Below are 144,179 nucleotides of genomic sequence, written 5' to 3' on the forward strand. Positions count from 1 at the left end.
ACCGTTTGCGGACGTGGATGTGGACACCCCTGTGTACTCGTCCGTTTCCCTCCTGTAACACCCCTACACATACATAAAGAACGACCTGAAGGACACGGTCCAGGTCATGCCACATACCTCGCCACACTACATTGCCATCAAGATCAATGACGTGACAGTGGTCAATATCTACAAGCCTCCAGGTATAAAATGGCCGTGTCCAGCATTACCACAGCCAAGCCACCCTATCATCCACATAGGCGACTTCAACATCCACCACACCTTGTGGAGCTATAGTGCCAACGATAGAGCTGGTGAACAACTGACATCATGGGCAGCGGCAGAAGACCAGCGCTTGCTCTATGACGCAAAAGACCACGGTACTTTCAAGTCGGCGAGGTGGAAAAAGTGCTATACATCCGATTCATGTTTTGTGACTCGGGATTAGAACGGAAATCCGATGCCGTCGATGAGAAAAGTCCTAGACGACTTTTCAAATAGCCAACATAGACCTGTAGTGAACCATATCGGTCTTCAGATTCTGCTCTTCTGCTGCATACCAAAACCACGTTGGAATCTGAGATCACCTGAATGAGTGAATTTCACGGTGGACTTGGAAGAATCAGTTGGAATGATACCTCCACGTGCAGTCAATTATCTTCACTTCATCTTTTTATATATAAAACATAATATTTTATTATGTTTTACATAATATTTTATTATGTTTTATTTGTATTATTGTATTATTTCCCTTCTACGTGAATTTACCGAAAGAACCAAGAAGATGAATCCCTGCAGTCACGAAAGCTTTAAATCGAAATATCTTCACTTTGTTGGTCTCATCAAGGCAGTTGCAAACGCCAACATCGCAAGAGGCTGCAGAAAGGTCTTCACTCCATATTGGACTCCAGTAAGCGAACAGTTTTTCCAGAAATTCAATGCTGATATGACGCAGGAGACTGCAAAAGCCTTACTCGAGTCACTGAATTTGCAAAGGAGAGAAAGGTGCTGCAAAACAGTTGAGGCACTTGACTTTGCAAAATCGAGCCATGAAGCCTGGGGCCTCCTGAGGCTGATGGGAGCAGCCGCGACGCCAGCTTATAAACCTCCGCAAGTCAGTCCTGACGAGATTGCTAGGCAACTTATGAACAATTCACGAACTTCAATCGACAAACAGATAAGACGGAAAGTCTACAAATAACTTTATTGCACACTAGATAACTGCCAAAAAACATATGAATGATCCCGTCTATTCTCAGCGGAGGAAGTTGAAATGCGGGAAAGCCTCAGGTGTTGCTATTTATCCAGAATTCATCAATAACTTGGGACCAAGAGTGAGACAATGGATAGCCACATTCTTCACTGACATCCATTCCACAGGCATTGTTCTGAAGGAGTAGAAAGAGGCAAGGATAATAGCCATTCTGAAACAAGGCACGGACGCATCGGACGCTCAAAACTACCGCCCTATCTCCCTACTCAGCATCTGCTACAAATTAATGGAGTGGCTTCCGCTCAAAAGGCTGATGTCCACGCTTGAAGAAATAGTTCCCCAGGAACAAGCATGATTTAGAACTGGTCGAAATTGTTGCGACCAGGTGCTTGCCTTAACAATTCACATCGAAGCCAGTTTCGAACGCCAGCTCAAAACTGCAACAGCTTTCATGGACCTCTCTTCAGCTTACGATACCGTATGGTGGAAGGGACTCCTGCTAAAGCTTGCGAAAGCTGCGCCTTACCACCCGACAATTAGACTAATCACCGAAATGCTGAGCACATTATTTTTGTTAAGGCGCTCTTCTACCACCCCCAACCCAGCTTATATGTAAGTTCCTAGCTTGAAGTGTCTCATTCTTCACCTGAGGACGGCTGCTTGCGTTGTGGCCGAAACGTCGTGAGAATTGTTTCATTTTATTATGTTTTATTTTTATTATTTTATTACTTCCCTTCTACGTGACTTTACCGAAAAAACCAAGAAGATGAATCCCTGCAGTCACGAAAGCTTTAAATCGAAATACAAGAAGATAATGAAGAACTTTACTCTGCTGCTCCATCAAGATCTAAAGGAACCCCTACGCCCAAGGCTAAAATCCAGGAAACCGTTCTGGATATGCGCCTCCGCTCTAGCCGCCGAAAATAAAGACACTGCCACTCGGTGGTCTGAATCGTGGGTGGCTATGGACGTGGCAAACAAAAACATCATTCACGATCCAACGGTGGAAGTACCGGGATTCTCTCTTCCATGACGACTATGGACCACGCTGAACTGCGCTCGAACACAACACAGCAGATGCGTGTACATGTTCCATAAATGTAAGATCAAAGAATCGCCCAACTGCGACTGTGGAGAAGTCCAAACCATCACGCACATCACCGATGAATGCTCCATCCATGCACATCCTGGCGGTATCGCTGAAATCCACACTGCGTCAACCACACCATTGGACTGGATGATGAACCTTTACATTAATTTATGACGATCGTTAATAAAAAAAAAACTGTGCCTTTCACAACGCCATACGAAAGAAGAACTGATGGCCATGTGTGTGGAAAGTCCTCTTTGTAAAAAATCTAACGGGTTTGTGCTGTTGCTGTTTGTGTTGTTTCAATTAATTGTGCTTATAGAAAAACAAGTTGCCCGCATAGCTTTATCCGATGTATTCATTCATTCAATTACAAGTCGTCATTTGCAATAGCCTCAACGCGACTCGGTTATAGTTCATGCAGCAGGAGGGTTCCTGTGTGGCATGTAACTGTGCAAGTTACTCTACAGCAGTGCTACGGGTGTCTTGTGATCCCTAATGAATTGGCCCCTAAAAAATATTTCCTTTGCATATTCATTTCTGTTTTTAACCATTATAAAACTATACACTATTTTTATTATACCAGGGAAGGCCCCACTGAGCCACGTAGCTCTTTTTCAGAAGCGACCTGGCCATCTCAAATGATGGCAGCTCAACGAAGTGGCTGATATCATCATCACGTGGACGTTTATAGCAGCCAAATGACACTAAACGCGTGATGTTAATTCTAAATGTGGAGGGAAAAACATGCAAATTCCAAATATACAGTAGGCGTCAGGGTCTCGATCGAACCCATTACGAATTATAGATTCGCATCGAGACTCAGACGCAAACAGACTCACAGAAGCACAAAGACACACACTGACTCACACTCTCACAGAGACTCTGGCTCACCGAGATCGACAGACTAACACAGACGATTCATAGACTCACAGAGACCTGCAGATTCACAAAGAGACCCGCAGACTTAAAGAGTTGTAATTAAACTGGGATTCTCAAGTATAGTTCGTTGATGGTCTCAGTCCGGTCTCCAATGACTGCCCGAAAAAAACCCACTCACAATACATTTGGTTCTTCGGCTTAATTTGGTAAAATTCGATTCTCGAATCGCGAACCCCTTACCGCCTGCTGTCAGAAACAAAAGTTAATCGAGAACAGCCTCTCTGGTGACACACCTGCCCTCCCACACTGACGCAAGAGGCGCAAAGTGAAACTTATACATACCGCGACAGCGGAGCATTTCCATTCACCACGATTACATCAGTCGCCTGTTTGAATCCCGAACCTTAGCGTCGTTTTAAATCGTCAACCCGCCTCAACCCACATACCCACCCACCCCCCGCAGACGAATTAGGAACATCGCTCTGAACGGCAACTTGTGAAAGGAGGACACGGCCAGGAGCAGCGGAGCGCGTGGGTCCGTGGACACGGGAGGAGCCGTGCAGCGCCTGCCGTGGAGACAGAAGAAGGAAGTGGCCATGACTCCACGAAGTGGAGGACTCCAAGGGCGACTCAGCGGGCTGCTGCTGCTGCCACTTCTCATCATGGTGGTGGTGAGGATGACCTCGCGCTGCACTTTGATATCCTGAGATCGCCGTTCCAGCGCGGCAAGTGTCTTAAATAACCCCCGACTCCCTACCCCGGAGAGTTCCACTGGACGCTGTGTAAACTGCCACACCGCATCTCAATTTTTTTGTTAGTATAAAAAAAAATGATGGGAAAAAAATAGTTTTTTTACCCTTTCTGGCAATAATAAAACAGGAGTTGTGTTAAGATGTTCGAACAACCAAACAGATACCTAGCATTGCAAGGCATCGTCAAGTACTGCGTTAGCCCACAGATACCCGTGGCAAAAAATAAAATGCAACAAACACCCCGATAAATATCTGCGCATTGCCTTTTAAACGTTCGCAAGGCGTGTTGTCTTGCGAAGGGTATCTGTGTAGTAACGCTCACGACTCGTTCACACCGGATAGTTGGAGGCACACTGGTTTATTTAACACCATACGTTGTGACATACACACTTGAGGGGGTATCGGCCCCCTCACCCGTCTATCTGAAGACACACCTCCTAGCTAACCCTAGCCTGCCTCAGAGTCCTCCACTCGTAGACTAGGGGAGGCTATCTTGGCCCGACACTGGTCAGTCGGGCCCGGTACCCAGAGTCCAGACCAGCACTGGCTCTGGCTCTGGTACCACGCCACTGGCTCGAGCCTGCGCGGTCCTGATAAGGACGGCGTACCAGGGGGAGACCAGGGCTCTATCTAGGACGTCTTCCGTCTTCTCTTCTTAGCTAACACATCACTCCCGAGCCCCCCGATACATTCCCCTTTTATACTCCCCCCTCCCTGAGGGGTGGGGCCCCGGGGGATCGTAACGTCCGAAGCGCGGACGTCGTAGAGGGCACCTGCCCGTGCACTCACGTAGCCCCGCCCACTGTGCTTGTTTTCCATAGGCTGCCATGCATAACGGGCTCTCTCTAACACCCCTACATCTGTTTGATGTTTGAGCATCTGGGCTACACCACAAAGCCCCTGGTCGGCAGGCAGCTCGCGAGTTTGCGTGTTTCTCTCTCCCCGTGGATTTTTTTTCTCTGGATCCTCCGGTTTTCCCCTCCACATTAAAAAAGACGCGTTTAGAGTATCTGGCTTCTATACATTTCCACGCGATGACAAGCCATTTCGTTGATCTTTCGTTTGTGATAGACAGGTCGTTCGTCTGAAAACGAGCTACGCAGCTCAGTGGTCGCCTTACACCTGGTAAAATAAAACATCGTTTAGTCGTTTATAGCAAGGCCGTAATTACAATAGATATTGGGGGACACACATCCCCCCCCAATATTGAAATATGCTCAAATTGTCCCCCCCCCCCCCAATATATTGCTATAAAATAGATTTCTGTTTATACGATTGTGGTTATGGTTGTACTTTAATAATCCCTAATCTCTGCCATTACATACAATGACATAAGAAAAGGAAAAAAGAAAAAGAACAGAGCAATGTAATACAGTACACTATTAGACATTATAAAAAATAAAATGAAAAGGTCATCCTAAATATATTTTAGGCAGGAAATGTCAGGAAGTTCGTATTCAAATTTAGATTGTTTCTGGGGGGGGGGGACCCCCAGACCCCCTGAAAGATTTGGTCCCCCCCAATGTTGACTCTATTGCTACGGCCTTGGTTTATAGTTAGGGTGCATTAGGGTTTTCAGTGAAGAGCGCTGAAAAAATGTTAACACTAATAGACACGTGTGTGGAAAGCCCCTATACTTGTCTAATATAAAACCGGTTTATGTATTTCTAGAAAGTATTTTACAGTCCATCATCTTTTATCCGGCGGCTTTCGTGGGGGGAAGGGAGCACTGGATTTTCAAAAATGCCGGCTAATCAACAATCATGATTTTAAAAAATTGCTTATTTTTGCACATTCTTGCTTGACATTTTTTTAGGTGTTGTGTACGTTTTTTGTTGTTTTAAAAATGTGTTTGCGTACATAAACATACAAATAGACAAAGTATTTCCTACTGTAAAAAGTTACTGTATTCACTGTACTGTCCTTACCACTCCAATCTCGAAGACTCTACATGGGCTAATGTACTTAGTACTACTCCGCTCTTGTTTCTAACAACTTGTGTTTTGACGGTCGCCGGACTGATATGAACGCCGAATTACACGCAGTTATCGCCAGATCGCACTGTATATTTTCTGTTTTGATTACTGCAGTTATTAGTCATGAAATATGTATATATGTGCAGTATTTTCATTGCTTAAGTTGTTGTATAATCTTCTTGGTTCTTTCGGTAAAGTCACGTAGAAGGGAATAATAAAATAATTAAAATAAAACATCATAAAATACAATTCTCACAAGTGAGAATTGTATTTTATTATGTTATGTTATTACATAATTTTATTATGTTTTATTTTTATTATTTTATTATTTCCCTTCTACGTGACTTTACCGAAAGAACCAAGAAGATGAATCCCTGCAGTCACGAAAGCCTTAAATCGAAATTGTTGTATAATGTACTATAATATTTGACACAAATCAAGCATGGCTACTTTTTCTGTCACGCACACGGTGCCAATCGCCAGACTCGGTACAGCCTTTGGAGAGGCTTTCCCGGTTTCGTCTGATGGCCCGGGACCGCTGGAGAATGTTGGAAGCCAGATAATCGATGATCGACTGTAACTCGTACAGTAAGAATCAGAGGTGTGGACTCGAGTCATGTGACTTGGACTCGAGTCAGACTCGAGTCATGAATTTGATGACTTGCGACTCGACTTGGACTTGCATAACAATGACTTTGTCCTACCTATGAGATGTGGACTCGAGTCATGTGACTTGGACTCGAGTCAGACTCGAGTCATGAATTTGATGACTTGCGACTCGACTTGGACTTGCATAACAATGACTTTGTCCCACCTCTGGTAAGAATTGCGTGGCTGAACGTCACTGCCTCACTGGATGATGGGAACAGCACATGAACTGGAACCCGCGATGGTCCGCGTGGGGCGGCCAAGATGGGGCGTAGGTTCTTCCACGGCAATGTCATCTCAAGCAGTGTGGTTAGAATACAGTGCAGTCCGCCTGCTCCTTTAACGCTGCATGTAGTTTTCATAACGCGAATTGGATATAGCGCGATGGAGTGAACGGAAGTATTTCACAGCGCGAGTAGGAATAAGCGGTTGTAATGGCTGTCGTAGTATACCAACAATACACAAGGCATTGGGATGCTGCTGGATGCTTCTAGATGCTACCCACGCACTTCGGTCTTTGTTCAGCCTGAGTACGCATCTGATGTGTTATCGCGGACTGTGCTTTATACACCCTATGTTATATATTATCTATTATAACACGATTTTTCCATAACGCGGCGTTCTTCAGGACCGCAACTACCACCATGTTACAGGAGCACAGATTGCACTTCTTTACGATCTAGGCAGGAATCTCGCGGTCAACCATGCGAATTGGTCGAGGCACAATACTTTTGGCGCAAAACATCAGATCCGCGATTGGAAAACCCACCATTGCAAAGTTTTCGCGTACCAGTACAGTGCGTGCACGTAGTTCGTTTGCAATATGGGAGCCCAAATAAGATTCCAAGTCTCTTGTGACTGGCATCCTCTTGCCGTTCCACGTTGGAAACCAATGAGATGCACTGACTCTTGTGCAATCTTGCTTAGCTTCAGAAAATATGTAATGATTATATATCACTACTAACGGTACTCACCTGACGTGGTAGACACCACGTGACACGGATAATCAGGAAGTTCAAACAAGCCATCTGATTAGTAACTTCACGGGCCTGGGGATTGGTTAGAGGCAGGGACATTGGACGGATTTGAGGAGAAATACAAAATGGAAAGAGTGGGGAAACAGGACTATTAATAGGAAGATTGGCTGTGGTCTTAAAGAGAAAGTGTAAGGTGATGGGCTGGAGGGAAAGGGGGTCAAGAAACATTCAAGAAAGGAGCTTGAGGGATATGTAAGAGGGGGGAAACGTGAGAGCTTGAGACGCTTGGAGTGAAGGGCATTCTTGAAGACCGCCCCATGTGTCTTGTTCTGGAAGAAATGAAGACTCCTATTATTGACGACTACAATGTGGGGTGTCACTACAAATGTATGAGATTGGGGACATTACAGATTACTTGACTTTAGCCTCATCACCACGATGTATTCAGCCACCACTACCCTGGCTGTCGCTAACCACATGCCGAGTTCTACAATCACAGAACATTCCCACTACCAGCTCATGTGATGGAATGGCCCTGAATAAAAGTGTATCTTCATCCAGCCACGTATTTAGAAACATGCATTGAGATTATTTAGATTATTTTGGTGCCATAAATGTCAAAATTATGTGCCACTTTGTTTAGCTATCATACGTGGTAGCCAGGTTGCTTTTGAAAACAAGGTTAATACCTCAGTGGGCTTTGCCTGGTAGGATGGGGATAGTTTAGTTTTATTAGTAAGTTATGTGTTTGGGTGATTTCTTTACATTTCTTCTAATTTGCACTTATATCATGTTTTTGTACTGTTTGTTGTTGTGACATTCTTACCCGCCCCTAATGGATATCTGTCAAAAGTAGCTTCATAGTTCATCGGATTCCTCCAGGATGAATACATATTCAGATTCTGATGTGTAAGAGTGTGTATCAGACTGGTCATACAGGGGCATCTGTATTGCTCAATGCATTTTTGCTTAATGCGGCACTTTTGAGGAACGCATCTACTACTGCTTTAAACGAGGGATTACTGAAGTGTAAAACAACCAAATTCCTGGGAGTCTCGACCGGGGAAAGTCCAACTCTTCATTTACGTAATCATGCCCATTCAACCACTAGCCCGTACCACACAGTGAGTGGCGACACCCTCTGTCCAAACAATTAGTTGACCAATGGGTACAACAAATCAGAGGTCGCAACCGGGTACCCGATACCCGTACCCTACCCGATACCCGGCTACCCGTACCCGGCCGGGTACGGGTACGGGTAGCCGTTTGTGACCCTGGTGCGGCCGGGTACGGGTAGGCCGTGAGTCACTGGTGAGTAGCCGTTTGTCACTCATTTCGGGTAGGGTACGGGTACGGGTAGGGAACGGCTATCCGTACTCGGCTGGGTAGGGGTCGCCGTTTGCGACCCTGGTGCAGCCGGGTACGGTTAAGGAATCAAAACCCGTTTGCGACCTCTGCAACAAATGTAACTGTATATAAAATCCTGATTCATGGGGACACCAGTGCAACCTTTTTGAAACCATGTGGACTCTCCATGTCATGCCAGAACGTTTGGTGACTTTAGCCGAATCACCGCATTTTGTGTGAATCTTCTCTGTATGTCCTGTTACCGTAGGAGCTGTCTGCCACCAATGAGTGTGGAGATGGATTCTACAAAACTCAACGAGGAGTCTGTTGTGAGCTGTGTCGTGCAGGTAAAGCAAAGCACATACATGCAGATCTCAACCCCTGTGAAATGACAAGTGTGGTGACCGGGTGCTTCTTTTTCTCACCAAGTCACAGGCTCTGCTCTTGTGGAAAGGAACCCAACTGGGCCTTTTTAAAACCTGTGACCTCACCACGATCAGGGTACAAAAAGTGATTGATTACTGAGGAAATTAGTGTTCAGTCGAGCCATTAGTCTTAACACTTGTTGACTGTTAGTACAGCCTGTGTCTCACTGAACCAACTTGTGGTCCAGTGTGGTTATAACAACTCCATTGCTCACCACGATCAGGGTACAAAAAGTGATTGATTACTGAGGAAATTAGTGTTCAGTCGAGCCATTAGTCTTAACACTGGTTGATTGTTAGTACAGCCTGTGTCTCACTGAACCAACTTGTGGTCCAGTGTGGTTATAACAACTCCATTGCTCACATTTCTTCGTCCTTCAGGGATGTACAAGTTCCAGGACTGCATAGCTGATGGACAGGGTGCCATGTGTGAGCCGTGCCCTCGGGGCAGATTCATGGAAAGAGACAACCAGGAGGTGATGTGCACGTTGTGCAACGTTTGTGGAGCAGGTGAATGACAGCACAGCAAGTAGCTTGCTGACATACGTACATTGTATGTTTATACATTTTATATTACAATAGAGTTTAAATAATCTGCCGATATCAGGCTTGACCCGAAATGAAAGAAATTAAACAGAATGAGCATTTGACCAAAACTCCAAACAGGACACCCCTGAAGTCTCGACCCAGTCGGGTTGTCCTGCAGAAAGGACATCACACGCTGACGAGGTGTTTGCTTCTCTTTTCAGATAAGGAGGTGACTGTCTCCTGTTCCTTGGCTCAGGACACCGTGTGTGGGTGTAAGGAGGGGCTCGAAACAGACCCCAACGACTCGCAGCGCTGTATTCCTGAATCACAGCTCAGTGTTCATCAAGGGTATAAAACAGGTAGGCTTACACGATGCTAAACTCGTTGCTTTAACCAATGCCTTGGAGAAAGTTGCTTCTGCCAATGAGATCCTGGTAACTTCTCATTAAAACTGCATTGAGAATGAATATTTAGCAAATGCTTTTTCACGTGAATTTCACACCAGATACACAAGAAAAGTAAATACTAAATATGTGTCAATGTTCTGTGAGTGCACATCAGTCCGCGTAGCCACAGAGCCATGTGACAGCCTTCTCCAGCACGTGCAGGGCAACCAGTCCACCAGGTACACCCTAACGGTCTTCACAGCCAGAGATGATTTGCGTCATGGTCTCCTGATCTCTGCATTCACACAGCGGGCTGTCACTTAGTAGTACACCCCATCGATGTTCAGAAGTGGCACACACACCCTGCCCAGGTCACACCGGAAGTGGTTCATCTGAACCCATTGCTACCTTGGCAGGTCGAAGCCAGGCATCTGGTCAGACGAATCTCTGATGAGGTTATTTTTAGGCAACATCCACGCATCTCCATTCCTCGCCCCAAGCAGTGCGAGTATCCCACATACTCGACTCATTGGGCTGTGATGTGATCATGCCCACACTGGGTGTTCGGACTTCAGACGCATGGGTGGAGGCTTGAAGATCTCAACGTAAAGGGGCAACTCCGGTGCCACATGTTGCAACTTGTCCAGCATCTTGGCAGCACATTTATGGTGGGGGGATTTATGCAAAGTACTGGCGGTCACGGTTTTTCTTTTCTTTCTTTGTTTATTTGCACACAAAAAAACAACCGAAAGACAAACAGTCAAAATAAAAAAGGTAAAAAGGTGTGCAGGTGAAGTGGGAAACCCAAGAGGGCTTTTATGAAAACCACACCAAAAAAAATAACAATGTATATACAAAACTGATTGATCAATCAATTAAACAAAGCATAATAATTACAATTAAACATGTTAAACTCAGTGTTCAAAGAAACATGTTTGTTTTTGTGTGCACATGTGTATCTCGGCACACTCAACATCAAGGCATGCGGCATAGATAGCATAAACACCTTTTGTCAGTGGATTATTTTGTCAGTGCCAGAGGCGTAGCTAGGATATTTTGCGCCCGGGGACGAACTATAAAAATAAAAAAAAAGTCTTATTAAACATTGTATTTAAAGAAGCAAATTTATAGAAATTATATTACATGGCTCACTCAGTCACTGTCGTAGACTGGTTGACATAGTCTACAAAAGATTCATTTTTCTTGATTTCACTGTCGCAAACTGGTCAATCACGTAATCAAAATCAGTTTTTCCAATGTTTCTCTTTCAACGCTAAGAAGAGCAAGATCGCTGAGACGATCTTGTCCCATTGAAGCACGCAAATACGACAGAATAAGTTTCAATTTGCTGAACGACCGCTCACAGCTTGCAATTGAAACTGCTATTGTTAATAAAATTTGCAGTGAAATTCGCAAATTCGTTCTTCCATGTAAGTTCTTAATATGCACGCATACCAAAATGTAATTACATGACATGTAGGTTGTGTGTGGCGGGATATATAAATATTTAGGTTGAGGTGTAGATTTGTGCAGTAGTTTGAGGCTGCCGTGCCCGCCGCAATAAGTTATAATGTAACGTTGTAAGCCTCATTTTGGCACCCCTTTACCTTGGCGCCCGAGGACATATGTACCCCCCTGCCCCACCCTAGCTATGCCTCTGGTCAGTGCCCCCATAAAGCTTGGGCATGCTTCATATATATTGAGATGGTGCTCGGGATGCAGACCATGCCACACTCAACCACTGCAGTGTAGTCTGTCCACCTTACCTTGTGAAAGTTTCAACGTTGTTTTAAGGTGCTCGTGATGATGGGCAGCTGTAGTCCGATGTGGATGAATGATCGGCAATGCCGGCTTCTGGGGAAGTTGCCAATGCATACAAAATGGCAGACAATAGAGGGTGGCAGTGGCTTGATGTCAATCACATTTCATGCACAGTGCACAGACATATTTTTGAGTGAAGTGAGAAACAGACAAGGTCGTATTGGCTATCTGGAAATGCTTTGCCTGATCATCTAAAATATGTCTCCTGTAAATAGATGACGTCGATATTATGTGAAGTGGCTTAATTGATTAATGATATCGCGTTTAGCCGCAGGTGGTCCATTCACATTGAGCTGAAGAAAACAGTGTTAACTCCCGCATCCCTCGGTGGAGCCTAATGCCTCGGCAGGAGGTGTAACTGTAGTCACGTATTTTTTCCTGGATCATGAAGATTTGGCCAGTTAGCTGCAGCTTTCTTTTCCCCAGACATGGCTGATATGGCCAGGTACTTTCAGGAGACACAAGAAGAACATCGCTGTATGTGTCCCCCATGTGAGTGCTGAGCCTAGCTTTTGTACCGGAGAGAGGGAATGCATAATTAAGGCAATACACGTAAACTAGATTTTCATAGCCAACCATTGTCCATGTTTATGACCAACCTGCACATTTTTCGAGCTTAAATTGCAAGTCCATACTCGGCTAGTTCTGGACCATTCCTGCAACAATCATATTTGAATCTGAACATTTAAACACGGATGATGCCTTTAGGAATAACTAATATTCCATGGGCAATTCGCATGTTACAATGTCCTATCACTGCCTATATTTTTTTCTTACCAATAGGCAATTTGCAAATTATTTTCAAGTTTTATTATTCTTGTACTATTTTGACCTGTCCTACCCCACTATGAAGGATATTCTAATAAAAAATATATGCCATCTAATTTAGATTTAAATCATAATAACTTGATCGCCAGTCTATTTTATGGGAAATTTACAAAATGTGCAATATCTTTGGAATCACCACGTCAATCCCGTTCATTTGAATGCAGATACAGGGATATCTAATGGATCAAATGTAAATTCTGCAGACAGTTCTTTGGGTGTCAATCTCATTCGTTTAAATGGAATGTACTGAACCTGTGTAGTTCATAGCATCCCCATTCATTTCAATCGCAATTCCTGAATCTGCATTGAAATAACTGGGGTTTTTCTTATTGGACAATCCATTGACTGTCAAAGAAACCCATTCGATTTAAAGGCAGTACAGGAATCGCCATTTTAATCGATGGGATTATTTTACAATACATCCAGATGTGTAGGATGAATGTAAATGTTCCTGTCCTAATGGATTCGTGTTTTTTTATTATCACAACCATAGCTGTCATCGTGTTGGGATGTACTCTCGCAATCGCACTGATCATCTTCGTGAGAAGAAAATGGCACATTGTCAGAAGAAGAGTGAACCGGTTCTGTAAGTATACTGTTCTGTCTTAAAGCATAATATCTGACAGAGTTGAAGCAATGTGTCTGTGCATTTAACGGCAAAACTTGGATGTTCCCTATAAACACTTTCAATGTTTTGTGTGGTCTGAATTGCATAATTCTTATACTACAGTGACAACCCTTCATTGTGATGTATGTGACCTCTCCCATCGTCTCCTTGACCCCAGCATTGTCCTGTGTGTGTATGGTTTACATCACCGGGATGATTTGGTTTTTTTGCTCAATTGTACAAAGATTTCTGAGCTGCTATTTAACCAATCTTCGCCCTGTCTTCAACTAAATATACACCTGGCATCTGGCTCGTGAAATGGAACTGTTACCTAGATTTGAAGTATTCCTTCTGATGAAAAGATTTTTTCTCAAATTACACTCTTCTGATAAGTTAGTGATAACTGTATTCAATATATTTTGCCTCAAACTTTTATATAAAATCTCTCTAACCACCTTCTATTTCATCTCCATCAATAGCTCAACTCTTGCACTAATGGAACCCTTAATGCATTCATAACTTCTCACCTTATGTCAATGTCTCATTCACAGACTCCCGAAGTAATCATGTTTAAATACGTAACTCAACAATAAATTATGGATAATAAAGATATATATATATATACACACAATAAAAATATATGGAGGATATCTCCTTATTCCGTAGTTAGTCACTGTCACATGATATCCCTAGTACTGAGTTGCAATATTAGAGGGTGCTTTATTCTGTATCTCAAAGCAGGAGCAGTAGTAACCCAACTTTCACGTGTTAATTTCTCAGGGACTAAAATGACAAGAAACACAACTGAAACTGATCCACTTCTTACAGAGGTATGACGTGAAAATCAGATAAACTCACCACAGAAATGTATTCACATTGACTTTTAAAATATTTCACTGTATTATGCAGGCTTTGTAATTACACCGATACCTTCCATTTTAATACATTAAAATAAATATAGACATGGTGTTTTTCCACTGCAGGTGGTATGTGACAGCCAGACCGTGACGCTCATCCTTCAAAACAAAGATAATCTCAAGGCCTGGATTGGAGTGGAACCCTCACATCTCCTGGAGCATCTCAAAAACGCCACCATGATTCCAGACGAAATTTACCAAGCAGCAAATAACAAGCATGGAGAGGAGTGTGTGGAGCTCGTATTGAGCCACTTCATTCAGCAAGGAGAAACGGAGTGTGAGAGACTCTTGAACGTCCTCCAATCTGTGAGCAACCACTACCAGCAGCTGCCGAATTGGATTCAAGAACATGGTAGGGCAGCCTCCATAATGCATCTGTCGGCCGGCCAGGTGGTTTGTGCATCCTCGATGCCTCAGTTATCCCATTGACACTGGATGCGCAACCTTCAAGGAGCAGGCTAATCAATATCATTATCTACTCTTGGGTTTTCTTCTTGTAACAGTTGACATACATCCTTCAAAGACCACTCTTGCATTCTCACCACTGCCAGCTGGTGTTGTTTTTTTTTGCCTGTAGCCAAATAATAATATTTGAGTCTCATTTGTAACACTTTATAGCCCAACTTCAGTGCAGATAAAATAATATTACTGAAATCAAGAATATGTTATAGACAGCAGTCACATGGTCATGTCTGAAATCCTGAAAGAGTTATCTCAGCGTTCGAGTTACCAAACCTGTTGGGACGAGTTTACAGTAGATGCCCATACAAACGGATTAGTTTCCGATCCACAAGCATTTTGTGGGTTTCCCAGGTACCTTGAGTTATTTACAGTGTATTACAATTCAGGAACCTCCTGGGTAAATGGCTGTGCTCCTTGAAGTGTGATCAACCAATTAACATTTGAAATATTTTCAAATGTGGAATGCAAATGATGAAAAAAATTCTAATTGTAGAACATTGAATCTCTTGCAAATTTCTGGACTTCTCTTACTCTTTGGATGATGTTGTATAGTCAGACTGCGTGTGTCGTGAGAATGTCTAGATCTTGGATTGGTTATCTCACCATGGGGCACCACAATTAGAAAGATTTTAATTACCTCGCCTGGTATACAGGAGGTCATCAGTTTGATCCCGACCCTGACGCCTGATGCTGTAAATTTGGAGATTGTGGTGTCTCTCCCTGTGGTCTTGTGGATTTTTCTCCGGGTCCTTCGGGTTTCCCTCCAGATTTAGAAACATGCATTTAGAGTATCTGGCTGCTATCAATTTGCACGTGAAAAGCCACTTTGTTGAGCTATTATTTGTGGCCAGGTCGCTTCTGAAAAATAGCTATTTAGCTCAGTGATCCTTACCTGGTAAAAAAATACTTTATTTTTCACTTTCGTAGTGTTCTTCAGAGAAACTCAGGTTTCGCATTTTAGGTCTCAAACAATTTAGTTTGGACTACGGGGAATGGATTTGCTTAACCAGTATTGCGTTCGCACTATCTTAGCCTGACAAAGCACCGTTTTCTCGTAATTCCGTTTTGCATTGTGCAGCCAATTTGTGGCGGTCACAGGATATATTCATGAAACAAAGGGAATTGATTTTAATATTCACAGTGAACCAAACTGTAAAATATGTTGACTTGGTTCTCTGTCATGGCATTTATAAGCCACCTGAGGATTGACATCTGACCTAAATCTTCCACCCACAGGTATGGCAGTGCAGTCCGTTCGTAACAAGGAGAATGATCTGACTGCGTGGATCAGAAAGAACCCAAAGCACTTCCTGGAAAAGTTGACGAGGCAAGGACGAATCACTACTCAGCTCTACACCGAAGCCAAGAGGACCTGGAACGTGAAGCTACTGCTCGGCGACTTCATAATGAGAGGCAACGATGGCTGCCTCAAGCTGATGTTTGCGCTGCAAGATGTGGAAGACCACTATCCTGAAGTCAAGCAGTGGCTCAGCTCCCTTGGTAACAAGCCATTACCACATTCGTCTTCCTTAGTTTCTCCATAGTTCCTCATGGGATGGACTTCTGATGTAATTTCATTTAAAAACGCGCCAGATTTTGCAGACAAAATTCAACAACGCAGAGATGTGTGGTGCCAAGCTCAGGGCTGATCGAAAGCCTGACCAACATAGAGGCTTTTAGATGTTTCTTAAAAGTCGGAGTGCATTTGATGTTGCGGATATGCAAAGAGATTAGAGAGTTCCACACCGAGGGGGTGATAGCAGAGAACCGACGTGAGGCTGTAACAGTATAGTGTATATAGTGTAGTGTATAGTAATGTATACTAGTGTATAGTAAGTAGTGTAGTTTCGATTTAAAGCTTTCGGTAAAGTCACGTACGTGACTTTACCGAAAGAACCAAGAAGATGAAAGTAGGGTAGTGTATAGTAGTGTAATGTATAGTAGTGTATAATAGTGTATAGTAAGTAGTATAGTGTATAGTAGTATAATGTATAGTGTAGTATCCTTTGGGTCTTTCGATAAAGCCACGTAGATAAGTTTAAAGAAAGTAACAAAAAACTACGACGTTTCAATCGCAACACAAGCGGTCGTCATCAAGGAAAAGGGGATTAGCTTGTGAAGGCAAACTGTTTATAAAGGTTTGAAATGGGCGTAGCCCAAATGTCAGCAGCCAATGTTAATGTAAGTGGTGGGCAGCGACCGCGACGGTGGTGGGTTTTTTACCAATCAAAGGGCTGCCAGGTAAAAATTTGATTTGCATGTTAATGTAGGATCGTTGAGTGGCCTCCAAGGCGAGCGAGCTGAGTTGGCTATGTTAATGTGAGAGATTATCATGTTAATGGAAGGTCGCAGAGCAGCAACTTCGAGGCCGGCGCGCGAGGTGGCTGACATTTGGGCTATGCCCATTTAAAACCTTTATAAACAGTTTGCCTTTAGAAGCTAACCCCCTTTTCCTGATGACGACCGCTTGTGTTGCGATCAAAATGTCGTAGTTTTTTGTTATTTTCTTTGAACCTATCTACGTGACTTTACCGAAAGACCCAAAGAATATGAATTCCTGCAGTCACGAAAGCTTTAAGTCAAGATATAGCGTCGTGTATCGTAGTGTGCAATAATATAGTGTATAGTGCAGTGTATAGTAGTCTATTGTATAAGTAGTGTAGTGTATAGTGTAGTGTATAGTAGTGTAGTGTAAACCAACGTTAGACTGTAACAGTTCGAGACCTTTGGTGTCCGAAGCCGATTTTGAGTGACGCTGTGCAGGGTTCTACAAACAGCCGTCAGTGCAAGGTGAGAGTAGTGAAGCATGGTATGGTGGGGAAACTGGTGGTGAAGGCTCGGTGACAATGCAGGCACCTTAACTGGCTGATCACTGTTCTGCATAAGGGCCCTTGTTAATAATCTCAGACTACTGTGGAGTGAGTGTTATAATGTAGTGTTTTATTGACCTGGTCAAGGCCTACCATCAATACGCCAGGGTTCTGAGTTATTCCTTATGCTTTCAGCATCCCAGACCGTCTGCTTATAATAATTAAGGACCTTCATGATGGTGGGTAGGCCTGGATAAAGTTGCATGGCCGGGTGTCGGAGCCATTTTCTGTTCACCTTGGGGTGTAACAGGGATTTCCTCTTGCACCTACCCTATTTATCATCTTCTTTAACCTCGTAGTTAGAGAAGCTTTCCATTGATGTACCAGTGAAATTTTCATATGATATAGTTGAAATGGGAGGCTAATTGATGCCCAGGGATAGTCAAGGGATGCTCCCTCTTGGTCAACTATATTATTTATTCGGTTAATCTGGTGATTGCTGCCCACTCTGAGGAGTTGGAGAAGCTACTGCAGAATGCTACCTGTGGGTTTTTCTCCGGATCCTCTGGTGTTTCCCTCCACATTTAGAATCAACATGCGTTTAGAGTATTTGGCTGCTATACATTTCCACGCGATAAGCCACTTTGTTGAGCTATCATTTTTGGCCAGGTCGCATCTGAAAAACTGCTCTATAGCTTCGTGGGCCTTACCTGCTAAAATAAATATACTTTAGTTTTAATAGTTTAGATGTGAGGTGAAGATGAGCAGCATGATTGTATTGAATGGAGCTTAAGACAGGGACCTGCACTTGGGCAGTCTGATCGAGATAAACTCTTCATGAAAAGTGTAACAGGTTTGGAAATATTTTGCTCAACCTGTATAAATTACTGATACATAACTTGATCTAAACCCGCTACCCAAAAACCCCCATATTTCAGATTTCCTCAAAGAGCGCTCCAACATATTTCTCATGCGTCTGAACCAGTACACCGACCGCGCCCTTCAGAATCAAGTCTACCACAACAAGGCAGAGCTAATCGGAGCATTGGGGAATGACGCAGAGCAGCTGATTACAACACTTGATGACAGAGACATCTTCAAGGGTATTTTACAGGTGCGTATTTAGTCGGGTTGTTAAAATCTGAGTTTTTGGAATTAACAGTTACCACATGAAAAAAATTAGAAAATATGGATACCAGTTTACCATAAAGATAAGATGTTTGACTGTTTAACTGAGAAACGTAGGTAACTGCCGTGGTGTAACGGTTGAATCCACTCCATTATTAAGTGTAACAATTTTTTTTATTGTTCCTGGGTAGTGTTATTTCCTAATTGCTTATGCCTCAAAAGTACAGAAAATGAACCCCATGAGCTTCTCTAAAGAAGGCGAGGTAAATTTCGATTTAAAGCTTTTGTGACTGCAGGGATTCATCTTCTTGGTTCTTTCGGTAAAGTCACGTAGAAGAGAAATAATAAAATAATACAAATAAAACATAATAAAATAATTCTCACGACGTTTCTACGTGACTTTACCGAAAGAACCAAGAAGATGAAGTCGAGGTAGTTAACATCTCCCTAGCCACTTTGTTACCCCCTTGTCTTCACCACACACTGCTGCAGGTGTGTTCAGGAGTCATCCGAGCACTGTGTGGCCACTTGCCTTTGTAAATCGAAACAATTGTGACATTCTAAGTGCTAAGTCTGGGTTCGTTTGGTCCTTTTACTTTTACAGACGGCCAGAGAAACGGGCACTGTAGTGACCTCCGTGCGCGTGCTGGAGCTTGTTCTGAGCGACGATCCATCAAAAGCCAGGCCCTTCTGGGAGCTACTGTGGGACCTCAGGGATGTGTATCCTCGACTTGAGAAAATCTGCAATGGCTTGCACACAACAGTGGAGTCGTAAAGGGACTCAGCCATTCAGAGTTTGCACTGAGAATATTCATTAAGTGGTCTCGCACTCACAGCCACTTTTTGCTGTTACCGTGAATGTGTGCTACTTAAGTGTACGTTCCGTATGCGGTTAATGTTTCGCGTGTTTAAAGTGTTCAAAATCGGAGTGTAACAGTTACATTAATTAGGCGAGTCCTAATTTTGAATCAGATGTCCACAAACACAATTAGCCAATTTGGTTTTACCGTTACGTCACCTTTTAAATTCACGTACACAGCATCCAGATTTTTCCAAGTGATGTTATATTCAGGAAGATGGAAGAACTGTTATTGTCTATTCCCAAGATCCAATTTCTACAATTGTGACAGTGGCTGAGGAGTGGCTTCAGAACTCTTTGATTTCATCTCGCCATCTCAAATTTCAGTAACCGCCCACCTGTCATTACTCATGCACACTCGGAAATATATATATTCCCCCATATAGCTTTAACAGACTATTGTGCTGTTTGGGAGTAGCACCGATGAATAGGCAGATCCACACGCGGTTCGTGTGTGATGGTGTGTGAGGTACCTGTAGGTCGCGGTGGCGTAGTGGTTTGCGTGCTTCCCTTCGAACTCGGCAAAACCAAGTTCGGTTCCCGCTCACGGCCAACAGGAGTGACGATTATCTGTAAAGATCCTGAGCCTCTCCTAGGTAGAGTCGGTTTCAAATGAGTACCTGGCGCAGTGTGTAAACATTGTCACTGGGGAGACAAAGGCGGTAGGGCGTGGTGCTGGCCACCCACCCCCTCGTGTGCCTTTCAGGCCATTAAGGTGCTCGCTAACAGCCTTTGCCCCAACAGTCCGTTAATGCCATTAACGGGATTTCTTTGTATTTGATGCCCGTGGGAGTGATCTAGTTTGTGATTTACAGTACAACTTCATTAAGCTCCGTTGCATTCAACGGAAGAGGAAACCGGTGTTGGTAGAGCAAAGATTTTACCTTTTGATCTCGAGGTTGCATCCGTGGTTATTTCAAGTTTATTTTATTGAGTTTTCATTTTGTCGGGGTTTTTTCAAGAGGTGAGATTTAGCCTTCACATAAATAATTTATTTAACCATGTTACAGGCCACTGAGATTCAGAACATTGTCTTTTATCGCTGATGTCCTTAACATATCCAGTTCACAACTATTGGAGGATTGATTATTTTGTGAGATGCGGTGGGTTCCTATTAATATTAATTATATTGTGTTTGACAGCCTTTATTTAAGTTGGTGAGAGGATAGTAATTCATTCGTGTGACTGGCATCCTTCAACAATGCCCACTGAAATGTAAAATGTGTTGCAATTGCCGTCTATGCTCCTCGCCTTCAAAGAAGCAGCCACATTAACTATCGTGGTGAATTATGGTGAAATAACCCCCAATGTGTCAGACCAGAGAACGGCGAGCAGTACAAAACCAAGGCCATGTAAAAAATGTGTCTCTGGTGTAGGCCAATCCGTTTCGAAGACAATGCGTATATTATCAGATAATGTTTGCATGTTTTGCCACAAAGTATGTGTGGTTAATGCAGACTTGATTCCTTGCAAAAGGTATCTATTTGGTGTTTGAACATCTTTACACCTCCTATTCTATCGCCACAAAGTGTAAAACCAATTCTTATTTACCATATTTTGATACTTAAAAAATAAATTATCCCATAGATATAACTGCTCAACCCGTGCTATAAATGCTCTGATATTTGTTTCGTCTTTCTACTATTCGCCTTTTTGGTGTTCTCTGGTCTGAAACTGGTGAGGACAAGGCCATAGAGAAGGCTGTCTCTGGTGTAGGCCAATCAGGATCATTACAAACAGTCATCGACTTATGAACACATTTCGTTCACGAGACTCCGCTCCATTCAATCCAACTGTCGCGGAAACTCCGCACTGTTCAAGCCAACGAGCGCGGGACTAAGCCCCGTATTACAGCAGTGAATGTAGTGTATACTACGGTGTACTTGTGTAGTGTGGTGAAAATACGTGGCGCACACTGTTGGCTGAGGGTAACCGAGAACAAACAGGTGCGCGTGTGCAACATAACGTTGCACGGGCAAACCGCCACCTAATTTGGGGAGAAGCAGGTGCATACCGGGTCGCCCGGGGTTGCACGCTGACACCAGAGGTGTTGCCAGGGAGACGTGCGATAAGGTGTGATTAATGGCCTGACAGGCTAGCGCCAATCATGTTGCGGGGAACAAGATAGAGAAGACGAGTCGCCGGGTGGGTGATGGTTGATCCCCCCGCCCGGGTCGGATGAGTGAGTGGCTCTGAGGGAATGTAGGCTGCGGCAGCGCCGCTGTGTGCAAGCCTCTGTGTGAGTGCCGCTGTGTGCAAGTCTCTGTGTGAGCGGTGCTGTGTGGAAGCCTGTGGCTACTGCAGCTACCCTGTTTGGTGTCCTGTGGGGACAGTAGGGAGCGGGCAGGATCGAGGATCTAGCTCAAGCTTTTCTACCCTCACCAAACATTACCAAGCTGCAGCATGTACACGATTAACACTTAGTAGGTCGGTTTTTGCTACCAATTTTATCCAAAATAGAGGGGTTTTGGGGTTAGATCACTTGACTATAAATGTATCGTTAACCCCGCCATCACCCCACACAGCCAATTAGTAAGGTTTGTCACGAAAATAAAACGTGCCAATTTTTTAATAGGACAGCACACCGGTGTGTTGGAGAGTGAACCCACAACATTTACAATTCGAGTACCGTGACGTTTCACTAGTGATTACAACAACAATAACCAGCTTAATCAGGCGATAAGGTGGGCAGCCTTATGCATAGCTCCTTTCGTAGCATTATGTAATTTTGTTTTCTATGCTTGGAATTATCTTTTTTCCCCATGTGTCTGTTGTTAGTTTTCTTAATTTTAAGTTTATTTCATGTGTTATTTACTGTATGTACTTTATTTAACACAATTACACTTCGATTGCTTATGGTCTCAGCCAACAGCGATCGGAAAAGCATCGGCCTAGCCTAATTGATTGCTTTCTGTTAACAATTAATATTAAAATATTTCGTGGCATTCATAAACAATTGGATAGAGTATACAGTATATGTTTCATTAGTTGAATTGTGGGGTAGTGTTGGGGTAGATATTCGATAATATGAAATAATCATAGGAGGTGGGGAGCATTATGTACAACGATACAGGGACCGTCCATAAATGACGTCACGCACCTGGGGGGGGGGGGGTCAGACATTTGTGACGATGTGTGACGAAGGGGGGTGGGGTTGAGAAATGTGACGTCACATCAATATGCGCAACTTTAAATAAATTTAGACAACACGTTCTACTTAATTAAATAGACTTTTTAATAAATGTTTTCTCCTACAACATTAGAGTGCAGCGCCACATTAAATACGCACTACAATGGCAATAGTTTAAAGCGATTTGAAGCATGTTTATTTTTTAAGGGGGGGAGGCAGAGCTTTGTGACGTCATATTTGAGGGGGGGTCTGACTTTTTGTGACGCCGTGTGACTAGGGGGGGGGGTCAAAAATCGTCCAAAATCACGTGACGTCATTTATGGACGGCCCCACAGGCAGCGGTATAAAATAGACGACAGCGCGATACCGTACTGAGTAATCGGGTAGGGGAGGCTCAACTATTTCCGGATGTGGCATTTCATCGTTGATTTTTGGGGAAAATCGTTCAGTTTCCGATATACGGAAAATTCGGGTTACGGATCGTTCTCGGTAACCTAACCCCCCTTCTGTAACCCGGGGACTGTCTGTGCACGGCCATGCAGGTCGATAAACTATCAGCTCTCCACCATGCTGGTCGGAGGTGCAGGAGGTGGATAACAAACTAACTAAATAATAAGCATGCCATTGTATGTTTATTAACTGTGAGCAGCCAATAATAGGTACTGCATATTCTGTGCATGCTATTAGATCAACAAATGCACATGCATTATGTATGTTAATTAACTGTGAAAAACCCAAACAATAATACGGACGGCATATTAACGAGATCAACATGATCGATTTTAATGTACATGATGATATTAAACCCTTTCTGGTCTTTGTCTTTTAATTTTATTGGGATCTTGTTATGAGCCTCCCCTAAGTCGACTCAGCCTCAAAAGAGGACATGGTTTGGTGTGTAAACATTTCTACTGGGGAGACAAAGGTGGGGAGACAAAGGTGGTCGGGCGTGGAGTGCTGGCCACCCACCCCTTCCTTCATAGGTGCTGCTCGCTAACAGCACTTGCCCCCAAAAGTCTGTTTCGGCTATACGGGTGATCTTTGTTGTGTGTATGTATGTGTGAAAAGACATGAGGAACAGGACGTGGAAAAAAATCATGTTATGTTTATTCAGGTCTGGTACAAACATCATGTAATACAAAGCACCGTAGGCTGCGTATTGTCAGCTCCTGCTTATACAATGGGGTTTGTGTGTCAATGTGTTGTAACTGCCACCACTACTGGAAAATATGTACCTCCAGTCAGAGCCCAACAGGGGGCAATGGCGGGTCTGGTCTGTACCAAGTTGGACTCGTGGGTCAGGCAATCTGGGGAGCGGTTAGAGGTGGGGGCTGGGGGATTGCGCAACAATCTAGGTCCCTCCAGAAGGTTCCAGAGAGTGAGCGTGGCCAGGGGTGGAGTGACCCTGGGAGCCCCATAAAAGCCCGACCCCAGAGCAGCTCCGGCAGTCAGCTTCAAGCTGAAGACCAAAGAGCTCGGCTGAAGACGAGGACCTTGAGGGTCCCCGGACCCGACGTCCTTAATCAGGGCCGGGTTTAAGTGGGCCAGTGGTCGAGTCCCGAGGTCCTTGGCTGGGTCGGGTCAGCCTCCCCCCTAGGTCCTGTTAGCCGGAGGGCTAAGATTAGGTGGTCCCAGTGACTAGGGCACGTTAGCCCGGAGGCTATAATATCTCTTCAGGTCGTCGGGTAGGAGGGGCCGTTACCCCTTCATGTTAGGGACCCCGTGTGTTCACGTCATTGTTAAATAAATACGTGTTGCCTCCTAAGAAGACTCCGTCTCCATACGACCCACTACAAATGCACTGACATAGTTTTAAGAAAGTTTTTTGTTGTTGTGGCGATTATCTCGGCAGATGATTTTGGGTTCGCCCACGCGTTGGGAGCTTCATGTCAAAATCCCAATTAACCTCTCCCACCACTCACCCGATGCCCACCACTCACCCAAAGTGTATAGTGTCATGTATACTAGTCTAGTAGTGGTGTGTAGTAGTATAGTATATTGTAACATATAGTGTAGTGTGTCGTGTATAACAGTGATCTGCAGTATTGTAGTGTATAGTGTAGTATATAGCAGTGTAGTATATAATAGTGTGCACATATGTTGTAGTGACACTTGATCCTTATGGCGGTACCCCGGGGTACCAAATAATACAAAATGGCCGAGGCAATTAAATATTTTATTTCTGGGACACTTTTTTCCAGGGGTGTACTTAACTCCGTGACTGGGGTACCAATCAATTCGAAATCAGTGCTACTCCGTGATGTCGAAACGCCAAACATCAGCATGAAAAATCCGTTATCGAAAAATTCAACTTTGAATAGTGCATCGTGTACAGCTCGTCGAGATGAGTCGATTGACGCATTGCCGATCATCAACAGACTAAACATGACTGCATCACGGACATTATGCGAGAGCCGGGGTACTATGGTACCCAGGGGTACTGCCATAAGGTTCACTTGTAGTGCTTGTAGTCACGCATAAATATAACTTGAGTGCCAGTTAGAAACGTATGGCTTTCATGTGGCCATTGAAATAATGTCCCGCGTCACATCTGGCTCACAGACTGCAGATTTCCCCACCCAATCCCTTTGCTTAAATACTTCATTGGCTCAGGGTACCGACTGAAAAATTACAAAAGTAAAACAATTACAAAACAGTTTTTTTCAGCACAGTTTGAGGTAAAAACACGAAAAAATATCTTCAAATCAAACAAAAACACAGTTAAAACTACCTATACCGTGAAATAGAAAACAAGGGCGAACGCATCATATATATATCATACATATGTAGAGGTATTACGTACCGGGGTGTAGCAAGCCGTTACGTTGGGGTGTCTACATCAACGTCCGTACGTGGGGTGTCTACATCAACGTCCGCATACAGCCCCGCCCCTCGGGGGGGCAGTTGGGTATATAAGGCGGTGCGCGAAAGCGCTCGAGGCAGTCGTTGGAGCAGAAGAGAATCAAGAGCCATTGAAGATTGAAGACCAGCTAGCTAGCCCTGGGACTGCCCTGTCTCGCAGTTCTTATAAGTGCCGAGCAGGGCAAGCCAGGGGCGACCTCAGAGCAGCGAGGTCTGTGTCCTTGTGAGGGCCAGGCTCGTGTGGCTGAGGGTCGGACCTGAGCCGAAGCTGGGCCAGGTTAGTTAGCCTCCACTAGGATGGTCTGGGTTATAGGGGTGTAGTAGGAGCTAATGGGGAAACGTAGTTGAGGGACACTGCCTCGGATAGAACCGGGTGAAGGGGCCGTTACCCCTTCAAGTGTTAGGGTGCGCTACGTGCTGTATAGTAGCAATTGTTAATAAATACGTGTTGCCTCCGTCGACGTCTCCTGCGCTACTTACGCCGTTACACATACACTGCCGTTGTATAGCACCGAGATTCGAGGCTCTGCATAGGGATATGCAAGAAGGTGGATATTTCCGTGCTGGTTCGTTCAACATTCGGACAAACGTCCCTGTGAATCGCACGGCGAGTGAAGTGTAAACTAGCCGGGCAGCTGAGAGATTCGCATCCGTACTGAAGCAAATTGGCACGGATTCTGGGGGGGGGGGGGTCGGTTTTATCCGAGAATCGATTTCCTCTTTACGTCTCTCATCTGCTTCTGAAAAAGAGATACATAGCTCAGTGAGGCTTTACCTGGTAAAATAAAACAAATGCTTTTTCTTGGGACTTGTTGAGATTCTGTCTAGAGAGTATTCTTTTATAACTAGCTTATTTGGCCACGGTGACTGAATCACTGTGTAACAAAAAATATATATTTTTTGTCCCTGGGTAGTAAGCGTTATTTCCCAATTGCTTATGCCTCAAAAATACAGAAAATGGCTATTATTCCCCACAAACTTTGCTTTTGTGACCAAGACACAAAAGCAACGTTAATAATCCACTCCATTGATAACACTGTGTAACAAATGTATTATTTTTTTGCTTCTGGGTAGTAAGTGTTATTTCCTAATTGGTTATGCCTCAAAAGTACAGAAAATGGCTATTATTCCCCACAAACTTTGCTTTTGTGACCAGGACAGTGATATTTTGAAATGTACCTATTTTCAATGAGAACACGTGTGCATTTGTGTCATTCATTTACATAATGTCCTGGTCACAAAAGCAAAGTTTGTGGGGAATAGTAGCCATTTTCGATACTTTTGAGGCATAAGCAATTAGAGATGAACACTTACTACCCAGGAACATAAATCGTGTTACGTAATATATAGTGTAAAAAATGTATTACAGTGTTTCAATAAATGTAAACTTGCAAACACTCTCGAAATAGCTGTGTGTCCGTATCACAGCATACACTCTTATTCTGTGTTGCTTCTATCCTAACAAAAAATACTATACTGAAATACTGCACTGCGTAGGTTTTTCGCAGGTTGTGCTGTAAGGCTCCTCCGATGTGTTTTCGGGTTCCACGGCTGTATTGTTGTTGTTGTCCGTGCACGATGTCCGGAGTTTCGTCCACAACTCAGGGGAAGCTAGCTCCCTTCAGGGACCTGGATAACATCGTCACAGCCTAACGCCGGCTTTAACACGGGACTGTTGAACGCAATGTCACAGCTGTCAACCCATACGGTTTACCCGTATTCTTGTACAGGGAAATTTCGTTTTCAGGTCCACGCGGTGGACAGCCGTTTCAATACGTTGCAGCAATGTGTTAAATCTATTTGTTTTTGTTTCTCCCTTGTGATGGGACTTTATAGGATGAACGTTGAGATATATATAAGGGCACGGGGTAAGGTCTGAATTGGTCTGTAATAAGGTAGGGGCACTGATAAGGGGTAGACAGGAAGGCAATGTAACAATGAAACGGCCACTGCAGTGGAACTTCAACCAAGGGAAGTCATTGGGCTGTAACCTTCACGTGCCTGCCGTACCAATGGCCGGTTTGAACTCTACGGGTCGGCCAATCAGGGGCCTGGGAGCTGGACAATTTTGGTAAGAGCCCAGGGGACTCTAAAATGTGTCGACCATAAGCACCGTTGACGAAACGTCGTTCGTGGAGAGAGACTCGGGGGAGTGAATAGAAGTGAAGGGAATTTTTGACGTGACTGTATGACTATCAAGGGTCATACTGGACATCTGTGAAAAAAAGAGCTTTGTAGTTCATCAGATTCCTCCAGTATCAAGACATATTCTAAAAGGTAAAGGGGCAGTATTGAACTGACTTATGTGGGTCACTACTGGTGGAAAGGCCTCCACAAGAGGGGCCTCGACAAAGCCCCTCCCCCCAGAGGATATGTTGCACTATTTTACCAGGTATGGCCCCACTAAGCTACATATCTCTTCTTTCAGAAGTGAACCTGGCTATCATAAATTATATCCAAACGAAGTGGCTGATATCATCAACATCGTGTGGAAATGATAATTGGTTTTTTACCCTTCTATCTGGCAACAAAACTGACACCTTTTTTACAAGGAGTCATGTTTCCATAGACCACAATACCTGCAGTCATAATGCAAACAAAAAGAAACAACTCTGATTATAATGATATGCACTGTCCTTGAAGTTGATTGGTCCACACCCGAGACAGCTTTCCTTAGAGCCTAGTCTCACATGGGTTGGACCAGATAACGCCAAAAGGCGCACAACTCAAAGACAATGCACCATCAGAGTATGAAACCAATTATCATATTTTTACTGGCAAATTAGGTTCCAATGGTGTAAATGCTTACCCCGAGCGCTCATACTCTGATGGTGCATTGTCTTTGAGTTGTGCGCCTTTTGGCGTCATCTGGTCCAACCCATAGGAGACTAGGCTCTAAGGAAAGCTCTCTCGGGTGTGGACCAATCAACTTCAAGGACAGTGCATATTATCAGAGTTATGTTTTTTTTTGTATTATGACTGCAGATATTGTGGTCTATGTAAACATGACTCCTTGTAAAAAAGGTGCCAGATAGAAGGGTAAAAAAACAATTATCATATTTTTACTGGCAAATGAGGTTCCAATGGTGTAAATCGTGTTGAAATTTATAGCAGTAGCTAAAAACTCTAAACGTGTGATGTTGATGCCTAAATGTGAAGGGAAAAACCGGAGGACCCAGAGAAAAATCCATGCGACCACTGGGAGGGTGATGCAAACTCCAAATATACAGGAGGCGTCAGGGTCGAACCCACAACTTCCTGGAAACCAGGCGATGTAGTTAACATCTCCAAGCCACCATGGGGCCCCAAAAAGAAAGCCCCTCCCCGTGGGAAATATTTCGCCTACTCTTCCATGCTAGTCGGATGCCTTAAAAAACATTGGAGATATCACTGTTTGTCCTACCACACGCGACCCCTTTGACACTTCTGGGTGGATAAAGGCCAGGGATGAGGGGTGTGGGGGAGATACAAAACAAAAGACTTGCACCATAACCAGGCACGGTGGTGACTGAGAACATCAGCGTGCCCTGTTACCCCAGACCCTTTTTAACGCAATAACTAGGGAGACCTTCCTTCCTCAGTACTGCTGTGATATTTATCTGGCGATTACAACAACAATCACCAGCAGCTTTATCAGAGGATTTGCCAGAATTGTGAAGAAGTCTTCCTGTTTCTGGTCTTAAATCGAGTAAAGGTGATGTCACCACTGTAGATAACAATAGAGCAAGGCGATGACATCACCTTGCTCGATTCGTCATCATTAGTGATGTCATCGCCTTGCTCTATGATGAATCCAGTAAGGTGATGTCATCACCGATGATGATGAATATAGAGCAAGGTGATGACATCACTAATGATGACGTATCGAGCAAGAATTGTAATCTTCTACGAATGTTTTTCGGAGCTCATTACTCGCGGCCATTTTTTAAAAATGGCGACCATGGCCATATCAGGCATCCCTGGCCTGGCAGTGAGGAAGCCTGGCAAAGTGGTCTGCTCTGGAAGTGGCAGCGATCTAAAGCAAGTGAATACATCTTGCTTGGCCTGTGATTAAATATATATTTTTAATTATATCGTGATGCTATTTATAAAATAATAAAACAAAGTTAAAATAAGCCGACCATAACTTAAATGAACCAAAGATGAATGATAGTAATCTTAATGAATCAAACCGATTAATCCGGTCTCGTTCACTAAACACCCCACACGACAACCATGCACATTCCTCTGCATGGCTGTCAATGGACAATACCTTTCTTGAATTGGGCAAGGGTTGTTACAAAAACTTGGGGGAAACAAGACACGATGGGAGGGAATTACAAAGTAGAGCAGTGCCAGGGAAGAAGCAGACAGAGGAGTTGGGTTCATAAATTATCAAACACTTTTTTGTTATTTTACAAGTAAAGGCCCAATGAGCTATACAGTAGCTCTTTTTCAGAAGCGACATGGCTATCCGAAATGACAGCTCAACAAAGTCTTATCATCACGTTGCATTTTATAGCAGTCAAATACCCTTAAACATGTCACGTGAATTATTCATGTGGAAAGGAAAAGCGGAGGACTTGGATAAAAATCCACGTGACCACAGGGAGAGAGATGTTGCAAACTACAAATAAACAGCAGGCGTCTGGGTCGCGATCGAACCTTACGACCTCCTGTCCTGTATACGAGGCGGGGTAATTAACATATCCTAGCCACCTTGGTTTGTGCAGTGCACTAACCACTGGACCACAACTACCCCACACGCACCCCCCCCCCCACATACATTCATCATCATCACGATCCATAGGGCAGATATCCCCATAGTCGTAGGTCGTGGTTCACTGCACGTTTCGTCATTGGTTTCCACTTTCCTCTCCCTGTCTTGTCGTGCCAATATGCTCAGGTAGTGGCCACATCTTTCTGGCACCAATCTCTTGTGATGTCGTCAAGTCATAGTCGCTGTCAGTCTTCCCTCTCTTTCTGGTGCCATCCATTAGAACTTCTCAAAGATGTCCTCCAGGTCTGGGTAACTTTTCCTGAGGTCCCACAGCGCCTCCCAGAATTGCTTGACCCTGGGTCGTCCCCTCGCCATCACCAGCTCCACCATGTGCTGTGTCGCCTTCTCGCTGCCTTGCCGAGCTTGCATTTCTTTCACAGCCTGCGGGTGAACACACGAGCATAAGATGCGACAATTAAGCGCAGAAGGACGTTTCTATAGCGATGGTGATTCTGCCACTTGCCTACAACACTCCAGAACCACTGTGTTTCCGTTGTAAAGCAGCGTTTATGACATCGTGTGACTTGGTGTGTGACTTGGTGTGTGACTGTGCACCACAATCGATAACTCTTGTAAATGTAATGTAGTAACTCGGCGGGAGACGACTTCACGGGTAACACACTCTTTATTTTATCAAACTTGGTTACAGGTGACTAACACCTACTTTGTATCTCGGGTGACAACCACCCACTTAGCTACTTGGCGACTAACGCCCACTGAGCTACTCGGATGACCAACATCCACTTAGTACTCGGGTGACAAACACCCACTTAGCTACTTGGCGACTAACGCCCACTGAGCTACTCGGATGACCAACATCCACTTAGTACTCGGGTGACAAACACCCACTTAGCTACTTGGCGACTAACGCCACTGAGCTACTCGGATGACCAACATCCACTTAGTACTCGGGTGACAAACACCCACTTAGCTACTTGGCGACTAACGCCCACTGAGCTACTCGGATGACCAACATCCACTTAGCTACTCGGCGACTAACGCCACTGAGCTACTCGGATGACCAACATCCACTTAGCTACTCGGCGACTAACGCCACTGAGCTACTCGGCTTCACTAGGTCTTCAGCTCCGTCTTCGGGTCTTCAACTGGGAAAACTCTCCCCGAGTGCTCTCGCGCGTCCCCCTTTATACCCCACCTGCGGACGTCGCTGCGAGCCCCCACTTATTCGACCAATCGCCGGGCGCTGGCTACGATCCTCTTTTCCCACATCTCATCGTGCCTCACCACTCACTCCGCGCCGCCCCGTCATCTGTCACTCCCGGCGCGCGCGTCCACACCACGCCCACAACGCGTGCCCAACCCCGCACCCCGCGCCGCCCCGTGATCCATCACTGTCACAGTCGGCGCACGTCAATACCACCACTACATCACCCCCTACCACATAGCTCGCAGCCGCCCCGGCTGCTATAAAAATATACAAACCCCCCCTGTGTGCCCCGTAACACAACACAACAACAAGAACAACAACTAAGCTAACAACACAACACGACGCGAACACTACCATCCGCAACCCTCAACCAATGCCACCGCGACAATAGAACAATATATACAAACCGGCGAGTGACAATAGCAATGTGTATGCAAAAAAAATAAATGGAAATTTTTTTTTTTCTTTCGACTCGTGCAGTGTCCCCTTTTCTTCCGAGCGTCCCTACAACGGGACATTACCCCGGCAGAGGGGAACACCGGGCGAGCTCGGTGTAGAGCAAAAAAACCGTCTTCATGAAAATTGTTGAGACCTAGCCCGAGTCCGCCTTGCCGGTCCGTTGTACGGCACCAGACGCGGTTGAACGTCCGGTGGTGCCGGCGGTTCAGGAAGACATCGGCCAGGCATCGAGGACTCGTGCGTGCCCCGGGGTTCAGGCTCCCGACGGTCAGCAGCCGTCAAGCCCGAGGCACCTGGGGGTGGGTCAGGTGGAGACACGTGAGGAGCAGCCTGCGACACCTCCCTCCCCGAGTCGACGGTCACATCACACGCCCGGTCGTCACGGCACAGAACGGGGTCACACGGTGCCGCATAGGGCTTCAGTCGGGAGGGGTGCACATACCAACGGCGTTTCCCCCATTTAATCTGTATACTCTGGGGCCGTGCAACCCGCACAATTTCCACCGGTCCCCTCCAAGGTCTCAACAACTTGGGGGACGTAGCCAACGGTGCATGTGGACAATGCAGCCAGGCCTTATCGCCTGGTTTCCAATCATGCGTATGCACCCTCCGCTCATGCAATTTCTCGTTTGCAATTTGCCGCGACCGCGAATTCAACCTTGCCCCCTCCCGCGCTTCAGTCAATTTGGCGATATTAAATTTGATGTGGTCTGCCAATTTAGATTTTGCACGTGGCTGGGAAATCCCCAGTTGGACGTCCATGGCCGGATCGGCCTCCCGCCCATACATAAGAAAAAATGGGGAAAACCCTGTCGCCGCATGCGGGGCCATTCGATAGGCCGCGAGTACTCCCGGCACCTGTAAGTCCCAATCAACCTGATCGTCGCAGACCTGTTGGCACGACATAGACGTAATCGTTCTGTTCAGACGCTCAACCATCCCGTCAGTCTGCGGGTGGTAGGGGGAAGTACGCACTTTCTTTGTACCCAACAGGTCGCACACCTCGCGCAACAAAACGCTCGAAAAATTCTTCCCTTGATCCGTCAGCAAGCGTTCGGGGGCGCCCTTGTCCAACACATAACCCTGGACAAAGGCGTCCGCCACCGCCGCAGCCGACTGGTTGGCGAGCGGCCATGCCATAGGCCATCGGGTGAAGTATTCCACGCCAACCAGCAGGAACCTATTTCCCCTTGGTGTAACCGGAAAGGGCCCCAAGATGTCCAACGCTACCAATTCGTTTATACGCGAAACCTGAATGGATTGCAGCGGTGGATTAGCTGCCAATGGTGGCGGTTTCCTTTTGGCGCACCCTACGCATCCCTTAAGAATATTCGCCACGTCGTTACCCATCCCCGGCCAATAATAGTCTCGCTGGATTAGGGCGAGCGTTTTGTGAAAACCCAGATGCATGAGCCGTTCATGAGCTGCCAGAACAACCCTACCCCGCATAGCAACAGGCACAACGAGCACGTGACGCCGGGACATGTTGTCCCACCTCATCAACAGGCCCTGTCTGCACACCCAGGAACCGACCCGCGCCTCCCCTTGTTCGGGAGCGCTAACTTTCCGACGCAGCGTAAGTAGGGAGCTGTCGGACATCTGGAGGCGGCCCCACTCAATGAGGGGCAACGACAACAGCGAATCCCTCCCCGTGGGGGCGTCCTCTCCCGGGGTGTCAGTGGCGGCGAGCGCAACTCCCGGGGTGCCGGCGACCGGGGGTTTGCACCGCGCTGATCCCAACAAACATGTGCAGTCCGTGCACGGCGGCAACCGCGACAAGGCGTCCGCGTTTGAGTGCCGCAACCCCTTGCGGTAAATCGTCGTGAATTGGTAGTCTTGAAGGACCTCCAACCATCGGGACAATTGGCCCGATGGCTGCGCCACGCGCATAGCGTATTGTAGAGCCGCATGGTCCGTCCGGACCGTAAAATGACGGCCGTAAAGATACGGCCTGAATTGCTGTGTAAAAAACACAATGGCTAACAATTCACGACGAGTTACGCAATAGCGTTGTTCTGCGGGGGAAAGAACCCTACTACCGTAGGCGACCACCCGTTCAACCCCCCCGACCAACTGTGAGAGCACCCCCCCGATACCCGTATTGCTGGCGTCCGTGTCAAGCAAAAACGGTTGTGTGAAATCGGGGTAACACAAGGGGGGAGCCTGCACCAAAGCGTCACGGAGGGAGCAGAACGCATCCTCCTCCTCTGCCCCCCAGTGAAACCTCACACCCTTAGCCGTCAAAGCGTGCAGGGGCTTGGCTATGGTGGCAAATTGTTTGACAAAACGCCGGTAATAGGAGGCAAAACCAATGAAACTACGAACCTCCGTGACCGAGGTTGGCGTTGGCCATGAGCTGACGCAATGCGTCTTAGCAGGGTCCGTCGAGATCCCTGAACGACTCACGATATGGCCCAAATACCTGACCGATTCCCGAAGCAGAAAACATTTAGCCGGTTTAAATTTAAGCTTAGCGGAACGCATCCTGAGGAACACCGCTCTCAGTCGCTGGAGGTGCTCCTCGAAAGTCCGACTAAAGACGATAATATCGTCAAGATAAATCAAACAGGTATCCCATTGGAGGCCCGACAAAACCAATTCCATGAGTCTCTGGAACGTGGCGGGAGCGGAATGTAAGCCCATGGGCAAACGGTTGAATTCAAAAAGGCCCCCAGGTGTCCGGAAAGCAGTTTTAGGTTTAGACTCGTTATCGAGTGGCAATTGCCAAAATCCAGAAAGCAGATCGAGTGTGGAAAAAAACTGCGCTCCCGCCAAGGCATCCAGCGACTCATCCATCCTGGGGAGCGGATACGCATCCGCCATCGAGATTTTGTTTAAGCGGCGGAAATCGACACAAAACCGCAAGGACCCGTCCTGTTTCTTTACTAGGACAATAGGAGCACCCCACGGACTAGAAGAGGGCGAAATGATATCGGCCGCCAACATATCATTAACCGCCGATTGCACATGTTCCTTCTCGGCCGGGCTGAGCCGGAAGGGATTCTGACGAATAGGGGCCGCGTCCCCTGTAGCTATGTGGTGGCGCAACAGGTCAGTGCAGCCGATATCGTACTTATGTTTGCTGAACACGTCAGCAAACTCGATGAGCAAACCCCTCAATGCTCCCAATTGCACCCCGGACAAGTTAGCAGAACCCGCACACAGCGAGTCCAACCACTCAGTCCCCTCATCACTTTGAGGATGCGACTCGACAGTAAAATCTGCTTGAGCCACGAGCCGTTCCTCAACGGGCAGCGGCGCGGCGTGAGCCAGCACCGTTCCCTGCGCAATAACGGCCGGCCGCGACCCCGTATTCAGGACCATTACGAACGGCTCACTGTCCCCTCTCACCACGGTTTGAGCAACCGCTAAGTCGAGGCCCTTACTAGCTCTGTTTGACGGCCCCAACAGCACCCCCTGTGCCTCCGCACCCACCTCGAGTGGCTTCCTGAACCGAAGGGGTACTAACATTTGCGATCCCGGGGGTACCCGTACAGTGTGAGTCGCCAGCGCCTGCACCGTCGCACAAACCGTGCGCACTTTGATAGGGCTCGACAAGAAGGCAACCCGCCGACCTGACGGAAGCTCTATGCAGGCCTGATCAATAAGAATTTTGATGGGCATTTTTGACAAAAAGTCCGTACCTAGCAAACAGGGAACGGCCAGCGATGATGATACAAAAATAGGGCCCGCTAATTTAATGTCCCCAATGCAAATAGTCGCCCGAATCTGGCCGATGATCCCCAGGGATCCCCCATTCGCCGCATAAAATGGCACGTCTACTGGCAGAAGGGGTCTACTTTGGACGGGAAGAATGTTATAAATAAGGTCCGAGATGATGGTGGCCGACGCACCCGTGTCAACAAGCACCCGGACCTCAACCCCGTCAATGAACCCCGTTACCACGGACGACCCGGCTGATGCAGCCACGATCCTGTGAGCCAATTCGGACCACTCGACTGCTTGCGGGCCGCGTACGGACCCCCCTCGCCGAATTGAACCCCCGGCACCCAGCCGCGAACCCCCCACCGCGAAGCGGCGACCCGAATGTGCCGTGTTTGTGGACCGAACGTGTGAGGTGCCGCGACTTGCCGGGTTTTGTTGGGATGACTTGTGGCCCTGGTCGTCGTCCCGACGTGGTCCTGCGGCGCGCGGACGCGGGGCCCGGCACCCGGCTGCGACGTGACCCCGAAGGCCGCAGTTGTAGCAGACGACGGACGTCGTAGGTTTCGGTTGCTCCAGCTTGCGGGGCGAACGTGTGGCCGAACGACCTCCCGTTCTCCACTCCCCCGGACACGATGCAGCGAAGGCCTGCTCCTGCACCGCAGCTGGCTGAGGTTCGGCGATCGTGGCGGCCAGTGCCGCGTTCCCCGGCCATTTGCAGACGACCCCCGGCTTGCGTTTGAGGACCTCGTAAGCGTGAATGCTCGTGGCGATCGCCAGGGAGCAGATCTCCATCTCGTCTGCCACGTTGATGGGGACCCCCAACTCGTGGGCCAACACCAGCAGCTGCTCCGTCACCATGGCGTCCTTCCCCTTCTTATCCATGCGGGGAAAAGCTGCGTCCGCCAAGGCGAGTAGTGCCGTGCGGTAGGCTAGCGTCGTTTCCCCAGCCACCTTCCGCCGATCGTAGAACTGGTGGCGACACGTGGAGGGCGGCCCGAACACCTTCGCCATCAGGTGTAGTGCGGCCTGGAGCGTAGAGCGGGACGACCTTGCAGCAGATGTGAAGGCTGCAAGCGCGTCGTCGTCAAGCATCGCTGGCAACGCACGCAGGGCAGTGGTGTCGGACCACCCCGACATCTCCTGATGAGCGAGGAACCTTCGTTGGAAGGCTCCCCAGTCGCCCCCATCCGCCTTGAACGCCGACAGCGCGGGCAATCTTTGCTGGAGGACCCGATCGTCGTCGACGTCGGAGAGATTTTCCCGCGCTCCGCTGGAGTCGTGTAAAATGTCGGCTCGGTTGTCAGGCGCAAAATGGAGGGCTCCGGCGCGCTCTGATGACGTGGGCTGCGCTGCGCGGAGGTGTCCGGCCACGTGGCGTCCGTGTTTCCCGCCAATCAATGGCGGCCCCTCAAAAACGGCGGGAACTTCCAGACTTTTGGCGCGAAGCGCCTTTTGGCGGGATCCCGCCAGCCTCGCTCCTTCCTCCAACCCCGCAGCCGTTTTCCCGCCCGCTGGAACGGAGATCTCGGCCAAGATTGCAGCGGCGGCGAGCAGCAACTCCGCCAACCGGGAGTGCGCGTCCTGGAGGCTGGTGTCGGAGGCAAGCGGAGCGTCGGCCATCACCGCGAAGTGCTGCATCGGCGGCAACTCCTCGTCCTCTACTCCCGAGGTCGGTGTCCCCGGTACGCCGTCGTCATCCCGACCTCGCTCGTGGGTACGGGTAGTCTTCCTTGTGTCCATACTTCTTGAAGACAGGTTTACTTCTGACGCCAGTTGTAATGTAGTAACTCGGCGGGAGACGACTTCACGGGTAACACACTCTTTATTTTATCAAACTTGGTTACAGGTGACTAACACCTACTTTGTATCTCGGGTGACAACCACCCACTTAGCTACTTGGCGACTAACGCCCACTGAGCTACTCGGATGACCAACATCCACTTAGTACTCGGGTGACAAACACCCACTTAGCTACTTGGCGACTAACGCCCACTGAGCTACTCGGATGACCAACATCCACTTAGTACTCGGGTGACAAACACCCACTTAGCTACTTGGCGACTAACGCCACTGAGCTACTCGGATGACCAACATCCACTTAGTACTCGGGTGACAAACACCCACTTAGCTACTTGGCGACTAACGCCCACTGAGCTACTCGGATGACCAACATCCACTTAGCTACTCGGCGACTAACGCCACTGAGCTACTCGGATGACCAACATCCACTTAGCTACTCGGCGACTAACGCCACTGAGCTACTCGGCTTCACTAGGTCTTCAGCTCCGTCTTCGGGTCTTCAACTGGGTAACTCTCCCCGAGTGCTCTCGCGTGTCCCCCTTTATACCCCACCTGCGGACGTCGCTGCGAGCCCCCACTTATTCGACCAATCGCCGGGCGCTGGCTACGATCCTCTTTTCCCACATCTCATCGTGCCTCACCACTCACTCCGCGCCGCCCCGTCATCTGTCACTCCCGGCGCGCGCGTCCACACCACGCCCACAACGCGTGCCCAACCCCGCACCCCGCGCCGCCCCGTGATCCATCACTGTCACAGTCGGCGCACGTCAATACCACCACTACATAAAGATGATCCAACATTACCAACATTTTCAGATATGGTTGTATTGCTAATCGGGACTTACCCCTATCTAATACTAGCCACATTCATCGAAGGGTTCGCTAAAACTCGGGAGACAAACCCAGCATTAAAGTATTTACCTCAGCGTCCACTCCATCTCTTTCCAATACCCACCCACCCAGCCCCCCCGGCCAAGTTTCTTTGTCTTCCCAATGCAATGCCTCACTCCCCCCCATCTTTCTGTTGCCCCCCAGCTCCAACCAAACCTACCCCAGTCCCCTCCTTAACACTCGTGCCTGTTCTGTTCTGTCACTAAAATGGCACCACCATTTTGAAAAACCCCATTCTTCAGCTCAGACCACTGTCATCTTACATACGATTATATAATCACTTTGAAGTACATGAGAATATACGCTACGATGAGATAAGACCATAGTGTTCTTGATGAATATTCACTTTTTTATTATGGTACTTACATACTTCCGAGGACAACCACATTTTGTAAAGTGCCCAGATTAAAAGGGATCTTAGCTTCGTTATATATAAGGAAAATATACAGAAGCCTGTACGAATAACACTATGTAACACGATTTTTGTTTCTGGGTAGTAAGTGTTATTTTCTAATTGCTTACGCCTCAAAAGGATAGAAAATGGCTATTATTCCCGTTTTCTCATTGAAAATAGGTAAATTTCTAAATATCACTGTCCTGGTCGGTAAAGTCACGGAGGTAAAAAATAAAAATTAATAATAGTAAAATTAAAATAAAATAAAAATCACGACATTTTGGAGGCAACACGAGCTTCCGTCTTCAGGTGGAACCGTCACAGCACGCTTGCTGTATCAAGTAAATGAGAAATTCCAAGAGATCCGACCTTGTATATATACTGGTTGAGGGGAGAGGAGCCTGGGTAGGCCCCTGGATAGGAGTTTTTATTATTATTATTATTATTATGATAAGGTTGGTGCGGCTGAAGCTACGGCTAGTCTACATAACAAAGGACTGAGCCTTTGTTATGTAGACTGGTTGTAGCTTCAGCCGCACCAACCTTATCATAATAATAAAAAACTCCTATCCAGAGGCCTACCCTGGCTCCTCCCCCCTCAACCAGTAAATATACAAGGTCGGATCTCTTGGAATTTCTCATTTATTTGATACAGCAAGCATGCTGTGACGGTTCCACCTGAAGACGGAGGCTCGTGTTGCCTCCAAAATGTCGTGATTTTTATTTTATTTTTATTTTAATATTATTAATTTTAATTTTTTACCTACGTGACTTTACCGAAAAAACCTAAGAATATGAATCCTTGCAGTCATGAAAGCTTCAAATCTAGAATTATTTCAGCTTGTCTAACCCTAACATCGACATGGAACTCATTGTGAATGCTCTGTCCACCAATCCCGCAGCAGATTCATGATGGAAATGCTTTGTACAGCATAGAAAGTATATCCGTCGTGCTTTCGTGATATCATTTGAGCCAAAAGACTGGCCAAATAACAAAGGTACTTATTTATGATGCGATACATGATTATGATGACGATGATCTTAGTGGACATACTCGCACACTGTTGTCGGTGAGTATGTTCCTGATCTGCAGTTGGGAGAGCAGAGGCGTCAGGTCGTTGCGCAGCGCCATGAGCAGCTCCCTCGTCTTGAAGCGGATTTTGTCCCGGAGGACAAAGTCGCTGTACTTGTTCAGAACCACGGGGGACTTGGAGAGTCTCCGGAGGAAGTCTGCGGCACCACAAAAGGGGGGAAACGCAGCAGCAATTGGCACCATTTCAGCATTCAAAGGTCGATGAGAACAGGTTGCTTTTGGAAAATTGAACCAAATAATGAAATGTAACTACATCATTAGACCTCCTTTGCCATTACCAAAGTATGAGAATAGGGGGTTTCCCCTTTTTTCTGGCAACAAAACTGAAACCTTTTTACAAGGAATCATGTCTGCATTAACTACAATACTTGTGGCGTCCTCTGGTCTAGCACTAATTGAGACGAGGCTCAAAAGAACGCTGTCTCTGATGTGGACCAATCATTTTTAAGGATAATGCATATATTATCAGTGTGTTTTTGTTTGCATTTTGACCAAAAGTATTGTGGTTAATGCAGACACTATTCCTTATAAAAGGTTTCAGTTTTCTTGCCAGATAAAAGGGGAAAAACCCCTATTCTCAATTACATGTAATGTAACCAATGTGCCTGAAAAAGAACGTTTTAATCAGCCCACATGACCTGCTATGACATATGGATCAGACACGTGGACACTGCAAATTTAAAAAACAGCATTGAAAGAGGGTGCAAAAAAGCATTTTTGAAGTACACGGTTTCCAATTACGTAGAAAAACAGAACGACAGTGCATGTGTAGGGGTGGTTGCGGGAAGGGAAGCGGACAAACACACAGGGGTGTCTACACCCACACGCAGGGGTGTCTACATCCACGTCCGCAACGGTTAACCCTGGGGGGCTATGGATGGCGCTGTGATCCCCCATAGTCCCACCCCTCAGAGACGATTCGTATAAAAGGCGGGGAGCCGGAGGGCTCGAGGTCCAGTGTGTAAAACTTAACCAGTGAAGACTGAAGACCAGCAGATAGGCCCTGGAACTCCCCTAGCTCGCTGTCCTTCTCAGGACCGAGCAGGGCAAGCCAGTGGCGCGGCCCTGAGAACTTCAGGACCGATGCTCTTATAAGAGCCGGTCTGGTTAGCTGGGTGCCGGGATCCGTGCTGGACCAGGGCCGGATCAGATAGCCTCCCCTAGCACTCTTAGCGGAGGACTGGGATTAGAGCAGTCAGGGGATAGTGCTAGGGGTGTTTCCATTGAGTACGGGTGAAGGGGCCGTTACCCCTTCAAGTATTGTGTTGCTGCCCTTTGGTTAAATAAATAAGTGTGCCTCCACTACGTCGTCTCCGTCTCACTGAGAACCCACTACACATGGGTTATAGGACATTTCTTTGTTAATTAAGTGCACATGGGCAGGACATGTCACGAGAAGGAATGATGGCCGGTTAATACGACAAATTTGGATTGTATGAAATTAAATGTTTATTCTTAATTTATTGTTTTGTTACCAAGGCCTCCCAGCCACTCCTTGAGTTCAGGATACTCGTCCTGCACAGCCTGCAGAGCAAAGAGCAGCTTGAGGCAGTCGTCGTTCCCTCTATTAACGAAGTAGTCGAGCAGCAGCTCTGCGCACTCCGCGCCATCCCGGATGCCCTTGGCCTTGGTGAAGAGCTCGTTTGGGATCCGTCCACGACTCATCAGCTGCAGCAGAAGATGCTTGGGGTCTCTGGCAATCCACAGCTTCAGATCAGACTCCTTATCTTGAACGGCTCTCAATGCCTCACCTGCGACCGACAGAGGTTCATATGAATTCCACAAGTATCGTTTTACACAGATTAATTTGATTTTCTATCAAATTAGGCCTCGATTTTGCATCTAGAATCAAGGCACAACGTATAACATATTTAGGTTCATATTGGTACTTAAACAGTCAAAGGAAACGTGAAGTCGTTCAGTCACACACAGCATGACATCATTCCTCTACGGTAAAGTCACGTAGGTAAAACATTAAAAGTAATGAAAGTAAAATAAAACAAAACAAAAATAAAATTCACGACGTTTCGGAGGCAACACAAGTCTCCGTCATCAGGTGGGACCGTCACAGCCAGATTAGCTGCATCAAGTGAGGCAATGATTCAAGATGTAATCCCTTATAAGCAAGTTGAAGGGGGGAGGAGAGGGGGGGGGAGTTCATCAGAATGTGGTAGCCAATGAATGGAACGTATCGGGAGGGAGGGGGGTGGGAGGGGGAGGGAGCCAACAAAAAGTTGGCGACGGCTTGGACGCGGATGCTGCGCACGCCAACACAATGGACAGAGAGGGGGGAGGGGAGGTCTGATACACATGATAGAACAAAGGAACGAAAATGCCCATGTTTATACCAATGCAGGCTGAATTGGTATAAACATGGGCATTTTCGTTCCTTTGTTCTATCATGTGTGCGCAGCAGCCGCGTCCAAGCCGTCGCCAACTTTTTGTTGGCTCCCTCCCCCTCCCACCCCCCTCCCTCCCGATACGTTCCATTCATTGGCTACCACATTCTGATGAACTCCCCCCCCCTCTCCTCCCCCCTTCAACTTGCTTATAAGGGATTACATCTTGAATCATTGCCTCACTTGATGCAGCTAATCTGGCTGTGACGGTCCCACCTGATGACGGAGACTTGTGTTGCCTCCGAAACGTCGTGAATTTTATTTTTGTTTTGTTTTATTTTACTTTCATTACTTTTAATGTTTTACCTACGTGACTTTACCGAAAAAAAACCTGAGAATATGAATCATTGCAGTCACGAAAGCTTCAAATCTAGAATTCCTCTACGGCTTTAAAAGTAGCGTTGTTTCCAATTACCTCCCCAAGGACGAACTCGTGTTGGAAAGCATTACAAAAGCTATGCATATGCATGGTTTTTCTTCCTTACTCTAACAAAAGGCATTCAATATCAATATACTGGTGCGTTTACGTGGGTCGTACCGTGTGTCTGAATCCACTTCCATAGATGCACGTATTGCTTCCTCACAGAGTAGAGGGCATCCCACAGCTTCTCACAGCCCGCCTCTCCCTGGCTGATGCAGTGGTCCAGTACGAGCTCCACACTCTCCTCTCCGCCCTTGATGACGGCCGCTTGGTGAACGTGCCGTGGAATCAATTTGAAGCCATTGAGATGCTCCAAGAAGGAAGAGGGATCCACTCCAATCCAGACCTTTAGATTATCTTTGTTCTCTTGGATGAGTTGCATTGTCTCGCTGTTCTCATTGCTCCTCTGTAGCGTGTGGAGAAGACACGGTTACAATTATTTATGTGTATGTGGGATGGAGTCTTCAGTGTACTGGTATACATGCTTACACACTGAAACAATGTAGAGTAGGGTCATCATGCCACCATGCTGCGTTGAATTTACCTGAACTCCAAATGGCACCTTGTGTTCATTTTGCACGACAAGAACAAGCGGTAGATTTTCATCATGCTCATTATTTGTATGAGTAGTGTCTGAAATAAATCCGATAAAATCAGATTATCGCTGATTCATAGCACAGTCGACACAGAATACTAAACATGTTGATATTGGAGTCAAGGAGAACATTTAAATGTTTTCTATAATTTTAAGATTGGACAGTTATTAACTAGAATGTAAAGTTTCATAACCAAGATGAAGATGTCATCACCTCCGGCCAAAGAACATGAACAGACAGTTTTGCGATCTTTTTGAATCAGTCCAAATCCTATCTCGATGCCCACGGAACCACGATCATATTCCACTTCCTCTTTTTGTGACAAGAGTGGTAAGCACACAACGAAGTAACGATGACGCTTCAATTGAGCGTCTTGTCCAACACGACTTTACGAGAGTATGTAATATTGTTGGATGAGTGGAGGCATGGCAGGGGTGACTGTCACCAATAGCAGGACTCTCGAAGGGACAATTTAATATGACACCGAAGCCAAGCTTTCAAAAGGGATGAAACTCATTTTCATCATTCTGTGCAGTGGTGTCTGCAGAAAGCATGCAGAGGCGGCTTGTGCCAAGACGTGATTTCTCCACACATCTTAATTCACGTATAATGAGTAAAATACATTTTGCCACATGTATAATTTCAGCCCCAATACGAGGATGGGATCTTTGGATTAAGCACGGAACATTACCACTTACCGGATCGCTTCAACATCCTTTTAAAAGTCAACCCCTTCAGTTTCATGTTGAAGTAAACTATGACAAACACGAGTGCAGTCAGGACGACGATGAGGACTACTGTCAACGCGACTGACGTGACGTCTGAAAATTTTATGAAGGAGAAAAACAACAACAAGCTGTCAACAGCAGTCCCCTCTCCGCCTACTTGTCAGGTCTATGTGATACATTGCAATGTATACGAATGCAGTCCGTTGCATTAACGGAACCTCTATCAAAATAAAACTATCAAATCATTGCTCTTTGCATAATTTCTATAGTTTTTTTAAGCACAAAAATTTCGCGAAGGCGCTTTTTCAAAGATCATCATCTGCAGCAGTTTCACAGTTGGGGGTGATGTTATTTTTTTACGATTTGTCTTCCCCCAAAAACGAACTTTGCAGATAATTTCACATTTGAACCACGATGCCAGAACACATGTGATTCTATTTTCAAATAAGGTTACCAGACCACTATCATTCACTGTGAAGCGGATGGCGCATTTTATTGTGGAATGCACCAGTTCCATTAACCAGGGTAGCCGTTGGAATCCATACTCTTTGGTTCTTTCGGTAAAGCCACGTAGGTAGAAAATAAAATGACGACGTTTCGGCCGCAACACAAGCGGCCGTCTTCAGGCCGCTTGTCTTGCAGCCGAAACGTCGTCATTTTATTATATTTTTTCTACCTACGTGGCTTTACCGAAAAAACCAAAGAGTATGGATTCCTGCAGTCACGAAAGCTTCAAATCAATATTAGCCGTTGGAATTGAACCACAAATCTCTGAAACGAGCAGTAAATGTGCTACTTCCCAGTGTGAATATTTGGAGGCAAGGTGACTCCAGTCTAAAAAAGGAGTGTAGATACAATTAAAATTCGGTGTTCAATATTGCACAGGGTAGTGAACTGATAACATCACATATGGCTGTGTTGAACATGCAGTTCCTGAAGTCTGCAATAGACATAAGGTTGAGTTTCAATTCGTGCTTCTACTGCAGAAATCTTCTGCCGTTTCAGTGGACCAGGCTGTCCCGTGCTCTCCCTGACAGCTGACAAATCAAACAGCTTATTGTGGTTGACTTGAGTGGCTTTGTAATCATACTACTACCTTTTTTTTCAAACTCCTCAGGCACACAAATTCCCGAGTCGCCGTCTCTTTTGAGCCCCTCCGTGCACCGACACACCGTGTCCTGGGCCACGGAGCAGTTCACAGCTGCCTCCTCGCCTGCGATTAGAAAACAAAAAAAGTATGACAAGGGGGGAGAGGTGGTGGTTAGATCGCGTGAATATGAATGTTGTGTCGTCATTTCAAGTTTCATTTATTAGGTATAGCCCTGTGAGCCATGCGGCAACAAACTAAATATGAACAGAGAACATCTTAAAGCGACGACGCGCAACAGAAACATCCTGGATAAACCAGCAACTCTTCGTCATGAAACCTGCCACCACCATCCGACACAGCCAATAAGTAGAGGGGTTTGTCACGTAACACAAAAACGTTGCCAATTAGTTACTAGTCACAGTACTAACCGGTTGTGTTGTGTTTTGGAAAGTAAACCCACTACATAGCTGTCAACTTATACATTTTACCCCGTATTCTTGTACATGCAAATTTAGTTTTCAGGTCCATATGGCGTACAGGCGTTTCAATATGGGCAAAAAATAATAATGTGTCTATTTGTGTTTCTCTCCCTTGTGATGGGACTTTGTAGGATGAACGTTGAGATTTATAAGGGGGGCACGGAGTGACCAATAAGGTCTAAATTGATCTATAATAAGGTAGACACTGATAATAGGTTGACAGGTATGTTATAGAGTCTCCTTGACCGATTTAGGAAATTATATTTTGTTGACCTTCTCCAATTATTTAAAATGGCTTTTGCTGCACTGCCCTAAATGTTTGTACTGGTGTGGTGGACACTCGACACAGCAGTCTTCAATAGTAGGGGTCTTTATTTCTTCCAGCACGAGTGTGACGAGTTGAAAGATGAGGATCACACCCCTTGCTTCTATCAGGTGTAAGTCATAGCTGGTGGGACCGGTTTTAGGAGTATGGGTGTGGGGAGGGGCAATTATGCAAATTTACTAGATATGAAAGTGGCAACCAAGAAGGGGTAGAGGGAACGCGACGTGAGGAGCAACCGCGGCAACCCCATTTCCACCTGATGATGATCGCTTGTGTTGCGTTCGAAACGTCGTGATTTATTTTAATGAAATTTTATTTAATTAATTAGTTGTGTTTTATTTCTACATACGTGACTTTACCGAAAAAACCAATGTGTATAATAAAATGTTGCACTGTAGTAGAAGAAAACCTGATGATGATGATGATGCAGGGAGCGATGTGAAGGAAACTGACACTAAATGGAAAGAGAGGAAGACCTAACAGAGAATGGTTTGATGACATCGCAAGAGATTGGTGCCAGAAATATGTGGCACGACTTGAGCATATTAGCACAAGGGGCCGTCCATAAATGATGTCACGTGATTTTGGACGATTTTTGAACCCCCCCTCCTTCGTCACACGGCGTCACAAAAAGTCAGACCCCCCCTCAAATATAACGTCACAATGCTCTGCCCCCCTCCCCCAAAAAACATGCTTCAAATCGCTTTCAACTATTGTAATTGTAGTGCGTATTTAATGTGGCGCTGCACTCTGATGTTGTAGGAGAAAACATTTATTAAAAAGTCTATTTAGATAAGTAGAAAGTGTTATTTAAAGTTGTGCATTTTTATGTAACGTCACATTTCTCAACCCCTCCCCCCTTGTCACACATCGTCACGCATCATCACAAATGTCTGACCCCCCCCCCCCCCTAGGTGCGTGACGTCATTTATGGACGGCCCACAAGACTAAAGAAAGGTGGAAACAACAAATGACGAAATGTGCAGTGGACACCTACTACGGGCTATCTGTACATGGATCCTGACGATGATGAAACAATATCTATGCCACACGCAAAAGGACACAATTCCAAAACGCACAATATATATAGAGGGGAAACGCCTACTTTGCTGTGCTGTCACTTACCTAGTCCACAGCTGCTGCACCAAGTGCACACCTTCTCCTGGTTGTCTCTGTTTATGAATGTGCCCTTAGGGCACGGCTCACACATGGCAGCACGTCCATCAGCTATGCAGTCCGACACCTTGTACATCCCTGAAGGACAAAGGTGCGAGCGAGCAATGGAGTTGTTAGAACACAGACAAAGATCTCCTGTATAGCCTTTAACAGACTCTTTGCGCAAATGCTCTACCGCCTTTGTCTCCCCAGTGGCGTTGTTTACACACTGCACCAGGTAGTCATTTGAGTCTGAGTCGACCTAGGAGAGGCCCAGGTCCGGTTCAGATAATCGTCACTGGTGTTGGCCCGGAGCTGGAACCGGGTTCGTAGCGCAAAGCGCTAACCGCTACACCACCGCTCACACACATGTAATGACAAGTTGGTTTGGTGAGTCACGGACTGCACTGACAGTCAACCAGCGTTAAGTTATGTTAGGGGCAGTGGCTCAACTGAACTCATTTTTTCAGTCATCATCACGGTTTTCCACTGCACATTTCGTCGTTTGTTTATCACATTTCGTCTTGTAGTGCAAATACGGTCAAGTAGTGGCCACCTGCATGGGACGTGGGCAATCTTGCCTCTCCCACTGGCATTATTTTTTATTATTATTCACATTAATCTGAGTTACTTTTAAGCTAAATTTTATTTTATTCAAAGTTTTAGCACTTTATTACTAGTTATTAATATTTTTTATTGCGTTTTTGTCAAGATTATCTAACTTACAAGCTGGTGTGGCCTTCCCTCATCGTCTCCACACACAGCCTGCTCTTTCTTGGCTGGTCATCACATGTCCCCTCGATCCCTTCTCTACCAAATTAATTCAAGAAAATGTAAATTTACTCTGCCCATTTGCAACCAACATTTTGAATCTACCTCTCAGCTCTGGTATTGTCCCTTCCACCTTCAAACTTGCAGCTGTCACCCCTCTCCTGAAAAAGACTGGCCTTGATTCTGAGGTTCCAAATAATCGCCCAATCTCCAATCGACCCTTCCTATCCAAGGTCCATGAAGGCCTGGTTGCCTTGCAGTTCAACCACCATTTGTCCTCTAATGATTTTCTGGATCCATTTCAGTCTGGGTTCAGGGCTGGACACAACACTGAGACAGCTCTGGTTAAAGTGGTGAATGCCCTTTTGATTGCTGCTGACTCTGGCTCACCCAGTATTCTCGCTTTGCTGGATCTGAGTTTATCCTTTGACACCATCCATCATGACATCTTGACTGATCATTGTGAAAGTATCATGGCGGTTTCAGGACCTGCTCTTAGGTGGTTCAGATCTATGTATCTTATCAGGAACATTTCGTATTTATTGGAGATTTTAAATCTGCTCCCAGCTCTCTTTCATTTGGGGTTCCTCCGGGTTCAGTTCTTGGCCCTCTTCTCCTTTGTATTTATATGGTCCGACTGGGTCATTTGCTCCAAAATATCGGCCTAAAGTTTCATTGCTCTTCTTGGTTCTTTTGGTAAAGTCACGTAGAAGGGAAATAATAAAGTAATAAAAATAAAACATAATAAAATACAATTCTCACAACGTTTCGGCCACAACGCAAGCAGCCGTCCTCAGGTGAAGAACAGGTCTGTCGGAAAGACAGCGTCTGAATGAACACCACCAAGCCTGGCAGCGTATGTTTAAGCTGGGTTAGGGGAGGAAGGGCGCCTTGACAAAGGAATTTGCATATCAACAGAGTATTTTGCATATTTATGGAAAATGCAGATATTGGATTAGTCACTACTTGTGGAATGCGTAGGAGGTGGGGGGGGGGTCTCAAAGTCATATTATGCCCGTGCATTATGTAGGATTAGCAGCAACATAGGGAGGGAGTAGGGCTAGCAGTAATAAAGGTGTAATAAAAGACTTGACCACGATGTCTGGCTCAGTGTCCTTTATTTGGTTCGTACTGTATTTCCCACACGGCTGTCTCCTATTTGTTCAGTCCCCACGATGCTGACTCCGATGTCTCTCCAGTCTCCACCAGCAGCCCCTCTGTTGGCCTCTGTCGCTCTTGTAGCCCCCACAGCAGCTCCGCTGCTGTTACTCTCTCACAGCCCCCCTGGCTCTCACCGCTGCAGCTCCTCTCTCTCTCTTGCTCTCTCCGCAGCTCTGACAGCCTCGTGCTGTCTCCACACACACACCGCTGCAGCTCCTCTCTCTCTCTTGCTCTCTCCGCAGCTCTGACAGCCTCGTGCTGTCTCTCTCTTCGTCGCTCCTGCGACTCTCTGCAGCCACACCGCTGCCTCTAACACACAGCCTTCCTGGCTGTCCTCTCTGCAGCTTCACACCGCCCCGTAGCTCCCTACTGTTCTCTGGGGTTGGCTCCCGCTGGCCGGCGGTGCCCCCCTCCTCTCGTTCGCCCGCGTGGCTTCACTCTTTTCCATTCACAACCCGACTGCCTTCTCCTTCCGGTTTACCCGCTTAAGGACCCGAACCTTTCACCCACGTCACATGGCTCCGCCTCCCCGTGACGTCACATCCGGAAGGTCGCTTACGCCCGCATTACACCACCCTCCCCCGTAGAAAAAACCCAGCCGACCTCGGCTGAACAATACCAAAGCGTAATGCGGTGAACCGACCTTCCGTACTAAAGGACACCAAGCATGCAATATAACAACAGAACAACAACACCAAGTAACATCAACGGACGTACGAAAAGCATGCAATAAATACAACGGTAAGAACAAGAACAACAACACAACATACAATCAACGAAATGTAAGTGATTTAGAGCGTGTGCGGGTCGCCGGCCCGTCCCGGACGGTCGGCGGCCCACCCGCAGAACGGGAACGTGATGGAATTCGAGGAGTGACTGGAGGTAGTCCTCCTGTTGCTGTTGGAAGTCCACCAACGTCCGTGTCCCTGAAGGATTAGTCTCGGGCGTGTCCCGCGAATGTGCCTGCAGCGGGGTCGGAAGAGCTGCAGGGCTCGAAGGTCCCGCAGACCTGGCAGGCGCCCTCCGAGCAGGGCCCCTCGTCCCCTGCGGTGTCACGGCCGGCCTGTCTGGAACAGGTACGACAGGCGCTCTAGCAAGATCAATGGACGCAGGCAGGGGAGAGTCGGCAGCAACAGACCCCGGCAAGGCAACATTGGGAGATGACGCATCATGTAGGGGAGCAACATATGGTTTCAAGCGCGACGTATGAACAAACCAACGGCGAGAACCAATCTGAACGCGCGCTGACTGTGGATTGGGAACCTCAATGAGGCGCACGGGACCATGCCAAGGTTTGTGCAATTTAGAAGAGGTTCCCGGCCGCACCTGCGGACAATGGAGCCAGGCCAGGTCTCCAACCTTCCAGGGGCACTCCCCCTCGGACCGTCGAGCATACCGCTCGTTCCGGGCCTGGGCTTTGGCCGTAGCCACGCGGGCATTCTCCCGCGCCTCCGTGACCCGGCGAACCGTGTCCTGAATGTATTCAGGGAGTGGTTTACGAGGTCCCTTCACCCCAGTACACAATTGCACATCCACCGGCGGCACGTTTTCCCGACCATACATAAGGTAAAACGGCGAATACCCTGTAGCCGCATGAGGCGTCATCCTGTACGCCGAAAGCACTCCGGGGATGTGCAGATCCCAATCTGATTGTTGTTCACTCACAGTATGGCAAAGCATGGCAGACAATGTCCTGTTCAGCCGTTCAACCATACCATCCGTCTGCGGATGGTATGGGGATGTCCGTATTTTCTTAGTCCCAAGGCCCGCGCACACTTCCGCCAATAATTTAGAAGATAAATTTCGGCCCTGGTCCGTGAGGAGTCTCTCAGGCGCCCCCTTGTCCATAATGTACCCAAACAAAAAGGCGTCGGTGATGGCCGCGGCCGACTGATCGGGTAACGGCCAGGCCATCGGCCAACGGGAGAGGTACTCAACCCCTACCAGCAAATATTTATTACCCCTCGCCGATGGTGGGAAGGGTCCCAATATGTCCAGTGCCACCAATTCATTGACTCGAGACACCTGAATCGACTGAAGAGGCGGCACGTAAGGATGTTTAGGCGGCTTACGTCGGGCACACTCAGGGCACGCGCGCACGTGCCCTACGACATCTGTCGCCATGCCGTGCCAAAAATAATGACGTTGCAACGTCAACAAAGTCTTCTGCACCCCTAAATGTAAGAGTGTGTCACAATGGAGAGTTCTAATCAACTCGAATCGCAAGGACGTTGGTACGACCAAACGCCAGCTTTCCTGGAACCCTTCTCGCCACATAAGCAGCCCATCTCGGAGAGCGGTTTGCGGCCCCACAGCCGTACTCGAACTCCCATTGTCCCCCGTAGACCGCTTCCGCATGGACAACAACGACTCATCCATCATCTGTTCCCGAATCCAGACAGACCGCGGCAGATTCAAAACCCCGTCAGTCGGTCCGGGTTCCATCGGAGTATCCGCCTTCTCGACGGCCAACGTAAGCGGCTGAGGGGGATTTAGAATCGGCGAACACCTATGCGTCCCCGACGCACATGTACAAGGGGCTCGCGGCGGTAATCTGGAAAGTGCGTCAGCGTTCGCATGGCGCACTCCCTTCCGATGTTGAATTTGGAAGGAAAATTCCTGTAGCGTGTCCAACCAACGTGCCAGCTGTCCGGATGGCTGGTCCATTTTAAGTGCATATTGCAAGGCCGCATGATCCGTACGCACAATAAAAAAACGACCGTAAAGGTACGGTCGAAATTGCCGTAGGAAAAAAACAACCGCCAAAAGTTCTCTACGAGTGACACAGTAGCGAGTTTCCGCAGGAGACAAGACTCGGCTACCATACGCCACGACGCGCTCTACACCCCCTTTAGACTGTGATAATACCGCCCCAATACCTGTGTCACTCGCGTCCGTATCAAGAATGAATGGGCGATCAAAATCGGGATAATCCAATGTTGGGGCCGTAGCCAATAGATCACGCAGACTCCGAAAGGCCGCCTCTTCCGGCTGTCCCCAAACAAACTTCCATCCTTTACCCGTAAGGAGATGCAAGGGCCTCGCAATCATCGCAAACCCCGGCACAAATCTTCGATAATACGAGGCAAATCCCAAAAACCGCCGAACATCCCCCACGGTGGCCGGAGTCGGCCAATCCCGGACGCACGCCGTCTTTTCCAGATCCGTGGACACCCCCTCAGCACTCACAATGTGCCCCAAATAACGGACGGACCGTTGCAGTAGGTGGCATTTCTTTGGTTTGAATTTCAAATTCGCAGAGCGCATCCTCGTGAACACTGTCTCCAGCCACGTTAAATGTTCCTCAAATGTGCGGCTGAAGACAATAATATCGTCCAAATATATAAGACACGTCTCCCACTGCAACCCCGTCAAAACGAGCTCCATCAATCTTTGAAATGTAGCAGGGGCCGCATTCAATCCCATCGGGAGGCAGTTGAATTGAAATAACCCCTGCGGCGTACGGAATGCGGTTTTCTCCCGTGAGGACTCGTCAAGGGGAAGCTGCCAAAATCCCGAAGAGAGGTCCAGTGTGGAAAAGAACTTAGCCCCCGACAATGCGTCAAGGGAGTCGTCCATACGCGGCAGGGGGTACGCATCTGCCACCGATATCTTATTCAATTTCCGGAAATCAACACAAAATCGCAAGTTGCCATCCTTTTTCTTAACCAAGACCACAGGAGCGCCCCATGGGCTGTTAGATGGCGATATAATGTCCGCAGCCAACATGTCTTCCACTGCCCCCCGAACGTGTTCTCGCTCCGCAGGACTCATCCGATGCGAATTTAATCGAATAGGGGCAGCGTCGCCCGTCTCAATGTGATGGGAAAGCAACGATGTGCGTCCCAAATCCAAATCATCGGAGCTGAACACATCCGAATACGTCAGCAACAATTTACGCAGCGCATCACGTTGCTCAACGGACAGGGAAGAACTTTCGTCACATAAGTTAGCAATCCAACGATTATCCGAACCCCTTGGCTCGGAAACACCAGCGACCACTCCCCGGCTATGCGGACAATCGTGCGTCGCAAACGCCGTAGTGGCATGTGCCACAACCGTACCGGCCGGAACACGGATGTTTTCCACCCCCGCATTAAGCACCTGTAAAAACGGTAATTGATCCGGCCGGACGATGGTCTGTGCCCCAACTAACGCCAACCCTGTTGTTATCGTGGCGGATGGCGACAACAAGACCCCTACTGCTCCTAGTCGATTAGGCAGGGGCTTCCGATACCGCAAGGGTATAAGCATCTGTGAACCAGGTGGGATGTCCACAGATGCGACGGACAGCGCCTGCACCTGTACGGCCGAAGCAGGTCGCCCCCAGGGCGACGGCAGAAACGAGATTTGACCCGGCAATTCAATACAATTTTCATTGATTTTGATAAAAATGGGCATTTTAGCCAAAAAATCGGTGCTTAATAAGCAAGGAACCGCCAAAGATCTTGATATTAACACAACACCCGAAGCCGACACATCCCCAATAGATATCTTAGCATCCACCTGGCCCACGATACCCATGCTACCCCCGTTCGCAGCGACGCACGACCCATAAACCGGGCGCACAGCCCCCGGCGGGATGCCCAACAGATGGAAAATGACATCCGATATAATAGTCGCAGACGCTCCGGAGTCGACCAAAATGCGCACGTCCACCCCTTGTATAGACCCCGGTACAGTGGACGAACCCGTAGCGGCCGCGACGACTCTCGGCGCCAATTTGCGCCACTGCGTCACCGAGCGACAAGGCCCCGTCGATGGCCTTTCTTTAACAACAACATTAGGATCGCGCAACGAAGGTGATGGGTGAGGTGCAAAGCCTTGCCGGGTGTCTGGTGTGTGCCGACATGCCTGTTTCGGAGGTTCTTTGGGCGGCTTGTCCGGTACTGAGGCCTCCTGCTGCGGCGGACCCGGGAAGCGGGCCCAGCAATCCTTGGCGTAGTGGCCCCTACGGCCGCAGCAGAAGCAGTCGGCATCGTTGCGCCGAAGCGCAGGCCTCGCACCCCGACGGCCCCGTTCCGGTAGCGTAGCGCGCGGCCCCGGGCCGCCGCGTCCCGACCATGGAGAGAAGGCGGCCGTCAGCTCCCGAGGGCCCCGCTCATCCGGCACGTAGACCGCCTTCGTGGGGTCCAACCCCAGCGCACCTCCTTCCTTGACGGGCCCCCCCGTCCATGCTGCCACTTGCTTCCAGCGACGGAGATTAAACTGCGCATCCAGACACTTTGCTGCCGCCCGGGAAGTGAGCTTCTCATGCCCACACCCAGGCATGGGGATCCCCAGATCCCGAGACAGCTCCAGCATTTTACCTAATATGAGAGGCTCGAGCAGGTCCTGTGGCGTCTCAGGATAAGCTGCCATGGCCAGCTCCAGCACCGCACCTCTGAACGCCACGGGCGATTCCTCGGGTGCTCGTTGTCGTTGAGCGAATCGCCGATGCGCATCGTCAGGTGGCTCATAAGCGTCGGCCATTTCTTCAAAAACTCCACATAAAGTCTTCTTCTTATCGGCCGTTATGGAACGGAAAAATCGAACAGATTCGTCGTCCAGTAGAGTCGGCAACACTTCCAAGGCCTCAGCATCGGTCCATCTTGCTGAACGTACCGCCGCCCAGAATCGGCAGGCGAAAGCGCTCCAATCGCCCCCGATGGAGAATTCCTTAACTGTGGTGAGGTGGCGACTCCGACTCCTCTTCACGCCTTCTTCCAATGTCGGTTGTTCTGGTGGCAAATTCAAAATGGCGTCGGCCCGCGGCGTGGCCAAGATGGCGGTTTGGCGCCGCGGGGCGCGCAAGATGGCGATATCTTGCCGCGTGGCTAATGGCGGCGGCAGGGCAGGCAACGTGGCGGCCCGTGGAGCACCTTCAGCTTCCTCCGTCGTCCTTGGCGTGACGAGTTGACATAGTTGCGCCAGGACGTCCTTGAGTGCCTCCAGTTGCACCGCCATCTGTTGCCATCTCTGATCAGCGTCCGATGATGTTGACGGCCCTGCCATCGCGCCGACATCTTCCACTCCCGTCCCCATGCTCGCTTCAGCAGGGCTCTCCTCCACCACCCCAGCAGGATCCATGGTTGGAGGGAAATCGTCGTCGTCGGACGAAGAAGCTGATGCTGGCGGCGGAGTAATTTTCTTCCTTACTTGCTTCGACATGCCGTTTCACTTCTGGCACCAGTGTAATAAAAGACTTGACCACGATGTCTGGCTTAGTGTCCTTTATTTGGTTCGTACTGTATTTCCCACACGGCTGTCTCCTATTTGTTCAGTCCCCACGATGCTGACTCCGATGTCTCTCCAGTCTCCACCAGCAGCCCCTCTGTTGGCCTCTGTCGCTCTTGTAGCCCCCACAGCAGCTCCGCTGCTGTTACTCTCTCACAGCCCCCCTGGCTCTCACCGCTGCAGCTCCTCTCTCTCTCTTGCTCTCTCCGCAGCTCTGACAGCCTCGTGCTGTCTCCACACACACACCGCTGCAGCTCCTCTCTCTCTCTTGCTCTCTCCGCAGCTCTGACAGCCTCGTGCTGTCTCTCTCTTCGTCGCTCCTGCGACTCTCTGCAGCCACACCGCTGCCTCTAACACACAGCCTTCCTGGCTGTCCTCTCTGCAGCTTCACACCGCCCCGTAGCTCCCTACTGTTCTCTGGGGTTGGCTCCCGCTGGCCGGCGGTGCCCCCCTCCTCTCGTTCGCCCGCGTGGCCTCACTCTTTTCCATTCACAACCCGACTGCCTTCTCCTTCCGGTTTACCCGCTTAAGGACCCGAACCTTTCACCCACGTCACATGGCTCCGCCTCCCCGTGACGTCACATCCGGAAGGTCGCTTACGCCCGCATTACAAAGGGAAGCAATTTTAATAGTAAGGAGCGGCAGCAGCCAAACCACCACGTAAAAAACTAAAATATAAACTACATCAATATCATCAATATACTAAATATACTCTCCAATAAGCTGAGCAACTAACAGTAAGTCATACATTCTACGTGACTTTTACAGAAAAAACCAAGAAGATGAATCCCTCCAGTCACGAAAGCTTAAATCGAAATTTCATTGCTCTGCGGACGACGCTCAAATTTACTTGCATATCCCTTCGTCTGCCTTTGTGGTGCCATGACCGCGGAGCAGCTCCGCAAGTGCTGCGATTATCCACTACCCCCACCCTGAGCACATGCACACACGCAGCACTTGCACCCACGTAGTGTCCTGGTGGGGGGTTGCCTGGCACATCGGGTTTTAATCCAAAGGGCCCCTAGAGGGAGAGTCCCATGGTTTCCCGGTACCAGGAGATTTGCCGACCCTTACAGGACAGGTTACATTGTGGTGCCCCTAAATTGGCTTAAAATTGTATGGGCGCAGAAGGAAAAGATTCACTGGGCCAACTGCAATAAGTTATTCACGAGATTGAGAGAGGCTGAGGGTGGAATATTAGGCAAGAAGGGCAGACCAGTAGGTTAGAATGAATGAGAACGGGAGAATAATGGGTGAGCGGAGCAGCAGCACACTCTGTGGCACTCCATTTAGAGAAGGTCAAAAGGCACGGCGGCGCAGGTAAGCGCACGGTTGGCTGCGTGGAACGACGTCACCCTGGGCCTTTGAAGTTTAGAGAATAAAAAGAGTAGCCCAGGACGATTTGAGTCTATTGTCTTCAACCTCCGGGCCGTCAAGACCCACTCCCTGCCGTCCTGCCTCCTCGAGCCCCTCGTAGCATCCGTGTGATGCCAGCGAGTGCTGCTACGAGGTAGCAATAGGGAAAGTTTTCTCTCGTCCTTCTCTCTCCGACTCGCACAGCGTCCGTGCGATGCTGTGAGGACAGCTTCGAGGTACGTGGTAGGACGTTTGAGCGACTGGGTTCGTAGGCAGAGTCAGGCCAAGCTCGTCTCACGAAATATTCCCCCCAGCTAGTGTGTATTTGCGCCGTTAAGAAACTTTAGTACAGAGTATCACTGCAGTGTGATTTGTGTGTGTGTGGGTGGAACCCCGGCGTGGTGTTGGTAATTTGAGTGTGTGTGTGTGAGGCGCGCGCTTGTATTAAAACATAAATGGCTCGCGCGTCCATGCAGACGTGGTACACGAGTATTACGGCAGGGATGGGGTGCGTTAAAACCGCTCTCCGGCGCTCGCGCATGTTTGCGCGACAACAATAGCATTAACGGCGAGGCACGCGCGTGTATTAAAACATAAATGGCTGCCGACGCTCGCGCGTCCATGCAGCCGCACCGCGCGAGTATTAGGGCGGGTGCGGGGTTGCGAAAAATCACCTGCCGGCGTGTATATTCGTGCAGCCGCTTAACGCTGCTCTTTGTGTGGAAGCGGATTAGCATATGACCGCCCGCAGATGCCCGCGTGCATTCACGCAGCCATTTAGCGTCAGGCTTAGTGCGGGAGCTTCTCAGAGTCTGATCTCCGGCAGCATTAGCGTTAGCTTGTGTGCGTGTGTGGAATAACCCCGTGCGGCGGTGAGCCAGCAATTTATCTGTGTGTATAGAATAGTGTATAGCGTAGTGTCGTGTATAGTAGTGTAGTGCATAATGTAGTGTGGTGTAATGTATAGTGTCGTGTATCATCATCATCATGGTCCGTGGGCAGATAGTCTTAGTAGTACGTGTCCACTGCACATTTGTTATGTGTTGTTTCCACTTTCTTCCCTGTCTTGTAATGCCAATATGCTCAAGTAGTGGTCACATCTTTCTGGCACCAATCTCTAATGATGTCGTCGTCAAACCAATCTCTGTTAGGTCGTCCTCTCTTTCTGGTTCCTTACATTTTACCGAACAACAACAATAACACACTTTTACATTTCTTGTCGTTGTCCATCCGACGACACATGTGTGTCCAAATAGCATACCTGTCAACCCATATGGTTTACCCATATTTATTACCGGGAAATTGAGTTTTCAGGTCCATACAGCGTTCAGCCGTTTCAATACAGGCAATTTTTGTGTCTATTTGTTGGTGTTTCTACCTTGTGATAGGACTTTGTAGGATAAACGTTAAGATTTTAAAGGACAAGGGGTGACCAATACGGTCTGAATTGGTCTGTAATAAGGTAAGGCACTGATAAGGGGTTGACAGGTATGAAATAATGTCAGTTTCCCTTTGATCACTGCCTGCATCAATCATCATCATCATCAGGTTGTCTTCTTCTATGGCGCACCCTTTTTAATTGACTTCTACGTTGGTCAACTATTTGATGCAGCAAGTATCCCTTCGACAGAAATACATTTCTCAAGTGCCAACATATCTCATGTCTCCAGTAACCACCAACCCCATAGCCGAGAATGCAGTGAGAGGAGCTGACTTGGGTGGAAGAAAGGAAGCACCCGGTCACCACACTTTGTCATTCCACAGAGGTGCATACATTGGGAGTCTTCATAACTGTGTTGCTTTACCTGCACTGCACAGCTCACAGCAGACTCCATTTGATGATTTGTAGAATCCATCGCCACACGCCGTGGCGGCGGACAGTTCCTGCAGGAATAGCACCTGCAGAGAAGATTCACAGCAGAATTGAGCGGCTGATGTAGATGGCAGAGCGACAACTGCAATTTCACATTCAGATGGAGCCACAGAGGCGACTTCACTCGGCGTCACATGGGCCAATTCTGGACTCTCTCCCTTTCCCATTTTAAGGGAGGGCCTCGTTCGTAATCGATGAGAGAGGCACAAAGACAAAGCGGCCCCCAGGATAGCCCCACACACACTGTGCTTGCTGGGAGGGCAAGTGCTGGTGGGGAGCGGTGACGATTATCTGAACCGGTCCTGGGCCTCCCCCAGATCGACTCAGCCTCAAATGAGTACCTGGTGCGATGTGTACATATCGCCACTAGGGAGACAAAGGTGGCCACCCACTCCCTCGTGTGCCATGCCGGCCTTCATAGGTGCTTGCTAACAGCACTTGCCCCGACAGTCTGTTAAGGCTATATGGGGAATCGTTATTTTTGTCGCGGTCCGTGCGTGAGCAGGACCACACCCCACGCCCACGTGCTAATGATGATTCACACTACACTGTGTCAGTGTGTTTTGTTGTTGTTAAGGCTGAATCGACCCCCGGGGGATGCAGGGTACAGGTGTCAAGTTGGGGAAGGGGTTTCTCGGAATTTTCCCGAGATTGAAATCTCCGGACAGAATTTTGAGTCTCGAAGGATGACACGCGGTTAAACATTCCTCGACGTCATTCAATAATTGATTATAATCAATCTGCTGCTGGATGAAAGCCTTACCCGAAGCCGACTGAAATGTTTCACGGCTCTGCAATGCAAACGATATGCCAAACGCTCTGCCTCCTCGTTTGGGCGTACTCGTACTGCTACTATTTACTACGTGTTATTTTACCAGGTAAGGTCACAATGAGTTGCTGTGTAACTCTTTTTCAGAAGCGACCTGGCCGTCACAAATTGATAGCAGCTCAACCAAGCGGCTTATCACATGGAAGTATATAGCGGCAGGTAAATACTCTAAACGCATAAAGATATGCATAGAGCCCCATAGAGACTCAGATTCCCATAGATACACACAGAGACCTGTAGATACACACATACACCAATAGATACACATATAGACACAGATACCCATAGATACACAGAAACTCAAAAATACACAGAGATCCAGAGAGATACAGATACCCAAATATACACACAGAGACGCATAGATACACATAGAGACCCATATATATATATATATACACATAAAGACCCACAGAGATGCACAGAGGCCCATAGAGATACAGACATCCATAGATATACATGTATAAAGAGACCCACAGAGATGCATAGAGCCCCATAGAGATACAGATACACATAGATACACACAGAGACCCATAGATACACCTTAAGACCCAGAGAGATACATACATACACATACAGACCCATATAGATGCACAGAGACCTATAGAGATACAGAGACCTATAGATACCCACAGAGCACCATAGACAGACAGAGACCCATAGAGATGCATACTGCTCCACAGATACACACAGAGACCCACAGATACACACAGAGACCTATAGATACACAGAGACCCATAGAGATGCATATAGCCTCATAGCCCCACAGAGACCCATAGAAATGCATATTGCCCCCCCCCCCATAGCCCCACAGAGACCCATAGAGATGCATATTGCCCCATAGATACACAGAGACCCACAGATACACACAGAGACCCAGAGAAATACATACAGATACAGACCCATAGGGATACAGATACCTATAGATAAACAGACCCATCGAGATGCATACAGCCCATAGATACACAGAGACCCATAGCGCTGCCACTCTGCCGCTGTTCTTGACCATCGGCCACAACGCATCACAGCGCAAGGCCGCTTCGCTTCCTTAGTTTTTTAAAACCCTAATCTGGTTGTCAACCTTTTTTGACCACTTGTTTAATTTGTATTTCAACCCGAGTCGCTGGGACATCACCCTTGCCTGTCGCCCCAACGTGTTTCCGAGAAATAAATGTTTTACGAATAATTATTCGTATTTGATGTTAATTATAATCAACATCAAATATTTTTCACGAAATTGTCCATATGGTTTGTGCGGTTATATGCTAACTTTTCAAAGTAATTGCTTCACTCTAGGAAGCCCGCAGCATTGTTTGATGATCGATGAGTTTAGAAACGTCTTTAATATTACCTTCCAGGTTACCGTACGGATTAACATTTTGATCGTAGTTATTTTATATAAGAGACGCAGACTCCAATTCTACAGCAGCAAGGGTCAGGATCGAGATCGAACCCAAAAAACCTCCTGCATCCCAGGCGAGGGTGATAACATCACGCCATCGTGGCTGAGCCAATCGGAATGGGAATGAAGAGTTGACGTCACTGGCCTCAGGGCCACCCAGGTGTGGGCAGGGGGTGACCTTTGAGCTGCGTTAGTGGACGGGTTATTTTATTGCGGTCCAGTGTCCAAGGGCCATTTAATGACCAGCCTCAGGGTGGGTCGGCAAACAGCCTCATCCGGTTGGTTGTCGGCTGATTATGATGCTGGTTGTTGTTGTAAATTACCGGAAAAAAGTCACGTACTCGAAATGTAAACGTTATTGTGGCATAGCTGTCAGCCCCTTATCAGTGAAATTGAGTTGTCAGGTCCAATATGGCGTAGAGCTCTTGCAATAGGGCAAAAAAATGGTCTTCATATTATTTGGGTCTTTCCGTAAAGTAACGTAGATAGGTTCAAAGAAAATAACAAAAAAATACAAAACTACGACGTTTCGATCACAACACAAGCGATTTTCTTCCTCCTGATGACGATTGCTTGTTATTTTCTAAGAAGCTATCTACGTGACTTTAACGAAAAGACCCAAAGAATATGAATTCGTGCAGTCACGAAAGCTTTAAGTCAAGAAAAAAGTGGTCTGTTTGTGTTTCTCCCATCTGGTTGGACTTTGTCGTATGAACGGTGAGATTTATTAGGGCATGGAGTGACCAATAAGGTCTGAATTGGTCTGTAAAATGAGAGGCACTGATAAGAGGTGGACGTGTATGGGTATTTTCAAGTCGTAAACGACCCGGTATTTCTCGACTTTATCAACTACGCCATCTCTGCTGTTTGTTTCCATTTAGTCGACGTTTTCTTTTGTCTGCAGACTCCTCTGGATTCATCTGAATAAAATCTCAATTATGGAATGCATACTGTACCTGTCAACCCCTTATCAGTGCCTTACCTTATTACAGACCAATTCAGACCTTATTGGTCACCCCGTGCCCTTATAAATCTCAACTTTTATCCTACAAGGTCTCATCACAAGGGAAAAACAATAACCAATAAACAAATACAATGTTTTTGCCCGTAGTGAAACGGCTATACGCCATATGGACCTGAAAACTCTATTTCCCTTTACAAGAATACAAAGTAAACCCTATGTGTTGACAGCTATGTAGTGGGTTTACTTTGCAACAAACAACACAACCGGTTAGTACTGTAACTATTAACTAATTGGCTACGTTTTTGTGTTATGTGACAAACCACTCTACTGATTGGCTGTGTCAGGTGGTGGTGGCGGTTATAACGACGACACAACATTTTTATTCACGCGATCTAACCACCACCCCTACCCCCCCCCCCCCAAAAAAAGAATAATCTTAAGGAAGTGAAGTACAGGTTGCAAATACGCTCCGTAATCTTGATTTGAAGCTTTCGTGACTGCAGGAATCCATACTCTTTGGTTCTTTCAGTAAAGTCACATAGGTATAAAATGAAATAAATCACGACGTTTCGATCGCAACACCGCTTGTGTTGCGATCGAAATACAAAAAATATAATCCAGCTGTGGAACTGCTGAACCGCAGCAGTTCCACTGCTGGATTATATTTTTTTCCGCCTGAGGACGACCGCTTGTTTTGCGATCGAAACGTCGTGATTTATTATATGTTATACCTACGTGACTTTACCGAGAGAACCAAAGAGTACGCTCCGTAATTTAGACTAACAGTGACACAAATTCACGAAAACAAAAACTCAGTGAAAACGACACGGGAGCAAGAGGCGCCAGGAGTGTAGGCACATGGGCAAGATAAGCACCGTGTGGTTTCGTTACATTAGCGCCACGACTGTGGCTCGGAGGCATTTATTACCTCTCCTGCCATGCAGGAGGTCGTGACCTCGACGAAATCGGCTCCACATGACGCGCCTCCAATGAGCGCGGTTGGCTCCGTACGGTGGTGCGCAAGAAGCTCAACACACATACATACACACGATACACTACACTATACACTACACTACGCTACTATATGCTGTACTATAGACAACCTACGATTACCACTGTTGGCTACGTATGGTGCGAAATAAATTCTACATACATACAGAGGAAGTGGCGGGTTTACATTAATCCACGTGCCGGCCTTCATCCAGCTTTGACTTTTTATTGTACACCACGTGTAAGGCCCCACCGAGCTGCTGTGTAGCTATTTTATTATTATTACACGCTTTTATTTATCTCACTCTCTGTCGTTGTTTTTGTCGTATCCTCAAATTTTGTAACTCAATTTTAACCCACTTCCCAATGTGCTATCGACTGCAAACTTGGTATACTTATGTCATACTGATGACAATACTATATTCTATCATTAAAAATAAAAATAAACATTTTTAAACCATCTCTCTTACATGTTATGTTTCGGCTTGGGTCTAATTGTCCACGCTCAACTGACGTTGGCTGTAAATCACCACGGTCCCTTACGTTATGGCAAGCTTTGGGGCCACTTCCTGGAGTTGTGGAGTTCTTCCATTACTCGTACGGTACATTTCATTAAAGCGTGTTTAAAAAAAAGTATTTTTAAATATATCTTATTTCAGAAGTGACCCGGCCATCACAAATGATACCAGCTCAACATCGTGGCTGAATCTTGACTTAAAGCCCTTCGTGACTGCAGGAATTCATATTCCTTGGGTTTTTCGGTAAAATCACGTAGATAGGTTCAAAGCAAGTAACAAAAAACTACGACGTTTCGATCACAACACAAGCGGTCGTCATCAGGAAAAGGGGGTTAGCTTGTGAAGGCAAACTGTTTATAAAGGTTTGAAATGGACGTAGCCCAAACGTCAGCAGCATGGGCGGGGCAGCTAATGTTAATGTAAGTGGTGGGCGTCGACCGCGACGGTGGTGGGTTTTCCACCAATTGAAGGGCTGCCAGGCAAAAATTAGCATGTTAATATAAGAACGGTGATCGGCCTCCATGGCGAGCGCGCTGAGGTGGCTATGTCAATGTGAGAGATTAGCATGTTAATGGCAGATCGCGGAGCTGCAACCTCGAGGTTGGCACGCGAAGGTGGCTGTGTGAGAAATTTTACCTGTTAATGTAAAATCGAACAACTGAAAATAACAACTAACATCAGAAGGTGGTAGGATGGGAACAACACAGACAGTTATGACTTAAACTGGTTGATAACGTCCTTCCAATGATTGCTCAGTTTGTACCCATCTTCTCGGTTGAAATTGTGTCTGTGTCTGTATATATGGATGGCTTCATGAACGAATCTTTGTTGATAGCCAGTGGGTTTGCAAAGTACCTTCGTCTCAGAGAAATAAATTTCGTGTGAGCCCACCGCATTAAAACAACGATCAGCCACGGCCGAGGTATTGGTCCTACCGTGTTTCAGATCTGCCTTATGTTCACGAACACGGTCCGAGACATACCGCTTAATTTCCCCAATGTAACTGCTGCAGACACAGCTTAGTTTGTAGACGCCGGAGTATTGCCAGTCAGGGATCACATCCTTCATAGATGGGATTAGATCACAGATGTTGTGTACTGTATTGAATCGGACCTGGATCTTGTGTTTGTTTAAGATTTTGGAAATCTTTTTGGTAACACCTGCTATGTATGGTAACGTGATGGTTTTGATCAGATTCTCAGGGGGTTGTTTCTCCATGGTTGGAGAAACAGCTCTGCGAATAATGCGGTCTGAGTACTCATTCATCTTGAGGGCTTGGTGTACGTGTTCCAATTCACTGGCTATGTGGTGTTGGTCGGAAATGCAGTGGGTCCTATGGTGTAGTGTTTTGATGAGGGAATTTTATGTGCCGGATGGTGGTGTGAATCAGGTTTCAGATAGGAATCAGATCACGAATTTGATGTACTGTGTTAAAGCGAACCGAAAGACCCAACGAATATGAAGTGGCTGATATCATTATCACGTGGAAATGTATATAAGCTGCCAAATGCTCTTAACGCACGTTTCTACAGACTCACAGAGACCCATATAGAACCACAGAGACCCACACAGACTCACATATACCCATAGAGATCCATAGACACCCATACTCATAGAGACCCGTACTCAGAGACCCACAGATATTTAGAGACCCACATAGAACCATAGAAACCCACAGAGACCCACACAGGCCCATATAGTCTCATACTCATGGAGACTCACAGAGATCCGGAAACCCACGTAGAACAGTAAATACCCATAGACACTCATTCTCATCGAGACCCATACTAAAGCTAAACCATTTTTTATTTTACCAGGTCAGTCCCCACTGAGCAGTGTAGCTCTTTTTCAGACAAGCGACCTGGCCATCACGAAATGACAGCAGCTCAACGAATTGGCCGCTATCATCATCGTGTGGACATTTACAGGAGCAGCCAAATACTCTAAACGCACGTTTCTAGAGAACTCATGGGGACCCAAAGAGATCCAGAGATCAGCTTCACGTGGAGACAAATCCATGCGACCACGGGTAGAGAGAGAGACATGCAAACTCCAAATCTACAGCAGCAGGCGTCAGGGTTAGCATCGAACCCACGAGCCTCCCTGTATACCAAGCAGAGCCGGCCCTAGACCTTTGGGGGCCCTAAGCAAAATTTGGTTGGAGGCCCCTTTGATGTATGATTTTTTTCACCCACGAGCTAGCAGTGACTCTAGGGGGCCCTCTGCTGGCCACGGGGCCCTTTGCAATTGCAAGGGTCGATTAGTGGCTGGGCCGGCTCTGATACCAAACGAGGTAGTTAACATCTCATAGCCACCACGGCGCCGATGACGATGGTGAGTGAATGAGAAGCTGTCGTCCTCACCATTAGCAAAAGACGGAGCATCGCTGTCCACGGGGTCATGACGATCTCCTGCTCCTCGTCACGGACTCCTCTCAGTCTCCCAGTCGCTCGCGATACTGTTGGCCGCCAGTCATGTGCGTCGAGCGTGGGTGGGTGTCTGTGCGTGTGTGAGAGAGATTGAGTGTCTGTGTGCGTGTGAGTGTCTGTGTGTGATTGAGTGTCTGTGTGTGATTGAGTGTGAGTGTCTGCATGTGTGAGAGATTGAGTGTGAGTGAGTGTCTGAGTGTGCGTGTGGGTGTCTGTGCGTGTGTGAGATTGAGCGTGAGTGTCTGTGTCTGTATGTGTGCGGTTGAGTGCGAGTGAGTGTCTGAGTATGTGAGAGAGATTGAGTGTCTGTGTGCGTGTGAGTGTCTATGTGCGTGTCAGTGTCTGTGTCTGTGTGTGATTGAGTTTGAGTGCGTGAAAGAGAGATTAAGCGTGAGTGAGTGTCTGTCTGTGTGTGAGATTGAGGGTGTGTGTATTTGCACCTGTCCCAACAGTCTGTTAAGGCTATACGGGGTATATTTGACTTTGTGTATGTGTGAGAGTGATTGAGTGTATGTGTGAGATTAAGCGTGTGGATGAGCGTGAGAGTAAGTGAGTGAGAGTGTGTGAGTGTGTGGTTGAGCGTGAGAGTGAGTGTGTGAGTGAGTGTGTGAGTGAGTGTATGGATGAGCGTTAGAGTGAGCGAGTGTGAGTGAGTGTGTGTATGAGTGAGCGAGTGAGAGTGAGCGTGAGTGTGTGGATGAGCGAGTGAGAGTGTGTGGATTAGCGTGAGAGTGAGTGTGTGTATGAGTGAGCGAGTGAGAGTGAGTGTGTGGATGAGCGTGAGAGTGAGCGAGTGTGAGTGAGTGAGTGTGTGGATGAGCGAGTGAGAGTGAGTGTGTGGATGAGCGAGTGAGAGTGAGTGAGTGAGATTGAGTGTGTGGATGAGCGAGGGTGAGTGAGAGTGAGTGAGAGTGTGTGAATGAGAGTGAGTGTGAGTGAGAGTGTGTGGATGAGCGTGAGAGTGAGCGAGTGAGAGTGAGTATGTGGATGAGCGAGAGTAAGTGAGAGTGAGTGAGAATGTGTGGATTAGCGAGAGTGAGTAGTGAGAGTGAGTGAGAGTGTGTGGATTAGCGAGAGTGAGTGTGAGTGAGAGTGTGTGGATGAGCGTGAGAGTGATTCGACTGTGATAAAAACGCGAGTGAGCTCCGCTTGATCTTGTTGGTCTTCAACAGCGACCCTTTCCGAATCAAGTGTAAAAACGGCACTGCGTAAAAAAAAACACCTACCGCTTATCATTAAAATGCGGTCAGGTGAGTGACGTCAGTCGGTGGATGTGCTAAGAGAAGGGAGTGGCAATGTACAAAGACAAAGGTTCTCCCCCGGTGTAGCCTTAACAGACTGTTGGGGCAAGTGCTGTGAGTAGCGAGTCTCAGCGCCTATAAAGGCTGCCACGGCACTCGATGGGGTAGGTGACCAGCACCACTCTCGCCCGCCTTTGTCTCCCCAGTGGCGATGTTTACCACATACCACTGCAGCAGGTACTCATTTGGGTCTGAGTCGACCTGGGGGAGACTCAGGACCGGTTCATATATTCACCGGTGGTGTTGGTGGCGGTGGCCCTGAGCGGGAATCGAACTCGGGTCTTAGCCAGGTTGGTCGCGTAGCACAGCGCCCGAACTGCTGCGCCATCGCTCCTCCTGTGGTTATGTACGCGTGGAATGCGAGAGAAATGCACAGCGACTCCTTCCAAGATGTGTATCTGCGCCAAGGCCGTAATCTTCCATTTCTATAAATGCAAAGTTGTGATTATGTGTGTCTGTTCAAAATGTTTAGCGTACTTCCCGACATGCAACAAACTTGAAATTTTCCATGTGTATACTTTCCAGACTGTACACCATGCAAAAATTATAAAAATACACTTTGGTATATATATTTTTTGGGGGGGGGAGCTCAATAATGCATTTATTTTTTGCACGGCAAGTGAGCTGTGACGTCACATCTGCCATGTGACCCGCGCATGTGGAAGCGTAACGGAATGTGCCTGCTCATGTCACCCCCCCCCCCAAACCCTCCGCGGCGCGAGTAAAGTGCCATACAAATGTGTTGCAGGTCTTAGGCGTTCTTCGCGCAGCATTGCTTTTTTAAAATCCTTTATATTAAGTTCACTTGCTTGCTTGCGTGCTTGCTTGCTTGCGTGCTTGCTTGCTTAGGACCGTGCAAATCTTTCGCTCGTTTTTTAACCCACTTCCCGTGATCCAATCGAGCTGACATTTTCCACACAGACTCGTTGTGCCAGACAATTAATGTTCGTGAAAAGAATTCCCAAAATTTTACACTTTTTAGGCAAAAAAAATATTTTACATATATTCAAATAGAACTATTTCATCGCTTTGGCTGAACGTCACAGTATAAGAGCCCAGAGCGTAACCCCTCCACAGGCCGTGGCGGAGTAGCGCAGTTGGTAGCGCCCTCGCTTCCCATGCCAAAGGTCGCGGGATCGATCCCCCCGTCCTCCACAGGCGAATATATTTTAAATCCTTTATATTAAGTTCGCTGCCACGCATATAAAGGATTTATAGTGAAAAACTTTGTTTTTACGGGTTATACTTATTATTTCAGTCGTTTACTGCCACACGCACCCTGAAAGTTGTGTGTGTCTGCAGCAAGCGCGTGTTTGTGTACCTATGGACACGCGCGTGTTTGTGTGTGTGGGGAGTGGTAGTGTCGTGGTTAGCGCGCTGCCCTACGAACCCGGCGACCCGAGTTCGATTCCCGCTCACGGCCACCACCACTCAGTGACGATTCTCTGAACTGGTCCTGGGCCTCCCCTAAGTCGACTCAGCCTCAAACGAGTAACTGCTGTGGTGTGAACATCGCCACTGGGGAGACAAAGGCGGACAGGCGTGGTGAATCCAAGTCCCGGGCAAAGCCGGGTAGTAAAGCTCATGATAATATATATTGGGGGACACACATTCCCCCCCAATATTCAAATTTGCTAAAAATATTCCCCCCAATAAAAAAAATGTATTGCGATGCTATGTAAATAAAAAAGAACTATTTGCTAAACCTTGGCCACAATATCCGGACTTGTCTTCATATAAATCAATGCATAGATTTCTGTTCATATGATTGTGGTTATGGTTGTACTTTATTAATCCCTAATCTCTGCCATTACATACAATGAAACAAAAAAAAGTAAAAACAGAGCAACGTAATACAATACACTATTAGACTATATTGTAAAAAAATTATATAAAGTCCATCCTATGTGTTAGTGAATTTTTTTTATATTTTAGGCAGGAAATGATTTTTCAAATATAGATATTTTTCTAGGTTGGGACCCCCAGACATCCCGGAAAATTTGGTCCCCCCCAATGTTGACTCCATGGCTACGGCCTTGATCTGTGCAGAGACTAAAATTAACTAATATTTGTATTCATTTGACCAGGGGTAAGGCCCCACTGAGCTACTGTGTAGCTATTTTATCAGAAGCGACCTGGCCATCACACGTGATAGCAGCTCAACGAATTGGCTGTCATCATCACGTGGAAAATGTATGTCAGCAGCCAAATAACTCTAAACGCGTGGTGATGTTGGTTCTGAATGTGTATGGGAGAACCGGAGGACCCGGATGAAGATCCACGCGACCACAGGGAGAAAGAGTAACTCCAAATATACAGTAGGCGTTATGGTAGGGATTGAACCCACGACCTCCTGTATACCAGGCGAGACAGATGACATCTTGCCACATAATAATTGTATTCATGAATGCGTTTTTACGTTACGTGAATTGTTGACGTGAACTTAGCAATATCGTTCTTTAATACAGTAGATGTTCGCTAAATAACGCTTCTCATTTTCATAGGCATAACTGTGGCACGCGGTCCGATTGAATTTGGCATCCCTACTCGTAACGCATGATGTTGATTTTAAATGTTGAGGGAAAAACCCGGAGGCATTTTCAAGGTCGCTATCAAACCCATACCAGACGAGGTAGTTAATATCTGCCTAACCACCTTGGCAACAAATGAACGCATATGATTGGCAATGTTGGTTCAATGCAAGCTAAACTCTGGACTGGTTTTGACATCAAGTGTCTGATAAATATAGTCAGGTGCGTTTTTTAACCATTGTGTAGGGGACTGAATAGGGAATAAAACGTTCCATGGAGCTACTAAAGATGAATAAAATACTAGCAGGAAGTACCCGGCTTTGCCCGGGGTAAAAATGTATTTCAAAACTTGTCTTCTCTTAAAAAACATAAATTACAGATACACAAATACTAAGCTGTTGTGAAAGCCCGGTGTTCCGTTCTTCTGTGCATTTGTCCGTCAAAAAAATTATAAGAACCTTTCAGAAGTCCTGAATCAAAGAGTAATAGAAGGTGGGGGGTAAAGAGTTGATCTAAAATGTTTCCAAAAATTGTCGACACCCCCCCAAAATAATTTTACCAGCAAATTTTTATTTTGTAGACACATATATACCTACACACCCTACATACAATAGAGTCAGCAGTGTCTAGTAACTCTGTAGTAGTACCTCTTGATTATACAGTAGTATCTACTGACCGTAGTAGTATCTACTGACAGTAGTAGTATCTACTGACACTACAGTAGTATCTACTAAGTCTATAGTAGTATCTACTGACTCAAAAGTAGCATCTAGTGATTCTATAGTAGTATCTAGTGACTCTCAAGTAGTATCTACTGACTGTAGTAATATCTACTGACTGTAGTAGTATCTACTGACTGTACAGTAGTATCTATTGACCATAGTAGTATTTACTGACAGAAGTAGGTATCTATTGACTCTGTCTCGGCCTCGCTGTGCTCTGTGTTGCACCACTATCAGAGTAGTTAACCTCGCATTCTATAAATATTCAGGGCCAGGGTGAACATCTGACTCCAACGTATTTAATGAATTGAATGAGGTAAACTGATGGAAAACACAACATAAAATACAGCATCCGTTAATACTTGCAATATCAATGCAATGAATGAACACTGCAGCATCATAACATTGTCTTAGATAACATGAATCTCAACAATAGGTCCTGGATGGACCAGGCACCTACATTAGCCCTGAAGAGAATATGCTACAGTGTTAAATAAGGTCACTTTATGTAATCACTATACTGCAGCATAAATGTACAGTGCTGCATATAACACTGAACTGTGGAAGAGATACGAATTATCTTCATCCTTGCTCTCAAGAACGCATTAAAGTTACATGGGTACAAGTCTGGCTCGACTTATCCAACTACAAATAACATTCACAATAATGCAAGTGGCAGGCTTCGTTTTAAATAGGCCCCATATTTATCATAACAGTTTAACAGCATTATAAAGGCATTTACAGCATCATAACGGCAATCCCAACATAATAACAGCATTCCCAGTATTGTAAGAACGTAAACGAATAAACAGACAATGCTTCTTAAAGTCCCGCAATGAACAGATGCACCTGTCTTCACTGAGACGATAATTGTGCCTCCATTTTGTACTCTGTGTAATGGTTGACACCCCCTCCTGGCCTCGTTACTTAGAGACCCTTAACCCGGAACTTCCTGGTCACGTGACTAAACTCAGCATCATCATATTAGGAAGTTCCTGTATAAACACACTCCCATAAATGCTGTGGGGCAGAACAGAGTCTATAGGATTATCTACTAACTTTATATTAGTATCTACTGACCGTAGTAGTATCTACTGACTCGACAGCAGTATCTACTGACTCTACAGTAGTATCTACTGACTCTACAGTAGTATCTACTAACTCTGAGTAGTATCTACTGACTCTACAGTAGTATCTACTAACTCTGCAGTAGTATCTACTGACTCTACAGTAGTATCTACTAACTCTGCAGTAGTATCTACCAACGCGACAATAGTATCTACCGACTCTATAGTAGTAACTGCGCACATCGAGGTGGGGGGGGGGAGGGAAGAGGACATTACACTGTTCAGGATTAACGTCAGTGTTGTGCTGTGTTTTTTCTCGCATGTTTTACGCGAAGGAGAACTTCCCATCACCGCTCAGTGAGCGCGTGTGCGTTGCTAGTGGCAACAGTCAGTCAGCGTTTCCACGCATATGCAAATTCGTGCTATGGCATCGCGATCAGCACAAAAAATGAATTGTTATAAAAAGTGTTTGCAGAGCACCTTGGTCTCGGAAAAGACAATATCATGAGAGCCCACAGCGTTGTAGCAATGATCGGCAACGGCGGAAGACTCAGTTGCATCTGTAGTGATTGTTACATTGGGGAAACGAAACGTCATGTCTCCGATCGTGTCCGCTAGCACAAATCAGATATGAAACACGGCAAAATTGAGTCTTCTGCCGTTGTCGATCACTGCTACAACGTTGTGGGCTCTCATGATAGTCTTTTCCGAGACCAAGGTGCTCTGCAAACCTGGCTACCATCAAAGGTTTGTACACGAGGCCATCCAGATATACATACACAGACATAACTCCAACCGTGATGATGGGTACAAACTGAGTAATCATTGGAAAGATGTTATTAACAATGTAAACAAGATTTAACTACACATATTTGTACCTTCTTATTTGACAGGTACTATTCTACTTTACCGAGTGTTGACATCCCCAGCGTTTAACAGTACTGCTATTTGTATTTTTTAGTTGTCGGCCAACAATCGGCCGCAACTCCAAGCTCCCCCCCCCACCCACCCACTGTTCCATTCACATTCAGATAAGACCCTCCCACTTAAGAGCTTGCCTCTTGGATGTTTTCCTTACTTGATACAGTAAATTTAGCTGTGACGGTCCCACCTGATGACGGAGACTTGTGTTGCCTCCGAAACGTCGTGATTTATTATTTTATTTCTATTATAATTTTTATCATTATTTATTTTTATTTTTACTTACTTGACTTTACCGAAAAAACCTAAGAGTATGAATCCTTTTGATGGTCACGGAACATGGAAACCCGACCATCATCTGCCAGGAGTTTCCACTGCTGCGGTCTGTAGCCCAACAGGTCTGCCTTTCTCTTGGGTAGTTCCAAATCCCTGACAAGGTCTTTCAGTTCACCTTGTGTTATGAGGTGTGGTTCAGAGGAGGTTCGAGAAAATCTGGGTCATGTGACCTTGATGGTTCAGGACCAGAAGTTTATTCCTCTTCCTCGTCTGACTCAAGTGAGAATGATTCTGGTGCATCAGGAATCGGCAGTCCTTCTCCGTGGGGTACTAGGAGTATAGCTGATGGAACGTTTGGATAATGTACGGTCCACTTTTTATTCTTTGACACACCTTTCCCAACTGGAGGCGCCATGCAGAAGTAACAATCGCTGATATGATCTGTTGGCTCTCTCCAAATCATTGGCACTGCAAAGGGGATAGATTTCCATTTCCTGTTCAACCACTGGCGAAGATTTGTTGCACAAGTTTGCAGCATATGTGTGGAGCCCATATCTTGTCCCGATCTCCAATTTTGCAGCCAAAATAAAGGTGATAGGCTTTCTTAAGCAAAGTGGTTATACTGTGTTTTTGTGATGCAAAAGTCACTTCACCACAAATATAGAAGTTATCTGCTTTGTTCACACAAGTACGAGGCATCTCTGCTTACTTTGGCTAAACAGAAACGTTTCCCTTTGCAAAATCAAACACTGACAAATAATAGAGCACGACACTGAATGATTTCTGGAGGTGATATAGGGCAATTTGTTTCGCAGAGGGATGTAAGCCTAGTTATGATTGCAACATCTATGACTTCTAGGAATAACATGATGCAATTCATATCATGTATGACACAATACCAGGTTCAGATTGCATCACTCAATGTTTTGCTCAAAAAGCAAGCACTGTCCAAACCCAGTCATAGATGTATTCATAGATCCAGTCAAAAATGTATTTCAGTAATTTCTGGTTTTAAATTGAGATCCCTTCCCTTTATAACTCACTTATCCTCTGCCATTCCCAAGTCAAGGGTCGTATATACTGACCCAGTAGCATATCTTAAAAACTAGTCAATCAACAATTTTAAGCATCATTTTCATTCTCAGTGATCCAGAATTAGTAAAGTTGGACATTTCGGAATTATTTTGGCTGTAGACCAGTGTAATCATAATATGCACACTAATTAATCATTAATATTTTTTTCGTCGCAATAATAATATACTTGTAATGTGAGGATATACCCGGGTTGCTGATGGATCACACCTCGTTATGATGATTGGCTCTGCCGGTCCTGGCCCATAGCCAATGGGGAGAAACCTAGGGGCGTGGCCCTGACGTAATGGGAAGGTGACATCTGTAAGTAGAGGATTGGTTCTGCTGGCTTTAGCCACAGCCAATGGGGAGACGAGTCTGGGGCGTGGTCCTGGGAGCGTACGATGGAGTCTAGAAGATTCCATAGAGGTTAACCAGGATTGGTGGAAAGGTACCACGTGACCCAGGTATTAAAAGGGGTGGAGACGAACAACACGTGGTCAGATCTGGAACGAACGGAGGGAGAGGCCACGATGGAGCGGGGTCCAGGCTGCCACGTGGCCGCGCGCGTCTCTCTCTCCCTCTCACGCTGTCTGTTAGCAGCGTGAAGGAGTAAGATGGGAGTGTTGTGAACGAAAGACAAATAAAGACCGGATTCCAGAAGTCGCTTTCACGACCTTAATTACATACTTAACACACATTTTATTACACTTAAAACACACATTTATTTACATTTACGCTTTATAACATTACGCGAGGAACATTTTAATATAAAACAAATGAAATAAATTATTTTATTCCAATTTAGTATTTTTAAAAGATATATATACAACAGTTTCCTTTCGCCCCCTTCATGGCGTTGCTCTCTCGACCGGCCTCGGGAGACAGCGGCTTTGACCTCATTGCAGCCTACAGGGCTATGGCCCGAGGACACTCTTCTGGTGGGACGCGACGGACTTCGTCGGCTTCGCGATGCCGACGACGACGATGAATTTCGGCTCCGCCTCGGGAAGGGATGCTATTGATGAAGGGCCAGTGTGCTAAGTGGGTGCATGGCGTGGAGCTAGGCCACTCGTGTCCCGATGGTCCATCTAATTTTACCGTAATGTTAACCTCTGAATGTTTTAAAGCACGCTTAGCTTTACTTTCCGTTTCATCGGCATTCCTCACTATCCTACGTACACTCGTTGGAGAAAGATCCAAATGGCGCCCAATACCAACCGCACGTTCACTTTTTTTTCTCCTACGCTTCATTGCTTCCATTTTGAAATCGAGCTCAATCCTATTGCGCTTTTTCTTATGCTCACCACCTGCACGGTCACCTGACACCCTCACTAGTACGACGCTTGTTACTCATTGGTGAAGGGTTGCGACGATATATTGCAATAAACTCCGCGCCTATTGCAATGAGCACTCACTACGCACAACGTGAGAGACACGCAATTTTGGATTGAGTAGACGGTAATGAGGTGCGTGCGGGGAAATTTCAAGATGGGTTCCACAAAAAGTCAGCGACGTGAGTGCGAAACGACGTATATCGGGGACCCTCTGTACCAAACAACTTCATCTGGGTGGTTATTGTAGTTGTGTGGACGTGTAAATTTCCCCCTTCTATTCCGCCAAATTCACTCACACGGTCCATCCTGCGCTCACCCCGGACAGATACGGAGACCGATCTCGGCTGTAATAACACACCACTGCCACAGCAAAGTTTGTCGAGTGTCAATCGGGAATTCCTTGTCCTGAATGTCAAGGTGCACTCAGGGCAGCAATGGAAAAAAAGCACCCAACAGAAAATTGTTTTACAACATGCCACGCACGGCTGCATGCACCCTTGGCCACGCCATTTCAGAGTTCCAGTCCCACAGGTCATCGTGGTTTCTCACCGAGAACAACACGAATTGTCACAGCACAGGAGCGCATAGCACAACAGCAGGCCCGGGGTGCAAGGGCACGGCTCCAGGTGCACTACGGCCGTGAACTCCACGCCAGGGAAAGTCACGGTACGTGAAAGCAGGAAGCGGATGGACTCCCTCCAAGGTGAGTCGTGTTTGTCACTCGTACAGCACCGAACTGAGCAGGACACCGGGGTGGCGTGTGCTGAAGCCGACCATCGCCGTCATAGGTGAGGTCACATTTGTCACCTGCGCATGTGACTGAGAATGTTGGGGCCGCTGGTCCCCGAAGTCCCTCCCTGCTCCGTGCCTATGGCAGGGGCTCTGCTGTTCGTCGACCCCTCACTACTCTGCGAGCAGCTGCTGCCGTCGCTGGGCTCATCGCCCGACGGCTCCCCTCCCTTGTCCGTCCCTCCACGAGCTCGTGTGAGAGGCATAGCTCGCCGCACGCTCTCGTTCACCTGTAAACGCTGCGTTGTCTCTCCATGAATCACGCGCTATTAAACAGGGGTCAGGGGTCGGAGGGCGAATGACGCTGCCCTCATACTGTGCGAGTCCCTGCAGCGATAGACAAAGCGGGGACCTGCGGATGCACCGACCAGGCTGGCAAGAAAGAAGCGGAACTGGGGGGGGGGGGGCGAACGGCCGCTTGTGGCGGCCATCACAGTTATCATGGAAAATGCATGGTCAACAAACAAACACAACTTCAAGAGGGGTAAATAACCTTAGTAGCACCTTACCAACCCTTTACCTAACTACTCATAGCTACCAAATCGAATAGCCGTGTTGCACCCATTCATATTGCTGATATCCTAAACCAATACTTCAATTGCAGTACTGGGAGATTAAATCAAAACCGGTGACCTCGGGATTGCAAGTCGTGTTCAAATTTACACCACAGCAGCATTCTGGAAGATACTTAATTTCCCCAGTATTGTCTCCCGTGATAAATGAACAGCACACACGGTGTGTGACACTTCATTCTTAAAAGTGCTATATAAATGCAATGTTGTTGAATGTTATTGCTGTAAAGTTGGGTCTTAATAATTAAAGTCCTTAAATATGTAATGCGAGCGTAAATCGGGTCGCTGCTGGGCTCTGGCCCAATCACACGGACCGGGGTATTGGGGGGCGCATGGGAGGGGCCACCGTTCACCTCGGCTCCAATGGGAGGCGAGGTGAATGGGGGCGGAGCCAGCAGGGCAGTATGGGAAGGCCGGATCTGACGATCCGGAAGGGGAGGAGTCAGGGTCACGTGGGGGAGAAAATATAAGTGGGAGCCTGGAAGAGATCGGGGTCAGTTGTTGGAGTGAAGAAGCGGGACCACGTTGGGTGGCCGCCGCGCCATCAGCCACGTGGCTGATGGGGCTTCAGCACACCGTCGGCCAGCGGTGTGCGGAGCGGGGAGGAGCGGAGCGACTGACGGGAGAGTGCGTGCGGGGCGTGCGTGAGGAGGAGCTAACGGAGGAGCGTGCGGGGCACGCGAGAGGAGAATGCGCGGCACGCGAGAGGAGCGTGCGCGGCACGCGAGAGGAGCGTGCGCGGCACGCGAGAGGAGCGTGCGCGGCACGCGAGAGGAGCGTGCGCGGCACGCGAGAGGAGCGTGCGCGGCACGCGAGAGGAGCGTGCGCGGCACGCGAGAGGAGACACTGGTCCCTTGTCAGGACCAGCGGGGTGTGAGGAAGAGTGGAGGAGCTGAGGAGGAAACGTGTGCGGGGCGCGCGCGAGACGACGCTGGTCCGTGGAGGAGACCAGCGGGGTGCGGAGAAAGAACTTGAATAAAAGACCAACGGAGACCAGCAGTGCCTGATGGAGTCTTTTATTACAAATATGCTTAATAATCATAATTTACAGCCCATAGTCAAACCACTACTTAATACAAGGTCCCTCGATCCGTCTCAGTCGCAGGGGCAATTTGACTTTCGCAGTAGAGCTTCTTGGCTAGGGAGGATGGGGACACAAGACCCGTTCAGATGTCCCTCACGAGTGATGTGGCCCGTGGCTGAGAATAAAAATCTCGCTTGGAAAAGATAAAACATCGTCATCAGGGTTGCCCAGCACAGGCTCGATAAAAAAAAAAGTAATGGCTTTGTCACAGACAATAATAAATACATTTCTTAAATCTGGCAAGGCTATAAAAACTTGGGGAAAGGAGATGATGGGACGGGAATTACAAAGTCAGGCAGTGTGCTGGTGGCAAACGCCTGTAATCGGGCACTGTAAAGGCGAGGTTTGGTGGATCAGACAAATGTTGTGAGACTTCCTTCCCGTGGAAACCTGCCAACAGAATACAGTCAAGCAGAGTGTGGTCTGATATATGTCCCTTCTATATCAATTAAAATCTATATTCATACTGGAGAAATTCAATGCGGTATATGCAATTTTCATAGATGCCCAGTAGAGGCAGGTGAGAACGTAATAACGACAAGCATACAAAAAATTATAGCAGTGCAAAGTATAGGAAAGGTTAACAAATATATGCAAATAAAACTAAGTTTTTTTTTATATCTTACGAAGGCTCACTGAGCTATGTAGCTCTTTTTCAGAAGCGACCTGGCCACAAATGATAGCTCGATAAAGTGGCTTATCACGTGGAAATGTATATCAGCCAAATAATCTAAATGCGAGTTACAATGGTCCGACTTACGATATTTCGATCTTACGATGGCGATAGCCATCCGACAAAATTGCCATTAACGACTTAACATCGTTCAAGTATGCAGACGACAGACAGTGTTGGCGAGTACAGTACAATATGATACGTTACGATACGTTCAATGCATGTATGATATGCAGCTTTAGCGATTTCATTGTATGGTTACCACGATACGATACGTTTAATGCATGCTAAAAGCTTTTATAGCAGATAGGATTATTTCCTGAAAAAAACGTTCTATTAAATTGCAGTTCATATCGGTAGGCTAAGAATTTACCTAGTTTTTATTTTATTTTACATTTTACTGTGCAATACAGTATTGTAATTAATAAATACATACAGTATATAGTTTATATAGTACGGTACTGTAAATTGCTCTGTTTTGCTAAATTATCACCATTCTTAAGACTCCTGGGGGGTAGGCTAGGCCATCTTCGACTTACGATATTTTTGACTTACGATGGGGTCGTCGTAACGCATCTCCATCGTAAGTAGAGGACTACCTCTATACAGCAGCTGTCAGTCAGGATCGAACCCAAGACCTCCTGCATATCAGCCGAGTGAGATAATTTCTCACCTCAGCAATTGTGACATGCAATTTTCATGAACGCTAGTTAAAATGTGTCGATATAAATTGGGTGTCTCAATGCAGTGGTTATTACACGGTGCTAACCACTCCACCACCTCTCTCCCAAACGAGATTAGAACTTCTCAAAGATGTCCTCCAGGTCTGGGTAACTTTCTCTGAGGTCCCACAGCGCCTCCCAGAATTGCTTCACCCTCGGTCGCCCCCTCGCCATCACCAACTCCACCATGTGCTGTGTCGCCTTCTCGCTGCCTTGCCGAGCTTGCATTTCTTTCACTGCCTGCGGGTGAACACACGAGCACAAGATGCGACGCTTAAGAGCAGAACACCGTTTCTACGGCGATGGTGATTCTTCAGAGCCACTTGCCTACAATACTCCAGAACCACTGTTTCCATTGTAAAGCAGCGTTTATGACAAAGTGTGACTTGGTGTGTGACTGTGCACCACAATCAATAACACATTTAAAACAATACTAAGGATATCTTAAAAATACAATTATGTAACTATACAGTCCGATGTAAACAGTGGTAATGGTCGTCTTAGAAATGTTCTAATTATAAGATTATGTGTTCCACTCCCTATGTGTGCTATGATCTATGTGTAATGCGAGCGTAAATGGGGTTGTTGCTGGGTTCGGGTCCAATCACGCGGCCCGGGGTATTGGGGGGCAGAGCCTGGTCTGCGGGGCGTGTGGGAGTGGCCACCGTTCGCCTCGGCTCCAATGGGAGGTGAGGTGAATGGGGGCGAAGCCAGCGGGGGAGAGAGAGATAGTATGGGAAGGCCGGATCTGAGGATCCGGAAGGGGAGGAGTCAGGGTCACGTGGGGGGGAATGGATATAAGTAGGAGCCCGGAAGAGATCGGGGCAGTCGGGGAATCTAAGAGGCTGAGCCACGTTGGGTGGTGAGAGAAGATCCGCGCCATCGGCCACATGGCCGAAGGACCTCTGCACGCCGTCGTCCAGCGGTGTGCGGAGTGCGGGAATAGAGGAGCTAACGGAGGAGTGTGCGGGGCACGAGAGAGAGAGAGAGAGCGTGCGTGGGGCGCACACGAGACAGCACTGGTCCGGGAGAAGAGGCCAGTGGGGGGTGGGGAGAAGAACCTAAATAAAAGACGAATGGAGACCAGCATCGCCTGACAGAGTCCTTTATTACATATGTTTAATGCTATGTTCAATTGTGCTTCTTATATCCATCTGTGCTCTCGGCACTTATTTCAGCTTGTCTAAGGCAAACATCGACATGTCAACCAATCCCGCAGCACTCAAGATGGAAATGCTCTATAAAGCCTAGAAAGTATATCCGTTGTGCTTTCGTGATCGCCTTTGTGCAAAAAAGAGACTTGCCAAATACCAAACGTACTAATTTATGAGGCGATACGTGATTATGATGACGATGATCTTAGTGGACATACCCGCACACTGTTGTCGGTGAGTATGTTCCTGATCTGCAGTTGGGAGAGCAGAGGCGTCAGGTCGTCGTGCAGCGCCATGAGCAGCTCCCTCGTCTTGAAGCGGATTTTGTCCCGGAGGACAAAGTCGCTGTACTTGTTCAGAACCACGGGGGACTTGGAGAGTCTCCGAAGGAAGTCTGCGGCACCACAAAAGGGGGGAAATGCAGCAGCAATTGGCACCATTCCAGCATTCAAAGGTGGATGAGAGCAGGTTGGAGTGCTTTTGGAAAATGTAACACAATAATGAAATGTAACGTAACCAATGTGCCTGAAGAAAGTTTTAATCAGCCCGCATTACCTGCTATGACGTACGGATCAGACACGTGGACACTGACAATTAAAGAAACGGCATTGAAAGAGCGTGCAACAAAGCATGGACAAGTACACGGTTTCCATTTACGTAGAAAAGCAGAACGACAGTGCATGGGTTATAGGACATTTCTTTGTTAATTAAGTGCACCCGGGCAGGACACGAGAAGGAATGATGGCCGGTTAATACGACAAATTTGGATTGTCTGAAATGAAATGTTTATTATTATTCTATTGTTTTGTACCAAGGTCTCCCAGGCACTCCTTCAGTCCAGAATACTCGTCCTGCACAGCCTGCAGAGCGAAGAGCAGCTTGAGGCAGTCGTCATTCCCTCTCTTAATGAAGTAGTCGAGCAGCAGCTCTGTGCACTCCGTGCCATCCCGGATGCCCTTGGCCTTGGTGAAGAGCTCGTTGGGGATTTGTCCCCGACTCATCAGCTGCAGCAGAAGATGCTTGGGGTCTCTGGCAATCCACAGCTTCAGATCGGACTCCTTATCTTGAACGGCTCTCAATGCCTCACCTGCAATCGACAGAGATTCATATGAATTCCACAAGTATCGTTTTACACAGATTTATTTGATTTTTTTAAAATCAAATTAGGCCATGATTATGCTTCTGGAATCGTGGCACAACGTATAACATATTTAGGTTCATATTGGTACTTAAACAGTCAAATGAAACGTGAAGTCGTTCAGTCACACACAGCATGGCATCATTCCTGTGCGACTTTAAAGTAGTGTTGTCTCCAATTACTTCCCGAGGACGAACTCGTGTTGGAAAGCATTACAGAAGCTATGCATATGCACGGTTTTTCCTCCTTGACTCTAACAAAAGGCATTCGATTTCAATACACTTGTGTGTTTACGTGGGTCGTACCGTGTTTCTGAATCCACTTCCACAGCTGAATGTATTGCTTCCTCACAGAGTAGAGGGCATCCCACAGCTTCTCACAGCCTGCCTCTCCCTGGCAGATGCAGTGGTCCAGTACGAGCTCAACACTCTCCTCTCCGCCCTTGATGACGGCCGCTTGGTGAACGTGCCGTGGAATCAATTTGAAGCCATTGAGATGCTCCAAGAAGGCTGAGGGATCCACTCCGATCCAGGCTTTGAGTTTCTCTTTATTCTCTCGGATCTGTTGCATTGTCTCGCTGCTCTCATTGCTTCTCTGTAGCGTGTGGAGAAGACACAGTTACAATTATTTATGTGTTTGTGGGATGGAGTCTTCAGTGTACTGGTATAAATGCCTACCCAGTGAAACAATGTAGAATAGGGTCATCATGCAACTGTGCTGCGTTGAGTTTACCTGAACTCTATATGGCTCCTTGTGTTCATTTCGAATTATATGAACAAGCGGTAGCTTTTCATCATGCTCATTATTTGTAGGAGGAGTGTCTGCAAGAAATCCAATAAAATAATTCATCACCGATTCATAGCAAAGTTGATATGGTTGTATAATATTTTATAGGTAAAACAAAAAACTTTTCTATTCATTGACACAGAATACTAAACATGGTGATATTGGAGTCAAGGGGAACATTTACATTACGTATATTTTTAAGATTAGACAGATAAAAAATGGAATGTAAAGTTGCAGAATTGCATAGCCAAGATGAAGATGTCATCACATGTGGCTAAAGACCATGAACAGTTTTTAGATCGTTGTGTATCAGTTCAAATCCAATCTCGATGCCCTTGGGACCTCTATAGTTTTCCTATGCCTCCCTTTGTCACAAGAGTGGTTAGCAAACAGCAAAAGAATGACGACACTTCAATTGAGCGTCCTGTTCAACACGTCCCTCTCTAAAACCCTCGGGCTGCTAGACCTCACAGACTCTATGGTCTTCCCATGATCCATAAAGAAGGCCGCCCGCTACGACCCATCGTGTCAACTATTAACTCCCCTACGTACAAACTAGCCCGTTTCTATCAGACACTCTGCTCCCCTTCACAGGCAAGACCTCTTCGGAAGTACTCAACTCAACCCAATTAGTCTCTATGGTCAAGGACATGGTACTATCTCCTGATGATATCCTCGTCAGTTTTGATGTAGTATCTCTGTTTTCCAAAGTTCCAGTACCGGACACCCTAACAATAATTGAGGACTTTGTCCAACATGGATTGAATTCGGATGTACCTGCGCTGGTTAGGCATTGCCTCACCAACACTTATTTTACCTGGAATGGCACCTTCTACAAACAGAATGAGGGTACCCCTATGGGCTCCCCCTTGTCACCAGTGATAGCCAATATGTTCATGGAAAAGTTTGAATCAGACGCCATCCAGACATCCACCCTGCGTCCTTCCCTGCGGAAGAGGTATGTGGATGACACTTTCGTCATTTGGCCACATGGCCTCCCAGCATTGAACAACTTCTTGGACCACATCAATTTCAGACACCCATCCATCAGATTCACCATGGAAGTGGAGAAAGATGGCAAACTACCATTCTTAGATATTCTGTTTGAGAGGAGACCTGACGGATACTTGGGACATTCTGTCTACAGGAAAGCCACCCACACAGATTCCTACTTGAAACCGGATTCCCACCACCACCCATCTCAAAATAATTCTCTCATCGAAACGCTATACCACAGAGCTCATGGCATTTCTGACCAACACCACCTGGCCAGTGAATTAAGACATGTACATCGGGCCCTCAGGATGAATGGATACTCTGACCGCACCATCCACCAAGCTGTTTCTCCCACCATACAGAAACAGCCACTTGAAACTCCGATCAAAATTATCACGTTGCCATACATAGCAGGCGTGACCAAAAAGATCTCCAAAATTCTAAACAAACATAAGATCCAAGTCCGATTCAGTACAGTACATAAAATCTGTGATCTAATTCTATCTGTGAAGGATGTCATCCCTGACTTGCAATATCCTGGAGTCTATAACTGAGTTGCAGCTGTGGTGATTGCTACATTGGGGAAACGAAGCGTCATGTCTCTGATCGTGTCCGCGAGCACAAGTCAGATCTGAAACACGGCAAAATTGAGTCTTCCGCCGTTGCCGATCATTGCTACAACGCTGTGGGCTCTCATTATATTGTTTTTTATCCGAGACCAAGGTGCTCTGCAAACCCTCTGGCTACCATCCAAGGTTTGTACACGAAGCCATTCAGATATACAAACACAGACGTAATTTCAACCGTGATGATGGGTACAAACTGAGTAATCATTGGAAAGATGTTATTAACCATGCAAAAAAGATTTAACTACACATTTTTGGACCATCTTATTTGACAGGCACTATTTTACTTTACCGAGTGTTAACATCCCCAGCGTTTAACAGTACTCTCTTTATTGTATTTGATTGTCAGCCAACACTGGGTAAAAACATGGGCATTTTCGTTCTCTTCTAGCATGTGCACCAACAGGTGCTTGTGCACAAACAGGTCCACATACAGCTTTTGTTCTCTTTTAGCCCCGCCCCCCTCCCAATACGTTCCATTCATTGGCTACCACATTCAGATAAGCCCCCCCCTCCTCTCCCTTAACTTGTATTTAAGAGCTTGTATCTTGGAATCTCTGCCTCACTTGATACAGTAAATCGAGCTGTGACGGTCCCACCTGATGACGGAGACTTGTGTTGCCTCCGAAATGTCGTGATTTTTATTATTATTTTATTTATATTATTACTTTTATTAATTTACATTTTATTTTTTACCTACGTGACTCGCCTTTTATCCTGCCCAGCGTGGCCAGGCTCCGCCCTCAGCCCCGCACCCCTCTGGATCCCCCAGAAGGCTCCGTGCCTTGCCCACAGGTACAACTGGTAGAACGAGCTGTTGCCCCTAATTCTATTGTCTACCAATCTCCCAGCGGCACGCGCTACAGTGACTCATTCAATGTCACTTCAGATGTATAATTTCAGCCCCAATACCAGGATGAGATCTTTGGATTAAGCACGGAACATTACCACTTACCGGATCGCTTCAACATCCTTTTAAAAGCGAACCCCTTCTGCTTCATGTTGAAGTAAACTATGAGCAACACGAGTGCAGTCAGGACGAAGAGGATGAGGGCTGCTGCCAACGCGACTGACGTGGCGTCTGAATATTTTATGAAGGAGAAAAACAACAAGCTGTCAACAGCAGTCCTCTCTCTGCCTACTTGTCAGGTCTATGTGATATATTGCAATGTATACGAATGCAGTACGTTGTATTAACGCAACCTCTATCAAAATAAAACCATAAAATCATTGCTCTTTGCATAATTTCTATAGTTTTTTTTTTTAAGCACAAAAATATCACGAAGGTGCTTTTTCACAGATTATCATCTGCAGCAGTTTCACCGCTGGGGGTGATGTTATTTTTTATACAATTTGCCTTCCCCTAGAACGAACTTTGAGGTTACCAGACCTCTATCATTCACAGTGAAGCAGAAGGCGCATTTTATTTTGTTGAATGCACCAGTAACATTAACCAGGGTAGCCGATGGGCTTGAACCACAAACCTCTGAAATGAGAAGTAAACGTGCTACTACAAAGTGTGAAGATTTGGATGCAAGGGGACTCCAGCCTAAAACTTCTGTGTAGAGACAATATATATTAGGTGTTCAGTATTGCACAGGGTAGTGAACTGATAACATCACAAATGGCTGTGCTTGACCATGCATGCAGTCCCTGAAGCCTGCAATAGACATAAGGTTGAGATTCAATTCGTGCTTCTACTGCAGACAGCTTCTGCTGTTTCAGTTATCAGGCTGTCCCTTCCTCCCACTGTTAGCGGAGAAACAAAACAGCTTATTGTGGTTGACTTGAGCCGCTTTGTAATCCTACTACTACCTGGGTGTGGCTCCTCAAGCAGACAAATTCCCGAATCGCTGTCTCTCTTGAGCCCCTTCGTGCACCGACACACGGTGTCCTGGGCCACGGAGCAGTTCACAGCCACCTCCTCGCCTGCAATGAGAAAGTTGATCAGTCTCAACGCAGATGGTTGGCTACGTACGATGCAAAAAAAGTTCAACATACATTGCTCAATTTGGGAGATGGCATTAACAACAATTGTGTATGTGGGGAACACGTCCTGTACATGTGTAGTGACTGAATCGGAGACACTAAGAGACGGGGGCACTGATAATGAACAATTAATCCATCTATAGTCGACTACGGTCCCCAGTCAGGACAGTTGATAGACCGCCTGACTGGCTATGCCGAGATGGTGAAGATGGAGACGACGACGAGAAGAACGGTGAAGACTCTAGCAGCAGCACGACGGGATCCCACTCCAAACGACAGCCCTGAGGTTCCTTCTCAAGGCCTCTCTTATATTGTCAGCTTGGCCTGGCTCTGCCTCCAGTCACGCCCCCTTTCTAGAACCTACCCGTGGGTTCCTGGCAGAGGTCGCAAACGGGTACCCGATACTCGTACCCTACCCGATACCCGGCTACCCGTACCCGGCCGGGTACAGGTACGGGTAGCCGTTTGCGCCTCTGGTGCGGCCGGGTACGGGTACGGGTAAGGAATCAAAACCCGTTTGCGACCTCTGGTTCCTGGTGTGCCCCTTCAGCGACCTTTCCCCTAGATCCACCTCCAGTGTATCACGTGGCCTGCTGTTATCAGGGCTGCTGTAAGATGCAGATCCCCTTCCCCACCAGCAGCCAGCGCTATGTTAATACCTGACCAATTCTATGTCACTACACATGTGTATCGACTTGAATTCGGAAGCACTCACCCCAAGCAAATTTGCAGCCAAACCAACTCCCAGGAAGTAGGCTGAGGCCTCCTATTGGTGTAAAGCGGCCTCCAGGATGATTGGTGGAGGAGGCGAGGGGGTCTCAATAGATTGGTAAGAGAGGTTCAAATGGAAAAAGGCAGGAAGCGGAAGTTTGAACCTCGGGGCGATGGTTGAGAACCGTTGAGAAGGAGGGGGATTGGCTGGAGGAAAGACAGTGACAGATGGTTGGAGGGAAATCGAGAGAGCACAACGGGTGGGGACGTTCGGGAGAAGGGACAAGCTTCAAGACGCGAGAAGGAGCCGGGCCTTGAGTTGGTGCTGTGTCACAAAATAAAGAGGCTCCGAGTACACCGTGTGTCGGTGTCGTTTCACATGTTACACAGCCCTTTTGTCCCTTTTTGGGGTAATTTAGCTCCACACGTCTCCACACTGGTCAAAGCGGGTTGATGCAGGTGTAATAAAGCTCGTTGAGACGACTTCTGGAATCCGTCTTCTATTCAACTTATGTTACAGTTACTTCACACTGCTGATAGGTAGCGTGAGAGGGACAGATAGAGAGATGCACTGCCACGTGCCAACTCGGAGCCCCGCTCCCACGTGGCCTCCTTCCTCTGTTCGTTCCCGTTCATCTCCACCCCTATTTAATACCCGGGTCACGTGGTACATTTCCGCCAATCCTCGTTAGCCTGCATGGAATCTTCCAGGCTCCCTCGTCAGCTCCCGGGACCACGCCCCTGACTCATCTCCCCATTGGCTGTGGCCAAAGCCAGCAGAACCAATCCTTATAGCTGTCACCTTTCCATCACGTCAGGGCCATGCCCCCAGGCTTCCCCCCATTGGCTGTAAACCAGGACCGGCAGAGCCAATCACCATGACGAGTTGTGATACGTCAGTGAGCCGGATATATCCTCATATTACACAGGAAAGGGGCATAGATGTGAGCGCATAGTACATCACAGCAATGGTTTTTGCTGCAGTGTCTATAATGTAGCTACGCACCAGGCTATATCATCTGTTTTGTTTTCATACGTAGGCTTTCATGAAGAAGATTAATTGGATTTGGGGTAGTTTATGGACGTAGATTTGAGAAACTATAACCCTCAAACACCCAAGAAATAAAATAAAATCAAGTTTATAACATGGAAAATAAGCCAATTGATTTGGGTTTTTTTGCAGAAAATTTGGGGAATGTTGAATAGAAAGCAAGATTTTGACAGTTTATATCGCTTCTGAGATCTCAGGAGATTGGGTACATTCTGAATAATTTTCATGGGCAGGACATTATTACTGAACCCATAATAATATATAGGATGGACAACAACAGGAACATTAAAAGTGTTATTCTTGTTTGGAAAAATAGAGGTAACTGGAAAGAGAGGAAGAGCTAACAGAGTAAATGGCTTGACGACATCATTGCAAGAAATTGGTGCCAGAACGATGTGACCACTACTTGAGCATATTGGTACAAGACAATGGAAAGTGGAAACCAATGACGAAATGTACGGGATATCTGCCCATGGATCGTGATGATGATGCACTCTACTATACACGACACGATTATAAACCACGCTATACACTACACATTATACTATACACTGCACTATACACTACAATACTATACATTACGCTATATACTACACTACTATACCCTATACAATATAATCATTTATCACAAGTTTGCCAATCTGCGGTCTGTGACCATCCCTGCTTTCCAAGCGTTTGAGTGTTTTGTTTTTGAGTGGAGAAGTATCCGTGCCGTGCTTCTGCCACCGAGAAATCGTCCTCCAAAGTCAACCACTCTGCTCCTTCACGAGTTTGCCGAGCTCATCACAGTGCTGTGCCCAACCTATGACAGGATGCTTATTCTGGACGACTTCAACATCCGTGTCGATTCCCGGAATTGCTCCTTGTCTGGGGTCATCTTGGCTCTACTTGATTGCTTTGGTCTCACCCACCATGTGAATATACTCACTCGCACCCATGGTCACACACTCCACCTTGTACTTTTTTGTGGGATTGGCGTTTTAGATGTACAGCCTGTTGATCCTGGCCTTTCTGACCATCTGGCTGCGCTTTTCACTGCGGCATTGCCTCCACCTAATTTCATTAGAAGGAGGCGAATGGTGTTTCGTCCGATCAAGACTATCACCCCAGCTCTATTTTAAAGATTCTGATTACAACAATTGGAATATAAATTGAGGTGGGATTGTCTTGCTTGGGATATTTGGTCAGTTCCTCATCAAGTTTTGTCCGTGTTTTTTTAAATGCTGGTTGAAAGGGGAGTATGCAGACAAACCCTGCCACGCATTAAAAAAATACAAATGTCAAACATAATTCACATATACAGCAGCAACCCACTTGCTGTGTTGTCATCTACCTGGTCCACAGCTGCTGCATTGCGTGCACACCTCCTCCTGGTTGTCTCTGTCCATGAATCTGCCCCTAGGGCACTGCTCACACAAGGCGCCCATTCCATCACCTATGCAGTCCATCACTTTGTACATCCCTGAAAGGCAAAGAGGTGTGAGCAAGCAATGGAGTTGTTGCAAACACAAACACATGATCACAAGTTGGTGAGATCGAGCTGCACTGACAGTCAACATGTGTTAGGTGTGATTAAGAGCACAATGGCTCGACTGAAAACACATTTCTTTCTTTCAGTAACCACCATTTACATCCAAATTGTGGCAAGTTCACGGGAAAAAGTTAATTCGATTTAGTTTCCTTTCCACAGGAGCCGAGCTGTAACTTTGTGGGGAAAGGAAGCAACCGGTCACCACAATTTGTCACTCCACAGAGGCGCAGGGATTGGGGATCTCCGTGTCTTTGCGTCGCTCTACCTGCACGGCACAGCTCGCAGCATTTTCCTTGTGGTGATTTGTAGAATCCATTTCCACACTCTGTGGCGGCAGACGACTCCTGCAGTGCACAACACACCTGCAGAAAACATCCACGCAGAATGGAGTCATTTCGGGTGACGTCGCCAAACGTCGCGACTCTGTCAGCTGTGACAGTCCCGGTGCTTTCAGAAAGGCTGTGACGCTGTTGTTTCCGTGATGAGTTTGTGAGTATTGGTATTTTGTCCCGAATCCATACCTCGTGTTCACTAACTCGGGTAAATTGGTCGTTAAATTGTCTTCAGACACGAAGACACACCTTGTATATTGAACCCAATTCTCAACCTGTCTGAACCTGGTGTTCACTAACTCGGGTAAAAATTGGTCAGAGAATTGTCTTCAGACAAGACACACACCTTGTATGTTGAACCAATCCTCACCTTGCCGGAATGATTTGATGATTAATGGGAAAAAACAACATTCCAATGGAACATTTTCAGTTTGCAAGTTAAATCCCCAGTCAGAGGTTGGCTTATCCCAGCTATTTGCAAAAGGCTAAGCTTATCCACACGAACCCCAATGTCGCCTTTACAATGGCATTGGCATTACCTGTGCAGGCTGCAATGAGGAAGTTCAGTACTCTGTGTTTGCTGTTTCGGTCTTGTGCAAACTTGTATTGTCATCGCAGAAGCAGCAACAGCATACTTCCATTTTACCGTGTCCACCCCCCCGGATCCCCCACCACTGCTCCCCCAACCCCCCACAAAGAGAGGTAATAGGGGAAATGAGAGGTAATAGGGGAAATGAGAGGTAATAGGGGTAATGAGAGGTAATAGTGTTAATGAGAGATAATAGGGGAAATGAGAGGTAATAGGGGAAATGAGAGGTAATAGGGGTAATGAGGGATAATAGGGGTAATTAGAGGTAATATATGATAATATGAGATAATAGGGGTAATGAGAGGTAAGAGGGGTGATGAGAGGTAATAGGGGTAACGAGAGTTAACAGAGGTAATGAGGTAATAGGGGTGATGAGAGGTAACTCACCACGAGGAGTATTCCACCCCGCACCAGAATGCTCCTCCATGGGGGGGTCATGACGCTGCCCCCTCTCCTCACCACGAACTACCTCGGACTCCCACCCAGTCCGGCTCTTGTCCAGTTCGTGTTGGCAACCCGAATTCCTGAATTCGCGACGTTTCAATCACACGGGTTGTGGTTGTTGTTGTTGTTGTGGTTGTTGTTGTGGTTGTTGTTGTGGTTGTTGTTCACATTACCAGATCCCGCTGTGTTCTTCACAAGTGTCTGTTCAGAAAAAAGTGTCCTGCTACGGCGCGTTCAGTTTCCTCAATTCAAACACGCAGTCACCGCCCCTGTGAGTGCTTTTTGTTGTTGTTGTGAGGATCATTCGGCTTCCTGCAGGAGGTAGGGGGAGGTAACAGGTGATCGAATACATTTCTGTGCCACATTCAGTCACCCGCCTACGCAAGTGAAACACGCCAGTGTGTTTGTATGTATGTCTGTGTAATAAGGCGTCTGTCTTGCTCGTTGGGAATATCACGTGAACATTTATTCCGATCACAGACGGTCGTCCAACTTCTCACTCAATTAAATGCTCAATGACAGCCACGACCGCCTGTGTCAACACCAACGAACTTTAATCAATAACTCAACAAAAATACAGCCACCTCAATTTCACCCATAGCTAACTGTTATCAATAATCTTGATTTGAAGCTTTCGTGACTGCAAGGATTCATATTCTTAGGGGTTTTTTTCGGTAAAGTGACTTAGGTAAAAAATAAAATTTAAAATTTTAAAAAAAATAATTAAAAAATTACAATTTTTCTTTTTTACTAAAAGTTATATTTCTGTTATCAATAACTCAACAAAAATACAACCACCTCAATTTCACCCACGGCCGACTGTGTCAACTCCAAATAACTTTTATTTTACCTGGCCATCACAAATGATAGCAATTCAACGAAGTTGCTGATATCATCATCATCATCACGTGAGCATTCATAGCAGCCAAATACTCTAAATGCATAGAGATGCACATAGAGACCAATATATATATACACATATAGATCCATAGAGACATGTAGAGATACGTATGCTCATAGAGACCCACAGAGAGACATAGAGATCCATGGACTAAACTCTTGTTAATTTCACAGGTACAAATGATAGCTCAACGGAGTGGCTTATCACGCAGAAATGTAAAGCAGCAGCCAAACACTCTAATCGCGTGTTTCTAAATGTGGAGGAAACACCCCGAGGACCCGAAAAGAACAATCCACTCGACCACCAAGGGGTAGAGAAAGACGCAGACTGAAAATATACAGCAGCAGGCGAACCCACGAGCCTCCCTGTATACCAGCGAGGTAGTTAACATCTCCTAACCACCGCGACGCCCATGACGATGGTGGTGAATGAACGATGAGTGGTCGTCCTCACCAGTAGTTGTAATAATAGCAGCATCTTTGCCCCCGGTGTCATGACGCTCTCCTCCCCGCGTCACAGACTCCTCATCGCAGTCTCTCGATAACGTGTTGGCCGTCAGTCTCGCGATTGAGTGTAAGTGTGTGAGAGAGGTTTTAGTGTGGACGAGTGAGTGGATCGATATGTGTGGGTGCATTTGAGTGTGTGAGATGTCGAGTGGGTTGGTGAGGCTGTTGTGTGTGTGGGTGAGTATGAATGTGTGTGAGATTCAGTCTCGACGAGTGTGGATTGGTGTGTGTGTGTGTTTGAGCGTGTGTAGGATTCAATGTGGGTGTGTATGTTTGAGAGATTGAGTGGGTGTATTTGAGGGTGGATGAGTGAGTGGGTGAATGTGTGTATTTGATAGTGGACGAGTGAATGGGTGTGTGTATGTGAGGGTGGATGAGTGAGTGGGTGAGTGTGTGTATTTGGGAGTGGGTGAGTGAGTGGGTAAGTGTGTGTATTTGGGAGTGGGTGAGTGATTGGGTGAGTGTGTGTATTTCACAGTGGGTGAGTGAGTGGGTGAGTGTGTGTGTGGGGTTGAGAGCGTCTGTGTAAGAAGTGTAGTTTTTGAGTATGGATGTCTGTGTGTGAGATTGGGGGCTGTGTGTGGGTGAGTATGAACGAGTGTCTGTGTCTGTCTCTCTCACCAATCTTTGTCGAACATCGATGGCGGTGATCGTCCGCAGGTCTTCACAAAGCGCCTGATTAAAACAAATATCACAGAGAACAAACGGATCACGATGCCCTACTTCCTGTAAATGGTTACCTTGAATGTGGCCAGGTGAGTTTTAGTGACGTGTCAGTTGACCTAACAGCGACAACACCGGCGAGGCACTGCAATGCAGAGTGCATTGTGAGGCTTATTGACCGCAGAGTGATTCGGTGGGTCCCATCATTCGTGGCAGGGTGATAACAAAACGATGCAGCGCTGGGCACACGAACCTCGTATCGACCAAATCGGCTACAGCAGTGGTGGGTACGCGGACCCAGGGGCAGCCCGTCCATACAGGCGAACAAAAAACTACAAATAAAAAATACAAATAAAAACTAATTAAAAACATACAAAGAAAAACTACGAATTGAAAAAATATAACAAATAACACAAATTAAAAATACTAATAAAATGTTTTTAAAATAACAAAAAAAACTAATACAAAAAATACAAATAAGAAAATACAAATGAAAAAATACAATTAAAAAATACTAATTCATAATAAAATTATTAAAAAATACGATGAAAAAATACATATGCTAAATTAAAAGAAATAAAAAAACTACAAAATTGAATCTTAATTTTAGAACTTTCGTGACTGCAGGAATTATTATTTGTTTCTTTCGGTTAAGTCACGTCTAAAGATAAAATAATAAATTAAATTAAATAATAGAATACGACGTTTCGATTGCAACACAAGCAATCATCATCAGGTATAATGAAATAGCAACATAAAATCTAACCAGAAAACTATAGACAGACATATTAGCAGACAGATATCACCAAGATACATAGCGAGAGCAACACAGGTAACAGAGAGGGGTGATCGTCTCTGTGTGGTGGCCTTAAATAGACAGAGGGGGGGGGGCGGAGGCAGAGAGAGGGAGGAGGGTTAGAGAAAAAATTAGCATATCAATGAGTGGTCAACAGACGTGGTGCTGCGAATGCGATGGCACGGCAAGTAAGCCTAAAAATATCGAAATGTAATGTATTACATTACATTTCGATATTTTACTAGGTTATTTAATTTTAGTGTGTCCTTCTCCTGATTTTTAGGCTTACTTGCCGTGCCATCGCATTCGCAGCACCACGTCTGTTGACCACTCATTGATATGCTAATTTTTTCTCTAACCCTCCTCCCTCTCTCTGCCTTACATTACATTTCGATATTTTACTAGGTTATTTAATTTTAGTGTGTCCTTCTCCTGATTTTTAGGCTTACTTGCCGTGCCATCGCATTCGCAGCACCACGTCTGTTGACCACTCATTGATATGCTAATTTTTTCTCTAACCCTCCTCCCTCTCTCTGCCTTACATTACATTTCGATATTTTACTAGGTTATTTAATTTTAGTGTGTCCTTCTCCTGATTTTTAGGCTTACTTGCCGTGCCATCGCATTCGCAGCACCACGTCTGTTGACCACTCATTGATATGCTAATTTTTTCTCTAACCCTGTAATGTATTACATTACATTTCGATATTTTACTAGGTTATTTAATTTTAGTGTGTCCTTCTCCTGATTTTTAGGCTTACTTGCCGTGCCATCGCATTCGCAGCACCACGTCTGTTGACCACTCATTGATATGCTAATTTTTTCTCTAACCCTCCTCCCTCTCTCTGCCTCCGCCCCCCCCTCTGTCTATTTAAGGCCACCATACAGAGACGATCACCCCTCTCTGTTACCTGTGTTGCTCTCGCTATGTATCTTGGTGATATCTGTCTGCTAATATGTCTGTCTATAGTTTTCTGGTTAGATTTTATGTTGCTATTTCATTATACCTGATGATGATTGCTTGTGTTGCAATCGAAACGTCGTATTCTATTATTCAATTTAATTTATTATTTTATCTTTAGACGTGACTTAACCGAAAGAAACAAATAATAATTCCTGCAGTCACGAAAGTTCTAAAATTAAGATTGAACCACTTCTACGGGGAAGTTTTAAGCTTATCTTTTTTCTCTCTCTCTGGCGACTTGTTTTCTCTGCCTGTGTCCTCTCTTTAGATTGTTCACACTTAAATTCTAACTTAGCAATCTTTGAAATACGTAATCAACCAGGCTATGCGTTAATTGTGTGTTGACCGACCCTCTGTGTTGTATTACATTACATTTCGATATTTTACTAGGTTATTTAATTTTAGTGTGTCCTTCTCCTGATTTTTAGGCTTACAAAATTGAAGTAAAAGGGTATTTGAAAAATATATACAAATAAAAGAAATTCAAATAAGTACAAAAATACAACAATTACATACAAATATAAAACTATATATATATAAATAATACACGTAAAATAAATACAAATTACAAAAAAAAACACAAATACAAGTAAAAAAATAGAAATGAATGAAATACAAAGTAAAAAAAACACGAATTTTTAAAATACAAATGGTCACCTGGAATGCGGCCAGGTGAGTTCTCGTATAGTATCACTGTTTACCTAATTCATACAGCGACATCACGGGAGAGACACTGAAATGTCAGTCCTGTCATTCGCGGCAGGGTGGCAACAGAACGATGCAGCGCTGGGCACACGACACTGGTGTGTACCGTGTCGGCTACAGCAGTGGTGGGTACGCGGAGCCAGGGGCAGCCCGTCCATACAGGCGAACAAAAAAATACCAATAAAAAATACAAATAAAAACTAATTAAAAACATACAAAGAAAAACTACGAATTGAAAATATATAACAAATAACACAAATTAAAAATACAAATAAAACGTTTTTAAAATACAAAAAAATAATTCTGCAAATTAAAAATATACAATTAAAAAATACTAATTTATAATAACATTATTTTAAAATACTATGAAAAAATTACAAATAAAATGCTAAATAAAAAAAACCCCATAAAATTTGAAGTAAAAAAGTATAAAAAAAACATATATACAAATAAAAATAAATAAATACAATAATTACGTACAAATAAGAAAGTACAAAAAATAAATATATAAATAATGTTAGTCGAAAACTTCTAAATATAATAAATACACAAATACACGTAATAAAATACAAAGTAAAAAAACACGATTTTTTAAAATACAAACGGTTACCTGGAATGCGGCCAGGTGAGTTCTAGTTTAGTGTCGTCACTGTTTAACTAACTCATACATCGACATCACGGGTGAGACACTGAGATGTAAGACTTATTCACCTGTAGAGTGAGTGGGTGGGTGCCGTCATTCGCGGCAGAGTGGCAACAGACCGATGCAGCGTTGGGCACACGAACCTCGTGTGTACTGTGTCGGCTACAGCAGTGGTGGGTACGCGGAGCCAGGGGCGGCCCGTCCATACAGCAAACTACAAAATACAAAAAAAAATACAAAGAAAAAAAATGAAAAAAATAAAATACAGTAAAGAATATACAAATGAAATGTTTTCATATTAAAACAAATACAAATGCAAAAAAAAACAAATAAAAAAATACCAATTTCTAATAAAAAAATAAAAATACTAATAAAAAAAATACAAAGAAAAAAAATACCAATTAATAAAATACATTACAGACTGCCAGTACGCTCACTCAGGTTAAGAACCAGGCTACAGTCTACATTATAGACTGTCAGTACACTCACTCAGATTAATAATCAGGCTACAGTCTATATTATAGACTGTCAGTTCACTCACTCAGTTAAATAACCAGGCTACAGTCTAAATGAGTGTTTTTTGTTATTTATTATTTATATATATTTTTTGTATTTTTAAAATTTGTATTCACTTAATTTGTATTATTATTTGTATATCTACGTGACCTTACCGAAACATCCAAAGGATATAAAACAATACAAACAAAAAATATCTTAATAAAAATGCTAATTAAAACATTCTAATAAAAAAACACAAAAAAAAATACTAATAAAAAATATAAATTACAAATCCTCAAAAAAAATACAGTTAAAAAGAAAAATACGATTGAAAAAAATATGTAAAAAATACTAGTTAAAAATACAAATTAATAAAACACAAAGTAAAAAAACACAAATGTAAAAAAATACAAATGGCCACCTGGAATGTGGCCAGGTGAGTTTTAGTGTAGTGAGTGTTATTGTTTAACTAATTCATACAGCGACATCACGGGTGAGGCACTGGAATGTGAGGCTTATTGATTGGGTGGCAACAGATCGATACATCGCTGGATACACGAACCTCGTGTTTTAAGTTTTACGTTTTTTTCAGTTTCATTAATTTGGTAAAGCCCTGTGAGCCATTGGGCTCTTGAATCGTATCAGCTACAGCAATGGCGGGTACGTGGACCCAGGAGCGACCCGTCCATACAGGCGAACTAAAAAATACTAATGATGAATACAAATTAAAAACTAATAAAAATTTTGAAGGAAAAATTAAAAAATTAAAACAAATAAAAAACGATAAATAGACAAGTAAAAAAATGAAAATAAAAACAAATTAAAATGAAAATAATTTAAACTAATAAAAAATGCAAATTAAAAAATATATGTAAAAAATAAAAATTTACAAATTACAAAAATATAAATAAAAGTGAACAATACTAACAAAATACAGTTAAAATAACTACTACTTAAAAAATACCAATAAAAATAAATAAAAATATTGGTTTTTAAAATAAAATTTTATTGCGGTCGTGGTAACGGTTGGGATGGACGCGTTCCATGGTAACGCGTGGGGCGGGTGGAATTCCCTCGCGTTGCTAGGGAATTCCCTCCCCCCCACCTGGCACAGCTGACAAATGAGGAGCGCGGGTCCTCCCACCCAGTCACGTGGGTTGAGAGCTTGCACCAATCAGGGCACGAGTTTGCGGAAACCACCTCATGAATATGCATTAACTCAAGCCGCGCCCACTCTACAGAACTGTCCAATCGAAAGCCGAGTTTTGTCAAACCGGGCCGGCCCCCAGCTCTCTGAACCACGCCCATAAATCATCTCACCCAATCGGAAGCGTTTTGATTTTTCTACGCCCATTTCAACCGTCCCCTGTCCAATCAGGGGGGGGGAGGGGACGACGCGGATGGCGAGGGACGGGGCAAAAGGGGGAGGAGCTAGAAAGGGGGAGGAACTAGGGAGGGGCGGGGCGAGAAAGGGGAGGAGCGAGGGAGGGGCGAAGGGGGGCGGGGCGAGAGAGGGGAGGAGCGAAGGAGGGGCGAAGGGGGGCGGTGCGATAAAGGGGAGGAGCTAGAAAGGGGGAGGAGTTAGAAAGGGGGCGGGGCTTTGTTTCCTAGGCACCAGCGTGGGTTGACACCATCACCGCCACCACCACCAGCGTCACGCCCGACCGCCTTTGTCTCTCTGTAGCTGCACCTTCTCATACACACCAGCAACCACGCCCGGCCGCCTTTGTCTCTCTCCCTCTCCCTCACTCTCCATAGCAGCGCTCACAGTTTATAATACGGCTCACAACAGCACCCGGGAAGTTTGTATTTTATTTAAGGCCGAGTCGACTTAGGGGTGAGACGGCTCCCCCCCCCCACCCAGCTGATGCTGGTGCTGGTGCGGGGATAGAACCTGGGTGCCAGGCGAGGTGCCAGGCTAGGTGCCAGGTTAGGTGCCAGGCGAGGTGCCAGGCTAGGTGCCAGGCGAGGTGCCAGGCTAGGTGCACGCAGTGAGCGATGTGCGAGGGACCGTCCACGATTTCTGGGCCCATCCCGCCCGATCTGAGTCTCTACCCGAAGAGCTACAACCAGCAGCAGGGGAGGCCACTGTCTGGTGAGACACACACACACACAGACTCACACACACACAGATTCACACTCACACAAAGACTCACACACACACAGACTCACACACACACAGACTCACACACACACAGACTCACACTCACACACAGACAGACACACAGACTCACACTCACACACAGACACACACTCACACACAGACTCACACTCACACACAAACTCACACTCATACACAGACTCACACACACACAGACTCACACAGACTCAGACTCACACAGACTCAGACTCACACACAGACTCACACACAGACTCACACACACACAGACTCAGAGTCACTCACACACACACAGACTCACACAGACTCATACAGACTCACACACACCCAGGATGGATCGTAGCCTGTACAGGGTCAGCCTGAATGTTTCTAACCGGCGCGGATGCTCCATTAGGGAGGGCATGACCGTGGCCGAGAAGACCAGAAGCTTCGTGCAGAGCAACTCATTCACTCACCCACGTGATTCCCCCCCCCACCACTCCTCTCCCCCCACCACTCCTCTCCCCCCCACCACTTCTCCCCCCCACCACTCCTCCCCCCACACCACTTCTCCCCCCCCCACCACTCCTCCCCCCACCACTCCTCCCCCCCCCACCACTCTCCCCCCCCACCACTCCTCCCCCCCCCACCACCCCTCCCCCCCCCCACCACCCCCCCCCACCAATCCCCCCCCACCCCCCCCACCACTCCCCCCCCCCACCACTTTCCCCCCCCACCCCCCACCACCCCTCCCCACCCCCCCCACCACCCCTCCCCACCCCCCCCCCACCACTCCTCCCCCCCCCACTTCACTTCTCCCCCCCCCCACTTCACTTCTCCCCCCCCCCCCACTTCACTTCTCCCCCCCCCCCACTTCACTTCTCCCTCCCCCCCACTTCACTTCTCCCCCCCCCCCACTTCACTTCTCCCCCCCCCACTTCACTTCTCCCCCCCCACTTCACTTCTCCCCCCCCACTTCACTTCTCCCCCCCCCCCCACTTCACTTCTCCCCCCCCCACTTCACTTCTCCCCCCCCACTTCACTTCTCCCCCCCCCACTTCACTTCTCCCCCCCCCACTTCACTTCTCCCCCCCCCCCACTTCACTTCTCCCCCCCCCCCACTTCACTTCTCCCCCCCCATCACTTCCGCACCACCACTCTTCCCCCCCACCACTCTTCCCCCCCACCACTCTTCCCCCCCACCACTCTTCCCCCCCACCACTCTTCCCCCCCACCACTCCTCTCCACCCCCCCCCCCACCACTCCCCCCCCCACCACTCCCTCCCACCGCAGCTCGGAACCCCATCAGAGCCCTGCCCCCCTGGGTGCCCTCTTCCGCCCGTAGCCCCGCCCCTGGACCCCCTCCCCCTCGCGCGCTGGGGGAGGGGCTGGAGATCCTCCTGAGGGGGAGGGGCAGCGTGGGGGCGCTCATCCATGCTGAGGGGCCCCGCGAGGGGGAGGGGCCTTGGGGCGGGGGCCCCAAACGACAAGGTATGAATAGAATTGTGAGTGGGGTGGGTGAGTGGATGAGTGAGTGGGTGGTGAGTGGGTAGGTGAGTGAATAGGTGAGTGGGTAGGTGAGTGGATAGGTGAGTGGATGAGTGAGTGGATGAGTGAGTGGATGAGTGAGTGGATGAGTGAGTGAGTGGGTAGGTGAGTGAGTAGGTGAATGGATGAAAGGGGTGGGTGAGTGGATGAGTGGGTGAGTGGATGAGTAGGTGAATGGATGAAAGGGTGGGTGAGTGGATGAGTGGGTGAGTGGATGAGTGAGTGGATGAGTGGTTGGGTGCGTGAGTGAGTTGATGGGTGAGCGAGTAGTTGGGTGGCTGAGTGGCTGGGTGGCTGAGTAGTTGGGTGACTGAGTTGTTGGGTGGCTGAGTGAACGGTTGGGTGGGTGGGTGAGTGAGTGGTTGGATGCGTGAGTGGTTGGGTGGGTGAGTGATGCCGCTGATAATAACGATGATGCTGCGGCTATTGATGTATATATGTTGAACCTGTTTTCGCACCGTACGTAGCCAACTGTGCTAATTGGAGGTGTGGGGAGAAGGACAACAAGCTAAAAACAACAAGAAGCAGTTAAAAAAACGAGTTTGTCGATCTATATGATGATTTAAAGGTGCATCATAGCTTCATTGGCTTCCTAATATCGCAAGGAAGAGCGTTCCAGACGGCCACAGAAGCGCATCTGAAAGTGCCGCGCGATGCGGTGACCACTGTATTTGTTTGATGACGATGCTCTTCTTGCTTATGCTGTTCTGGCTGACGATGATGCTGATGATTATCTTGCTGATGATCATCATCATGCTGTTGATGCTTCTCTTGCTGCTGCTGATGATTATCTTGCTGCTGCTGATGATTATCTTGCTGATGATCATCATGATGATGCTGCTGCTGATTATACTGCAGCTGCTGATGATGCTGCTGATGATGCTGCTGATGCTGATGATTCTCTTGCTGATGATGTTGATGACGACCTTCAGGACACAAGCCGCGAAACCACGTCCTTGAAAACTTGCGACGCATCAGAAAGATCCAGCAGCAGCATCAGCAGCATCAGCAGCAGCAGCCTCCTGCTCATCAGCAGTGTGAAGCCACCGCTCTCTGGAAGTCGAGGAAATACGACAACGTTCCCAGCAAAGTGACCGCCAAGCTGCAGGTGAGTGGGGTTCACGATGGCTGTGGGTGGGGTTCACGATGGCCGTGTGGGTGGGGTTCATGTTGGCCAGGTCGCTGGGTTCACAATGTCTGTGCGGATGGGTTCATAATGGCCATGCCGCTAGTTTCATGATAGCCGTGTCACTGGGATTCACATTGGCCATGTCACTGGAGTTCACGATGGCTCTGTCGCTGGGTTCATGATGGCCGTGTCATTGGGTTCATGATGGCGATGTCGTTTTATAGGAACCACCTCTTCCTCCTCGTGCTCAAAGCGCTGGGTTTCTCCGGGCTCACTCCAGAGGAAGAGGGGAGAGTGGGGGAGAGGTGAGGGGATCACTACTCAGTCACTCACCCACTCACCTACTCATCAACTCAGCCACACAGCCACTCAACCACCCTCTCACTCACAAACCCACTCAATCACCCGCACACTCACCAACTCACTCAACCACACTCTAACCAACTCACTCACCCACTCAATTTAACACCGATGTTTTGACACTATATGATTCACAAGGAAGTGTTTAGGATTAGATCGCATACATTTCACTGTGTCGTACAACCACCTCACGCCAACGCAGCTCATTAGCAAGGTGTTTGAAGGAAAAGCACCAGCTTCAAGTACACTAGAGCCTTCCCTCCATACGCGAGGGTTACCTTCTTGAAAACAATCAGCGAATGCAGAATTCGCGAGAATAAAAACCTCATTCCAATGTAAAAAAATGGGGTTACGTTCCTGGTCCAAGTGAAATGGTAAATATTCTTAGGTTTTTTCGGTAAAGTCACGTAGGTAAAACATCAAAATTAATGAAAATAAAATAAAAATCACGACGTTTCGGAGGCAACACAAGTCTCCGTCATCAGGTGGGACCGTCACAGCCGAATTAGCTGATGCAGCTAATTCGGCTGATGCAGCTAATTCGGCTGTGACGGTCCCACCTGATGCCGGAGACTTGTGTTGCCTCCGAAACGTCGTGATTTTTATTTTATTTTCATTAATTTTGATGTTTTACCTACGTGACTTTACCGAAAAAACCTAAGAATATGAATCCTTGCAGTCACGAAAGCTTCAAATCTAGAATGAAATGGTAAATGTTTAATAACAATGACTACAATTAATAAATAATACAGATTAAAGAACAATACATATTTTCCAATTGCCTTTGACGATGATCATGATGATGGTGATTTGACGACAGTGGAGGTGGTGATGGTGAGGAATTCAGGAGGATGACTCCTCGGGAGATGTGGGTGTTTGACAGAGGTCGCAAACGGGTTTTGATTCCTTACCCGTACCCGTACCCGGCCGCACCAGGGTCGCAAACGGGTACCCGTACCCTACCCGATACCCGGCTACCCGTACCCGGCCGGGTATCGGGTAGGGTACGGGTACCCGATTGCGACCTCTGGGATGAAGCCATGTTGCAGGCGCGGGTGGGTTGATTCTAGGAACTTGAATTGTGAGAAGAGACAAGACGTTGGGAAATGAGTGACAAACGGCTACTCACCAGTGACTCACGGCCTACCCGAACCCGTACCCGGCTGCACCAGGGTCGCAAACGGCTACCCGTACCCGGCCGGGTACGGGTAGCCGGGTATCGGGTAGGGTACGGGTATTGGGTACCCGGTTGCGAGCTCTGGTGTTTGAAAACACCGCACAGCTGTTATCACTTTTGCGCTCTTAGGGAGCGCTGGCCGCAACACTTTCCCAGATGACATTCGCGTTTTGTTGAATAACGGACCTCTAAGTTGACGCGTTTATACCAAAATGTGTAAACGTGTGGACTGTAGTGAGTACATTACATGGTAGTAAAAATGCACAACAGCGAGTTTCGAGCGGGATTACTGCACGACTTTGGGAATAAGGAGGCAGCCGCGGGGGGCGTCCCCAACCTTAGCTGCTTTGAAGAGGTGTTACCTCCCAGCGCCTGATATCCAGGAGGTCGTGGGTTCGATCCCGACCCTGACACTTGCTGCTGCTGTAAAATTGGAGTCATCATCATCACGGTGGCCCGGAGATGTTAACTCCCTCGCCTGGTATACAGGAGGTCGTCTGTTCGATCCCGACCCTGACCATGCATGCTGCTGCTGTATATTTGGAGTCTGCGTGTCTCTCTCTCATCATCATCACGGTGGCTAGGAGATGTTAACTACCTCGCCTGGGGTACAGGAGGTCGTGGGTTCGATCCCGACCCTGACGATGCCTGCTGCTGTTGTATATTTGGAGTCTGCATCTTTCTCTCTCATCATCATCATCACGGTGGCTAGGAGATGTTAACTCCCTCGCCTGGTATCCAGGAGGTCGTGGGTTCGATCCCGACCCTGATGCTTGCTGCTGCTGTAAAATTGGAGTCTGCGTCTCTCTGTCATCATCATCACGGTGGCCCGGAGATGTTAACTTCCTCGCCTTGTATACAGCAACATGCTGCTGCTGTATATTTTGAGTCTGGGTCTCTCTGTCTCCCCCCATGGTTGCATGAATTTTTCTCCGGGTACTCTGGTTTTCCCCGCCACATTTAGAATCGTCATCACGATCATGATATCAGCTACTTCGTTGAGCTATCATTTGTGATGGCCAGGTCGCTTCTGAAAAAGAGTTGCGTAACTCAGTGGGGCCCTTACCTGGTGAAATGAAATAGTAAGTTGTAAAAACACCGCACTGGTTACGCATTTGAGGCTGAGTTGACTTAGGCGGGTGTTCGGTTTTAGATAATCTCTGGTGTTGGTGGGCATGAGCGGGAATCGAACTCGGGTCGCCGGGTTCACCGATCACCGCTACACTAACGCTCCCACAAAGACAAAGATCCCCCGTATAGCCTTAACAGACTGTGGGGGCAAGTGCTGTTAGCGAGCACCTATGAAGGCTGGAACGGTACACAAGGGGGTGGGTGGTCAGCACCACGCCCGACCACCTTTGTCTCCCCAGTGGCAATGTTTACACACCGCACCAGGTACTCATTTCAGGCTGAGTCGACCTAGGGGAGGCCCAGAACTGGATCAGATAATCATCACTGGTGTTGGCCGTGAGCGGGAATCGAACCCGGGTCGCCAGGTTCATAGCGCAGCGCGCTAACCGCTACACTACCGCTCCCACACACACCATCACACACCCGTAAGCATTCGCTAAGCCATTCACGCACCCACTCACGTGTGTCTCTCCCCATGTCTCCCTCTCTTTCTTGCTCATTCGCTGCACCCTCTCTCGCCATTAGAACTCTTTGTTGTGTTTTGTGTTTCTGTCTTTGTCCCACACCGCTGATACGCATGGTTGGCTACATATGGTGTGAAAGAAGTTCAACAGACAGTAAATATTTATATTGTCTTCCTCTCTTTCTCCCTCCCACTCTCTCTCCCACTCTCTTTCCCCCTCTCTCCTGCTCACTGTCTTTCACGCTTTCTCTCTTTCCACCGCTCTCCCTCCCGCTCTATCTCCCTTTCCCTCTCTCTCTCCCTCTCTCTCCCTTTCCCTCTCTCGCTCTCCCTGCCTCTCTCTCTGTCTCTCTTTTCATCTCTCTCTTTCTCTCCCTTTTCCTGTCTCCTGTGTGCTCTCTCTCTGTCTCTCTCTCTCCTCTGTGTAGACTCCTAGACAGGCGAGGCAGAGTGTGGACTTCGTGAAGAGGAACGCCAGGGACGCGTGGCAACGTGGAGAGAGAGACCACGGCCTAAGCAGATCCAACTCCCAGCCCAATCTCAGCCTGGCCCCTCAACCCAAGGGGATGCTGCCCGCCTAGTACGTTGGTTGAGTGTGTGATTGTGTCAGTGTGTGAGTGTGTCAGCGTGTGAGTGTGTGTGCGAGTGAGTGTGTCAGCGTGTGAGTGTGTGAGAGTGTGAGTGTGTCAGCGTGTGAGTGTGTCAGCGAGTGAGTGTGTGTGCGAGTGAGTGTGTGTGCGAATGAGTGTGTGAGAGTGTGAGTGTGTCAGCGTGTGAGTGTGTCAGCGAGTGAGTGTGTCAGCGAGTGAGTGTGTCAGCGTGTGAGTGTGTCAGCGAGTGAGTGTGTGTGCGAGTGAGTGTGTGTGTGTCAGCGTGTGAGTGTGTCAGCGAGTGCGTGTGCGAGTGAGTGTGTCAGCGTGTGAGTGTGTCAGCGAGTGAGTGTGTCAGCGTGTGAGTGTGTCAGCGAGTGTGTGTGCGAGTGAGTGTGTCAGCGAGTGAGTGTGTGTGCGAGTGAGTGTGTCAGCGTGTGAGTGTGGCAGCGAGTGAGCGTATGAGTGCGAGTGAGTGTGTCAGCGAGTGAGTGTGTCAGCGTGTGAGTGTGTCAGCGTGTGAGTGTGTCAGCGTGTGAGTGTGTCAGCGTGTGAGTGTGGCAGCGAGTGCGCGTATGAGTGCGAGTGAGTGTGTGAGAGTGTGTTTGTAAGTGAGTGTGTGAGTTCGGCAAATCAAATTCCTCCTCGGTGGTGCCAAACGGTAACACTGGTGGATATGAGCAATGCCATAGAAGGAAGGAAGGCCAATTACAATTGGCTATACCCCTCATGGCGCTTGTAACCACCACAGCGGCCAATGGGAGGCTCTGGATGGCGTGAAACATATCTAGCTAAGCTTGTGCTGGAATCCCCAGGTGAACAGGCGTCTATGACATCTCCTGGACAAAACCCATTTGGCGGAGCCAGGAGACTGGACCCGTACCCTCGGGGTTCCTCCAGAAACAGCAAAAAGCCACTGCTAGTGGCCACTTGGAATGGTTGAACGCTCGCTGTGGAGGAAAGGCTTCCAGTCCTCTGGCGGGAGCTAGACCGGTACCGCCAGGATCTATGGGGTATTCAGGAGGTCCTGTGGACTGGCTTTGGTTCCAGTCACCATGAGGGGTGGACAATCCTTTACGCGGGGCAGAAGACTGCTAAACAACAGGGAGTGGTTCATCTTCTAAACAAAATAATGAAGGGGACGTGGAAGCATGGCAGTAAGTGTGGACATCTGTAAACCACAGGCTACTGTGGGCTCGTCTCCCCATCAACCAGAGGCGAAGAGTGGTGATGGTGGTCGTTGCTTATGCCCTCGCCAAAGATGAACATCAGTGGAGGGATGCAGGCAAAGCCGATGAGTCAGATGCCTTTTATGACCTCCTGTCACCGGTGCGAGCTAAAGTGGGCCCACGAGATAATCATCCTGTTTGGTGACTTTAATTCCCGAGTGGGTCATTATGCTGGCACTTGGGCTGGAATGATTGGAAGGCATTAGCCAGATCAACTCAATAACAACGGTAGGAGGCTGCGGGACTTCTGTGCAGCCCATGGACTTGTAATTACCAGCACGCTGTTCCGGCATCAGAGCATCCGCACAAGATCATGGCATTAAGTGGGTAAAATGTATGTCTTCACTGGCATTCCTCAAAAGGTGCAGACATTCAAGGGTAATAAAATAACACATCACATAAAGTCTGTTAAAGCTAGCCAAATACTACACAAAGCTAGCGAATCATTATTCTAGAGAATACAGCACAACAGGAGTGAATTATCTCACATTTCTGAATCTCTAACGCACTTGCACTTACATATCAGCAATAGTGTATCCATACATTATTGGAATATAATTGATAATATAACACAACAATCGGCTGATAATGTATTTAACCTAACTAAAACTAAACAAATTTATACATTTTCTAGACTTCATAACAAACAATTCCCAACTAATAACGAACAATTTAAAAACAAACTGTAATGAACCTAACTAACACTGATTTAACCAGCGACAGCATTTCCGTCCTTTCTAAAGGCCTTAACTTTGCCGTTACCCCATGCACAATTCCAGTAGATGAGATAATTGCTGAGGTAGACTCAGCGGTAAGACACCTTACACATAATGAGGCAGAGATGACTAGGCGTGAGGTTGTCAAAATAAATTAGAATAGCAAAGTACCAAAAATAAATATGAGCTTTAACGAAGCAAAGCCTTAAGGGAGCTTCGATTAAATATATTCAAATTCTGGCAGCTGATAAAGGCCGCACTACTGTAGTGATGTCACGAGCAGATTATGATAATAAAATGAAAGATTTTCTAGAGGAAAGTACCTGTATTAAAATTAAACGAGATCCAACTAATATTTTATAACGTGATACTACTGCAATCATTGCAAATTAATTAATCCCCAAGACTGAGCAATACCAAATGAAGCCAAGGGCCTCAAAATCACCTAGACTGTACAGGCTACCAATGATGAATAAAATCGGTATCCCTTTATGACCCATAGTAAGTACAATAAGCTCTGCCACATATACATTAGCAAAATATGTAACTAAACAAATACAGCCCTACATCGGTAGGACATCTTCATTCAAAAGAAATTTAGAACATCTTGTGAATGTGATTAGAGATATTAAACTTAACCCGAATGATATTTTGGCGCGTTTTGATGTAATTTCTCTATTCACTAAGGTTCCAGTTAACGAGTCGCTTAAATTACTTGATACACTAGTAAAGAAGACAGGTTTACCAGAAGATATTCCAAAACTAGCTGACCATGTCTAAATAACACTTATTTCTTATGGAGAGGTGATTTCTTTAAACAAAAGGAAGAAGCAGCAATGGGCTCTCCTTTGTCTCCTGTTATAGCAAATCTGTACATGGAAAACTTTTAAACAAGAGCACTTGCCTCAAGTACATTAATACCATATTTTTGATTAAGATATGTGGATGCCACTTTGGTTGTGTGGCCACATGGTAAATATACACTTAATTAATTTCTAAATCATCTCAATGCACAAAACCTGACCATCCAGTTCACCATAGAAATGGAGGTGAATAACACACTCGCTTTCCTAGGTATTTTGCTTGGACGCGGCCTAAATGGTAAGATAACACACAGCATTTACTGAAAGGGAACGCACACTATCTGAATGCAGATTCGCATCATCACCCTGCACAGAAATCCTCTCTCATTAAGACGCCCATACATCGGGCAAAAACAGTGTCAGATGGTGAAAGTCTAAGGATTTAGATTAAACATGTTAAAGAAGCACTACGACTGAATGGCTACAGTAATGCTCAAATTAACAGAGCATTGAATGCCAATTCAAGATCGAACAACAATACTGCTGAAAGATATAAGATTATTAAAACAATTAAAATACCATATATCTCAGGAGGAACTGACACATTAGCCTGTGTTTTGCAAAAGCAAAACATTAAAGTAAGATTTGGTACGGTACACAACATTATAAAACCAGTGTCTTATACAAAAGATGAATTACCTATGTTATCAACAGAAGGTGTATATCGGATTCATTGCTTATGCGGTAAATGCTATATTGGACAGACGGGACGTAACATTAGCGGAAGACTAAAAGAACACCAAAGGAATATTAAATTATCTCAAACACAACTTTTGGCAGTGGCAGAAAATGCTTGCCAACAAGAACACTCAATTGATTTTGACAACGTTGAAGTGTTGTGTAAAACTAAATGTTACTGGCCAAGACTAATTAAAGAATCTATTGAAATTCAGAGAAATACAAATAATTTGAGCTGCTCTGATAGCTACAGGCTTAGTGCAGCCTGGTCACATTATTAAGTAATACATATTACAATTCCTTATAGAGGAATCATACTAATTAACTTATTTATAATCTCCATATATATAAAAGGCAAAGTTGTGATTATGTGTGTCTGTTCAAAATGTTTAGCGTACTTCCCGACATGTAACAAACTTGAAATGTGCCATGTGGGTACTTTCCAGACTGTACACCATGCAAAAATTATAAAAATACACTTTAGTTTTTTTGGGGAGCTCAATAACGCAAGCAGCCGTCCTCAGGTGAAGAACAGGTCTGTTCTTCACCTGAGGACGGCTGCTTGCGTTGTAGCCGAAACGTCGAGAGAATTGTATTTTACTATGTTTTCTTTTTATTATTTTATTATTTCCCTTCTACGTGATGACTTTACCGAAAGAACCAAGAAGATGAATTATTGCAGTCACGAAAGCTTCAAATCAAGAATGTGAACACAACTCCTAGTTGTATTTCCACAAAGGAGTAATAAAACCCTATTTATATATTTTTCCATAATTTTTTTTTACTACCAGCAAAAATAGGTCCCCATAGTTTTTGGGGTTTCTTTTCTTTTGGCAGGACCCTCTTGATCAAGCGTCTTGAGGATCTCAGCGAGGCTTCCCCCATGGGCAAGGATTCGTTGATGTTGACAACAGCTGGTTGATGCTGTGTGTTGCACCCCGACAGTCTGATCGAGCGCAGGGAGGAGTGGAGCAGGCAGCAGGAGGAGAGACGCAGACAGCAGCCCGAGATCGGACAACCGGAGGGGCACACGGCGATGAGAGAGACGGAAAGGGCGGAGACGCTGGCCTGCCTGCGCAGCAGTGAGGAACGCATGCAGACACCGTGGGAGAGAGAGACACAGAGAGAGAGACACACACATGGAGAGACAGACAGACAGGAGGAGAGAGAGACAGAGAGCGGAGACGCTCGCTTGCTTGAGCAGCGGTGAGAGATGTGCAGAGACACCGGGAAAGATGGAGACATGGGGAGAGAGAGACAGAGATAAACACGGGGAGAGACAGACACACGGAGAGAGACGCGGAGAGAGACAGAGACAGAGAGACACGGGGAGAGAGAGATAGAGAGATAAACACGGGGAGAGAAAGACACACGGAGAGAGACGTGGAGACACGGGGAGAGAGACACATGAGAGAGAGAGGGATATGGGGAGCAAGAGAGGGAGAGACATGGGGAGAAAGAGCGAGACGCATGGGAATGTGTGTATGTTAAACTTCTTTCGCATCATACGTAGCCAACGGTGCTAATCGGATGACCGTGAGAGAGACACGAGGAGAGAGAAAGAGAGGTAGACAGTGGAGACACTGGTCTGTCTCCAGTGAGAAACATGGAGACCATGTGGGAGAGAGAGAGAGACACGGGGGTGACAGAGCGAGAGAGAGACACGGGGGAGAGAGACACGGGGGAAGAGAGACGTGTTCACACAACTCCTGACCTTGCCTCTACAAACTTTATCATTTCATTATTTCTTCACCTTTTTTCGTGGGAATTTCATTCACCAACAGTGAGTCTTTTAATTTACACAAACTTTGATCATTTGTTTATTTAGACAGGTCATCAACTCATACTACTCCAAATGAAGATACGTGGAGTCCCAAGGGGTTTGACATACTGGCATTTTATTAACGGTCTTTTGAAAGACACCACCTTCATTAATCTCTTTGGGGTCTTCTGGGTGGAGTGGCAGGCAACGAAAGATTGTTTTAATAACCTACCACAATAGTGGGATATAGGGAAAGTACACATGAAAAAACTGTGTCAAAGGTATGCCTGGGTGAACACAAAAAAAACATTGACCAGTAAATTTGTGAGCTTGAGAGCAGAGTCCGTAACATAGAGCAAATGCAGAAGATCAGGGGCAATCCAGGCCTACTACAGAAATATGTGGAGATCCTGGAATGTCTAAAAGGTTTGCAGAAAGAAAAGGCAGAAGGAGCATGTAGCCGCTCTCGTTTTAAATGCACCATGGATATGGACTCTAGCTCAACACTTTTCATCTCGTTAGGGAAGCAGAATGGTAGGTGCAAAACTATGGAGGGTTTATCTTCTTTGTTCTTTCGTTAAAGTCACGTAGAAGGGAAATAATAAAATAATAAAAATAAACATAATAAAATACAATTCTCACGACGTTTCGGCCACAACGCAAGCAGCCGTCCTCAGGTGAAGACCAGGTCTGTCGGGGAGACAGCGTCTGAATGGAGGGTTTATTTGATGACATGGGGGTCCTTGTTTCAAACAACAATCAAATAGCTTCAACAGTAGCACAGTACTATAGAAATATGTTCCCTCTAGAGTATATATCCATACCGGCCCTAGATGAAATCTGAAAGGACTGCCTACTTTGGGTGAAGACGACAGGGAATATCTCAAAGAAGAGGTCAAACAGGGTAACCTAGACATGGCAGTGAGTGCCCTGGCCAGGAACAAATTCCCAGGGATTGATGGGTTGCCAGGGGAGTTGTATCGCCATTTTTGGAACTCCCTGCGGGAAGACTACAAAGCTGTTCTAGATGTAGCAGTGGATTCCAACGTGATGCCTCAGTCCTCGGGGAGAGCCATGCTCAAGTTTTCAAGTTTCAAGTTTCATTTATTAGGTATAGCCCTGTGAGCCAATCGGCACTTGAATCGGGTGAAACCGCAACAAACAAAAAACTAAAACATGAACAAGAAAACATCTTCAAGTGACTACGTGACTAAGTGCTCACACCGCTTACAAAAAAGGGTAACCTTAGACACCTAAAGAATTGGCATCCAGTCTCAGTGCTGAGCACAGACTATAAGATTCTCACAAAAGCTGTCTCTGCAAGGCTTAGGAGAGTGTTGGCTTAGGTTATTGGCAATGACCAGGCATACACTATTCCAGGGAGGACCATCCATGATGGGATTTTCCTAGTGAGAGAAGTGATCACTCTGTTGGAGCAATTGTACTTTCCACTTGCCTTTATCTCACTTGATCAAGAGAAAGTCTTTGACAGGGTTGATCGCTGGTATCTACTTGTCACTCTAAAAACGTTTGTTTTGGCACTAGGTTCATAGGGTTAATTGGGTTGCTCTACAACATGGCCCAGTGTCTTGTCAAAGTTAACCGTGCACCGATTGCTTCTGTAGACTTCAAGAGAGGTATCGGGCAAAGGCTTTTCTATGTCAGGACAGCACTACACCCTCATTATGGAGCCTTTTTTGCATCTACTTCGACGCCGACTCACTGGTTTAACTCTGAAGGAGCCCAGTATGAGAGTGACTCTCACAGCATATGCCGATGATATTCTCCTGTTCTACAGAGTGATGATGATATTGAACGGCTGTGCGAGTGCCAAACAGGTTTACTCATGCGCGTCCTCCAGGATGAACTGGGAGAAGTGCAGTGGGCTGCTTGTGGGATGAAGCCCAGTTTCTTGAGTTTGCTAAAACAATTATGTGGAGCAAATAGTGTCTTCACCATCTTGGCGTACTCCTGGGACCTGGAGATAAAACATTACACAATAATTATTTTTTTTAAGAAGAGGTGAAGAACCGACTGGAGCCTTGGGGGCGCTGTATAAAACTCACGTTCATATGGAAACTCCTGGTAGTGAACCAGTTGATTGCGTCCACATTCTGGCACTGCTTCTTTTTCCTCTGCCCGCATTCTTGCTCGCCAAATTTCCAAGAATGATGGCTGCCTTCTGGTCACATATGGTGCACCGTGTGGCTGCTGGCATCATAGCTTTGCCACTGCGGGAGGGCAGGCAAGGTCTAGTGTGTGTATGGAGCAAACTCTCTACCTTTCACTTAGAAGCCATACACATATATCTCTACACAGTCCCATCACCCGTTTGATGTTCCACAGCATTTTTTTTCTAAATAACCTGGGGGGGGGGGGGGGGCTGCAGTGAAGCATTATGGGTATTCCACTGTCGCAGATTCCCCACTTCTACAGGAGTGTCCTTCAGACCTGGGCTTTCCTCGTCACTGCCCAACTGAATAAACCCCGGTCAGCATCAGACTTAGCTCACGAGCTGCTATTGTGGAACTCCAACATGGCGCTACTAGTGTGGGTCCAGCCATAGAGAAACGCATGGTAGACGCACATCGCATTAGGGTGGCCGATCTGGTGAAACCAGGCACGGAGGGGCAGTGGCTTCTCCCTATTGAGATAACTGCAATGACTGCAATGTGCTCAGTGAGACTTGCTGCAAAGCTTCTTAATGAAGTACGTAGGGCTTTCTCAACAGCAGTGGGGACCGCACCAGCAGTGAGTGCTGGTGACGAGTCGGCTAGCGGTGGCCCAGTTTTCACCAAAGCTGACTGTCATCCCAGCAAGGAAGCGCTCACGGTCTTCTTCACAGCAGCACTGGGTACATACCTCAGGGAATGAACAGGAGGGATGATTCTCAGATGTAGAGCGGAGGAAGCTGTATGCCTAAATCGTCCAATTCCACCACAAATAATAATGTCCTGCAAAGACCATGCTTGGAGGGAGCCAATGCCCTGCAGTGATCGCGTGAGGCCTCATTAGGAGCCGTTGTTGCTCCGATCCATCGTATAAGCACCACGGTGACCTGACCTGGAGCATTGCCCATGGGACTGTGACCACGAACACATTTCCATCACATTTCACAGACACAAATCCAGAATGTATATTCTGTGGTGAGCTTGAAACAGTAGCACATCGATATGTACACTGGAAAACCCTAGACTCACTCAATAAGCTGCTACTTAATAACCTACTGAAATGTGATCTTCACTTCTCCCTCATGATTCTTATTTTTGGATAGAGGGTGAACAAGGGCACCAAAGATACAAAAGGGTTGGTGAACTTCACCATGAACAATGCTAAACTGGCTATACGGCCATGAAAATTTCCATTGAAGGAAATAGTTAATTCAGTCACTGTCACATCATCAAAGCCCTAGTTTCTGCCAGAATGTGGCTAAAATTTACAGGAGGCATCCCATCCTTCTTGACACATTGTGCTACAGAGGGTGCATTATGTTCTATAACTGATGGAGGGGAGCTGAGCGTGAGTTTGAGGTGTTTTTGTTGTGTTTGCACTGTGTACGTAAATATGTTACATTTCCTGTATATAAAAGGCCATGAGAGCCCAAAATACCAACATGATGAATGAAGCAAATTGCCAAATAACTGAGCCATGTCACGTTTAAAAAAGAGAGAGGGACACTGGGGGAGAGAGACACGGGGGGGGGAGAGAGAGAGATACACACGGCAGAGAGAGAGAGAAACATGAAGAGAGACACACCCACACACACTAATCCTCTCCGTTTCTCTCACCCCTCTCTTTCTCCCCCGTCTCTCCCTCCTCCCCCCCCTCTCTCCTCTCGCAGCCCAACAGCAGCTGCTGCATGAGTTGGGCTCCATGCCCATGCGTGCGGACACTCTGCGGGTGCGGGAGAGACGCGCGGAGATTGAGAAGCGCCTCGCGGAGGTCGAGGAGGCAGTTCGGATCTTCTCCAGGGAGAGGGTCTACGTGAAGAGAGACTCCTGAGGGGAGACAGCCGCACAGAGAGGGGGGGGGGCAGAGAGGGGGGTAGAGAGAAAAGGAAGGGGTAAGGAGAGCTGAGTGAATAATATTTTACGCTATGAGACCTCCTTTACCAGTGGCAAAATATAATAGTAGGTTTTTACCCTTTCAACTGGTACAAAACTGACACCTTTATACAAGGGATCATGTTTGCAATAACCACAACACAAGCAGTCAAAATACAAACAAAAAGAAACAACTCTGATGATAATGATATGCACTGTCCTTGAAGTTGATTGGTCCACACCCGAGACTGCTTTTCTTAGAGCCTAGTCTCCATTGCTGTCTCGGGTGTGGACCAATCAACTTCAAGGACAGTGCATATCATTATCAGAGTTGTTTCTTTTTGTTTGCATTTTGACTGCTTGTGTTGTGGTCATTGCAAACATGATCCCTTGTATAAAGGTGTCAGTTTTGTACCAGTTGAAAGGGTAAAAACCTACTATTAGAAAAATATTTTTTTTAAATCTTTCATTTAAAAAAGAGGGGGGGTTTGCAGAAAGCAAAGCATAAAAAAATGATGAACGAAGCAAAGTGCCGAATACACCGAGCATCTTCTTGTTTCCTCTGATCGTAAAAACAAAAACGAGAAAGCTATGGGGGAGGGAGAGAGACACAGATGAAGAGAAAGGATTTTTGTTAATATTTCATTGCTGCCTCGCCAGCAAAGCAATTGCAACACTGGCAACTCATACCGTGTCCCAGTGTCTACGGTATTCCCTCGGTATTTGCCAAGGTGGGATATGTCCCTGGAGATGCTCGTGAATAGTCCATATCGCAAATGATAATATTGGCCGGTGAAATTACTTTGAATAAGTAAGGGCCCCACTGAGCTATGTGACCTGGCCATAAGAAATGACAGCTCAATCACCATCACGTGGAAATTAATAGCAGCAGCCAAATACTCTTAATGCATAGAGATACACAGAGACCAGAGGTCGCAATCGGGTACCCGATACCCGTACCCTACCCGATACCCGGCTACCCGTACCCGGCCGGGTACGGGTACCCGTTTGCGACCCTGGTGCGGCCGGGTATGGGTAGGCCGTGAGTCACTGGTGAGTCACCGTTTGTCACTCATTTCCCAACGTCTTGTCTCTTCTCACAATTCAAGTTCCTAGAATCAACCCACCCGCGCCTGCAACATGGCTTCATCCCAGAGGTCGCAATCGGGTACCCGTACCCGACCCGATACCTGGCCGGGTACGGGTAGCCGGGTATCAGGGTACGGATACCCGATTGCGACCCTGGTGCGGCCGGGTACGGGTATGGGTAAGGAATCAAAACCCGTTTGCGACCTCTGACAGAGACCCATAGATGCACACAGAGACCCATAGATACCCATAGAGCCCGTAGATACACATAGACTCAAAGATACATAGAGATCCATATAGATGCATAGAGGGAAATACAGCAAGAAGATGAGAGACGAGAACTGAACAAACCTTAGAAACATAATGTGATGAAATCCAGTCGGCCAACAACACAGTTAGACACTAACCTGGTTGACCACGTATTTCAAAAGACTGCTACATTTTTTGTGTTAATGAGTATCATTTCTGCAGTCACCAAAGCTTCAATTCTAGATGCATAGAGCCCCATATATTAATATACACATAGAGACCCTTATATACATCTAGATATCCATAGATACACAGAGATCCAGAGACTAAACCACGTTTCATTAACCAGGTAAGGCTCCACTGAGCTATGCAGCTCTTTTTCAGAAGCGGAGCAGGCATCGGGGTCTAGTTGGAACCCACAAACCTCCTGCACACCAGGCGAGGGAGTTAACATCTCCTTAGCACCGTGGCACTCACTGCTCCACCCAGGTGGGAAAAGGGTAAGAGGGAAGATAACGATAGCAAACTGGGGGAGTGAAAAATATGTAAATTATAATTTAAGAAATGCAAAATTACGCGAGTATAATCTCGAATGGGCTTTGCTGTCCAGTCCCACTGTGATGGAAGGAAAATAAGAAAAGGTCGTATCAACCCTTTCTGCCAATGAAACACATGGGTGTTAAGATGTTCAAACACCAAATAGACACACCTGCTATTGCAAGCAATCAAGTACTGCATTCACCTTACACATACTTGTGGCAAAACATGCAAACAAACATGCTCTGATAATAATGATAATTTACACTTTAAAAGTGCGTTTCAAGGCGTTGCACAGAGCTAAAAGCAAGTAAATAACTCATGCAATTCAAAAATCTAATATAAGCACGCAGGCTCATGATTTATCCACGGATACAAATACCCCCCACTCCCAAAACACATACACAACATTTTACAAGGGGAGAAAAGGCCGTTGAGAAAAAAATGTTTTAAGGCGAAAGATTTAAATCAACCGAGGGACTCAGCAGATCGAATATTGGATGTGAATTGGCATCCACTGAACGGAGGTGTGACCTCGGCACACACTCAGACAACCGAGGAACTCTCGTTGGGACATATGGGTGGAGGAGGTTATGGATGGGGGAGGCATTGTCACGGGGCTTGTAGGTGAGAAGGATCTTGAACTCCACTTTGGAACATGACCGCTAATGGGATGAAATCTGGCTATATTTCTGAGGTGAAAGAAATCAGCCTTGATGACCATTGGTGCCATTAAGGCTTGGATGTAGTCTATCTTTCTTCAGTTGAAAGCTGAAGACAGATTGCATGGAAGCCTTAATGGTCACAAGAGAAGATGACACACTAGATGTTGCATTGAGGGAGGATTCAACATGAATGTAAATGTGGGTGTCATCAGCGTAACAATGAAAGCAAAGTCCAAGTTGGTGTATGATAAGGCCAAGTGGGGCCAAATATATGCAGAACAAAAGTAGGCCAAGGACTAAACCCTGGGGGGACACCTCCCAGGCTGACAAACTGTTTCGGCTCAGATAGGTATGAAGTAAACCATATGTCCTTTGAAACGCTGGAGAAAAATGGAATGATCAATGGTGGCAAATGCAGCACTCAGGCCTAAAAGGAAAGGAATGCTAGGCTGGCCCTCAGCAGCAATCAGCAAGTCATTGACAACCATAACCAGAGCCGTTTCCACGCTGGGGCCAGACCTAAAACTGCACTGAAAAGGGTCAAAAAGATAATTTCCAAGCAAATGTTAAGCTGTAATGTTACTGAAGGCTCAAGGGTCTTGGGGAGATATGGCAGGTTGGAAATTGGACGATAATTACTGAGGAGTTCTAAATCGAGCTCAGCCTTCTTGAGTATAGGACTGCTAACGGCACATTTAAAAAAAGAGGGGAAATGACCAGATTTGAGTGTGTTAAGAACAATGGTAATAAAGACTGCACGAGATGGAAAATTAGCATGAATATATTTAAAAGAATAGAATCAACAGAACAATAGGTTGGTTTGGAACTCACAATCCATGAAGCAACGTCTGATTCTGAGAGCTCGGATAATACACAGAAATCAGATATCAGCAGTGGTGACGGAACAGTAGGCAGCATTGTAGGAAGAGGGATAGATGTAATGGAAAAGCAAATTGTGTTGATTTTGTAAAAAAATAATGGTCAGCATTTGCTTTTGTACACGAGAAAGGAGAAGCACAGGATGAATGAAGAAGCCTATAAACCGTAGAAAAATAATCGAGGGTTATTCCAGACATTGGCTACAGTAGCGGGCATGGTCGAGTGCCTTTCTGTAAATTGTAAGGTGGTGCTTGAAGATTAGTGAGTGGATGGTAGGACCAGATTTCCTCCAAGATCGCTCTGCCTTGCGGACAGTTGTCTTATGTGCACGAAGTTTGTTGTTATAACCAGGGTAAAGATTTTACCGCCGAGATTGTGTGATTTCAGGGGGGCCAAACTATCCATTATACTCCATTGGAACCTCATTTGCCAGTAGCAAAATATGATCGTTGGTTTTTTACCCTTTTATCTGGCAACAAAACTGACACCTTTTTTTTTACAAGGAGTCATGTTTGCATTGATCACAATACCTGCAGTCGGAATGCAAACAAAAAACATAACTCTGATAATATATGCACTGTCCTTGCTGTTGGACCAGATGGTGCATTGTTTTTGAGTTGTGCGCCTTTTGGCGTCATCTGGTCCAACACCATGTGAGACTAGGCTATAAGGAAAGCTGTCTCGGGTGTGGACCAATCAATTTCAAGGACTGCATACATTATCAGAGTTATGTTTTTTGTTTGCATTACGACTGCAGGTATTGTGGTCAATGCAAACATGACTCCTTGTAAAAAGGTGTCAGTTTTGTTGCCAGATAAAAGGGTTAAAAACCAATTATCCATTATACTGTTTAATGTATTGTAAACTTGCACCATTGTTTCCACAGTAGCTGGGTATACTTCAGAGAGTGACGGGGTTGAGAATTTCAGAGTAAAACATTTCCCTTGATTGATTTTATATTCCGAAATCTAATCTGGCACTTTACAATAAGATTAGGTGGAGGAATCAGAGGATCGAACAGCACCACACAATGGTTGGATATTCCAGGATCAATAATTGATAAGTTGGTGACAGACAATCCCCAGGAACAAACTGGGTCACGGATATGACCACGAATATGGGTGGGGGAAATAAGATGAATTTCGATTTAAAGCTTTCGTGACTGCAGGGATTAATATTCTTGGTTCTTTCGGTAAAGTCACGTAGAATTATTATTTCCCTTCTACGTGACTTTACCGATAGAACCAAGAACAGAAATAAGATGATAAGATGAGTTAACCTGCTGCAGCTACTTACTATTAAAATGTCCCTCTCTTTATCACTGCTAATCCTACTTCCTCCCTTTATTACTGCTAATCCTACATAATACACGAGCATAATATGACTTTGAGACCCCCCCACCACCTACACATTCCACAAGTAGTGACTAATCCCATATCTGCATTTTCCATAAATATACTAAATTTCTCTGTTGATATGTAATATCCTTTGTCAAGGCGCTTTCCTCCTCTAACCCAGCTTAAATATACGCTGCCAAGCTTGGTGGTGTTCATTCGGACGCTGTCTTTCCGACAGACCTGTTCTTCACCTGAGGACGGCTGCTTGCGTTGTGGCCGAAACGTTGTGAGAATTGTATTTTATTACGTTTTATTTTTATTTTATTATTTCCCTTCTATGTGACTTTACCAAAAGAACCAAGAATAGAAATAAGCTGAGTTAAATTAAAACAATCCTGGGTGGCTAGAAAGTCCCTGGAGACAGCACATATGTGGGAGTCGATGTGAATATTGAAATCACCCAGCATCAATAACATTGGTCAACAAAAAATACTTTTTTTTCTGGCCTGGACTTTTGCAGCTGGTTTAGACTAATTTCAGGGTGCTGATTCCAAATCTGATCTCAGATTTGCTCTATCACATCTCATTTTATGCTATCGTACCCGATTTTCATTGATTTTACCCGAAATGAACTCTGTCACTTATGATTGCAAGTTGTTGCGAGTCAGTGACTGCTTTAGTGTTAACATATGGTGCTGTATTTTTAGGATAGTGTGTTTATAATATTTTATGTAGATATCCACATTTATTTAATATTTTTCTTCTGCAGTTTTTATTGAAAATGCAATATTTGATATCTCAAAAACCTGATGTGATAGACAAAAACTGATGCCAGATTTGGAATCAGCACCCCAAAATTACCTTAAAACCGTTGGAATACCTTATGCCAGAAAAAGTGTGTTGACCAGTGTTATCAGTCAGAGGATGAACACAGCATGGAAAGTAGCTCGGTTAGAATCTTAATTTTGGAGCTTTCGTGACTGCAGGAATTATTCTTTGGTTCTTTCGGTTAAGTCACGTCTAAAGATAAAATAATAAATTAAAATAATAGCATATTACGACGTTTCGATTGCAACACAAGCAATCATCATCAGGCATAAAAGAAATAGCAACAAAAAGCTAACTAGAAAACTATAGACAGACTGCTTGTATGTCTGTCTATAGTTTTCTAGTTAGATTTTTGTTGCTATTTCTTTTATGATTGCTTGTGTTGCAATCGAAACGTCGTAATATGCTATTATTTTAATTTATTATTTTATCTTTAGACGTGACTTAACCGAAAGAACCAAAGAATAGCTCGGTTAGCTCCCCAATAAAAGAAGTGGAGGCGTTGGAGGGACCATAAAGGTGCACTCTTGTCACAGGCTGGATAGCCTTCAATTCCAGAACGAGATGCTCGAACGACTAGAAGGCCAACATAGAAGTTGGGCAGAGGGTGGTAGATGAGCGATGGAGAACTGCAAGACCACCATCGTGGCCAGGTGATCGGGGCGTGTGCTTAAAGGCGTATACACTGAGTAATAGCTAATTAAGGAGATGATCATCTGTCTGGTGCCATGTCTCTGTGAGGCATGACAAATCAAGATGGCCATCTGTGGTCAACTCACTAACTAACGGAGCCTTATAACTAAGCTCTGCCCCCCCCCCTCCCCCAAAACCATATTTCCATTTTGAAAATAAAATATGCTTCAAATCGCTTTAAACGATTGTCATTGTAGTGCGTATTTCATGTTGCACTCAGATGTTGTAGGAGTGTTGTTATAACAATTAGTGTTATAACAATTCTATATTTATTTAAAGTTGAACATTTTGATGTGACGTCACATTTCTCACCCCCCCCCCCCTCGTCACACATCGTCACTAATTTCTGACCCCCCCCCCCCCTGGGTGCGTGATGTCATTTATGAACGGCCCCATAGAGGCAGTTGTTGCAAGTGCGTTGCAGGAGTTGTAATTTGTAACTTTGTTTTAATGTACATGCATTTGCTTATGTTTATATTGGAATGAAAATGTACGTATACAAGTGTGGTTTTATGAACACGTAGGTTTTGTGTTCAATGCATATGCAAGTATGTGTGTATTCATATGTATATGCGTGTGTTAATTATTCGTAGAATATATGAAAGTAAAGGTGCGAATTTAAGTGTGGGTATATTAAAAAAGTGAGCGAATTACCGTATATGTAAGTATGGTGTGTTATAATGTACAGTGAGGGAAAAAAGTATTTGATCCCCTGCTGATTTTGTACGTTTGCCCACTGACAAAGAAATGATCAGTCTATAATTTTAATGGTAGGTTTATTTGAACAGTGATAGACAGAATAACAACAACAAAATCCAGAAAAACACATGTCAAAAATGTTATAAATTGATTTGTATTTTAATGAGGGAAATAAGTATTTGACCCCTCTGCAAAACATGACTCATTAAAATTCAAATCAATTTATAACATTTTTGACATGCGTTTTTCTGGATTTTGTTGTTATTCTGTCTCTCACTGTTCAAATAAACCTACCATTAAAATTATAGACTGATCATTTCTTTGTCAGTGGGCAAACGTACAAAATCAGCAGGGGATCAAATACTTTTTTCCCTCACTGTTAAGTGAACGATTTCATAATGTTGGGATGTCCTGCACTGTGAGGTTTTCGCGTTAACCGAGTGTAAGCGTGGACTGTGACATATATGTGAGCTGCACGAGTCCAGGCTGCCTGAGGCAGCAACAAGGGAAGGGCCACGGCAGAGAAGACACTTTCACCACGAGAAATACTAAACAAACAAACAAAAAAATCACACCGAATAAAAAAAAGAAATACAGATCGTAGTGGTATAAATACGCTAAAAGTACGAATGAAAACTAAAAACGATCAATAGGTTAAAGATGAAAGTAATGTAAATAAACTCCTTAAAAATCGATTTAAAAAAAAACGACGGTTTTATTAACGTCACGGTCGAGAAGTGCGTCAATGGCGCCTGAGACACGCGGCGCCTGCGTTTTGTGCCAGCCGATTCCACAGTTTAGGGACCGCGACTGTTTTGACCTACACAGAAATATATAAATATTTAATTAATAAGCCGTCCATACTAAAATTGTAATTGCTTGAAAGGAGGCAATTGATGAATTGATGTTGCTTTTCATACAGGCATGCATTGTCACCGGATCTGAGTACGTGTGCAAAATTTGGAATTCATTGGACAACAGGAAGTAGACTAAATTTGGATTACAAGATTTGACCACGACAAACATAGGAGTCAAGTTAAGTAAAAACCGTTGAATAAACCCGTTGAATAAAACCCCTCGATAAACAAAGCAGCAGAGCAGGGGCGGTCACAAGTCGGCCAGCATTCCCCCGCACACGTTTCAAACAATGTACCCATTCAATTTTGAATAAAAAATTTCGTGACTGCTGGAATTCATATTCTCTGGTTCTTTCGGTAAAGTCATGTAGATAGAAAATAAAACTTAAAAAAATAATGAAAAAAAATAAAAAAACCGCGACGTTTCGATCGCAACACTATCAGTCGTCATTAGGTGGAGAGAAAATGTTTTTTACATTTTATTTTCTGTCTACGTGACTTACCGAGAGATCTAGATTTGAAGTTTTCGTGACTGCAGGGATCCATACTCTGGTTCTTTCTGTAAAGTCGAGTCGGTATACAAAAAAATTCAATCACGACGTTTCGGGCGCAACACAAGCGTCCGTCATCAGGTGGGACAACCACAGCAAGAAACAATTGCTGAAGTGGGCAAAAGGGGCTGCTGTAACAAGAGGCCATATAGGTAAGCGAGGGGGGAGGAGCCAGGGAGGAGAGATAGAGAGGGGGGGGGGAAGTGCTGCAGTTAGAGGGATTAAGGGCGAGCAAAAGAACCAAAGAGAATGTAAATGCTTACCCCGAGCTCTCATACTCTGATGGTGCATTGTCTTTGAGTTATGCGCCTTTTGGCGTCATCTGGTCCAACCCATGTGAGACTAGGCTCTAAGGAAAGCGGTCTCGGGTGTGGACCAATCAACTTCAAGGACAGTGCATACATTATCAGAGTTATGTTTTTTGTTTGCATTATGACTGCAGGTATTGTGGTCTATGCAAACATGACTCCTCGTAAAAAAGGTGTCAGTTTTGTTGCCAGATAAAAGGGTAAAAAAACTATTAATCAATGTGCCCATTGTCTTTGAAACCGATTGGCCTGCCCCAGATACAGCCTCCTCCTTGATGGCCGTGTCTCACCATCGGTGTTAGTCCAGAGAACGACGCCAAAAGGCGAACAGCAACAAAGGCAATGCAAGCACCAAAGTATTGATAGGTCGAGTTGAGCAGTGCTATACATCTACGGGATACCTTTTTGCCAGTATGAAAGTATGATGAAAATAGATTGTACATATTCTATCTTAATTTGGAGCTTTCGTGACTGCAGGAATTACTCTTTGGTTCTTTAGGTAAAGTCACGTATAAAGATAAAATAATAATACCTGATGATGATTGCTTGTGTTGCAATCGAAACGTCGTATGCTATTATTTAATTTATTATTTTATCTTTATACGTGACTTTACCGAAAGAACCAAAGAGTACATATTCTTATTGAGAATGAGTTATTGCGAATAGGTTTTAACCTATGAGAATATGTTTTCCATATTAATAGCTCGATTCTAGATTTGAAGCTTTCGTGACTGCAAGGATTCATACTCTTAGGTTTTTTTCGGTAAAGTCACAAAATTTAAATTTAAATTAATAAAAGTAATAATAGAAATAAAATAAGAGCTCGAGTTGAGCAGTGATATATCCACGGGATACCTTTTTACCAGTATGGTGATAGAATAAGAATAGGTTGTTAGAAAAGGTTGTACCCATTCTTATTGAGAATACGTCTTATTGAGAATATTCATTGAGAAAATTCTCAACAAATGTTGTGGATTTGCTCTCCAGCACACCGGTGTGCTGTACTGGTGACGGATTGGCCACGTTTTGTTTACGTGACAACCCTTACTAGTTGGCTGTGTCGAGTGGTGGCAGGTTTTAACGACACATTTATATATTTAAGCGATCTAACCCAAAAAAAAAACCTGTATTATGAATATTCGTATCTTATTAACACCTCTTTTAATGCCAGGAAGGGCGAAGCCTGTTTTTTTTTTTGGATAATTTTTATACTGGCAAAAAAAGTCTCACATGGTCACACTGTGTTCATTAAATTAACGTCGAGGTCTCTCTTGAAGTGGATGAACTCAAGGTTGTTTTACACGCTTTTATTTAACTCACTCTGTTGTTGTTGTCGTATCCTCAAATCTTGTAGCTAAATTTTAACCCACTTCCCAATATGATATCGACTGAAAACTTCGTATACGTATGTCTTACTGATGTCAATACTATAATCAGTAATCATTATGACATAATATATTTTTATTTTTATGATAGATTCTATCATAAAAAATAAAAATATATTATTTTAAACAATCTTTTTACACGCTTTCTATTAACTCACTCTGTCTGTTGTTGTTGTCTTATCCTCAATTCTTGTAACTCAATTTTAACCAACTTCCCAATGTGCTATCGACTGCAAACTTGGTATACGTATGTCATACTGATTACAATACTATATTCTATCATAAAAAAACATATATTTTTTTTATATGTTATGTTTCGGCTTGGGTCTAATTATCCACGCTCAACTGACGTTGACTGGAGTCGTGGAATTCTGCCATTACTCGTACGGTACATTTCATTAAAGCGTGTTTAACAAAAAAGTATTTTTCAATATTACTTATTTTGTTACCGAGGTTGTCGTCGGGTAAAGCATTGGTTCTCAACCTGAAGGGTACGAGGCGTCCCCCTAGGGGCGACACGTGGCAATGTCCCAATGGGGTGCTCGTACGTGAGGAGGTGGTTTATAAACGCGTCATGAAATTATATCGGCACGTGAGAGTCATTGGTGAGTAATAATTTTGTCTGATGACTGCCGATATAAAATAACTGCGATAACATTTACTGTACATCTGTACCGTAATATACCTGTTAACCCCATATGGGTTACCCGTATTCTTGTTCAGGGCAATTGAGTTTTCAGGTCCAAACAGCGCACAGCCGTTTCAATACGAGAAATTTGGTTTTGTCTATTTGTGTTTCTCCCTTGTGATGGGATGTTGTAGGATAAATGTTGCGATTTATATGGGGAACGGGGTGACCAGTAAGGTTTGAACTGGTAAATAATAATAGAAATAAAATAATAAATCACGACGTTTCGGAGGCAACACAAATCTCCGTCATCAGGTGGGACCGTCACAGATACATTTACTGTTTACTGATACAGTAAATTTAGCTGTGACGGTCCCACCTGATGACGGAGACTTGTGTTGCCTCCGAAACGTCGTGATTTATTATTTTATTTTTATTATTTATTTTTATTTTTACCTACGTGATTTTACCGAAAAAACCTAAGAGTATGTTTTATTGAACTTCTTTGGCACCAATCTTGATTTGAAGCTTTCATGACTGCAGGAATCCATACTCTTTGGTTCTTTCGGTAAAGTCACGTAGGTAGAAAAATAGAATGAAACAAAAAATGACATATTTCTTTCTTTGCCACCGTACATAGCCAACAGGGCTTATCGGAGGTTGTGTAAAGTGTAGCGTGCAGCATGTAGTGTATAGTGTAGTGTGTAGCAGTGTAGTGTTTAGTAGTGTAATGTATAGTAGTGTATAGTGTAGTGTGTAGTAGTGTAGTGTATAGTAGTGTATGTATAGTAGTGTAGTGTATAGTAGTGTAGTGTATAGTAGTCTAATAACTTTATCTATCTGTGATGAACGCTGCACTTTCCGTCGTTTTCATGCAGGGGGCGCTGCAAACCTATGCACCCCCTGCATGAACGATGGAGGCGCAGGGACAGACGTTCGATTACGTTGGAATCGATCTGCAGACGGCGGTCTTCTCGCACAGCCAGCAGCTCCGTGTCGCCTTATCTCGATCCCGCAATCCCAGACAGGTGAAAGTCCGCATCGAACCGAACCCCCAGCAAGGCCATCTTCTTAACAAAGATAGAAAATTCACACGAAATGTCCTTTTCAATGAAGTCTTCCAGATGTAAAATTATATAAACTTTTAATGAAGAAATAAAATTATCTAATTCAAAACATAATACAATTGTAGAGGTGTTACGTACCGGGGTGTAGCAAGCCATTACGTTGGGGTGTCTACATCACGGTCCGTGCGTGGGGTGTCTACATCAACGTCCGCATACAGCCCCGCTCCTCGGGGGGCAGTTGGGTATATAAGGCGGTGCGCGAGAGAGCTCGAGGCAGTCGTTGGAGCAGAAGAGCCGGTGAAGACTGAAGACCAGCTAGCTCACCACTCACTCACTCAGTCACTCACCACTCACTCACTTACTCAGTCACTCACCACTCACTCACCTACTAAGAGTACCAGCTCGCTAGCCCTGGGACTACCCTGACTCGCTGCTCTTATAAGAGCCGAGCAGAGCAAGCCAGGGGCGACCTCAGAGCAGCGAGGTTTGTGTCCTTGTGAGGGCCAGGCTCGTGTGGCTGAGGGTCGGACCTGAGCCGAAGCTGGGCCAGGTGAGTTAGCCTCTATAGGATGGTCTGGGTTAGAGGGGTGAAGGAGCTAACGGGGAAACCTTAGCCGAGGGACACTGCCTCGGATAGACCGGTGAAGGGGCCGTTACCCCTTCCTGTGTTAGGGTGCACTACGTACTGTATAGTACCCATTTGTTAATAAATACGTAGTGTAGTGTAGTATATAGTAGTGTGTGTGTTGAGCTTCTATTGCACCGTACATAGCCAACTGTGTGCGGGGAAGGACAACAAACACTAAACTCGTATGCAGTCAGACAGAGATTATATTTGACACGCTGGAGAACCGGAGTTCACCAATTCTAGAGGCTTTGGGTGCCCGTTTTAACTCCCCAGATTGTCACTCACACACGCGTTGAGGATGAGACGAGTGACCGTCATCAATAAGCTGGCAGTGTCCATGCTGTGGCATGAACAAGGCTGAAAATCATCCTTCACTCCACCACAAACAAAGACAAAGATCCCCTGTATAGCCTCTGTCCTCCGCTATTGCTCGAGGGGGGCTGCCTCCAACTGCCCAGTAGCAGCGTCCACATACAAGGCAAAGATCCCCCTTGTAGCCTGTAACACGGTGGCTGTTGGGGCAAGTGCTGTTAGCGAGCAGCACCTATGGAGGTCGGCACTTTGGCACACGATGGAGTGGGTGGCCAGCACCACGCCCGACCGCCTTTATCTCCCCAGTGGCGATGTTTACTAGACACAGCACCAAGTACTCATTCGAGGCTGAGTCGACCTAGGGGAGGCCCAGGACCGGTTAAAATAATAATGGTCACTGGCGTTGGCCGTGAGCGGGAATCGAACCCGTGTCGTCGGGTTCGTAGCGCAGCGTAGCGCCAACCGCTGCACCACCGCTCCCCACTCACCCCACCACACACGACACCACACACACTGGTTGCTTATGAAAGTGCTGAAAGACGTTTACGTGTGGAAGTGAGTGGTGGTGTAGCGGTTCGCGCTACGCTGCGCTACGAACCCGGCGACCCGGGTTCGATTTCCGCTCACGGCCAACGCCAGTGACGATTATCAGATCTGGTCGTGAACCTCCCCTAGGTCAACTCAGCCATAAAAATGAGTACTTGGTCCTGAGTGTAAACATTGCCTCTAGGGAGACAAAGGCGGGCGGGCGTGGTGTTGGCGACCCATCCCCTCGTGTGAAGTACCGGCCTTCATAGGTGCTCGCTAACAGCACTTGCCCCAACAGCCACCCAACAACGAACGGAGCGCCGGGCGCATACAACGCAGCAAGTTGACACAGTATGGGGCACAGGTGGTGCATCGGCCACTCATCTCAGTCAATCAATGACACCTTCAGGGTCTGTCCCGTGACCTCCTCCTCGTGCACCTAGCCTGGCACATCAGTCAATCCATGGCATCTGCAGGGTCTGTCCCGTGACCTCCTCGTGCACCTAGCCTGGCACAGCAGTCAAACCATGGCACCTGCAGCGTTTTGTCGTTGGCGGGACAGGGCGGTGCGAAAAAAGTTCAGAATGCACACATACACAGAGACCCACAGAGACCCACAGAGACTCCCATAGAGACCCACAGAGACACCCATAGAGACCAACTGCGACCCACAGACACCCATAGAGACCTACAGAGATCCACAGGGACCCACAGACGCATAGAGGCACCGATAGAGACACCCATAGAGACCCACAAAGACCCACAAACACCCATAGAGACCCAGAGAGACCCACAGACACCCATAGATGCACCCATAGAGACCCATAGAGACCCATAGAGACCCACAGACACCCACAGAGACATCCATAGAGACGCACAAAGACCCACAGACACCCATAGAGACATCCATAGAGACCCACAGATACAGAGACCCATAGAGACCCACAGATACCGAGACCCATAGAGACCCACAGAGGGCCATAGAGGCACCCTTAGAGACCCATAGAGACCCACAGATTAGCACGGTTGGCTACGTACGGTGCGACAGAAGTTCGATACGCACACACTCCGCCTCGCCACTGGAGGGCAACATCGATCACGCGAGCAGCAGTAGTAGCAGCAGCAGTAGCGCAGTAGTAGCAGTAGAAGCAGTAATAGTAGTAGGAGCAGTAGTAGCAGCAGTAGTAGTAGCAACAGTAGTAGTAGTAGCAGCAGCAGTAGTAGCAGCAGCAGTAGCAGCAGTAGTAGTAGAAGCAGCAGTAGTAGTAGCCGCAATAGCAGTAGTAGCAGCAGTAGTAGCAGCAGTAATAGTAGTAGGATCAGTAGTAGCAGCAGTAGTAGTAGCAACAGTAGTAGTAGCAGCAGCAGTAGTAGCAGCAGCAGTAGCAGCAGTAGTAGCAGCAGTAGTAGTAGCAACAGTAGTAGTAGTAGCAGTAGCAGCAGCAGTAGCAGCAGTAGTAGTAGCCGCAATAGTAGTAGTAGCAGCAGTAATAGTAGTAGGAGCAGTAGTAGCAGCAGTAGTACTGTAGTAGCAACAGCAGTAGCAGTAGTAGCAGTAGCAGCAGTAGTAGTAGCAGCAGTAATAGCAGCAATAGCAGCAGTGGCAGCAGTAGTAGTAGCAACAGCAGTAGCAGCAGTAGTAGTAGCAGCAGTAGTAGCAGCAGTAGTAGCAGCAGTAGGGAACACATGTTTTTAAAATATATAACGCGAGTTGGATCTATAACGCGATCGATGTATTTATAGAGAGCACATTTTGAGTCTGTGTGAGTCTATGGACCTCTATGTGCGTCTATGTGTCTGTGTGAGTGTTTGTGACTTTATATGAGTCTCTGTGTGTCTGTGTGAGTCTATGCGAGTCTATGGGCCCCTACGTGAGTGTGTGTCTGTGGTGAGTCTATGGCCTCCTATGTTTTTATATGCGTCTGTGTGAGTCTCTGTGTCTGTGTGACTGTTTGTGACCTTATATGAGTCTCTGTGCGTCTGTGTGAGTCTGTGTGTCTTATACAGCGACAAAGACCCCCCCCCCCCGACCCCGTATAGCCTTAACAGACTGTTGGGGCAAGTGGCTGTGAGTAGCAGCGTCACCTATGAAGGCTACCGGCACTGTTGGCACACGTGTGGGGGGGGGGCGGGTGGCCAGCACCCCACGCCCGCCCGGCCGCCTTTGTCTCCCCAAACGCTGCACCGGGTTCTCCATGCAGGCTGAGTCGACAGAGAGGGAGGGCCCAGTGACCGCTTCAGCAAACCCCTCGCCGCCGGCGGCGGCAGTGGCGGTCGCGAGTGGGAAATAGAACTCGTGTCCCTCGCCCGGTCTCGCAGCGCGGTGCGGGAGCGCTAACCGCTGCGCCACCGCTCGCCCACCACGGACACGCACTCACCTCGTGCATCATAACAATTGCACGCGCACCGACACCCGCATAAATCACGACAATTAGAGGAATTGATGTCCGCACTTACACGTGCGCTCGTGCATCATATTAATTAGACAAACAGACGACAACAACAGCAGCAGCGGCGACACGCCACGAATTGGCGGTGACGTCACCACGGCGCCCTGTGCCAGGCTAGGTGCACTTTAAGGCCACGCGAAGTGTCGAAGGTTCGCTGCTGGCAGGAGGTCACGGGATCGAGCCAGGTGCCACGGGTCGACTGACTGAGATGACCGGTAGATGCACCACCTGTGCCCCTTACTGTGCAAACGTGTTGCGTTTTAGCCGCACGGCGCTCTGCTCGTTGTTGTGAGCGTCGCTCCTCCGTCCTCCGTTGTTGTTTGAGGGCGACTGCCTCCAACTGCCCAGTAGCAGCGTCCTTCGCGAGCCTCCTCCTCCACAGAGGCCGATCTTGACACCGCTGGTATCGGTCATCAGCAAGTCCACTCAGCTCCACATCTTCTTATATCACATCACGCCATCTCTCATCCAGACCGTGTCGCGCCCCTTTAGCCCCCTCTATGCGGACTAACAGAAGCTGCTTGTGGATGCGGTGGCTGGGCATGCGGGCTACATGACCCAGCCAACGCAGCCTTGCCAGCCGGAGGAGCTCACTGATGCGTCTGTGTCCAGATGTTTCATATATTTGTGAGATCTTCATACAAATCCAGCCTGCAGGTTCAACCTAAGATGGATCGTAGGCAGGGCCAGCCTGAATGTTTCTCACCGGCGTAGATGTTCCATTAGAGGGGGTTCATGTTTCACAAGCGTAGAAAAGGGAGGGCATGACCGTGGCCGAGAAGACCTGAAGCTTCGTGAGGAGCGACAGACCAGGTAGCTTCCACACAGCAGCGTTACGCAGCCGATTTAAAGATAATCCCGCTCGACTGATTCGGAGTGAGACCTCTGCTGACAAACCAGAGCTGTTCATTAGCACGCTGCCCAGGTATATACCATTTTCCACTCTTTCCACAACTGCCCCAGAACTCACGGGGTGTTGAGGGGGTGGAGTGTCCGATGGTACAAAATCCACAGGCAGGTGCTTAGTTTTGTTGGGGCTGATGGTCAGGCCCCATCCTCTTAGTGGCACGCTCCAGGTTCAGCAGCAGTGCCCCCCAACTCCTCCTCTGCGTGAGCAGCAATCACCAGATCATCGGCATACATAACATGGTTGACCAATAGGGAGCCACCCTTCGACCACACCCAGAAATCGATCAGACTCCCATTGTATCTGTACCAGATGGAAATTCTTCCGGTACAGCCATGGAAGGCTTCGCGAACGACGTGTTTGAAGATTATGTTAAATAATGTGGGAGCCAGAGGACATCCCTGTCGTGCCTCAAGGTGAACAAGGAATGGCTCTGACTCCCACCCACGTATCTTTACCCGGGACCATCATGAAGGTCCTTAATGATTGTGAGCAGAGTCAGAGGCTCCGAAAGCACGAAGAACAGCCCAGAGCCCTGGCCTATTAATGGTATCACCACGCACCCACTCCCTTACCCACTCACTAACCCATTCACTCACCCACTCACACACTCACCCAATACCATATCCACTCAGCCAGTCCCTTACCTACTCACCCAATCTTTCACCCACTGCCTTACCCACTCACTTACCAACCCACTCCCTTACCCACTCGCCCAATTACATGATCCCCATGACCTGGCTTCTGTAGCTGCTTCCTTCCCTTCTCATTTGATCTGTTTCATCCCAATCACTACAGCTGCACCCTCTTTGATCTTCAACTCACTTTCATGTCCCCCCATACGGGCACCTATGTAAGTCTGTGTGTGGCGGTGTGAGTCTATGGGCCCTGTGTAACTTTTTTTGACTGCGTGAGTCTATGGGCCCTTCTACGAGTCTGTCGCTGTGTGAGTCTATGGGCACCTATGTGAGTCTGTGTGTCTATGTGAGTCTATGTGACCTTATATGAGTTTGTGTGTCTCTTTGTGAGTCTGTGTGTGTCTGAGTCCCTATGTGAGTCTGTGTGTCTCTGTGTGAGTCTATGTGACCTTATATGAGTTTGTGTGTCACTTTGTGAGTCTGTGTGTGTCTGTGAGCCCCTATATGAGTCTGCGTGTCTCTGTGTGAGTCTACGGCCCTCCTATGTGTCTGTGTGAGTCTGTGTGTCTCATACAAAGATTATTTGTATAGCCTGTAACAGACTGTTGGGGCAAGTGGCTGTGAGTAGCGAGGAGCAGCAGCACCTATTAAGGCTACCGGCACTGTGGCACACGAGGGGGTGGGTGGCCAGCACCACGCCCGGCCGCCTTTGTCTCCCCAGTGGAGATTTTTACTACGCACCGCACCGGGCACGCATTTGAGGCTGAGTCGACCTCGGGGAGTTCCAGGGACCGGTTCAGATAATCGTCACTGACGGTGTTGGCCACCGTGAGCCGGGAATCAAACTCTGGTCCGTTACCGGATTGGCAGTGCAGCGCGCTAACCACTACACCACCGCTCCCCATACCCACACACAAAATAACAAAGACCTCCCCCCCTTATACCTTGCAACAGACTGTAGGGGCAAGTGCTGTTAGCGAGCAGCACCTATGAAGGCCGGCACGGCGCACGAGGGGGTGGGTGGCCAACACCACGCCCGGCCGCCTTTGTCTTCCCCAGTGGCGATGTTTACTACACACAACACCACCAGGTACTCATTTGAGGCCGAGTCCACCTAGGGCAGGCCCAAGACCGGTTCAGATAATCGCCACCGGTGTTGGCCGTGAGCTCGGGTGCGACACTACCGCTCCACACACGCGCACACACTCACCCACACGTTCCCCCTGTACACACACCCATCCACATTCTCTCTCGTTGGCTAATGGCTCTGTAAGTGATATCATCTCCCTCCCTCCTGCCTTACCCCCCCCCCCACCACCACCACCATCTCTCTCATGACCTCCTCCTCCGTCGTTCTCCATCGATCCGCTCGAGATATTTAATACGGGGGGCGGCTGGAGGGGGTTCCATAATGGCCACGTCGAGTTGGCTCATCATGGCCATGTCAGAGACACACCGAGGTCCTGAGGATCCTGGGGTCATGCAAAGATAAAGATTCCCCGTGTAGCCTGGGGGGGTGGAGCAAGTGCTGTTATTAGCGAGTAGCACTCGCTCGCCCACTCACTCATTCACTCACGCAGTCACTCACTCAGTCACTCACCCATTCACTCACTCACCCACTCACTCATTCACTCACTCAGTCACTTACTCAGTCACTCACCCATTCACTCACTCAGTCACTCACCTATTCACTCACTCACCCACCCACTCATTCACTCACTCACCCACTCGCTCACCGACTCACTCATTCACTCACACAGTCACTCACTCAGTCACTCACCCACTCACTCATTTACTCACTCACTCACTCAGTCACTCAGTCACTCACCCAGTCACTTACTCAGTCACTCACCCATTCACTCACTCACTCACTCACTCACCCACCCACTCATTCACTCACTCACTCACTCACCCACTCGCTCACCCATTTACTCCCGATCGGCTAGGAGATGTTAACTACCTCGCCTGGTGTACAGGAGGTTGTGGGTTCAATCTCGACCCTGACGATGCCTGCTGCTGTATATTTGGAGTCTGCGTCTCTCTCTCATCATAATCACGGTGGCTAGGAAATGTTAACTACCTCGCCTGGTGTGCAGGAGGTCGTGGGTTCGATCCCGACCCTGTCGATGCCTGCTGCTGTATATTTGGAGTCTGCGCCTCTCTCTCATCATCATAATCACGGTGGCTAGGAGATGTTAACTACCTCGCCTGATATGCAGGAAGTCGTGGGTTCGATCCCGACCCTGACGATGCCTGCTGCTGCTGTATATTTGGAGTCTGCGTCTCTCTCTCTCATCGTTATCACTGTGGCTAGGAGATGTTGACTACCTCGCCTGGTGTGCAGGAGGTCGTGGGTTCAAACCCGACCCTGACGATGCCTGCTGCTGTATATTTGGAGTCTGCGTCTCTCTCTATCATCATCATCACGGTGGCTAGGAGATGTTGACTACCTCGCCTGGTGTGCAGGAGGTCATACCGATTGAGTTACTCGACTGCTCAGGGGGCCGTCCAAAAATGACGTCACGTGATTTTTGACGATTTTTGACCCCCCCACCCCCATCGTCACAAAAAGTCAGACCCCCCCTCAAATATGACGTTACAAAGCCCTGCCCCCCTCCCCCCCCAAAAAAATTAAACATGCTTCAAGTCGCTTTAAACTATTGTCATTTTAGTGCGTATTTAATGTGGCACTGCACTCTGATGTTGTAGAAGAAAACATAAAAAAGTCTATTTAATTAAGCAGAACGTGTTGTCTATATTTTATTAAAGTTGCGCATTTTCATGTGACGTCACATTTCTAACCCCCCCCCCTCGTCAGACATCGTCACAAATGTCTGACCCCCCCCCCCCCAGGTGCGTGACGTCATTTATGGACGGCCCTACCTGCTAAAATTAATATTTTTTTAAGTTTACGTTCTCACAGTGGGGGGTTGCTGTACCAACACGGACGGAGCGACCCATGAGGGTGGGATGGTGGTGGTGGTGGTGAATATTTTATGATGCGCGCTATGGGAGCGGTGGCGCAGCGGTTAGCGCGGTGCTGCGCTGCGAACCCGACGAACCGAGTTCCATTCCCGCTCACGGCCACCGGTGACGGCGCGTACCTGGGCCTGCTCCCCCTAGGTCGACTCAGCCTCAAATGGGTGTCTGAAGCTGTGTGTAGGAAACATCGCTACTGGAGGGAGAAAAACGCGGCCGGGCGTTGTGCTGGTCACCCACCCCCTTCATAGGCGCTGCTACTCGCTAATAACAACACTTGCCCCTATAGTCTGTTGAAGGCTATACGGGAGATCTTTGTTTTTGTAGAGGGATGGTGAGTGAGTGATTGGATGAGTGAGTGAGTGAGTAGGTGAGTGGGTGAGTGAGTGGGTGAGTGAGTGGGTGAGTGAATGAGTGGGTGGGTGAGTTGGTCGGTGAGTGGGTGGGTGAGTGGGTGGATGGGTGGGTAAGTGAGTGAGTGGGTGGATGAGTGAGTGGGTGAGTGAGTTGGTGAGTGAGTGAATGGGTGGATGAGTGGGTGCGTACGTGGATGAATGAGTGGGTGAGTGAATGAGTGGGGGAGTGGGTCGGTGAGTGGGTTGGTGGGTGAGTGAGTGGGTGAGTGAGTGGGTTGGTGGGTGAGTGAGTGTGTGAGTGGGTAGGTGCGTAAGTGGGTGAGTAAGTGAGTGCTACTCGCTACTTGACAACACTTGCCCCAACAGTCTGCTGAAGGCTATACGGGGGATATTTGTTTTTGGGGGGGAGTGGGGGGGTGAATATTTAATGATGCGTGAGTGCATAGTGTGGTCGTTAACAAGGATACAGGCAAAGCTCCCCCGGGTAGCCCGCGTGGAATGTTTGGGGCAAGTGGAATTTCCGACTAGCAGCAGCCAGCGGCTGTGAATGTCTACAAAGATGCAGTGGTGGTGATGTTGGTGGTCAAACAGAGATGTTAACTATCTCGCCTGGTAGGCAGGAGGTCGTGGGTTCGATCCCGACCCTGACGATGCCTGCTGCTGTATATTTGGGGTTTTCCCTCCCCATTTAGAATCAACATCAGGCGTTGGAGTAATTTGCTGTTGCTACAAATTTCCATATTACTATTGAATTTTTAATAAATATTTTACCGAGGTACGGCCCCACTGAGCAATGTATCTCTTTATCAGAAGCGATCTGGCCACCACAAATAATGGCAGCTCAACAAATTGTCTATCATCATCACGCGTGTAGCAACCAAGGGTTCTAAACGCCGTGGATGATTTTAAATGTGGAGGGAAAAACCGGAGGACCGGGACAAAAACATCCAAGACGGAAACTCCAAATACACAGCAGTAGGCATCGTCAGGGTCGGGATGGAACCCACGACTTCCTGTATACCAGGCGAGGTAGTTAACATCTCCTAGCCACCGTGGTGCTCCATGATGATGTTAAACCATCATCATCATGGGGTTCAGATAGTCGCTGTGGTCACATTTATGACAGTCGTGAGCCTCAATCAAACTCGGGTAGTGCCGGGTTCGTAGCGCTAACCACTGCGCTAACCACTGCGCCACCGCTCCCCAGTAGCAACAACAACAGCCGCCGTTGGCAACTAAGTGGCGGTGAGGTCACCAGGACGCCTGTGCCAGGCTAGGTGCACCTTGAGGCCACATGAAGTGTCGAATGCTTGCTGCTGGCAGGAGGTCACGGGACAGACCCTACAGGTGCCATGGGTTGACTGACTGAGATGACTGGCAGATGCACCACCACGTGTCTTTTTTTTCGATCAGAGGAAACAAGAGGATGTTCGATGTAGTCGGCACTTTGCTTCGTTCATTATTTCTTTTTTTTTCATGCTTTGCTTTATGTAACCCCCCCACCCCCTTTTTAAATGAAAGATTTCACGCTCTGCTCTCCTTACCCCTTCCCTCTCTCTCTACCCCCCCCCCTCTCTCTACCCCCTCTCTCCCTACTCCATGTCTATGTTCCCCCTATGTTTTCTATGTAAAATTTGTAATATTTTATTATTATATATTTTTTTACGACAAGTGCTGCATCTGCACGCAGCCCTTCTCGCAGTCCTACGCCCTCCAACGGATAGCTCGTATCTGCATGCAGACCTCTCCGTCATCTGCCACCGAGCACACGGCCTCCTCCAGCGCCCACTGCTCCTTGAAGGCCGGCACGGCGTGGGTCAGCCGCGCATGGCGGAACTCCGGCCACACCCTGGCTCCGACCAGAGCGCGGAAGATGCCCAGGCTGCTGGTCCCCTACTGTGCCAACTTGCCGCGTTTTATCCGCCCGGCGCTCCGCTCGTTGTTGTGAGCGTCTCTCCTCTGCCCTTCGCTCCAGCTGGCGGGCGACTGCCTCCAACTGCCCAGTAGCCTCAACGTGCACCTAGCCTGGCACTGCCTAGTCGCAGCGTCCTTCACTAGCCTCCTCCCCCCTCACTTACAGATGCACAGAGCTCTCTTTGGGCCCTTTGAGAACATCACCCTGTGTCCTACCCACCTTACCACCGATTATCACGGTTGGTTGCGTACGGTGCGAAAGAAGTTCAGCCTACATACAACAGACACCCAGACCCATAGAGACCCACATATACATCAATAGAGACCTACAGACACCCACATACACCCAGACCCATAGAGACCCACAGAGACATCAATAGAGACCTACAGAGACCCACAGACACCCAGACCCATAGAGACCCACAGAGACACCAACAGAGACCTACAGAGACCCACAGACACCCAGACCCATAGAGACCCACAGAGACACCAACAGAGACCTACAGAGACCCACAGACACCCAGACCCATAGAGACCCACAGAGACACCAACAGAGACCTACAAAGACCCACAGACACCCAGACCCATAGAGACCCACAGAGACACCCATTAAGTCCTACAGATACCCACAGATGAGCACGGTTTGGCCACGTACGGTGCGTATTGTCTTAACAGACTGTTGGGGAAAGCGTTGTGAGCGACAAAATAACTTCAACATACAGACGAACAGACACGCACACTGTTGGTCTGGTTGGTTCATAATGGCCGTGGTCAAAGATGTTGATGATCTTGCTGCTGCTGCTGCTTCTGCTGCTAGTGGTGCTGGTGTCTCTATGGGATTGCAATATAGGGGAGGGAGAGGAGGGAAGGGGGGTGACCCCCTCCCGGTCGCCATGGTTACGCTCATTAGCTCCCATAACCGCCTCGGCCGCTGTGATGCTGAGAACACAGAGGGAGGGTGGATGAGTGGATGGGTGGGTGGGTAGGTGGGTGAGTGAGTGGGTGGGTAGGTGGGTGGATGAGTGGGTGGGTAGGTGGGTGAGTGAGTGGGTGGATAACTGGGTGAGTGCGTGAGTGAGTGGGTGGTGGGTGGGTGAGCGAGTGAGTGGGTGGGTGTGTGAGTAGGTAGGTGAGTGAGTGGGTTGGTAGGTGGGTGATTGGGTCGGTGGGCAGGTGGGTAGGTGGATGGGTGGGTGAGTGGGTGAGTGAGTGGGTGGGTGGCTGAGTGGGTGAGTGAGAGGGTGGGTGAGTGAGTGATTGGGTGGGTGAGTAAGTGAGTGAGTGGGTTGGTAGGTGGGTGATTGGGTGGGTGGGCAGGTAGGTGGGTAGGTATGTGGTTGGGTGATTGGGTACGAAAATGAGTGGGTGGGAGAGTGAGTGGGTGAGTAAATTAGTGGCTGGTTGGGTGGGTAAGTGCGTAGGTGTGAGTGAGTGGGTGGGTCGGTGAGTGAGTGGGTGGGTAGGTGGGTGAGTGAGTAGGTAGGTGGGTAAGTGAGTGGTTGGGTGAGTGGGTGGGTAGGTGAGTGAATTGGTGAGTGGGTGGTTTAGTGAGTAGGTGGATAGGTGAGTGAATTGGTGAGTGGGTGGATGGTTGGCGGAGTGAGTGGGTGAGTTAGTGGGTGAGTGGCTGGGTGAGTGAGTGTGTGGTTGGGTGGGGGAGTGAGTAGGTGGGTGAGTGAATGAGTGGGTGCGTGGGTGGAGGAGTGGGTGGGTGGGTGAGTAAACGAGTGGCTGGGTGGGTGGGTGAATTAATGAGTGGGTGGGTGAGTGGGTGGGTGGGTGAGTGAGTGGGTGGGTGGGTGAGTGGCTCGGTGGATGGGTGAGTAATAGAGTGTGCATGTGTAATCGCCATTAGGGGAGACAAAGGCGGCCGGGCATGATGCTAGCCACCCACCCCCTCGTGTGCCACAGTGCCGGCCTTCATAGGTGTTCGCTAACAGCACTTTCCCCAACATTCTGTTAAGGCTAGACGGGGGATCTTTGTCGTTGTGTTGGCATAGTGGGGGGCACAGGTGGTGCATCTGCCAGGCATCTCAGTCGGTCAACCCATGGCACCTGCAGGGTCTGTCCCGTGACCTTCTCATCCTGCAACAGCGAGCATTCGGCGCTTCACGTGGCCTCAAGGTGCACCTAGCCTGGTACAAGCGCCGTGGTGGGGAGCGGTGGCGCGATCAGCTATGAACCCTTGCTACTTTGACGATTATCTGAACCGGTCCTGGGCGCCCCCTAGGTCAACTCAGCCTGAATTGAGTACATGGTGCAGTGGTGTGTAGTGGATATCGCCACTGGGGAGACAAAGGCGGCCGGGCGTGGTGCTGGCCACCCACCCCCTCGTGTGCCACAGAGCCGGTAGCCTTCATCAGCGCTGCTGCCACTCGCTCCGAACAGCAACTTGCCCCAACAGTCCGCTGGAGGCTACACGGGGGGTCTTTGGATTTGTTATCAAATAATTAGCGTGTGATACGTGACATAATGAATCGTCGGGTATTATCATATCTGATTATAGATGAGGCAGAGTGAGTGGGAGAGAGAAAGAGAGAGAGAGGCAGAGAGACAGTGGAGTCACCATCACCACCGTGGTCTATCTCCTGCTGGATGGAGATCGATGTGTTGCTGATGACGACTCTGCCCGACGTGTCCTCTAATTCGTGTGAAGAGAGGGAGAGAGATACATAAATTGGAGGGGGCCGGAGAGAGATTAAAGGGAGAGAAGGGGGGGCGGGGGGGATACACGGAGGCGAGGAAGAGAGGTGGATATTTTTGGGAGAGAGGGTGGGACAGAGGGTGTGAGAGAGAGGAGGGGGGGTACATGGGGGTGGGGGGGGGGAGAGATGGGGGGGGCGATGGAGAGATGGAAGAGAGATGGGCGGGGGGAGATGGGGGGGAGAGATGGGGGGGGGGTTAATGCGCTGTGGGTAAATTTAGAGTCGGGTCGTTTCTGCTCCCCACGTGATCGCCACTTATGGCAGCCTTCAACAATGGGGATGAGAGGGAGGGGTAGGGATGGTGAGTGGGTGAGTGAGTGTTAGAGTGAGGGAGTGTTATAGTGAGTGTTAGAGTGAGTGGTAGAGTGAGTGGGTGAGTGTTAGACTGAGTGAGTGGGTGAGTGGTACAGTGAGGGAGTGTTAGTGAGTGAGGCAGGTGAGTGAGTGGGTGAGTGAGTGTTAGAGTGAGTGGTGAGTGTTAGAGTGAGTGGGTGGGTGAGTGAGTGGGTGAGTGAGGGAGTATAGGGAGACAAAGGCGGCCGCACTGCTCAGAGGAGCTACTCGCTAGCTGCACTTGCCCCAACAGCCTCTCAAAGGCTACAGGGGGACCTTTGTCTTTGTCTGAGTGTGTGTGTTGGGATATTCCACGTGACAACAACAGCCGTTGAGTGACGTCACCACGGTGCTTGTGCCAGGCTAGGTGCACTCCGAGGTCACGTGAAGTGTCGAAGGCTCGCTGCTGGCAGGAGGTCACGGGACAGACCCAGCAGATGCCATGGGTCGTATTGCTGTGCCAAGCTAGGTGCAGGAGGCGGTCACGTGACAGACCAAGGTGCCTTGGGTTGGCTGCTGTGCCAGGCTAGGTGCAAGAGGAGGTCACGTGAGAGACCAAGGTGCCATGCGTTGGCTGCTGTGCCAGGCTAGGTGCAGGAGGAGGTCACGGGACAGACCCAGCAGGTGCCATGGGTCATACTGCTGTGCCAGGCTAGGTGTAGGAGGCGGTCACGTGACAGACCCAAGTGCCAATTGGTTGACTGCTGTGCCAGACTAGGTGCAGGAGGAGGTCAGGCAACAGACCCAGGAGGTGCAAATGGGTTGACTGCTGTGCCAGGCTAGGTGCACGAGGAGGTCATGGGACAGACCCAGCAGGTACCAATGGGTTGACTGACTGAGATGAGTGGCAGATGCACCACCTGTGTCCCCCACTGTGCCAACACAAAGATCCCCCGTGTAGCTTTTACAGACTTTTGTTGAAAATGCTGTTAGCGAGCACCTATGAAGGCCGGCGCTGTGGCACACGATGCTTGCTACACACCGCACCAGGCACTCATTTGAGGCGAAGTCGACCTAGGGGAGGCCCAGGAGTCGTTCAGATAATCGTCACTGATGTTGGTGGCCGTGAGCGGGAGTCGAACTCCGGTCTGCCGGGTTCGTAGGACAACGGAGCTAACCGCTGCGCCACCGCTCCCCACAGCCACACACACCCTCATGCCTGCTATTCCCCTCTCTCTCCTCCCCCCCCTCTGTCTTTTTTCTTTTTTACGATCAGAGGAAACAAGAAGATGCTCGGTGTAGGCGGCACTTTGCTGGTGTCATAGATTGACTACCGCGCCAGGCTAGGTGCAGGAAGAGTAGGTCACGGGACAGACCCAGCAGGTGCCACGGGTTGACTGACTGAGATGACTGGCAGATGCACCACCACGTCTCTTTTTTTGTACGATCAGAGGAAACAAGAAGATGCTCGGTGTAGTCGGCACTTTGCTTCGTTCATCATTTCGTCTTTTTTTCATGCTTTGCCTTATGTAAACTCCCCCCCCCCCTCCTTTTTAAATGAAATATTTCACGCTCTGCTCTCCTAACCCCATCCCTCTCTCTCTACCCCCTCTCTCTCTCTTTTTTCTCTCTCTCTATCCTCTCTCTCCCCCCTCTCTTCCCACTTCTCTCCCCCCCCCCTGTTCTCTCGCCTCCCCTTACCATCACCTGCCTCCCTTCCTCACTCTCTCCCACACCCCCTCTCTCTCTCTCTGTTCCCCCCCTCTCCGCCCTCTATTCCCACTTCTCCCCCCCCCCTGTTCTCTCTCCTCCCCTCACCATCACCTGCCTCCCTTCCTCCCTCTCTCCACCCTCTCTCCCACACCCCCCTCTCTCTGTTCCCCCCCTCTCCGCCCTCTCAGACTCGCCGCGTGAGTTGCTCCGGATGCCACTCTGCTTTGATCGTAGAGGTGAGGGCGCGTGTGTGAGTCTCTATGTTTCTGTGTGTGTATATGTGAGTCTGTAAATGTGTGTATGTCTGTGAGTCTGTGTATGAGTCTATGTGTGTGTCTGTATGTGAGTCCGTTTGTGTGTTTGTGTGTGAGTCTATGAGTCTGTGTATATGTGTGTGAGTCTGTGTATGAGTCTATGTGTGTGTCTGTATGTGAGTCTGTATGTGTGTTTGTGTGTGAGTCTGTGTGGCTGTGTATATGTGTGTGAGTCTGTGTATGCGAGTCTGTGTGTGTGAGTCTTTAGGTGTGTGAGTCTGTGCGTGTCAGTCTGTATATGTGTGTATGTCTGTGAGTCTGTGTGTGTGTTTGTATGTATGCGAGTCCGTATGTGTGTGTTTGTGTGTGAGTCTATAAGTCTCTGTGTGTGTGAGTCTATGAGTGTGTGTGTGAGTCTGTGTGTCTGTGTATATGTGTGTGTGAGCCTGTGTATGCGAGTCTGTGTATGTGAGCCTATATGTGTGTGTGTCTGTTTGTGAGTCTGTATGTGTGTGTGAGTCTGTGTGTGTGTCTGTGAGTCTGTATGTGTGAGCCTATGTATGTGTGTGTGAGTTTTTGTGTGTGTGTCTATATGTGTGTGTATTACTGAACCGGTCCTGGGCCTCCCCTAGGTCGACTCAGCCTGAAATGAGTACCCGGTGCGGTGTGCACTAAACATCGCCACTGGGGGAAAAAAGGCGGCCGGGCGTGGTGTTGGTCACCCACCCCCTCGTGTGCCGTGCCGGCCTTCATAGGTGCTCGCTAACAGCACTTGTCCCAACAGGTCTGTTGATGCTATACGGATAATCTTTGATTGAGTGTGAGATCTCACTCAGAATCAGTCGGGCGGCATTATCTTCTCGTAGGCTGTGTAACGCCACTGTGTGGAAGCTACCTGGTCTGTCACTCCACACGAAGCCTCGGGTCTTCTTGGCCACGGTCATGCCCTCCCTTCTCTATGCTTGCGAAACACCCAGGCTGACCCTGCCTGTGATCCATCTTGGGTTTAACCTGGAGGCTGGATTGTGTGAGGAGCTCATAAATCCTTGAAAAATCTGGACATAGTCCCATTGGTGAGCTCCTTCGGCAGGCAAGGCTGCTTTGGCTGGATCATGTAGCCCGCATGCCCAGCCACCGCATGCCTAGACGGCTTTTGTTCGACCGGATAGAGGGGACTAAACGGGCGCGGCACGAGTTAGAGAAGATATGGAGTAATGTGGTTCAGGAGGATGTGGAGCTGAGTGGACTTGCCGATGACTGGTACCAGCGGTGTCAAGATCGGCCTCTGTGGAGGAGGCTCGTGAAGAACGCTGATACTTGGCAGTGCCAGGCTAGTTGCACCGTGAGGCTACTGGGCAAGTTGTTGGCAGTCGCCCTCTAACAAGAACAGGGTAGAGGAGCAACGCTCATAACAATGAGTTGAGTGCCGGACGGATAAAACACAGCAAATTGGCACAGTGGGGAGCACAGGTGGTGCATCGGCCACACATCTCAGTCAACCTGTGGTACCTGGGTCTGTCCCGTGACCTCCTCCTACTGGCAGCGTGAGCATTCGATACTTCACATATGCCTCAAGGTACCCCGAGCCAGGCACAAACGCCGTGGTCACGCCACAGCCACTTCATAGCGAACGACGGCTGTTGTTGTTGTTGTGCCTGTGCGTGTCTGTGTGTGGGGAGCGGTGGTGCAACGGTTAGCGCGCTGCGCTACGAACCCGGCAGACACCCGAGTTAGATTCCCATTCTCGGCCACCAACACCCGGTGACAAAGTTCTGAACCGGTCCTGGGCCTCCTCTAGGTCGACTCAGCCTCAAACGAGTACCTCGTTCTGTATATTACACATCAGCCCTGGGGATACAAAGGCGACCGGGCGTGGTGCTGGCCACCCACCGCCTCTGTGTGTGCCACAGTGCTGGTAGCCTTCTTAGGTGCTGCTACTACTCGCTACTAACAACAGCACTTGCCCCGACAGTCCGTTAAGAGGCTACACGGGAGTTGTTTTTGCCTTTGGGCGTAAGGGCGTAGTTGCTTAGCGCAATGCGCAAACAGACTCCTCCCCCTCCACCCCTAGGTCGACTCGGCCTCAAACGAGTTCCCGATGTCACATAGTGCATAATGGTGGCGGTGATAGTGATGATTGGTGGTGATGGTGGTGATTGGTGGCCTCGTGTGTTTCAGCGATCCGATCAGATGGGAGAGGGTTGTGAGTGACTCAAGATAACCGGCTCCTCGGAGTCGACAACATCATCATCCTCAATAACATAATCATCATCAGTAACATCATCATCGTGACGAATTGATGGAAAGCAGCTCATCATCTTTCGCATCATCATTGCGGTCAGCAACATTATCCTCGGTTGCATTATCACCGTCGTAAGTGAAATCACTATCGTCATCAGTCGCATCAACATCATCCGCAGTAGCATCATCATCAGTGGCATCATCATTACCATATTCTTTGGTTCTTTCGGTAAAGTCATCATTACCGTTAGCCACCTCGGCAGTAGCAGCGACACCCAAGACGATAGCTCCTGCGACGCTGGAGCCGACTCGAGCCGCGTGCCTCTCAAGCGCAGTCTTCTTCAATCCTCCCCCCCTGCTCCTGAAGTGCAGCCGGATCAACATTGGACTCGTCCAGTGTCGCCGATTCAATCCTCTTGCTTCTCAAGTGTACCTTAGTCTCGGAATCCATGTTGCTGGACTTATTCTAACGCCTTCAAGGTCGGACTTCTGCAGTGTCGCCTTGCTCAATGTTGGACATGTGTTTTTGAGATATCCTCAGTGATAGCCTTATAACCTCTAGCGTCTTCAATATTGGACGTCTGCAGTGTAGCCTTCTTCAAGTCTGGACGTCTGCGTTGATACCTCCTCACTGATATCATTACAATCTCTCTAGCTTCTTCAATACTGGACTTGTAAAGTGCAGCCTTATTACATTTTGGACATCTGTGTTGAAACCACCTCAATATTAGCCTCACGATCTCTTCAATACAGTGCATCCTTCTTCAAAATTTAACCTTTGTGTTGAGACCTCAACATTAGCAACATCATCTCTAGCTTCTTCAATACTGGACGTCTGCAGTGTCGCCTTCTTCAAGTCTGGACGTCTGTGTTGAGACATCAATGATAGCCTTACAATCTCCAGCGTCTTCAATACTGCACTTCCACAGTGCAGCCCTCTTCAATGTTGGATCTCAGTGTTGATACCTCCTCAATGACAGCCTTACAATCTCTAGCTTCTTCAATACTGGACTTCTACAGTGTAGCTTTCTTCAAGTCTGGGCTTCTGAAGTGTTGAGAACCTTCTCAAATGTATGA

At 47.1% G+C, this 144,179-nt stretch overlaps 4 protein-coding genes across 7 annotated transcripts; 2 read left to right on the forward strand and 2 right to left on the reverse strand.

The window, feature by feature from the left end:
* Positions 1 to 3,488: 3,488 nt before the first annotated feature.
* On the forward strand, positions 3,489 to 22,720 carry LOC144733010 (uncharacterized). Its single transcript, XM_078614716.1, has 10 exons — positions 3,489 to 3,835; positions 9,133 to 9,211; positions 9,671 to 9,799; positions 10,039 to 10,176; positions 13,346 to 13,438; positions 14,240 to 14,289; positions 14,443 to 14,728; positions 16,075 to 16,338; positions 18,587 to 18,762; positions 19,381 to 22,720. Exons 1-10 carry the CDS (start codon positions 3,761 to 3,763, stop codon positions 19,549 to 19,551), a joined length of 1,461 nt encoding a protein of 486 aa, XP_078470842.1. The 5' UTR covers positions 3,489 to 3,760; the 3' UTR covers positions 19,552 to 22,720.
* Positions 22,721 to 23,850: 1,130 nt separating this feature from the next.
* LOC144733013 (uncharacterized) lies at positions 23,851 to 65,620 on the reverse strand. Its single transcript, XM_078614720.1, has 10 exons — positions 65,491 to 65,620; positions 58,360 to 58,453; positions 47,021 to 47,149; positions 45,098 to 45,214; positions 43,972 to 44,094; positions 43,222 to 43,310; positions 42,795 to 43,083; positions 41,333 to 41,608; positions 39,819 to 39,994; positions 23,851 to 30,767 (listed from the first exon to the last, which is right to left on the reverse strand). The coding sequence occupies exons 1-10, from the start codon at positions 65,527 to 65,529 to the stop codon at positions 30,603 to 30,605; spliced, it is 1,497 nt and encodes a 498-aa protein (XP_078470846.1). The 5' UTR covers positions 65,530 to 65,620; the 3' UTR covers positions 23,851 to 30,602.
* Positions 65,621 to 77,143: 11,523 nt separating this feature from the next.
* On the reverse strand, positions 77,144 to 92,167 carry LOC144733011 (uncharacterized). Of its 3 annotated transcripts, none has more exons than XM_078614718.1 (11): positions 91,998 to 92,167; positions 89,913 to 90,281; positions 88,870 to 88,966; positions 88,407 to 88,535; positions 85,135 to 85,251; positions 84,278 to 84,403; positions 81,647 to 81,735; positions 81,220 to 81,508; positions 80,588 to 80,863; positions 79,995 to 80,170; positions 77,144 to 78,862 (listed from the first exon to the last, which is right to left on the reverse strand). In XM_078614718.1, the coding sequence occupies exons 2-11, from the start codon at positions 89,961 to 89,963 to the stop codon at positions 78,698 to 78,700; spliced, it is 1,515 nt and encodes a 504-aa protein (XP_078470844.1). In that variant the 5' UTR covers positions 89,964 to 90,281; positions 91,998 to 92,167; the 3' UTR covers positions 77,144 to 78,697. The 3 variants fall into 3 exon arrangements, with proteins under 3 accessions (XP_078470844.1, XP_078470843.1, XP_078470845.1); XM_078614717.1 differs by having other exon boundaries at positions 91,324 to 92,167; XM_078614719.1 differs by having other exon boundaries at positions 85,138 to 85,251; positions 91,324 to 92,166.
* A 5,081-nt stretch (positions 92,168 to 97,248) lies between these two features.
* Positions 97,249 to 113,426, forward strand: ENKD1 (enkurin domain containing 1). Of its 2 annotated transcripts, XM_078614729.1 has the most exons (7): positions 97,249 to 97,740; positions 99,037 to 99,234; positions 100,224 to 100,399; positions 100,645 to 100,725; positions 103,980 to 104,131; positions 108,573 to 108,709; positions 113,231 to 113,426. In XM_078614729.1, the coding sequence occupies exons 1-7, from the start codon at positions 97,644 to 97,646 to the stop codon at positions 113,389 to 113,391; spliced, it is 1,002 nt and encodes a 333-aa protein (XP_078470855.1). In that variant the 5' UTR covers positions 97,249 to 97,643; the 3' UTR covers positions 113,392 to 113,426. The 2 variants fall into 2 exon arrangements, with proteins under 2 accessions (XP_078470855.1, XP_078470856.1); XM_078614730.1 differs by lacking the exon at positions 100,645 to 100,725.
* The last annotated feature ends 30,753 nt before the right edge of the window (positions 113,427 to 144,179 follow it).

Source organism: Lampetra planeri, chromosome 45 (genome assembly GCF_965212315.1).
Source record: "Lampetra planeri chromosome 45, kcLamPlan1.2.h2, whole genome shotgun sequence".
NCBI classification, from domain to species: Eukaryota; Metazoa; Chordata; class Hyperoartia; order Petromyzontiformes; family Petromyzontidae; genus Lampetra; species Lampetra planeri.

What these genes read in the sequence shown, in the direction of transcription:
- LOC144733010 (XM_078614716.1), top strand. Translation starts at nt 3,761, where the DNA reads ATGACTCCACGAAGTGGAGGACTCCAAGGGCGACTCAGCGGGCTGCTG. An exon ending in CTGATCCACTTCTTACAGAG is followed by an intron (nt 14,290 to 14,442) that starts GTATGACGTGAA and finishes TTTCCACTGCAG; the next exon opens with GTGGTATGTGACAGCCAGAC. An exon ending in GCAGTGGCTCAGCTCCCTTG is followed by an intron (nt 16,339 to 18,586) that starts GTAACAAGCCAT and finishes CCCATATTTCAG; the next exon opens with ATTTCCTCAAAGAGCGCTCC.
- LOC144733013 (XM_078614720.1), bottom strand. Translation starts at nt 65,529, where the DNA reads ATGACCCCGTGGACAGCGATGCTCCGTCTTTTGCTAATG. An exon ending in GTGCAGCAGCTGTGGACTAG is followed by an intron (nt 45,215 to 47,020) that starts GTAAGTGACAGC and finishes TTCTAATCGCAG; the next exon opens with GCGAGGAGGCAGCTGTGAAC. An exon ending in AGGTGCCATTTGGAGTTCAG is followed by an intron (nt 43,084 to 43,221) that starts GTAAATTCAACG and finishes CACACGCTACAG; the next exon opens with AGGAGCAATGAGAACAGCGA.
- LOC144733011 (XM_078614718.1), bottom strand. Translation starts at nt 89,963, where the DNA reads ATGACCCCCCCATGGAGGAGCATTCTGGTGCGGGGTGGAATACTCCTC. An exon ending in TGAGGAGCCACACCCAGGTA is followed by an intron (nt 84,404 to 85,134) that starts GTAGTAGGATTA and finishes TAAAATATTCAG; the next exon opens with ACGCCACGTCAGTCGCGTTG. An exon ending in AGGAGCCATATAGAGTTCAG is followed by an intron (nt 81,509 to 81,646) that starts GTAAACTCAACG and finishes CACACGCTACAG; the next exon opens with AGAAGCAATGAGAGCAGCGA.
- ENKD1 (XM_078614729.1), top strand. Translation starts at nt 97,644, where the DNA reads ATGTGCGAGGGACCGTCCACGATTTCTGGGCCCATCCCGCCCGATCTG. An exon ending in AAGTGACCGCCAAGCTGCAG is followed by an intron (nt 100,400 to 100,644) that starts GTGAGTGGGGTT and finishes GTCGTTTTATAG; the next exon opens with GAACCACCTCTTCCTCCTCG. An exon ending in GCTGGCCTGCCTGCGCAGCA is followed by an intron (nt 108,710 to 113,230) that starts GTGAGGAACGCA and finishes CTCCTCTCGCAG; the next exon opens with CCCAACAGCAGCTGCTGCAT.